Below are 144179 nucleotides of genomic sequence, written 5' to 3'. Positions count from 1 at the left end.
CCAGACAGCCTGACAGACTGGAACCAGGGAATACAGTAAACTCAGTGCTTTAAAAAGTCACATGAGCAGGAACATCATACAGAGGTGGACCATCTTCATCAACATGAACAAAAAGCTGGATGAAAAGAATTGAACTGCTTGAAAATAAAAAGCTGAACTCTGACCTGAGAGTCTTCAGTTCACAGTGTGGACTCTCCAGTCCAGCAGACAGCAGCTTCACTCCTGAATCCTTCAGGTCGTTGTTACTCAGGTCCAGATCTCTCAGACTAGAGGACTGGGAGCTGAGGACTGAGGACAGAGCTTCACAGCTTCTCTCTGACAGGTTGCAGCCAGTTAACCTTGAAAGAAATTAATACATGACAAAATTCCTTTAATATTAAATGTGATTGAGCGCAAAGTTTCAATATACAATCTTTTCTAGTTCTTTTGTCAAATTATACCATCTATTTGTCTGTGCATGTTTGGGTTGGTCAATCAGTCAGATACATTGAGATGAAGATAAGTGACGCCATCTGTCTTCAAATATAATCAGATTGTTACAACAACAAAGATGGCGCCGCGAACGGCTGCTTCGATGTTACGGTGCGCTTTGTTTTGTCTTGTTTTGTGCGTTAATTCAGTGTTTACATACTGTACACCGAACTCTTTCACTAGGGAAGAGCTCCTAAACATTAGAGAAACAACTCCAGCGGATTACCTTCCCACTTTTTTCTGTTCTTCTGTGGAATTACTGGACATTCTCGTAAAAGGTTCCCTCACCTGCATTCGAGCACGCAAACGCCACAGGAGAGGGAAAAGGGCCGGGACACTGGTGCGCCTCCGGAGCCGCGGACTTCGCACGCCGCTACCCGGAATATTTCTCTCCAACGTGCGTTCCATAAGCAATAAACTGGACGAGCTTCAGCTACTGGTTAGTAGAAACAGAGACTTCTCTTCATCTTTTGTTTTGTGCTTCACTGAGACCTGGCTGTGTGGATCGATTCCTGACTTGGCGCTGCAGCTGGGAGGCTTCCAGCTGCTCAGAGCGGATCGCGACGCGGAGCTCTCTGGCAAATCAAAAGGTGGAGGAATATGTTTTTACACAAACATTGGCTGGTGCAACGATGTGACAGTGATTCTGCAGCACTGTTCTCCCACTCTGGAAACTTTTATCATCAACTGCAGACCCTTTTATTCCCCCCCGAGAGTTCTCCTCATTCATACTGGTCGGTGTGTACATTCCACCACGTGCGAACGTGCAGGAGGTGCAGCGCACACTCGCCGACCAGATACTGTGTGTGGAGAGGACTTATCCGGACTGCCTAGTTATTGTTCTTGGTGACTTTAACAAAGGCAACCTCAGCCACGAACTCCCAAAATATAAACAGTTTATTAAATGCCCCACCAGACAGGGGAATATTTTGGATCACTGCTACACAACCATCAAGGGAGCCTATCACGCCGTCCCCCGCGCTGCATTGGGCCACGCTAACCACACCATGGTTCACCTGATTCCTGCATACAGGCAGAAACTCAAGCTGTGTAAACCTGTAGTGAGGACATTCAGGCAGTGGAGCAGTAAAGCTAAGGAGGAACTTCAGGCGTGTTTGGACTGTACTGACTGGGACATGTTTAGGACTGCAACGCAAAGTCTGGATGAATACGCAGAGGCTGTGACGTCATACAGATGAAGCGTCTTATTTTGGACAGTTTAAAGTGCGAGGGTCGTGATCGGTTCATGCACGTTCCGTGATGGCCGGCCGGCCCCCAGTCAGACTTGATACCGCCCCCATGATAAATACATTTAATTATTGTGAAGCCAGCTGCAATGGATCATTGATCCACCAGGGGGTGCAGTGGGGTTCCACACTGGAGTCATGTGAAATCAACTTCTAAATAATAGATGTTTAGTCGGAAAAAACGAACGAGCCGGCTCTCCCGATTTTTAATCCTAATTTAATCATCATCATTGATGTTTATGTTCGCCGAATTGACATGAAATCACTGACAAATATGAATATTCTGTATTCAACTTCATTGAAACGATCAGGATGGGTGTTATTTTTCCCCACAATGACCAAGTCGCTGCAAATGATCCCATGTATTACATGTACATGGCCACATTCTCAACAAAGTTACGTAACGAAACATTCTGTATTCCTTGCTTACTTTTTATTTAATGCTTTATAACAGCTGGAATAGTTCGTTTAGAACAGGCACCTCACTCGCAATCTGCTCCTCCGCAACGCCTACCACCTACCTCCGGCTGAAATTATGAATGTACAGTAAGGCATAGTAATCATAGATAACACGGCAGGGTCCGTTACAGTTTGTTTTCATCTGATTTCAAATATTTCAAATGTCTGAAGTTAATAAATACATTCTCAGTGTTCAAGTCAATAATAGTCATATAAGAAAAGTACTGATCTAATAACAGAGATTTTATAAGGACTTTTCAATGTTCGACATCGCTCATGTGAAATACAGTAAACTGGATGTTGTGGTGCCGAGAGGCGGGGTATCAAAAGTACAAGCTAAACTTTTATTTAGCATCTGAACACACTTGTAAACAACGTGATGCCCGGGAAGCGAAGACCCGGCGGAAACAGCTGGTCTGGTTCACTAAAATGTCCGTGTACAGTATATCTGGTACTAATGTATAGCGGATCTTTGTTAAGATCCATATGTCACGGATAGAACTATATATTGAGCTTTAAAACAAATGATATATATTATAATAAAATAAACACCGGCTGTTGTTATGCCTGCTGTAACGTTTACTTTCTCCGTTCTCCGCTTAAGTAATTATTACTTCCTGGTTAGCTTTCCGCTCGAAATTTAAATCTGAAAATGGCAAAAATAACGGAGAAAAAAACGTTCACAGAGAAGACGACAACAATTGTCACTTGCACTTGTCATTTAGCATCTGAACACACTTGTAAACAACGTGATGCCCGGGAAGCGAAGACCCGGCGGAAACAGCTGGTCTGGTTCACTAAAATGTCCGTGTACAGTATATCTGGTACTAATGTATAGCGGATCTTTGTTAAGATCCATATGTCAGTAGAGATGGGATGGCAGAAGGTGCTATATATATATATATATATATATAATTCCAAAGCTGGTAAAGACCTTTCAAATTTAGCAATAATAGTCATATAAGAAAAGTACTGATTTGTTCTTGAATCAACTTTTTTATGGAAAATGTTTTATGTAATTTTATTTCATTTTAAATAAAATGAAAGACATTCACAGTTAATGTAATTAGATATACATTATTAATGCCATACATTTTTAAATGTAATTAGATATACATTATTAATGCCATACATTTTTGCATAAATATTTATTCAGTATGATAGCTGTCTAACAGAAGTTAAATCCATTTCTCACTTATTCTGACAATGTACTTAACCCCAAATAAAAGAACCCAATAAAAATAGTTGTTAAATAATAGTGAAGTCACGTTGTAATAACAATAACTCATCTCTCTCGGTTTTTTTTGTTTTCTTTGTGTGCTTTGCCAAAAGCCACTGTGTCAAGTGTCCTAGTTGGGTTACCGTAACGAACAGCAGCCGGCTCTCGATTTTTAATCCTAATTTAATCGTTTATGTTTGCCTTGCCGAATTGACATGAAATCACTGACAAATATGAATATACTGTATTCAACTTCATTAAAATGTTATTAACGTGCCTAAACTCAGTAATTCACTAAAAATTACTGATCCCTCTGCGTCGCGGAGGGATCTTGATCCCTGGGTGTTATTTTTCCCCATAATGACCAAGTCGCTGCAAATTATCCCGCTTATTACATGGCCACATTCTCAACAAAGTAACGACATGACTCCCAATATTAATTAAAATGCTTTTATGGATTTAGAAAATATTTTTATTGATTTAAAACATAGTTCTATGTATTGATTTAAATTTACATGCATCCGCTAAGAAAAATAGTCCGTTGTTACCGTTTTTTAAACAGTCAGAATGAAACGGCAGCTCTCAGCTGTGTGTTCACACTCCTAACTCTGATCTTTCTTTTCCAACAGTTAAGTTAACTGTAGGTTACTCTGAGTGACAAGCTTACAGTTAGTGAAGTAACACTTTTTTTTTGTGAGTCACGACCTCGCTGTTTCATTCTAACATAACGCTCCAAATATGACTGTTTCCACTCGGACTTCAATACAGCAACACCATTGTTTGGTTTCTATGGTAGCGTGTCTCTTTAGTAGCGTGCACTCCTTTCCTGTAAATTACAGGTCCAGCCAGGCAAAACAGTAATATGAAATATGAACGTTAGTTTTTAACTGAAATGATCAAATAAAGTCAAAATGTCACAGTGTTTACAAACATTGACCATACCGTTCACCAGCCCCCACCCCACTCTTTGTTTAAAACGAATTGGCCATCGGAATGTGTGTGTCCCAACCCCCCCCCTGTGATATCTCTTCACAGGGGGGAGAGAGTTAGACGCTCGTGAATTGTCAGCCGCGGAGAAGTGAATCACAGTGATCTGCTATTTTAAAGTAAATTCAACACATATCGACCCTAAATATAGCATATATTAAGAACGAGAAAGTGTTAACATCGTTTTTTGTAAACATATGACCAATGTGCGAGGGTGATGACATCAGAGCATCGTCCTATGGGCTTAGCCCCGGACAGGTACAACAGGTATTCACTCAGAGGGGGGTAGTTAACCATTTACATGTCAAAAAGCAACATACAGTAGGCGGGTGGGGGATGGTGAACGTTTACATTTCTCTACAGCAGTGGTTCCCAAACTTTTTATGCCCAAGGCACACCAAAGGACAAGTAAAAATCTCAAGGCACACCTATTGTGCGAAATAGCCCTTATAACACGTGTTATCACTCATATCATGTAAAATATCTGTAAATGTGCATAATTATTTACTAATGCCAAATAAAATGTATAGATAGAACAATCAGTGGTTCAAGTTAGTATATTCCTCAGTGTAACATATCCACTAGTTGCAAAGCTTAAACATTTTTATATATTTTTTTATTTTAAGGGAAAGGATGTTTTCACTACTCAGTTTGTCAACTATGTTACGGACAAACTTGATGTCATTACAATCATTTGATTAAGTCCTGCACTTCAAGTAAAATCAAATTTGAAAGGCTCTTGAGTCTATTCTACCATATATCCAAAGATTTTTTAAAGTTTAAAAAATAATTGTATTAAAGTTTTGTTTTTTCATGTGATATGTTCAGCACTGTCATTAAGTTTAGGGATATTTTGTATTATAAAACTACCATACAGGTCATTTTGATAGTTTTAAGAGATGTCATGTAAAACTCCAACCTGTGTAGATATACATTATACTATAAAGGATATCAGAAGCACTATTTTAGATATTTTAAATTTGAAAAAATGAGGTGCAACATAGTTGACAATGAAAGTCAAACATTTGACGCAGATAACATAGTTGACTGGACACATTATTAACCATCAGCACTATGTTAATTTCAAGGCAGAAGTGCAAAATTCCATTGATAATGATGTGTAATGACGTCTACATGTCGTACAAATTGTCAACTAGGTTACCTGTCAACTAAGTTACTACAGTTATTACAGTACTGGGTAACTCAGTTGACAGGTAACCTAGTTGACAATTTCCCTATTTTGACCCATCATTTCAATGGTAGGCCTTGCCTGGATGACCACATGTCATTTTCTTGAACAGGTTAACATCACATTTGCACATATAATTGAATTAAAATCATTAAACAATTGTAAACCATAACAATGTACGTAACATTGTTGATTGTCAATGAGTATATTAATTGACCATGTGCTATTATACATAAAATATTGTAAAAATGTAGAGGACAATCACCACAGTGTGTTCAAAATGTCTGCCAAAGAGGAACATGGCATCATGTGATGCTGGTGACATGGTATTGGGACAAACAATTTTTGAGTTAAAGGGGGAAGTTCTGTCAGTAACATAGTTGACAGAACTTTTGCGGACATTCATATATTAAGATATTTAAATTATTTAAAGGGGGAAATCAATTAAAAATATGTTATTATTCTTTAGTATTTAGACTTTTGAAATAAATGAATCATTTTTTAAATTTACTTTAATGGTTTTTATTCATTATTTTGAATCCAAGACACCCTCAACTGAAAAACGGACATAGCAAAAACTGACAATTTAAGAACATCATGACACATTTCAAGCTAAATAAAGCATAGGATGCACATAATGTTTGTGTGATATTATAACATGCTTTCCAATAATAGGCAAAATATGATATTTTTGAAGAAAATAGTTAGAATAATTATAATTATCATCAATGGACATCAATGGACATGGAATGTACCCTAAATTGTAGAATCACTCAGCAGTTACATACACCAAACCTTCCAGTTATATTCCTATCAATATTATGAAGGCTTTTACAGAAGGGTTTGGTCATATATAATTCATAGCCTGAATTATATAACATTTTATACCTAAAAACATGGTGAAAATTGATATTTTAGGGCTGTTGACAGTATTTTCTGATTTATGGAGTGATACAAAGAGATATCCAAAATCCCTTCTGTAAAAGCCTTAGATACTAATATGACTACAAAATGAAACAATAATTTTGATCCTGGCTTTATCCAAAGTTCAGATTTCGGTTCCTGAAATGTGTTAAAATATGCGCATATTTCATGAGATAATGGTTCATTTGGATATTTAAACATGCTATTTCAGAAAACTTGTAATACAAAAAACAATTGCCTTATTATAAGTAATTAACTGGAGAAATATTTAGCTGATATCTTTAAGTTAAAAATACCCTATTCACCTGGGGTGTCTCGCCTTAATTAGATGTTTGATAAGTGCAGATCACATAGTAAAACACGTACACAGATACATTATTTTGTATTTTTATTAAATTCGACAATGTCAATTTCACTTTCCACTATGTCCACCGTTGTTTTTCACAACCAATGGCAGAACTTTATTGAGGCCTGTAATTAGTCAACTACAGGTCTCTTGAGTCAGTCTTTTTCTTCCAAAAAGCTTGTGACAAGATGTTATTGCTCTTGGGGCATTAAAAACAAGATTTTAACTTTAGTTTTTTATATAATATCTGCATTTTCTATTGTGAAAAACGAAGTCTTAGTTATTTAATATATAGCGCCATCTCCTGGTTAAACCCTGAAATTGGAGAATAGTGGGAGGGCCTAACATTCCTGAATACTGGTCTTTGGCAGGCAACTGGCTGGCAACTGGCTGGCAGTCGGCAGGAAGCTGTATGCTGGGGTCCAAAATAAGAGGCTCCATCTGTACATCAGCTTCTGGGAAGACAGCTGTGTACCAACACGCACCAGGGTGAGTTTCAACAACAACAAGCCCTGGTTCACACCAAAACTGAAACAGCTAAGATTGCAAAAGGAGGAGGCGTTTAGGAGTGGCGAGAAGGCACGTTTTAGAGAGTCAAAGTACGTCTTTGGCAAGGCGGTGAGAGGCGGTGAGTGATGCTAAACGACAATACTCTGAGAAACTTCAACATCAGCTCTCAGCAAACGACTCTGCTTCTGTCTGGCGTGGTCTAAGACAGATCACAAACTACAAGCCAAAAGCCTCCCTCTCCATGAACAACCGACGCCTTGCAAACGATCTGAGGCCCCGGCTCCACGGGAACGCATACGGCAAAACGCATCGGAGTAACGCAAATGCAACCGCAAAAAAGCTTCCGCCCACACGCAATATACGCCGGATTGTGTCAAGCTCCACGAGACGGCTCCGTTTACATCCAACCTGCTCCAAAAGCTGCAGTACATATGCCGAACCTGTACATGGCGCTGTAACTTCCTCCACAAAAAGCAGCAACTTCCTCCACAAAAGCAGCGAAGAAGAATGGTTGTCATGGCTGCACTTCCGTTTATTCTCCGCGGTGGGGGCCGAGGGAACCGCGCAGAGTTTTTCGCCGGTCAACGTGTGTTAAAGTTTAAATCTTCATGCTTCCTCATGCAGCAGCTGATCCACTAAGTAAACCCGACAGTAAAAATAAACATATTTATAACTAGTTTAGGCAGTTTGAGAGGTAATTAAAATAGCTAAGGGTGATGATCTGACTTGAAGTGTGTGTTTTGCTCCCGCTGCATCACAGCGGGAGGAGCTGCGTGTCTCCGTCCTGTCAGATTAGACTTCACTCGCGTCTATGTCCATATCGAGATAAAGATAAATAATCTGAATTCAGTGTGCAGTGTACTTTTGCGGGGGTGAGCAGCAGAGGTGGGGAGAGGCGGGGCTATTGCGTCGACATTATCAGAAACGGATGACCGTATAGGCGACCACACGGCCCCGTTGGACCCCCCAGAGCGCTCCGTTCCCAGATCTATCCACCTTTGGACCCGTTGTCGTTTGCAGGGTCTGTTTCTACGTTTCCGTTACGGCGTCGTTAAGCTTAAAGGGCTATACGCATGAGAAATATGCGGATTCAACCAGTTTTCGTTCCCGTGGAGCCTAGGCCTGAATCAGTTCTACAGCAGATTTGAAGACAGAGAGTTCAGTCCTGACACCATCCCCCATGACACCTCTCAACAGCTTCAGTCTCACACCTCCACATCCCCCTCCCCTTCAGTATCTCACTCCCCCACACCACTGACCTCCCCCGACACATCAGACTCTCTCTCAATCAATGAAAGGGATGTAAACAGACTTTTCAGTAAACTCAATACCAGAAAAGCGGCTGGCCCTGACAATGTCTCCCCCTCCCTGAAGCTCTGTGCTGATCAGCTGTCTCCTGTGTTTACTGACATCTTTAACACCTCACTGGAGACATGCCACGTCCCAGCATGCTTCAAAACCTCAACAATCATCCCGGTTCCCAAGAAAGCAAGGATCACAGGACTAAATGACTACAGACCCGTCGCCCTGACCTCTGTGGTTATGAAGTCCTTTGAGCGCCTTGTCCTGTCCCACCTGAAATCCATCACAGACCCACTCCTGGACCCCCTGCAGTTCGCCTACAGAGCCAACAGGTCTGTGGACGACGCTGTCGACATGGCCCTTCACTTCCTCCTCCAGCACCTGGACACACCAGGAAACTACGCCAGGATCCTGTTTGTGGACTTCAGCTCCGCCTTCAACACCATCATCCCGGCTCTGCTGCAGGACAAGCTCTTCCAGCTGCACGTGCCCGACTCCACCTGCAGGTGGATCACAGACTTCCTGTCTAAAAACAGTGGAGATGGTCGTGGACTTCAGGAAGAACGCAGCCCCACCCACCCCCATCACTCTGTGTGACTCCCCAGTAACTGCTGTGGAGTCTTTCCGCTTCCTGGGCACCATCATCGCCCAGGACCTCAAATGGGAGCAGAACATCTGCTCCCTCATCAAAAAAGCCCAGCAGAGGATGTTCTTCCTGAGGCAGCTGAAGAAATTCAACCTGCTAAAGACGATGATGGTGAACTTCTACACCTCCATCATGGAGTCCATCCTCACCTCCTCCATCACCATCTGGTACGCTGCAGCCACAGCCAAGGATAAGGGCAGGCTGCAGCGTGTCATCCGCTCTGCAGAGAAGGTGATCGGCTGCAATCTGCCATCCCTCCACGACCTGCATGCAGGGAAGATAGTGGCCGACCCCTCTCACCCTGGACACAAACTGTTCGCCCCCCTCCCCTCTGGCAGGAGGCTGCGCTCCATCAGGACCAATACCTCTCGCCACCTGAACAGTTTCTTCCCCTCCGCTACCAGCCTCTTAAACAAGGCCCGGCCCCCCCGCTGACACTTTACCTCTGCCACATCATAGACTATATGCATTACATTAATGCACACAATGTTCATACTCCTTTCTGCACATATTCTGATTTCACATTTCATAGTTTATATGCAAAAATTCATTCATAGCATTCTATTTCCATGTAAATTACTGCTTTATTTTATTTTTATTTTATTGCTATTTAAAGGTGGGGTAGGTAATTTTGAAGAAACCAGCTGGAGTGCGCTAAAATTTGAAAATACACAGCCGGAAAAAATCTGCCACTTCCTTACAGAGCCCCTCCTCCAACACACACGAACGCGCACATGACCAATGAGGGCACGAGATAAGTTTGTGCACAGATGGAAGGCTGACAGGCAGGTAGGCCATCCAGTTATTTTAGCCGGGCCGGCTAAAAGGATTGGTCGTGCTTTTTACAGTATTACGGCTTCCACAGATGACATTTTTTTATGGATTTTTTGTCAAAGCACTTAAGATATTCATTGCTATCGGGATGTTAAGAGCATTCCATGGAATATAACAACAAGTGTATCTCGAGCCGGTTTCTCAAACTTACCTACCCCACCTTTAAGTGTATTTTATTACGGTGTAAAAGATTTTGTGTTTTATATCAGATTTTTTGTTTTTTATATTTTATGTATGCACCATGACATCAAGTCAAATTCCTAGTATGTGCGAACCTACCTGGCAATAAACCTGTTTCTGATTCTGATTCTGATAATGGTTTTGTGGTTTATTGTTTTGAAGAAGAAAAATAAACAACAAACCGAAGGAGAATCGAAATGTATTATTATTCTAATTTGATAAAACTGGAAATGAGTTGATATAAATGGCTGAACAAAACCAATCTGACAGTTGACATATCAGCTGAACTCTGACCTGAGAGTCTCCAGAGTACAGTGTTGACCCTCCAGTCCACCAGACAGCAGCTTCACTCCTGAATCCGGCAGGTCGTTGTTACTCAGGTCCAGATCTCTCAGACTGGAGGACTGGGAGCTGAGGACTGAGGACAGAGCTTCACAGCTTCTCTCTGACAGGTTACAGCCACTCAGCCTGGGGAAAGATCAGCAGTGAACACAAAGAGTTTTATTCTCATATCTCAAACTGTTCCTAGTTAATGTAGTTTTATCTCCACTTACAGAGCTTTCCTGGAGGCTTTGATCACTGGCAGCAGCCTCAGAAGAGCCTTCTCTGAAGCGGAGTATTTCTTCAGGTCAAACACGTCCAGATCTTCTTCTGATGACAGTAAGATGAAGACTAGAGCTGACCACTGAGCAGGAGACAGTTTATCTGTGGAGAGACTTCCTGAACTCAGGTACCGTTGGATCTCCTCCACTAGAGAACGATCATTCAGTTCATTCAGACAGTGGAACAGGTTGATGCTTTTCTCCGGAGACGGGTGCTTTCTTATATTTTTCTTGATGTATTCAACTGTTTTCTGGTTGGTCTGTGAGCCACTTACTGCCTGTGTCAGCAGGTCGTGTAATAAGGTCTGATTGGTCTCCAGTGAAAGACCCAGGAGGAAGCGGAGGAACAAGTCCAGGTGTCCGTTTGGACTCTGTAAGGCCTTGTCCACAGCACTCTGGTAGAGATGTTTAGGTTTTTGTCTGAAGACTTTAGGCCACCAGGGGGCCATGAGGTTGACTCCAGAGTTGATGAAGGTCAGATGGACATGAAGAGCAGCCAGAAACTCCTGAACGCTCAGATGGACGAAGCAGAACACTGTGTTCTTGTACGTTCCTCTCACCTCTTTAAAGACCTGTGTGAACACTCCTGAGTACACTGAGGCTGCTCTGATATCGATGTCACACTCTCTCAGGTCGGACTCATAGAAGATCAGGTTGCCTTTCTGCAGCTGCTCAAAAGCCAGTTTTCCCAGAGACTCCATCATCTTCTTCCTGCTCTCTGGACTCCAGTGTGGATCCGTCTCAGCTCCTTCATCATACTTGACGTTCACTTTGGACTGAACCACCAGGAAGTGGATGTACATCTCAGTCAGCGTCTTGGGCAGCTCTCCTCCCTCAGTTTTCAACATGTCCTCCAGAACTGAAGCAGAGATCCAGCAGAAGACTGGGATGTGGCACATGATGTGGAGGCTTCGTGAGGTCTTGATGTGGGAGATGATGGTGCCGGCCTGCTCTTGATCTCTGAATCTCTTCCTGAAGTACACCTCCTTCTGTGGGTCAGTGAACCCTCGGACCTCTGTCACCATGTCCACAAACTCAGTGATCTGATTGGCTGCTGCAGGTCGTGTGGTTATCCAGAGGCGAGCAGAGGGAAGCAGCTTCCCCCTGATGAGGTTTGTCAGCAGCCGATCCACTGAGGTGGACTCTGTGACATCAGTCAGGACCTTAGTGTTGTGGAAGTCCAGAGGAAGTCGACACTCATCCAGACCGTCAAAGATGAACAGAACCTGGAACTGATCAAACCTGCAGATTCCTGCGTCTCTGGTTTCAGAGAAGAAGTGATGAACAAGTTCCACCAAATTGTACTTTTCATCACTCACCACATTCAGCTCTCTGAAGGTGAATGGAAATATGAACTGGATGTCCTGGTGGGCTTTGCCTTCAGCCCAGTCCAGAGTGAACTTCTGTGTTAAGACTGTTTTCCCAATGCCAGCCACTCCCTTTGTCATCACTGCTCTGATTGGTTTACCTCTTTCAGTTAATCCTTTAAAGAGGTCTTCTTGTCTGATGGGTGTTTCTGATCTGTCTGGTTTACTGGATGCTTGTTCGATCTGTCTGATCTCATGTTCCTTGTTGACCTCTGTGGTGTGTCCCCTGGTGATGTAGATCTCCGTGTAGATTTTATGTAGGGATTCAGATTTTTCCATAAATGTGATATGTTCAAATCTTTCCTTCAGGTTTGATTTGAGTTCACCTTGGCACTTAGTGAGAATATCTGAATGAATAAGAAAGACATTTACATGAAAGACACATCAAAAGATTTCCTTCTAATTGGACCCATTTCTGACAAAATAGCAGGTTAATTTCCTTATATCAAGTCACTGGATCTTGTTGCATATTTATCTGTACATTGTCCAGTATAAGTTCCACCCCACAGAGAACCATCTGTTTTCCCACAGAGAACCATGGCCCTAAACCTGACTGACTCTTATTCCTGCTGCTACCAGCAGATCCCAACACCCACTGAGGGTGTGGACACAGCTCTCTCTCCAGTTATACAGGAAGTGGATGGCTCTTACTGTGTTGCAGTATACTCCTGCAGTAGCCTACCATCTACAAGACACCCTGGGGGGTCCCAGTAATAACCCGTCCCTTCCTCACCAAGTCATGTAGGACGGCAAATGATACCCCCTTCCACCTGTAGGCGGCTGGGCCATTAGTAATGACTAGGACAGTCCCATTCAACATCATGAGACTGAGTCAGCAGCTAACCTACACTGTGGAAAACAGCCGGGGTTTATCCATGACTCCTCCTCCTGAGATATCTGACAGTTCGGCAGGACAAACCTCATTCCAAACAGAAATGGCCGTTTCCTGGGAAAACTTAGCACTCAAGGACTCACTGCCATTTCAGAGCACACTGATGACTTTCTGGTCATTCCTCTGATCCATCCCCTCCCCAACACTGGCTTTTAGCATGACCCACTTGTATTACATATCTCCAATGTCCCACCAGGATAAACTCGTTAATATAGCATTGGTGGTTCAGTGGTAGAATTCTCACCTGGATGCCCGGGTTAGATTCCCAGCCAATGCAGCAGAGTGTTTAAGTGGCGCAGTCTGCAGGAATTTGTGTTGGGAACCGAAGGGTCGCCGGTTGGAGTCCCGATCGGACCAAAATAATACGGAGTGTAGACTGGTTCCTGGAGAGGTGCCAGTTCACCTCCTGCCCTTGAGCAAGGCACAGAACCCCCAACTGCTCCCTGGCGCTGGATAGACTGGCCGCCTGTTTTGCTCAGGCCTCTCTCACCTGTCCTGTGCATGTGTGTGTATTGTACTGTCTGTTACAACAACCGAGTGAATCACTGAACTGAATTTCCCCTTTGGGATGAAATAAAGCGTCTTCTCCTTCTTAATAACATCGGCTGCTAATCATAATGACGTTGGATAGTGTCAGTGCGGTCGGACTCTCAAAGCACAGCAGTTTATTTTCCTAAGTCCTGATGAATCTTCCTATCATTAACCCCAAGATGTTTCACAGAGGTTAAGGAATTGTGGTTAGGAAGAGACGAAAGGCGATATATTTTAGAAAATGATACCGAAACCCAAACTTCCTAATCCAGAAAGGTAATTGTCTTCCTAAAATGCTGATCTATAAAGGTTTTACTACCCCTCACCTGGAACCAACAGGGTGACCCTGCCAGAAACTAGTGACCCTGACCTCTCTGCTTTCAGGGGTACCTCAATCCCGACACCATGTGGAGGTGATGGTTCTCAGAGGGGTATATCAGGAGTGAAAAATAAAAAAAGTTATATTTTGGTAAACTCTTTTTTAAAGACCAGGCCTCCCCTGACTGCACGTCGCTGAGCTGCACCCTTGATCCTATCCCCACCTCCCCACTGAAAGCCTGCTCTCCATCCATTATTCCAACTGCCACCATCATAATAAACAAATCCTTGTTGAGTGGTGAGGTCAGGCGCGCCGGATTCATTTTAGAAGTGGGGGGGCCAAAAAAGTGCGTGTGTATGGCCCAATCCCAAACCACGCCCTACACACTCCCCCTCTCCACGAGTGAACTCCGTGGAGTGACATGGGAGTGACACATGAGGCTCCCTCCTGTCAGATGGAGGGAGACAGCGGCAAGCTTTGGGACAAACTCCCCTCTCTCCGGCAGAAACAGGAAATGCCGTAACTGTATGTAACAACGGTTTCAAATCAGCATCTCTTAGACAAAAAATGTAAATTAATAACTCAAATAAAACTCCAAACATCTTTCATTGTGTTACTTTTTTGTAAAGCTCTTTTAGTTTTAAACCTGATGTTTATAAGCTTCTTAGTTTTTGCAAGTCTGTAAATATACACAACTTTATAATAAAATGCACACATTTACCTTTTTCTAGACTAAACACAGGTACGATCCTAAGTTAAAAACATATGAGGTTATCATGAGGTTGTTAACATCGCAGTTTATCAGTGGGTTATTGATTCTGCGTCAGTCTTAGGACAGTCATACATTCCTATGAAGTCTTCATGGACAACATAATCAGCTGATACCCATCGTACATTCAGAGACAACTGTTCATGGAGGCTTGGGCACTTTTTCCAGTTATTAACTCCGGTATTAACAAAGCTATCATCTCCACATTTTGAGAAAGTTACAAGCCGTTTGACAGCAAATCTGCATATTTCACAGAAGGCCCGTTTAGTGGTTTTGCAAATAATTAACCACTCTCTGTTTTTGTACCATTCTGCGTTGAAGTACCTTTCTCTTTGCCCAGACGATCTAGCGGTCTCCTTTTTTTCGACAGTTAGCTGTACAGCTTTACCCGCCTCAATGTCCCGACAACAAACCTCCATGCAGTCGGAACCAGCCTGTTTCGGTTCAACGACGGCGGTGGGGGTGGCGGCGGCGGCGGTTTTGACAGTCTCTGCGGCCGCAGAGACACACCTGTGTCACACCTCATACCAGAGCTGCTGCTTTTGGGTTTATCTGGCTTCGCTGGTTCTTCTATGATTGATGAAGGTCCAGGCTCCGGAGAAGTGGATGTCTGGGATGTGACCTTCCAGTTGTTAAATGTAAGTTTAGATTGACTGTATTTAGTTTTCTTCTGCGCTGGTTCTTCTGACTTGTTTGCAAGTGTATCTATTCTTTCTATCTGGTTAACGGCTGACACACACAGAACAACGTAACAAATAAACTAAACAATGTAACAAATAAACACATCTAAGCTTTTTTATTGGTTGTAATTTACATGGATACATTTGAATGGTGTGACAATGTCCTATTTGATTGGGTTAAAATGTACATATTCTTCCTGTTATGTCTGCCTGCTTTATTTTACCTAATGCAAAGTGACCTGCTCCATCGAAATCTGTCACATTGACCCGAAGACACATTTTGAGTTATATACACTGTTGGAAAGAGGAGATTCATAGCTTTCTAATGATATCAGGATTGTTTTTCCAAATATTAAGCAAAATATGTCACATTATATAATGACTGTCACCGAGTCATCATTTTGAGAAAAAGGCCTTTAAAGTTTCCTCTTCTCTGGAAGCGGAGCAAATGATCAAAGTAGTAACGGAGGGAAGATATTTTCGTTTGGATTACTGGTCTGGGAGAAGCCCGCGAGTGTGTGTGTATACGTGTGTGTGTTTGTGTATTTTTGCGTTTGTGTGTGTTGTGTTTGTTTCCCGGGGAAAACACTCACGAGAAACACCGGCTGTTGTTATGCCTGCTGTGACGTTACGTTACTCCGTTCTCCGCTTGTAATTATGTCTACAAGCTTCAAAGTTGTATTTATCATCTGAATTTGCCGAAACAAGTTTCATATTCTGAAAGCCAAGACTTTGTTTATTTGAAATCAGATACAAACAAACTGTAACGGACCCTGCCGTGTTATATATGATTACTATACGCCTTACATTCATAATTTCAGCAGAGGGAGGGGAAGCGGCGCTGTGGAAGAGTGGCGAGTGAGAGCTGTCATCTTCCCTTCACAAGCTTAAAAAATGCCTGTAGCTAATGAGATTGAATATAACAATAAAAAATACCAAAATATACACAGCTAGATCAGATCGCGTTTTAGATGCGACTTTAGAGTAGAGGGGAATTATTGAAACGGGATTTGTACAGTGTTCCGCGGCATCCGCCGCTGCGAAAATGTGGGGCAGGGCTGAAAAGTGGGGGGGCCAATGGCCCCCTGGCCCCCCCGCTTCCGGCGCCCTTGGGTGAGGTCCCCCCCTCCCTCGAGCTGGCAGCCATCAGACCGCTCCTGTAGAAGCACAACCTGGATCCTGAGGTACTCACAAACTACCGCCCCATCTCAAACCTGCCTTTTCGAGCAAAAGTTCTGGAAAAAGTTGTTGCCCTTCAGCTTCACAAACATCTCCACACTCATGAGCTCTATGAAACCTTCCAGTCCGGTTTCAGACCAGCTCACAGCACTGAAACAGCTCTGGTGCGGGTTCTAAATGACCTGCTGATGGCGGCTGACTCTGGTTCCCCAAGCCTACTCATCTTGCTGGGCTTAAGTGCAGCATTTGACACTGTTGACCATCGCATCATTTTTTCATTTAATCGTTTATTTGGCAGGGACAATGCACAGTAATGAACACTTAAAACATTCAAATGTGTCAAGCGTAACAGTGCCAGATTTAGCTTTGAGCTAATTTCTATCCGCAGTCCCTCACTGCAAAAAGTGCAAAAGAGCAAGAGCAGCATACACAAGTATTTACCACATGGCAGTACAATATAGCAGCTACGACATATAAAGTGCAGGAGAAGATACAAGAGCTACCTAAAGGGCAAGAGGAGATACCCCTGTGTTAAAGTGCATTTAGCGGTGATTACATGTCTGTTTGTTTCTCAACCATTCTTTTAGTTGACCTTTAAAGCTATTGAGAGTGGGACAATCCCGTATCTGAGTTGGGAGGCTATTCCACAAAGAGCTGCCTTTAATGGAGAGGACATTTTGTCCAAAGTGGTCCGTCTGTGGTGGACTTCACAGTCTCCTCTGGTTTCTCACCTAGTACAGCGTCCAGTATGTTTTCTGTGGATGAATTCCCCTAAGAGAGGGGGGGGGGGGCAGTCCATGTAAACATTTATAACAAAAACACATACTTTTAAAAGACTTGAAATGGTCAAAACTCAAGAAATGGTGTTTATCAAGGATGGTACAGTGGTGGTATGAATATGGCTTTCTGATTTGTATTTGTTATATTACCATATTTTATTCAATATGCTCCTTTAGATATCTTTTTATTTTATTTATTTTATTATTTTCTCCTTATAGCTTTGTGAAGCACCTTGAGATGACGTTCTCTTTAAAGAGTGCTATATAAATCAAATGTATTGAGCTGTGACATGGAGAAGAGTGATGGACAGGTGGAGATCTCACCTCTGAGCTTTGGTCTGGCTGTCATGTTCCCCAGAGCTTTTAGAGGGGGGGGCTTCCTCCTCTCTGTCCTCACACTGATCCATAGCAGAGCCCCCACCTTCACACAAACACAACAACATGCTCATTCATTACCACAAGCTTTACATCACAGGTAGCTCCTCCTCTCAGATATTCAGGAACCTTGTTGGAGCCTCAACAGGACCGGACCAGCCCAGAATGTTCCCCACGGCCCCAGAACCACACAGAAACTCAGTGTGTTGACCCCTAAATATGTGTTAGTGTGTCGCAGTGTATCACAGCACACACAAACAGTCACTTCAATGTACATCCACAGGTAATTTACAGCCCAGCCCCCCACAAGATATCCCACACAACTGAACTGCGCTCACTAACCATTCAACAAAACTTCTTTGTTAGGTTTAGAAAAAATATAATTGTTTGGCTTAAAATATGTACGTTAATTACATGAAAACAGTTACGGACTTTAATTAAAATGAGGTCTTTTGTGAAGTGATAAGAAATGTGTTTTTGATATATCATAGAAAATATGAAAAATAAGTTCCCTCATAACTAAGTTACAATGCAGTTCAAATCTATGGGAAGAATATTTTTTATTTTTTATTTTTTTGAAATCTCCCATTTACTTTTCATGCAAATGTTTTGTATAGCCCAACATATATATCAAAACATGTACTGTTATATATATTTTCGAATTTGGGCGATCTAGTCCCAGATGTATAATCTAAAATTTAAAAAAAAGATTTGACATTTTCAAGGCTCTTCAGTGAAACCAGGTCAGTGTTGGAAGACGGGCCCTTCCCACTCCTTCCCTTATTCAGACTATTAAGAGTTAGACAGAAAAACAGTCACGACTTGTTAGAGCAGGATCTGACTTGCCCTGCATTTTTATCTGATGACGAGAGCTCAGAGAACAATCAGACTGTAACTCATACCTGAAACACTGACAACAGTACATGGAGATCTTTCTAAACTCATTCTGCTTTCACTCAGAGAGAAACCCTACACAATATTTCAGACAGATGTTCAAACAGACCCTGGATATGTTTGAGTTATCTTAACTAACCCTAACAAACGAGATCTCGCTAAGTGGTCCTACGACGCTGGTTATCAACTCAGTAAATCAACCAGGGTTTCACAAACATGGACAAGCGTACTGACAACGCAGCGTCATACTTCATGATTGAATAGTAAACTATGATGTTAGACAAATATGAAGACGTTCAACTTTTAACATCCATGACTTAACACTTTATCCAGGATAAAAGCCACATAGTTGCACGTGCAAGGTGAATACAGAACAGCTGGTAAAAAAAAAACTACCAAGTGTTTGAATGCGTTCATTAACAGTTTTATGATATCACTGCCTGTCTACTCACAGACTCTCTTCAGGTCTACTCACAGACTCTCTTCAGGTGAGGAGGAAACTCTGCTCATCTCTTCTTCTTCAGTCCTGAGTCTGCCTGCATCTGATCTGAGGACGCCTTCACACCCTCAGAAATCCAGAGAGTAAAAACACGTCAGAGCAGTGTTAATTTTGGCAGCCGTTTTTGATTTAGTCTTAGTCATAGTCTTTAGATGAAAATGGTTATTAGTTTTAGTCACATTTTAGTCATTTCTATCCTTCATAGTTTTAGTCTAGTTTTAGTCGACGAAAACTCAAAACGTTTTAGTCAACTTTTAGTCAAAATGTTTTCTCTCTTTAAACCAATTCAGTTTGGCAAACACAGGTATCTGAAATCTGAATCAAGGTGACAGCATCAAGTGTTGAAATTCGTAAAGCAACATTTCACTCTCTTAACACTTTACTTGTGTAATATCTAGGGATGGGTATCGTTAAGGTTTTCTATGGTACTACTAGTCTTATCGAAACTGCTTATCGATCCGGTACTTTAACGGTATTTTTGTATTTATTTTTGGTTATTTTTTAAAGGAAAAAACTAACAAATTGTTAACCGAATTAATTGCTTTATTTAAATGTGAAATAAATGAAATATATATAATTATGTTAAAATATTGTATTGTACTTGAGTAAAATGTTGAGGTACTTGTACTTTACTGGAGTATTTAAATGTTTTGCTACTGTGTACTTCTACTCCACTACAGTTCAGAGGTAAATGGTGTACTTCTACTCCACTACATGTATTTAATACCTTTAGTTACTTTACAGATGTGGATGAATGATGTGAAATATAATCAAGTGTTAAATCAGACTTTAGTTCCACCTGGAGTAAATTCACAAGCTACCCTGGCAGTATACAAAGTCATTCAAACTAGCTGCACCTTTACCAGCTTTGAGAACACTTTCATGATCAATCATTATAAAACATATCATATATATTATTCTGAAATGGACCAATCTGCACAATGACTACTTTTACTGTCGCTACTTTAAATATATTTTGATGATCATACTTTGACTTGAGGAACTCTTCCTACACTATGGTATTTTTTGACTTAGCTACAAGATCTGAGTACTTCTCCCACCTCTGCACACCTGATGTGATAACGTTACTCGTAATTGGGGCAACAGAGCTACGAGTTAAGGAAGTCGAAAGTTGTGCATTTCTCCGACTGAATATGACGCCTTTTGGCCGGCTGTTTGGACAGACTACTCTACTCGTGTCAACGCGCTAACGCGAAAACATGGCAAACGAGCTTTGTCCACATCGAGCCTTGTAGAGTGTCTCTTTACTCTCTGAACGCTCCGTCCCCGGCAGATCTCTGTGTCCGCTGCAGCGTGTCTGTTAGGCCCCGCCCCCTGCACACAGAGAGAGAGTGAGGCCCCGCCCCCCGCACACAGAGAGAGAGAGAGGACCCGCCCCCCGCACACAGAGAGACACAGGGAGATCGCTCTTCTGGAGTGAAGAGAGCGGAAATAATGATATTGCAAGTTAGAAATGTAAGATGCATTTTGACAGACAAGATGGGCAATTGGGGGGAAATATGCTGCATTTTGAATTCATTTCATTTCAAACCTTTATTTATCCAGGTTGTATCCCATTGAGATCATTGACCTCTTTTTCAAGGGAGACCTGCTCAAGTAGGTTCCACATGAAACATTAAAAACATAAACAGAACAACAAAAGGACATCATACAGCATCATTACAGGGATTACAATTTACATAACTATCCACATGCACAGGTACCAACAGCTTCCGATTGAGTAGCATCCAACCGAGCTTTAAAAACATTGAGTGGCACCAGATTGCTCAGTTTCCATTTTAATTGCAGACTATTCCAGGACAGTGGAGCTGCGCATCTAAATGCTATCTTCCCTAAGACAGTCCTAGCAGTTGGCACATTTAATAAAACCACAGCATGCGATCTCAGGCAGTAGCCACTTACAATTCGCCGTGAGATCAGGGAGCAGATGTAGGATGGAAGTTTCCCTAACATGGCTTTATATATAAAAATGTACCAGTGACTGAGCCTCCGTGCAGTTAGTGAAGGCAGACCAGCCCTTGCATACAGGGTACAGTGATGGGTTAATGCTTTACAGTTTGTCACAAATCTCAGTGCACTGTGATACGCAGCATCTAACTTGACCAGGCAATTGGCAGGTGCATTCATATAAATCAAATCACCATAGTCCAGCACAGGTAAAAAGGTCACAGTGACTAGCCTTTTTCTGGCCTCGAGCGAGAAACAGGACTTGTTCCTGTAGAAGAAACCTAGTCTAACCCTCAGTTTTTTAAGCAGGTTATTGACATGACGTTTAAAAGTGAGACAATCATCAAGCCAGATACCAAGGTATTTGTAACAGGCAACCACTTCAAGTTTTAATGTCCGATAGTCCACCATTAACACCTTAGTCCCGTCTCGTCTCGTCAACGAAAACTAAATATACATTTCGTCAAATTTTCGTTATCAAGAATCTATTTTTAGCTCGTCATCGTCTCGTCTTAGTCGTGTAAAAAAGGTCGTTGACGAACATTTTTCGTCATAGTTTTCGTTGACGAAATTAACACTGCGTCAGAGTCACGTGGAAACCGGCCTTACAGGATGTAGCTGTCAGCCTGCCAGACTCTCCCTCATCTGCCTTATTCAGACTATTAAGAGTTAGACAGAAAAACACCCTGACACACCCTGCATTTCTCTCTGATGAAGAGAACTCAGATAACAATCAGACTGCAACTCATTCTACCTGGCTGAAACACTGACAACAGTACATGGAGATCTTTCTAAACTCATTCTGCTTTCACTCAGAGAGAAACCCTACACAATATTTCAGACAGATGTTTAGAATCAGCATCAAGAAACATGTGTCCTGTCCAGGTAAACAGTGACTCTGTCCAGGTAAACAGTGACTCAGAAACAGATTCCTGTGGGAGGATTCTCACCTGCTGAACGCTCTTCAGGTCCACTCACAGACGCTCTTCAGGTCCACTCACAGACTCTCTTCAGGTCCACTGACAGACTCTCTTCAGGTCCACTCACAGACTCTCTTCAGGTCCACTCACAGACTCTCTTCAGGTCCACTGACAGACTCTCTTCAGGTCCACTCACAGACTCTCTTCAGGTCCACTCACAGACTCTCTTCAGGTCCACTCACAGACTCTCTTCAGGTCCACTCACAGACTCTCTTCAGGTCCACTGACAGACTCTCTTCAGGTCCACTCACAGACTCTCTTCAGGTCCACTCACAGACTCTCTTCAGGTCCACTCACAGACTCTCTTCAGGTCTACTCACAGACTCTCTTCAGGTCCACTCAGACTCTCTTCAGGTCCACTCACAGACTCTCTTCAGGTCCACTCACAGACTCTCTACAACAGTTTAAACACCAACTGTCGCAAGTATGACTTCTGTGAAAGAGGAACTCTGTACTTCCCCTATTAGCTGCAGAGGAAATGAGGGGGGGGGGGGGTTGAAGTGCCTCAGTAGTTAACCACTCAGGGGTCACCTGCAGACAAAGAGAAACTTATATTATGAGAGAGTGATATCTGTCTTATATCTTTAGCACTTACTACTATTTACTACTACTAATGCCATTGGGGCCCCAATGGCATTGACCGGTTCACGCAGTCTTCAAAGTAACCAAGCAACCTAAATTAATTTGTAATTTGTCTGTCCAATGACCTTGCTCCCTTTCATGCAGGGCCGGTCCTTAGCATTGGCGTTATAGATGTTCGCCTAGGGCGCCACATCTGGGGGGCGCTGCGCTGGTAGCTCTGGGAGGGGGAAAACATTTTTGACCGTTGGCGCTCATCCTAATTTTCGGCCTAGATGTAACAATATTCATAATTAAAGGGGACCTATCATGCAAAATGCACTTTTGTACGTCTTTTATACATGAATATGTGTCCCCGGTGTTCCAGGGAACTCACCAAGTGTCAGAAAACACAACCCTCTCTATTTTCCTCCATACCCAAATCTCTAAAAAAGGGGCTGCAACGGATCTGATAAAAACTGATCCAGATTTGAACACTTCTATGTCGTCACAGAAGTGGCGCTACGGCTATTGGGCCAACTCTCCACCTATCAGGGGAATGTGGGGTTGGGCCACGGCCGGCCATTGCCGCTCGAAAGCGCTGGAGACGCTGTAGTACATATGCCAGGCCTGTAAGTGGCGCTGTAGTCTGCCACAAAAAAAAGCGAAGAAGACTTCCCGCCCATAGTTACCATGGTTACCCTTCTGTTTATTCTCCGCTGTGGCTTTCTTTCTCCCTCCCCGAGGCAAGCGTTTGCTCCCGCTGCTTTAATTCAATGCAATCCCTCCCCGTCGAGGCAAGCACTGTAATTCTCTCCGGTTAGTCCACCAGCAGATGACAAACACCCACCTCTCCGCCTCTTCCAAGGAACGAGGGGACCGTGCGGCAGAGTTTCAGTTTCAGTTTGTTTCGCCGGTCAACATGTCCGTTAAAGTTTAAATCTTCCAGACAAAATTAGAAAAGTGCCGGTCAAAGGTCTTCTTTGTTATTTATTGAGCTTTAAAACAAATGAATAACGACTCTATATAATAAAACACGGAGGACGGAGATCTCTTTTTCTCCCCCTCTTCTGACAGCCCAGCAGCTGATCAGAGCACATCTCCCCTCTCCTGCAGGGGGGCGTGGTCAGCTGCAGCTCACAGAATCAGCCCCCTGTAAAAATAGTGCTGGAGAACAGCACATATGCGGCTTTCACACCAGCGCTTTTCCCTTTCTAGCTCCTAGCGAGAGCTTTTCTGGTTCAGCTCCGGTTTCCCTTTTCAGCTCCCGCTCTGTTCACACTGCCCAGAGCTGACGCTGCTGCGTCATGACGTCACAGTTTACGTCTCTGATTTTCTCCCACAACAACAACGGGCCGGGGACAGCGTCGGGTCGATGATCGTGTTGCTTTTAATCATACGAAGCCAGATTAAATTAAATAACGACTTCTCCAGAGTGCCGTGGTTCATTGTTTATTAATGTGTTTCAGCGGCATTTACCGACCGCTGCAGTGCTGACTGCTCTTCAACGGGAGTTTATTCTCCCGTTAGCTCCGGGTTAGCTCACACGGCTCTAAAGTATTCACTGTCTGACTGTCACACAAGCAGCTGATACATATCCCCAGTTCCCCTTAAGTGAATGTGTGTCAGTCTGAATTGACGCTGTTTGGCATCACAACGCTGTCATGAAAGTTTCTCTGGTATAACATGGGTGATGTTAGCATAGCAACCGAAGCTAAACTGACTACTTGCTAAGCCGTTTTCTACAGGCACATTTTACCGGCGTATTTTTCATTATGATTCTACTTGTGATAGTCGGACATGACAACCTGTACAGCCCATGTATCTCCACAATGATCAATAACAGCGAACGGATGGTCAAAGTAAGGTTTCCTGCACGCCTCGACGTAAGAGACGTAAGCGACGCCGCGTCATAGCTCCGAAGCTCTTGCCTCTGGACCGACAATTTTTTGGAGCTGGAAGTGAACCGCATTCCGGAGCTATGACGCGCCGCCGCTGCGGTGTGAACAGGAAAAACCGGCGCTTTTCCAGCTAAAGTGCACCAGATTGAAGCATTTTACTTTAAAAGGTTAAAAAATGTCCCCCTAGAGGATGTGACGTCCACCCCCCAATTCAAACATGTTTATACATTTGAAGCCTTTTTGATGTATATTACCTATGTCAATAAGTTTATGTTTTTGTAGTGTATTTGTCTTCTGTAGAGATTTTTCATTTATTGTCTATATATTCTATAGGGGGGGGCGCCAGCCAAAATCTCGCCTAGGGCATCAAATTGTCTAGAGCCGGCCCTGCTTTCATGTCATGTGATACCTTGCGTGGTGAGCGAACCGTTTAATCAACCTGTACTGTACTGTAGCTAGCAGCAGCAAGTTTGGCAGCATTATACAAAATGTAATAGTGTGGTGACACGTTATGGGACATAATTCACCGTTGGTTATAGTGTGTGTTGCAACACGGACCCGTTAGTGAGGGTACTAGTGATGGGAATTATGGCTCTTTGAAGGGAGCCGGATCTTATGGCTCCGTTCCTTTCAAAGAGCCGTTCAAAAGAGCCCCTTTTTTTTTTAAAGGGGGCGGGGTTACTAGGTTTATCTGCGAAATAATCACCAGGATAATGATTGACTGTATTGCCAGACCTAATGTCAATAATCTGCATTGTAAACATGACACAAGGTGGCGCCATATGCATGTCATTCATGTCAGTGAATGTACTTTGAATTTACCCTCTGTATGTGTTAAGTAAATAAAGTTGCCTTGCCTTGAATGAAATTCATGCAACTCTTAATATTAGATACTGTGTTTTTAAGTGGTGATGGAGATTATATGTTGACCCTGCTTTAAAGGATATTTTGCCTTTTACAAATGGTACACTTTATCACTGCCTGGGTTTTGGTTGAAGTGCATCCAAATGCTGCTGCGTTTTCACGTTTGGCTCATTTTCCATCCGAAAAACACGTCGTCTACTAGTGATGTGTAGGTCGCGAACGAGCCGATTCTTTTGAACGGCTCTTTGGTACGAACGAGGGGAACCGAGTTAAAAAGCTTGATTTTGTTCCCCAAACGTATTCTGTGAAGACCCGCCCCTACTCTGATTGGTAGGTTTCAGCACGAGGAGTGAGATGGGGTTGGTCTTAACGGAATACGCGAGAGAGAGAAGTCATAACAAGTGGTATTGGGATCATTTGCAGTGGCGTTTTTATATGTACAAAAGTGGTGGGGCACAAAAAACTTAGATGTCTATATATAAGCTTCTGCAGTGATGTGCAGTGAGGTTCATGGCTGGTGAGGCACTGGCTCTGACTCTTCAGGTTTACAAATATTATATTTTGACCTAAACCAAAATATAATATTATTTTCAAAAGCTTTTTTTGTCTGATGCTTCGATTAATTTTAAACAGACAGTTCAACAAAAGGATACCCAAAAAATGTAATTGAATGTAATATTGAATTGTTCTCTCTAAGTAAGATCCCATTTTCAAAAAATTGTGGTCTTACCTTGACTTGAAGATGAAGTCCATTTGCCTATCCTTCTGGACAAACATTTCTATAACTTTTTTGTAAAAGTCCTCCTTATGTTCTTGTAGTTTCAAAAGTCTATCATAAATCTAATCGATAGATTTATGATTCGAAAATTATAAAAGTAGGGTAGACATGTGGATATTATCCGGCTGAACAAAACGTGCATTTATCTAACAGGTACGTTTCCCACAGATCTTATTTCAAGCTATTTTCTAAAATCCTATGGAGAAACCTCATTGCTTTTTTGCAGCTTACTTCCTGGTTTTAGGACGCGCCACTGCAGCTCTCGTCTCCTCTTATTATACATCCATGCTCTTCACACACCACACTTTTCGCGGCACACGTACTTACAGCCAATCAGCTCTGAATGATGTGAGATGACGTATGGTGGGGATGGCAGCTCTGTGCCCCTATGGTGTTTTTTTTTTTGCCACACACATTACATTGAAAAATACTCTGAGCATGCGCAGTGTAGTTTTTACAGTCACCGTTCACTTTGACAGTGAAAGGGTGGGGCATGATCAGGTTTTGTCCCACATGGCTCAAAACGGCACTGTAGACACTAATTAGAAGAACACAGACTAAAACAGCAATGTACAGACGAATCAGATGATTAAACATGACCTTAAAATATATTTTATATATTTTTTTATTTCTTTTTTTGCATCTCTTTCCATTTTTTGTAATCATTATGTGTAATACTTTCTGCTGACACTAGGTGGGGCTGTGCCCCACCTGCCCCTAATGACCAGTCGCCACTGATCATTTGTATTAATGTGGACCGGAGGGAGAGGGTGACGAGCATAAGTTTCACTTTCCTTTTTTATTTCAATTCCAACTTTGGTCATGAAGAATATGTTTCTCTGTTGTCCCCGTTCATAAAGCATAACAGCATCAGAGCACGGTGCAGAGTCTCTAGATGAGTTTACAGTAGTCCCTCGTTCTTATTAAACATCCATGTTGTAGTCCGCTGTATAGAAAACTGTAGTTTCCATAGTTTCCCCACAGCAGCAGACGCACATTTATGACATCCGCTGGCGCATCATAAACACGTCGGATAGTGGAAGTGCAGTCGGTTCTCTAAAGTACCGCAGTCTCTTCTCCTAAGTCCTTTTGAATTCTCCTATCCACTATCCCTTAACCCCATGACCTTTCACTCAGAGGTCAAGGGATAGACGATAGGGTTAGACGTTAGGAGCTGATTTTTGGACTATTCGACCGCAACCCCAGTCCGTGTCTCAATTCAGGGGCTGCCCCCTCGGAGTACGCAGCCTACGCGGTCAACGGAGGACCCAGCCCACGTAGACCGGGTAGGCTGGACCGAGCGGCCTACGAAATGAGACGGTAGGCTTGTTTGAGACAAGCGAGACCTGCGCAGACCTGCGCAATTGCGATCAACGTCTTGCTAGTGCGTTGCATGATGGTTAGTCATTTTGTCCGACTTGCTCAGGAGGCTCGCCTACATGAGACGTTGAAATCTCGCGGGACAAAGACGCCCGCAGACTTGAGAGCGAGGCGCGGCGCGGCGGCGCAGTTTCTCTCCACGGGCTGCGGAAGCGAAATGCTTGATGGGAAACGACTCGCTGGTATCTCGAGCTGAGCGCTCATTGGTGGGTTTTACCCCGTGCTGGTGATGAAACTCTCCATTGGCTCGGCTAAAGTGTGTTGTTGTTTTGTGTCAGTTTTACGTCGCCACTTCCATTCACATTTTTCATCATTGTTCCACAATGTTTATCATCATGAAATTAATATCTATATATTTTATACTATACTTGCACTGCTTACCGTTGTCATACTTTATATATCTTAGCATTCATACAACACACTGTTCATACTAGGCTAGGCTACTGTGTATATAGTGTATTCATACCCCTCACTGTTTATTCATCATTCAATTCATTCTATATTTTATTCTGTAGATTGTGTACATTACTTTTCACTTTACTGCTTTATGCACTCCTGGTTAGAAGCTAAACTGCATTTCGTTGTCTCAGTACCTGTAATCTGTGCAATAACAATAAAGTTGAATCTAATCTTGAGCAGGAACAAATGTATTTACTTAGTACATATCTGACATTAACGATTAAACACATTTGTGCATTCTTTATAAATGCAAACCGAGTCAAGCCGACTCCGGAGGTGGCAGCATGCACCTTAAAGTTGTTTGAAATCAGCCAAAAAACCGCGAGAAGAAGAAGAAGAGGAAGAAGCCGACTCCGAGCTGTCCGACTTCAGGCGAGCTTTTTGAGACCTCCCCCGGCTGCGATCGGCTATTCTCGTCTACTTTCGAGGCGAGCCGCAGCTCGTCTCAAACAAGCCTGGTCTAGCCGACGGAGCGCTTCGTATTTACGTCACGTGATACGCGCTGTTCGGTTGCGAAAGGATCCAGAAACTTTACTTTTACTTTTACATTTTTTGGAGATCACCGTCGGCGATGAATTAAAGAGGACCATGGCCAGGTAAATAAGATGAAGCTGTTCCTTTAGCCCCCAGTAATGTTACATTAGTAAGTTAACAAGTAAATTATATATAGCTGATGTAATTTAATCATATTATTTCATATTTAAAATAAGTCTTAATTTTTCTGTACTAATAAAACAATATGTTTTTTAAATGAATGTTGTATAGATTGATTCTTAACAATATTAGTGTTCTAATCTTAATAGCTGTGATCATAACAGTTTATATTCTCCTTCTTCCCCTAACCCCTGAATTGAGACACGGCCCCCAGTGTTTCTCAATCGCGAGTAAAGCTGCTCCAGAGCCACTATTTCAAGCATACTATGTCATCGAGTGCCGCCGAAGTACTGTTCCAATCTCCAGCATACTTGGAAATCTACCGAGCCCGGCGTACTCCGTTTGGAGAAATATCGAGGCTGCACATGAGTAGATTCCGCGGTCTTAAAATCCCCACAATGCTTTGCGCACGGACCAATTTCCCCAAATCTGTGACGGAAGATGTAAGGCGGGGCCTCTCATATGACGCACACCTGCACACTTGCTAGCATGTTCCACTCTTCGTTTTCCGAATGCCAGGAAGTATTCTTGACTCGCTTCTGAAGCAAGATGCTCGGCAGACATGTGCTACCAAGCAAGCGTACTCTACATTGAGAAACACCCACGGCCCCAATCTCACATCTCACATCGTCATAAACACCGGAAACAGACGTATGCAAGATCCTCAGCTCGGTGATTGGACGGTTTAGCCGCAATGCACGTTGGGAAATGGTGTTTATTATCTGAAAACAGGAAGAACTGCCGCCAAAACTGAAAACGTGACGTGGATCATAAATATATCAGCAATTAAACAACATCTTAGATATATTTTCACACAATAAGTCTCCTTGCAGTATCAACTCTAATTCGGCTGACTTTTATAATTGATCCAATTGGTAGATAGGCTGTATTTACACCATAACGGTGCATAGCTGATAGAAAGGGACACCTACTGGTTAAAGCACGTTATTGCATTTTATTATTTGTATTATTAGATATTAATAGGATCCCTATAAAGTATATTCATTACTCGTTATTCTCTACTAATAGTTAAAGGTGGGGTAGGTCATTTTGGAGAAACCAGCTCGAGATCGCTAGAATTTGAAAATACACAGCAGGAAAAAATCTGCCACTTCCTTACAGAGCCCCTCCTCCAACACACACGAACGCGTGGCCATCCAGTTATTTTAGCCGGGCTGGCTAAAATGATTGGTCGTGCTTTTTACAGTACTACGGCTTCCACAGATGACATTTTTTTATGGATTTTTTGTCAAAGCACTTTAAGATATTTATTGCTATCGGGATGTTAAGAGCATTCCATGGAATATAACAAAAAGTGTATCTCGAGCCGGTTTCTCAAACTTACCTACCCTACCTTTAATTAAAGACTGTATATAATGACTATTTTGCACATCCCTTTCAAGATTTCAAGATTTTCTAAGGTTTATTGACATATCATATTATACACAACTACGGTGTAGTTATGCAATGAATGAAAACTTGGGTCGCAGGTTCCTCAACAGTGCATTACAAGACATCTATCAATATGTGTGTATACCTCCACCATTAAACTGTCATATTCTGCACATTTCTTATACTATCTACATACATCTTATAAGAGTAATACATATGTATAATATCAGTTAAAATAAGTGCTTCAACATAGTTAACATTGCTGGAGGTATAAACATATATTGATAAATGTGTGAAATAGCGTTGAAGCGAGGATCTGATGGAGCTGAAGGTCAATAGAGGCCGTTTTTTACCCTGAGTTCAGACTTACAGGAAACCAAGAAGCCTGAGGAGAGGAGCTCAGACTGAGGTGTGTGTGCAATTATTATTAAAACAAATTACCAGAGGAGGTTCTTCAAGACTAACACAATAAGTCAAAGTTTGTATAATATAAATTTTTAGCCTAACATTTAAAAAATACACATTCGCAAAAGAGCCCGTCAGCCTGCCAGTCATCATTCTAGGAACGACGAATTACGCATCTACGTCATTACGTGATTTACGTCACCTCCAGCAGGAAGGCATGTTTCAGAGATGTTATTTTTACTGTTTTATTTTAACATTTTAAAACGTTTTGTGACACTTTGAAGCAGATTGAAAACAACAAGCTGCTGAATATCTGCCGTCTACATCCACAGGTGAGCTAACAAGACGCTAACAAGATGCTAACAGTCACACAGGGAGTGATTGTAGCTTCATTAGCATGCTAATCTGTTAGCTTCACTTAAAGGCAGCTGCAGGTTTAACTCTGTATTTGTAATAATATCTGCGTTATGCACATTATTAAACACTGCACGTGTTAATGTTAACCAGACTGATAACGAGAGAGAGGATATGTAAAGCTGGTTACTGTAGTCAAGGTCAGTGCTGTTGGTTTGACTCTTATTCTGTGTTAACATTATATTTAAGATGTTTTAATTACATATTTAAGAGTTGATATCTGTGCTCATAGATGCTGATTTTACACAGATCAATAATGCATGCTAAACTAGAGAGTCATACGTCATGATGGCAACATAGCATCAGTCCTGCACCCTGTATATACAGTATACAGTATTTAGACTGTATACATATACTTACTGTACATACATATTCATTACATCAAAGAACTGATCAGCTCCTTCGATCTGGGGTTTTGTTCATTCATCATAGATCAGGTATAGTCTCTAAACATACTGTATATTATATTCTTATTCCTTTGCAGCCTTTGAATTAGTAAAATGCTGCATGTCTTATATTCATTAACATTTGTAGTTTTTCCACGTTAAACCCTGAGTAAGAGACTGAAAATGTAACTTTGTCCCGCAGAATCTGATCGTTACCCTCCAGGAATCTGATATTTTTCGTGCAAAATCTAAACTTTTGTTTTTGTTTCCAGGTGTCGAGATGCTCCTCCGGACGCTGTGGTGCATGCTGGGAGCTCGTCTTCCTGCTGGGAGGACACCAGTCTTTCTGTGTGGATCCTCCACCATCAGGACTCTCTCCTCACAGAGTCTCCATGTGGACTCTCTGCAGAGACATGTGAGACATCCTGAGAGTCCTGTCCTCTCAGTGTCATCTCTCTCTGTCCCTCAGAGACATGTGAGACATCCTGAGAGTCCTCTCCTCTCAGTGTCATCTCTCTCTGTCCCTCAGAGACATGTGAGACGTCCTGAGAGTCCTCTCCTCTCAGTGTCATCTCTCTCTGTCCCTCAGAGACATGTGAGACGTCCTGAGAGTCCTCTCCTCTCAGTGTCATCTCTCTCTGTCCCTCAGAGACATGTGAGACATCCTGAGAGTCCTCTCCTCTCAGTGTCATCTCTCTCTGTCCCTCAGAGACATGTGAGACGTCCTGAGAGTCCTCTCCTCTCAGTGTCATCTCTCTCTGTCCCTCAGAGACATGTGAGACGTCCTGAGAGTCCTCTCCTCTCAGTGTCATCTCTCTCTGTCCCTCAGAGACATGTGAGACGGTCCTGAGAGTCCTCTCCTCTCAGTGTCAATCTCTCTCTGTCCCTCAGAGACATGTGAGACGTCCTGAGAGTCCTCTCCTCTCAGTGTCATCTCTCTCTGTCCCTCAGAGACATGTGAGACGTCCTGAGAGTCCTCTCCTCTCAGTGTCATCTCTCTCTGTCCCTCAGAGACATGTGAGACGTCCTGAGAGTCCTCTCCTCTCAGTGTCATCTCTCTCTGTCCCTCAGAGACATGTGAGACGTCCTGAGAGTCCTCTCCTCTCAGTGTCATCTCTCTCTGTCCCTCAGAGACATGTGAGACATCCTGAGAGTCCTGTCCTCTCTGGGATTCAGAGGCGTTTCTATTCTCCAGACATCGTGAAGAGCATTTTAAAAAGTCCAGCAGCTGTTCCTGGGAAGAGAGCTCCGAAAGGACCGAGGACAAAACAACCGTCCAGAACCAACCAGCCGTCCTCCAGCGTGGACAAGGTGAGGACAGACAACTCTGAAGGGACAGCATGCATGTGAGGATTTAAGATATGTGACAGAGTACTGGAGGCAGCAACAATAGCCCTCATGTGTCTTTTCAGAATCCGCAGGATAACATCGTTATTTGACAAAAACTAAGGAGTTACATTGTGAGCATAAAGACCTGACACCTGACACCTGACACCTGACACCTGACACCTGACACCTGACACCTGACACCTGACACCTGACACCTGACACCTGACACCTGACACCTGACACCTGAAACCCATAGAACAGCTGCACAAGAGAGCTACCCAGGTGTTTGACAGAAAGCCTAATTCATACCACCACTGCACCATCCTTGAGAAACACCATTTCTTGAGTTTTGACCATTTAAAGTCTTTTAAAAGTATGTGTTTTGTTTATAAATGTTTACATGGACTGCCCCCCCCCCCCCCCCCCCCTTAGGGGAATTCATCCACAGAAAACACACTGGACTCTGCACTAGGTCAGGAACCAGAGGAGACTGAAGTCCACCACAGACGGACCACTTTTGGACAAAATGTCCTCTCCATTAAAGACAGCTCATTCTGGAACAACTGAGATACGGGATTAACTCAGGGGTATCTCCTCTCCTTTAACTCAGGGGTATCTCCTCTCCTTTAACTCGGGGGTATCTCCTCTCCTTTAACTCAGGGGTATCTCCTCTCCTTTAACTCAGGGGTATCTCCTCTCCTTTAACTCAGGGGTATCCCCTCTCCTTTAACTCAGGGGTATCTCCTCTCCTTTAACTCGGGGGTATCCCCTCTCCTTTAACTCGGGGGTATCCCCTCTCCTTTAATCAGGGGTATTCTCCCTCTCCTTTTAACTCAGGGGTATCTCCTCTCCTTTAACTCAGGGGTATCCTCTTCCTTTAACTCAGGGGTATCTCCTCTCCTTAACCTCAGGGTATCTCCTCTCCTTTAACTCGGGGGTATCTTCCTCTCCTGTAACTCGGGGGTATCTCCTCTCCTTTAACTCCGGGGTATCTCCTCTCCTTTAACTCAGGGGTATCTCCCTCTCCTTTAACTCAGGGGTATCTCCTCTCCTTTAACTCAGGGGTATTCTCCCTCCTTAAAAACTCAGGGGTATCTCCTCTCCTTTAACTCAGGGGTATCTCCTCTCCTTTAACATCAGGGGTAATCTCCTCTCCTTTAACTCAGGGGTATCTCCTCTCCTTTACTCAGGGGTATCTCCTCTCCTTTTTAACTCAGGGGTATCTCCTCTCTTTAACTCAGGGGTATCTCCTCTCCTTTAACTCAGGGGTATCTCCTCTCCTTTAACTAGGGTATCTCCTCTCCTTTAACTCAGGGGTATCTCCTCTCCTTTAACTCAGGGGTATCTCCTCTCCTTTAACTCAGGGGTATCTCCTCTCCTTTAACTCAGGGGTATCTCCTCTCCTTTAACTCAGGGGTATCTCCTCTCCTTTAACTCAGGGGTATCTCCTCTCCTTTTAACTCAGGGGTATCTCCTCTCCTTTAACTCAGGGGTATCTCCTCTCCTTTAACTCAGGGGTATCTCCTCTCCTTTAACTCAGGGGTATCCCCTCTCCTTTAACTCAGGGGTATCTCCTCCTGCCCTTTATATACCCTAGCTGCTACAGTGTGCTGCCAGGTGGTAAATACTTGTGTGCTGCTCTTGCTCTTTCTGCATATCATGTATTTGTTGTTGCTATGGTTATAAATGTCATGTTCTTATATGTTGTATGTGAGGGACTACGGATGGAAATGAGCTCAGAGCTCAAATCCGGCATGTTTACACTTGAAGCATCCTTTGTCCTAAGTGCTCATCAAAGTGCACGGTCCCTGTTCAAATAAACGATTACATGAAATGAAAAACAATTTCTGAATAATTTAGTGATACTTTGAAAAAAGAAGGATGGGATATTTTCAGAATAAGGCGAAACATTTTAGGGATAAAGTTGTGATATTTCAACAATAAAATCACATTATTATTTAACTGCAAATATTATCCAAAAATAAAGTTCTACATCTTTAACGATAAAGTCTTTACAGGTAAATAAGTGAAGTTGAAACAGTTTGAGGAAAGTGTTTTGACATTTCAACAACAAATTAATAATATCTTTGGTTTTGAGTTGAAATTTAAAAAATAAATGTGTCATATCGATAATGTTTATTCTTCTACTGGAGGTTAGCAGTGAACCTGGAGAAATACCTCGTGCACGCTCTCATGAAACAGCTGAGACCTGAGGCCTGAGGCCTGAGACCTGAGGCCAGAGGCCTGTACCACGAAGCCGGACTTTCGCTTCGTGAGCTAACTTCAGGGAAAACTCTGGGTTTCCGGTCCTACGACGCTGGTTCTCTTTTTAGCGATTATTTTATTATATTATGTATTTATAATTATTATAATTGTGATTATAGAAATGTGTTTTTATGTGATTGTAGTTATTACATGTACAGCACTTTGGCCCGACCAAAAATCGCTTTTAAATGTGCTTTATAAATAAACCTTGATTTGATTTGATGTAGCGGGCTAGATCTCCATGGTAACTTATGCTGAACGGCTAACCTGGGGCCTATACTACGAATCAAGATTTTCGTTTAGCAAGCTAACTTCAGGGGTTTCCGGTCCTACGAAGCTGGTTCACTTTTTAGCGGGCTAGATAACTTATTCTGAACGGCTATCCTCCGGAGCAGGATAGGTTCCAGGATAAAAGCACTGCCTGCTGACCAATCAGAGCTCAGTGTGCGGAGTTTAAAGCGATCAATTAATATGACAGGAGGAGAAAGGAAATACAGTTTAAACTGCCGTTGCAGGAAAGACGGCCGGACAAAATCACCGACTGTGAACGTGAACATTAATAGAATATCCCCTCCCATCTTCAGAGAAATCTGACTATTATAACATTAGCGTTAAGAAAGCTTACTTAAATATCTGCCACAACATAAGTAACCGGATCAGAGTAACATTAAGTACAGTCCGCGGCACTGTGAGTGCAGACGTCGATGTGTCCCATTATCATTCATATCATATCACATCATAATGTATCATATATTTCCTTATCTGAGTCAGCTGAGCCGTATCTGGCCGTGCAACACTCACAGTGTCACATACTGTATGCAGAAGTATTATTTTAAGCAACACATTAAGTTGACGAAACACTCGAGTCAAATGTAATTAAAGTCAGATCGTGTCTTGGACGGGGCAGCGATTTCATAAACCTGTTAATGTACGCATTCAAACACTTTTTCTGTTACCAGCTGTATTCACCTTGCAGGTGCAGCTATGTGGCTTTGATCCTGGATAAAGTGTTTAAGTCATGGATGTTTAAAGTTTAACTTCTTCATATTTGACTAATATTAAAGTTCACTTTTCATTCAGGAAGTATGACGCTGCACTGTCAGTACGCTTCTCCATGTTTATGATTGGTCAAATGTTGCTAGCCCCGCCCCTTTCATGTGAACGCGCACTCAGCCGGACAGAGAAACCCTGGCTTGAGTTACCGAGTTGATAACCAGCGTCGTAGGACCGCTTAGCGAGAGCGCGTTTGTTTTGGATTAGGTAAGATAACTCAAACATATCCAGGGTCTGTTGAACCGGCTTCGTAGTGCAGGCCTCTGACCTGTAGGTGTCGCTGCACGTCATGATTTACTGATAAAATGTACTTTATTAATCCAAATGTAGGAAACATGTGTTTGTTGCAAAAGCATAAAACAAAACAAGGCATTGCACATAATAACAAATTAAAAGAGTAGAAATAAACAATTCTAAAATATAAACATCTCAAAATATAAATATAAATAAGCCAACATTAGAGAGTAAGACAAATATACAGATGACTGTGAAGATACAACATCTATAAACTGTCTGACACTATTGAATAGTTACTGATAGTTAATTCATGAATAGATGTCTCTCTGCAGGACATGATTTAGTGTTACTGATAGTTAAAGGTGGGTTGGTAATTCCCATTGACCATAAATACATTAAAAATATCATCTGTGCAAGCCGTAGTACTGTAAAAAGCACGACCAATCATTTGAGCCGGCCCGGCTAAAGTAACTGGATGGCCTACCTGCCTGTCAGCCTTCCATCTGTGCACAAACTTATCTCGTGCCCTCATTGGTCATGTGCGCGTTCGTGTGTGTTGGAGGAGGGGCTCTATAAGGAAGTCTGAAGGAAGGGGCACATTCTTTCCGGCTCTGTACTTTCAAATTCTAGCGCACTCGAGCTGCTTTCTCCATTCTTACCTACCCTACCTTTAATTAAGGTGCACAATGTAGTGACTGCTTTTTCGTCTTTTGTTTTCTTAGTTATGTTCTCTGTATTTTATATGTTTGTGTTATGTGAAACGTTGCTGCCTTCTTGGCCAGATCAGCATTGAAAATGAGATTTTATCTCAATGTTTTTATAATAATAAAATAAAAATAAAAATAAAAAAATAAATAATATTATGGTCTGTCTCTCTGCAGGATACGATGCGATGCATTGCCTTTGCGACAGCGGATCAATACCACCTGCCGACGCTCTGCCACGACCTGATCAGCCACGGCTTCACGGAGATCAATCTGCCTCGAGGTACTGAGCCAAAACATTCATACATTACAGATTCCCAGTCAATTAAATGGGATGTAAATCTGACACATGGCTGCTGAGCAGTGGCGAGCCGTCAGGGCCCTCGAGGCCCTCTCTGAGGGCCTAAGTTATTCTACAAAATAATATTTAAAAACATTAAAAAATATATTTCTTTAGTTATATTCTTCATTAGTTTTACCAAAATAACTTGATTTAATTGTATTTAAAATAACATTTCCAAATAAATAAATCCTTAGAATCTGCCTGTTCAGTTTCTGTTGGAATGTGAAGGGTTAAATGAAAGAAGCTCGTCTCTGCGAGGTGAAGACAGGAGCTGATTGGTCCTGCTGTGAATTCACAGAGGGTCGCTATAGTAACTGAAGGAGAGAGTAATGTCAAATGACAGTACAATTAACCAATCATATCTTCCCTCTAAATGGGTGGGTTTTATTATCGCGGACTTTATGACAAGTTCCGCCCGCTGTGAAACTTTTCTTGTTTCCATAGCAACAACAACTTCCTGTCAACAGCGTAAACTCGCCTTCAAAATAAAAGCATGCCAACTTACACTTAAGACATACAACTGCAACGAAAGTAACAAACACAATGCAATATCCTAGGTCAGAGGACCGAGGTATAAAAGTCACGGCTCGCCACTGATGATGAGTCTATTGAAGTTTTTCAACCTCAGCAAAAATCTCACCTCTTTGCACTGGCTTTTAGTAGAACTGAACTTTTTTACATTTGTATGTGTTTTTATATGTTTCTAGTTACTGTGCTTTTTATCTTGTTTTTAATTATTGTTTTATTATTTAACTCCCATTGTGTTATTGTATATTGTATGTATTGCCTGTTCAGCACTTTGGTCTGAGGTCGTTTAAAATGTGCTATATAAATAAATAAAGATTGAGATGACACGTGTTATTGATTGTGTTTTCAGATGCCTCCAACGCTCTGGCGATCAGCACGGACATGGCGGCCAAACCAGGCGACAACGCTCTGATGTTCCTCTTCAGGTGGGGAGACACTCTGAGATATAAAGTATTATGGGATGCAGGGCGGCTCGGTACATCCAGAACATGCACCATGCGTAGGGCTCATGTTGCGCTGCGGGCTGCGTCTCGTGCACAAATGCGCCACAGTTTCCCCACGTGAGGTCCGAGGTGTCTCCAAACATTTCTCAAATCATGTCTCTTCACCCTGGCATATCCCCGCTGATCACATGACCCGCTGATCACATGACACGTCCTCTGTTTTTATTGATTATATTGTGTTGTGTTTGTGATTTTTAGTTTTTTTTTGTATCTTGTACGGCGACCTTGAGAGCTTTAAAAGGCGCCTTTATAAATCAAATGTATTATTAAGTGGTGCAGATATGTTCGGCATCAGAAACCATTTAAAAATGATGAATTGGCTAAAATGACTCAAGACTAGGGAGGGGAAACATTTAATATTATATAAAAAGTATTCTTTCATGTTAAATATATAACTTTTAACTTTATTTTGAACAACAATAACTGACTCTCCCTCTCTGGATCATCAGGGAAGGCTCCGTGGTTTTCTGGAACGTCGAGGAGAAAACGGTAAATAAACAACAATATATTTTATTATTTAATTGACTATATGTTTATTTATTATTGTTTGTTGTTTACCTCTCTCCTGTGTTTCCTGTTTATTGTTTGTTGTTGTTTACCTGTCGTCTGTGTGTTACCTGTGTTTCAGATGAAGAGAGTTCTGAGGATCCTGGAGCGTCATGAGATCCAGCCCTACGAGGTGGCCTTAGTGCACTGGGAGAACGAGGAGATCAACTACACCGTGGGGCAGTAGGTACACACACACACACACACACATACACATACACATACACATACACATACACATACACATACACATACACATACACACATACACATACATACACACATACACTCTCTCTCTCTCTCTCTCTCTCACACACACACCTCTGCAGCAGTATTATATTTATACCTTTAGAGTTATTAAAAAGGTATTTTAAAGTGAATAAATTGTACTTAGAAAAAGTGCACATACCTGTTGTTGTTGTTTATTTGTCATATTTAATTGTTTACGAGCAGTGGGAACACGAAGCTGGAGCGAGGTGACTTCATGCTGAGCGACATGATCGACCAATCAGAAGCCGTGCTGGAGAAGTTTGCCTTCTCTAACGCTCTGTGTTTGTCAGGTGAGAAACTGCTGCTGTATCATCATCGTCATCATCATCATCATCATTTATTATATATTTACAGAGGAGGGAGAAGTACTCAGATCTGGTACTTGAGTAAAAGTAGAAGTACTCAGATCTGGTACTTGAGTAAAAAGTAGAAGTACTCAGGTCTGGTACTTGAGTAAAAGTAGACGTACTCAGGTCTGGTACTTGAGTAAAAGTAGAAGTACTCAGATCATGTACTTGAGTACAAGTAGAAGTACTCAGATCTTGTACTTGATTAAAAGTAGAAGTACTCAGATCATGTACTTGAGTAAAAGTAGAAGTACTCAGATCTTGTACTTGAGTAAAAGTAGAAGTACTCAGATCTTGTACTTGAGTAAAAGTAGAAGTACTCAGATCATGTACTTGAGTAAAAGTAGAAGTACTCAGATCATGTACTAGAGTAAAAGTAGAAGTACTCAGATCTTGTACTTGATTAAAAGTAGAAGTACTCAATCATTGAGTACTTGAGTAAAAGTAGAAGTACTCAGATCTTGTACTTGAGTAAAAGTAGAAGTACTCAGATCATGTACTTGAGTAAAAGTAGAAGTACTCAGATCATGTACTAGAGTAAAAGTAGAAGTACTCAGATCTTGTACTTGATTAAAAGTAGAAGTACTCAGATCATGTACTTGAGTAAAAGTAGAAGTACTCAGATCTTGTACTTGAGTAAAAGTAGAAGTACTCAGATGTTGTACTTGAGTAAAAGTAGAAGTACTCAGATCTTGTACTTGAGTAAAAGTAGAAGTACTCAGATGTTGTACTTGAGTAAAAGTAGAAGTACTCAGATCTTGTACTTGAGTAAAAGTAGAAGTACTCAGATCTTGTACTTGAGTAAAAGTAGAAGTACTCAGATCTTGTACTTGAGTAAAAGTAGAAGTACTCAGATCTTGTACTTGAGTAAAAGTAGAAGTACTCAGATGTTGTACTTGAGTAAAAGTAGAAGTACTCAGATCTTGTACTTGAGTAAAAGTAGAAGTACTCAGATGTTGTACTTGAGTAAAAGTAGAAGTACTCAGATCTTGTACTTGAGTAAAAGTAGAAGTACTCAAATCTTGTACTTGAGTAAAAGTAGAAGTACTCAGATGTTGTACTTGAGTAAAAGTAGAAGTACTCAGATCTTGTACTTGAGTAAAAGTAGAAGTACTCAGATCTTGTACTTGAGTAAAAGTAGAAGTACTCAGATCTTGTACCTCATACATGTAGTGGAGCAAAAGCTTTGGATAAAAGCGTCAGCTAAATGCAATGTAATGTAGCATAACATGGAAATACTCAAGTTAAGTACAAGTACCTCTAAATTGTACTCAAGTAAATGTACTTAGTTACTCTATACCTGTGTATATTTCTAATGTCTGCTGCTCTGCTCGTAGTGAAGCTGGCCATCTGGGAGGATTCTCTGGATAACTTTGTGGAGTCGATCCAGTCCATCCCGGAGGTAAAGAGAGGAACAGCTGATCTGTGTTAGTGTTTAAACTCCTCCATTCCTCTCATTAATGTAAATGTGATCACGTGTCCCCCCCCTCAGACGCTGAAGTCCGGCCGGAGGGTGAAGCTCTCCTCCGCCGAGGTCATGAAGAAGATAGGAGAGCTTTTCACTCTGAGGTAAATTCAATCTTCCTCAAATATCCCCTCGTTAAGAGAGAGAGCAGCCATCTGACCTCTGACCTCTGACCTCCAGACTGAGTTCATTCTAATGTTCACCACCGATGTGCTCAGGAGGTTTGGAAAACAACCAATTAGTCCATTTAGACTCGTATATGGATTTAAATTTCAGTTAGTGTTAAAATTATACTTTTTTCAGAATTCTGAAATTTGAGAAATCTAAAAAAGAATTTCTCTGAGAAAAGATATTAATCTATTTAAAAAATAAAAAAAAATCTGAATTCTGAGATTTTCATAAAAAATTGATCGCAGAGAAACTTTTTTTTCGGATTTTTGAAATTCTGGAAAAAAATATATTTAAAAGAAAAACTTTTTCAGAACTCTTGATATTTTCATCTTTTATTGATTTCCCCCCAAAAATGTTGCCAGTATAAAATATATATATATTTTAAAAAAAAATCAGAAACTGATAATTGAAAGAAAATGTTTTTCTTTTCAGAATTCTAAGATTTTCAGAAATTAATATTAGGAAGAAAATAATTCTCAGAGAAAGAAAATATTTTTTTTTTGGGGATATCTGATCTTAAAGGAGAGGTATCATGGCCATTTCCACTGATCATAATTCCATTGTTGAGGTCTACTAGAATAGATTTATATTGTGCATTTTTCCAAACTCACATTGGTTTCTCAAACAGCATCTCTCCAAACTCACATTGGTTTCTCAAACAGCATCTCTGTAAACTACGTGTATTCACTGAATTTCACTCTCTGCCTTTAACGGCTCGTTGTAGCTCCAAAAGCTCCAGCCCCCACCCTCCCTGGGAGCACAGTGTGCTCTGATTGGTCGGGACGTTGTGAATCACGCTGAGCTCCGTGGAGGTGTTGTTTCCTTGTTTAGCATACATAGCGAAACACAACCAAACTCATCCTGAGCACACACAAAGTCACAGCCGAAGTAAAAACAATAAGTGTGGCTTGATATTGAGTAAGAAAAAGGTTGATAAACGCTGTGAGAATGGGTCTGCAGAGAGAATGGGTCTGCAGAGAGAATGGGTCTGCAGAGAGAATGGGTCTGCAGAGAGAATGGGTCTGCAGAGAGAATGGGTCTGCAGAGAGAATGGGTCTGCAGTGAGAATGGGTCTGCAGAGAGAATGGGTCTGCAGAGAGAATGGGTCTGCAGAGAGAATGGGTCTGCAGAGAGAATTTAGCCGAGATCCCAACTGTCTGTTATCAGCCTGCAGCCAGGGAGGAGAAATCAGCAGAGCTGCCTGCACTGTGTGTGTGTGTGAGGAAGTCCGTGGATTGGTCAATTTCGTTCCTGGCCATTCACACATCACAGTACACAGGAAGTAAACAATGGACAGTGACGTATCTCCAACGAGGCGTTTTGGGGAGGTATTTTCTGTGTTAGAGTTTTACTCACTACAGGGTGTACTTTGAGGGTTTTGACTCTGCACACCGTTTACATGCAGAAAAAGCTTCATAATACAAGGGGACGGGTAATAACCGGAAAAGCATGACACCTCTCCTTTAAAGTCAGAATTCTCAATTCTTTCTCAGATTAAAAAAAAAAATGAAAATCTGAAACAATTCTAAGAATTTTGAGTCTTCAGGAAAAATAAATGCTCACTGAAAAATGTATTCTTTTTTTTAGAAATATAATTATATAGATATTGAATCAATAATTCAGACGACATGACATTTTCTGACAATTGTTTTTTTTTATTTGGGAAAAAAACATTCTCAGAGAAAAAAATGTTTAGATATTTTTTTACCGAATATCTTTGTAAAACTGTGTGTGTGTGTGTGTGTGTGTGTGTGTGTGTGTGTGTGTGTGTGTGTGTGTGTGTGTGTGTTGTGTGTGTGTGTGTGTGTGTGTGTGTGTGTGTGTGTGTGTTGTGTGTGTGTGTGTGGTGTGTGTGTGTGTGTGTGTGTGTGTGTGTGTGGTGTGTGTGTGTGTGTGTGTGTGTGTGTGTGTGTGTGTGTGTGTGTGTGTGTGTGTGTGTGTGTGTGTGTGTGTGTGTGTGTGTGTGTGTGTGTGGTGTGTGTGTGTGTGTGTGTGTGTGTGTGTGTGTGTGTGTGTGTGTGTGTGTAGACACTGTATCAACCTGAGGTCAGACCTGCTGCTCACTCCAGATTTCTACTGGGACCGAGAGAACCTGGAGAAGCTCTACGACAAAACCTGCCAGTTCCTTAACATCAACCGCAGGGTCAACGTGAGTCTCTCTATAGTAAATATATATATGTATTGTACTTCTTAAATATATCTGTAAACATATGTTACACAGTAGTGTTCATGTGTTAATAAGACCACTTTCAGTCAATTCAAGTTGAAAACATTTTCTAACAAATAAGAAAAGCCCAATAACAATATAATAATAATAATATTTACATAACAAGCTTGAAATCAACCCTTCATATTTCCTCTTATTATAATCAATCTGAAGCTCGTGTTTTAAGGAATGAGCTGCTAACAAAACAAAGTAAACCCTCAGGAGAGCTGTGATGCAGGCTGTTGTATCAAGCATCATTTACTTACAGTTGGTTGATTTTGCTAACTTATAACTTCCCTTATGAGGCAATAAACCTCACTTTTAGGGAGTGGCCCAGCCCTTCGTATCATTTTCTGTATGTGGCCCTCGGTGAAAACAGTTTGGACACCCCTGCTGTATAATATACAGTATATTATACAGTATATTATACTGTATAATATACTGTATATTATACTGTATATATTACATTACATCACATGTCACTTGTTAGACGCTTTTATCCAAAGCGACTTACATACTCAATACTGTGGACAATCCCCACAGGAGCAATTTGGGGTGAAGTGTCTCAGGGACACAACGACATGCTGACTGCAATGGGGTTTGAACCTGTGACCACCTGATCCGAAAACTAACACACAACGCACTGCACCACACGCCTCCATATATACTGTATAATATAGTGTATATGTATAATATGCTGTGTATGCAGGTGGTGAACCAGAAGCTGGAGCACTGCTCTCAGCTGACCGACCTGATGAGGAGTCACCTGAGTGAGAAACACAGTCTGAGGCTGGAGTGGATGATCATCATCCTCATCACCATCGAGGTGAGCGAAACAAACAAACCCCCAATTATTAATAATACCTATATTCAGAGGGAAAGGGAAGAAAGAGAGAAAGTATATCTGATCTTCATCCGCTCGTCTCTCAATATGAAGGTTGTGTGTTTGATCAACATGTCGGTGTGTCCTTCGGCAACACGTCTCACTCACTAAGGCCATTGGTCCTCCAGCAGGGGGCACCTTGCTCTGCATGGATGAGGTGTGAATGGAGGATTGATGACTTGTAAATGTATAACAATTTTAAATTACTTTAGTTTGTGTACAAGCATTCATTAATTATTGAATTTGTCTGTTTCGTGACATTTAGCTCATGCAAACTAAAAATAAATCCGTGTCCAGAATGAGCTGCCCACAGATCATCTCCATAAAGAGCTTCATTTATTTCCCCCGACATTACAGTTAATGATAATTGATTTGGTAATTGTGAGAAATAAAAAGACAGCAAGCCTAACCCGACGCATTATCTTTATTTCATTGGGAGCATTTCGTTTTTTAATAGAATGTTTTATCCATGAAGAATTGAGAAGAAACGTTTTTTGGTTAAGGATAATGAATTTATGCAGGTTGTTCATGAATATATATATATATATATATCATTTTTTAAGGACCATCTTATCAACTGCCTTTAATCCCCTCTGACATCCTGTAAATAAACGAGAGTGAGAGAAACTCCCTCTGCAGGAACACGGGGATTTCAGCCTCTGCAGACCATTCACATGCACTAACACCTATAGAACACGCTATGCAACTTCGAGTACTTTGAAAAGCGCTATACAAATATAATTTATTGTTATAATAACACCACAAAAAGCAGAATAGGACCTCCTTAAAGTTAGATCATAAAATATGTGTTTCTGGTTTTCTTGTAGGTATTGTTCGAAGTTTCAAAAATGATCTTCTGAGCTGCTCCGGATCTGAGGAGGATCATCTGAGGAGAATCATCTGAGGAGAATCATCTGAGGAGAATCATCTGAGGAGAACCATCTGAGGAGAATCATCTGAGGAGGATCATCTGAGGAGAACCATCTGAGGAGAACCATCTGAGGAGGATCATCTGAGGAGGATCATCTGAGGAGAATCATCTGAGGAGAATCATCTGAGGAGAATCATCTGAGGAGAACCATCTGAGGAGAACCATCTGAGGAGAACCATCTGAGGAGAACCATCTGAGGAGAATCATCTGAGGAGAACCATCTGAGGAGAATCATCTGAGGAGGACCATCTGAGGAGAACCATCTGAGGAGGACCATCTGAGGAGAACCATCTGAGGAGAACCATCTGAGGAGGACCATCTGAGGAGAATCATCTGAGGAGAACCATCTGAGGAGAACCATCTGAGGAGAATCATCTGAGGAGAACCATCTAAGGAGAACCATCTGAGGAGAATCATCTCTGCAGGACACAGAGGTATTTCTTCTCAGTGACACTAAAGATGAGTTCTGGATTAATTTTTGGATTTGAAATCGAAGTGGACGTGAACATTTTGAATGTCTTACTTTTCCTGCTGCTCAGTATAAACACTTCAACACACACACACACACACACACACACACACACACACACACACACACACACACACACACACACACACACACACACACACACACACACACACACACACACACACACACTCCTATTTTCCCTCTTGAAGATCATTGCTGAAGACAAGGTGCCTCATGGAACAGTTTTACAAAATGTCCGAAAGCCTACGACTCTCTTCTGGCGCTTTGAAGAGTCTCTGTCGACGTGTACAATTATTCCTGTGATTAGTATAAAAAAAGTAGATCAAATATGCAATGATTTATATTTTAATTTATTTTTGCTCAAGTGCTGTGTGTTGTAAAGGATGCAATAAAGTGTTTTAAATGTGTCCCACTTATTCTCCAGTGTATGTAAAATACGTTTTGTAATGACTTGTTTTGTTGAATATATCTACTGATATGTGATATCAAACTGATTCAAAGCATTACATCTCAATATTTAAAGGGTAAAACCTGCATTTTCTTACATTTTTGCATGAAATAATACTCAAAAATATCTGGCCATGATCTCACTTTGACTTAAATAGAATATCTAAAGCTAACTTATGATCACCAAAAGTTTCCATGTCCAAGAAAAATAAGCAAAACAAGAGGAAGTCGAAATATACAGGAATGGATTTATTCAAATATAATAATATTTTATTCATAAAACACTTATATATATGTAAATATAAAACCTTTATAATGAGGTTTATGATTAGTCACAGATCAGCAGAGACAAACAGCAGCAGCATTTCATAAGAAGTGTTCAGGTTTACACGCAGCCGGGAGCTCAAGCTGCCGTCTTGGCTGATTAAAATGTCATTCATTCATTCAGTTGTGTAATTAATTAGATATTCAATAACAAAGCTGTGCCATGCTCTCGTCATGCTCACAGTAGAAATAGTCGTAGATTAAAAAGGATTTGAAAGCATTAAAACAGTCATTATGTACAAGATAATATACAGTATGCTGCAGAAATCACATTCATGTTTTTAATAGATTTTTAAACTTTATGAACACAAATGATAAATATGTAAGGTTTATATCTACATATACTGACACACAGCTATGCTCTGATTTGTCCTGGTACATTTATTAATGTTTTTATTAATACTTAAAGTGGACCTATCATGCTATATTTAAATGATATATTGTAGGGCCATACCTATATAAGGTATATTTATACGTTTCTGTTTTCAAAATACCAAACAGATCATGCATTTTAGCCATGCCTCATTTCGCTCTATGTGCTGTTTGCTGTCTACGGGTCTGATTCTGCTGACCACGCCCCCCTGCAGGAGAGGGGAGACGTGCTCTGATCAGCTGCTGGGCTGTCAGAAGAGGGGGAGAAAAAGAGATCTCCGTCCTCCGTGTTTTATTATATAGAGTCGTTATTCATTGGTTTTAAAGCTCAATAAATAACAAAGAAGACCTTTGACCGGCACTTTTCTAATTTTGTCCGGAAGATTTAAACTTTAACGGACATCTTGACCGGCGAAAGAAACTGAAACTGAAACTCTGCCGCACGGTCCCCTCGTTCCTTGGAAGAGGCGGAGAGGTGGGTGTTTGTCATCTGCTGGTGGACTAACCGGAGAGAATTACAGTGCTTGGCTCGACGGGGAGGGATTGCATTGAATTAAAGCAGCAGGAGCAAACGCTTGCCTCGGGGAGGGAGAAAGAAAGCCACAGCGGAGAATAAACAGAAGGGTAACCATGGTAACTATGGGCGGGAAGTCTTCTTCGCTGCTTTTGTGGCTTTTGTGGCGCCACTTACAGGCCTGGCATATGTACTACAGTGTCTCCAGCGCTTTCGAGCGGCAATGGCCGGCCGTGGCCCAACCCCACATTCCCCTGATTGGTGGAGTTGGCCCAATAGCCGTAGCGCCACCGTCCTGACGTCAGGACAGTGTTCAAATCTGGATCAGTTTTTATCAGATCCGTTGCAGCCCCTTTTTTAGAGATTTGGGTATGGAGGAAAATAGAGAGGGTTGTGTTTTCTGACACTTGGTGAGTTCCCTGGAACACCGGGGACACATATTCATGTAGAAAAGACGTACAAAAGTGCATTTTGCATGATAGGTCCCCTTTAAATGTATTTAAAGCGCTAAAGTGAGACATACATTCATCTGATAAATCTGCAGAAACATGATTTATATAATTAGAAAGACAGGATTAGTAATAAAACTCACTCTGCATGCACCCTGAGGCGAGCACCCTGAGGCGAGCACCCTGAGCCGAGCACCCTGAGGCGAGCACCCTGAGCCGAGCACTCTCCTCTGTTTAATCACACGCTTATATATGATATTCATATTGATAAAATACTCTTACATACAAACTTAGATTTTTGGATGTCAATAAAAAGCATCAAAATACAGTTTCCTGTTCTTCTGCCGCTGTCGGTGAAACTCTTCAAAGGCTTTTTGAAAACGTCGTCCTCTTTGATCGTCCAACCTGCAGAGAGAGGTAAGAGGAGCATGGTATTTCAATTAAGTTTGACATTGCATTAAATGTAATGCATGCTTTCACAGTATTATTTTACAATTGCTTTTATACTTTTGTCTTTCAAAATGAGTCTGTTATTCATCTTTTTGCAGTAAAAGTGAACAAAATTAGGTGTTTCCTGTCTTTCGTATGTTCCAATGCTTGCACACGGCAAAATGCCAGATATAAACACCCAATGGTTAACACGTTATACATAATAACCATAAAAGGACACTATGACTTTGGGATTTTGACCTTTGCAGACCATTTACATGCACAGAAAACCTATACAACAGGGAAGGGAACACCACAAAAAGCAGAATAGAGCCTCCTTAAAACTATAAAGTATTTCATATTGTGTACTTTATTCAAGTTAAATGAAATATGCAAAAGTGATGCAGTAATGCCATCCACTGTTGTGCTACGATAATGGAAAATACTATTCCTTTTTATATAGAAAAGATATATTGATTTATCTGATATTGAGTCTGATTTGCTGTGTTTGTAGATAAAGGTTTTTAATTGTAGTGCATGAAAATGAAGAATTACTGATTTTGCTAATTGTGCGATTTAGCAGTTTCAAGAGTGTAAACAAACTGCAATGGTGTAAATGTTTAAAAAATCACAAGTAACTGGAGAGGCTCACCTGGAGAATTACGCTGACGTTGGGGGAAACCAGTCCCACTACATCGTGGTGACACTCACAGTTTCGGCGTCAGGACTCTCCAGAGCCACAGCGAAATCTTCATCACTCTCCACCTCAACTGTTTTGTGCGTTTCCAGATGACGTCCCTCCTCCTCCGTCTTGCCATTAGGAGCCATTTCTAACTCAAGTCCTGCCTTCTCCTCTTCCTCGTCTCCTTTGCAAGGCTCCAGAAATTCCTTTTCCTCTTTACGGAGCACCTCTGTTTCCTCCTGAATGTCTTCCTCCGCATCCATCCACACATCCTGCTCATGTTCCTCCTCCTGTGCTTTGACTGGCTCCTCCACTTGTTGGGCACCAGCTACAGAGATAACCGGCTGACTTTGAGACACTCCTCTTTGCTCGGTTTGCTTCACAGGTTGCATGGTTTCTGCCACCCGGACACTAGAGCTCCCTCTCTCCGTTGGTTTGATTTCTTCCAGCGCTTCTACAGTTTCCATTGCTTGGATGTGGATATCCAGGAGGACAGGAGGAGTCGTGATGACGGCTCTTTCTGTTGGATCTGAGGCTCCCGCTGGTTCTGTGATTTCTGTTGCCTGAACAGCACTCTCTTTTATCTGTATCTCGCTCTCATCTCTTTGTATTTGATTCACAGGTTCCTCCACTGCCTGAACTCTGACCTCCGACACGTCTGGAGTTTGTGAACTCGCTCGTCTGTACTGTATGTTGAGTTTGAATTCAATGGAAACACTTGAAGGGGATTCGATGACGTTACTTGTTGACGAGATGATCCCAGTGTTTTGTGGGGTAGCTATTCCAGCGTTACCATGTGTTACAAACGGACTCTGGATCATTTGAGCTTCCTCATGAATTATTTGATCCAATTTGACCTCTTCTACTACAACCCCTGCTTTGCATCTTTCCTGTTCAACTTTAGTTTCCTCCAAATCCTGTTTCTCTTCGATGATGGCGGTATCTGAACTCTCTGGTTGATTTGGAACAAGATCCTTGGATACTTGTTCAGGTGCAGAGACATCACTGACAACAGTAGGTGCTTCTTCTTGTCTTTCTCTAAATGTTTCACTATTATCCTCCATTGCTTTTGGGGCCTCAACTTCACCTTGAACCACTTCTTTGACAGCTTCTGGCTGATTCACGCCTTCTTGTTCCACCACTGATTCAGGTTCTGGTAAGTTTTCCTTTACGTGTGGAACAACTTCTTCAATGGTCACCTTGAGTTCCTCGTTAGTTAGTTCCTCTTCAATCTCTGGAGTTGCTGAGAGGTCCTCTACCTTTGTGACTGTTTCATGACAAACATCGATGACTTCCTCGTCTTCTGTGACCCCTACCTCTAGCACTGAGTCCCGAATTGTCTCGGCTGATTTTACATCAACGTCCACCACCTGTACTTGAATTCTGTGATTGTCCTCAGACTCGACAGATGGCACATGCATCATTACCACCACGCTGCCTCCCTCTACTTTCTCATCTGCTTCATCTTTCAGTAACGGTGTGGAAGTCTCTATCTCATCCTTGAACTCTTGCTCACTTGCCACCTTACTGATCGAGGGTTCAGGGATAGCTGAGGTTTCCTGTACCAACACATCAGGTATTGCAACTGAGGCATCTTTGCATACGACTACTTGTGCCACGACTGCATGCTCAAATGCATTTGTTGTCTCAGTGCCTGGAAGTTCACTTTCTTTTTCTGTCTCAACAGTGGCTTGCACTGCACCGAGCTGCACTTCATGGTTTGGCTCATTGGTAACTTTAGCGGTGTCTTCACACAGCGCTGGGGGTTGTTCGGTAAATACGGTCTTTTCCAGGACCTGAACACTTGTTTCCTCAATAACAAGGGATACAGAAACTGCTGTCAATGTTTGTAACTCGTCTACAACTTCAAGTACACAGTTTTCCGGCTCAACCACGACATCCTGTGGGATACTTTCTGATCTCTGATCCTCTGCCGTCTCTAAAGAAGTATCCAGTTGGGCCACAACTTCATTTTCAATCCCATTTGTAACTGAAGCAATGACATGGTCAACGTCTGGTTTGGGAACATCTGCTATTAATATCTCCTCCTTAGCATTACCTCCCTCAATATCTTCCAGGACCTCCTGAACATCCATTGATGTTCCTTCATCAGCTTTTGTTTCAGTCACTATATCTTCTGGTTCTTGGACATGTTCAGTTTTGGCAGCTTCCTCTGGTAGTCTTTCTTCCGGCTCAACTTCATCGTCCTGTTTGGGTTCATCTTTATCTGTTTCCACTACTGGAATATCTTCTGAGATAACCTCCTTTACAAACGATTGAGGACTACCCACCTCTGAATCTGATGCAGGTGTTTCGACAGCTTCTAATATTTCTTGTTGTCCAACTGTTTTGGAAGTATCCTCACTATCGGCTTCAGTGCAAGGTTTTGTTTCCTCTTTGGGTTCATCTGATATTGTTTTTTGTTCACGAACATCCTCAGATACTACCTCTTTTTCAATTGATGGAATGCTACCCATATCTGAATCAGATGTTGCTTCTTTTACAGCTTGCACTTCTTCTGGTTCTTGAATATCTCCAGTTTTGGAAGCCTCCACTGGCTCAGAAGTGACAGTAAGGGGAGTTATTGTCTCACCTCTAGGTTCCTCTGTAACGGTTTCTGCTTCCTGAATATCCTCTGATACTACTTCCTTTTCAAGTGATATTGGGCTACCAACCTCTGAATCTGATCTAGATGCTTGAACAGCTTGTATTATTTCTTCTTCTTTATCATGTTCAGTTTCTGGTGTTTCCATTGACTCAGTATTGTCTTTATTTAGAGGAATTGTTTCTATTACGTCTTCCGAACCTAATATGGCTGGTAATACTTCTGGTTCTTCACTTGTTTTGGGAGCATCAACTTGCTCAACATTGGCTTCAGAGCAAGGTATTGTTTCCTGTTTAGTTTCACCTGAAAAATCCTCGGATATGACCTCTTTTTCAAGTGATTGAAGACTGCCTGCCTCTGAATCTAATGTGGGTACTTGAACAGCTTCTACTGGATCTGTTTCCAGTTTTTCTGGTGCTAAAACATGTTCAGTTTTGGTATCTTCTACTTCAGTTTCTGCTACGGAGACGTCCTCTGATATTACCTCTTTTTCAAGCAATTGAACACTGACCTCTGCTGAATCTGATGTAGATGCTTCAACAGCTTCCAATGCTACTGGTTCTTGAAAATGTTGAGTTGTGGAAGGAACTGCAGGCTCAAGATTGGCTTCAGTGCAAGGTAGTGTCTTCTCTTTGGCTTCATCTATAACTTTCTGTGGTTCGGGAACATCCTCTGATATGATGTCGTTCTCAAGCAATTGAACACTGACCTCTGGCGGTTTGAATGTAGGTGCTTGAGCAACCTCTAATACTTCTGGTGTTTCATCATTGGTTTTGGGAGCATCCACTGGCTCAAGATTGTCTCCAATGCAAGGTATTGTTTCCGCTTTGGGTTCATCTGTAACTGCTTCCACTGCTGAAATATCCCCTGGTATGTCTTCCTTTTCAAGTGAAAGAAGACTACCTACCTCTGAAGCTGATGCAGATGCTTTTTCAGCTTCTAATACTTCTTCAACTGTTCTGGAAGCCTCAACTTGCTCAAGATTGCCTTCAGTTAGAGGTAATAAATCCTCTTTTGGTTCTTCTGGCTCAACACTGACTTCAGCGAGGCACTCTTCTGTCTGTTTGAGTTGATCTGTAACAGGTTCCGCTTCAGGAAAGTCCTCTGATCTTACTTCCTCTGTTGGTGATTGATCACTGCCCTCCTCTGAAACCAATGTGGAGGTTTGCAGAGCTTCTGATGCTTCCTGTTCTTCAACATCTGTTTCTCGTTCATCTTCCTTCTCTGGCTCAACGTTGACCTCAGTAAGGGGCAATGTTTCCTCTTTGTGTTCATGTGTTTCCGCTGCTGGTATGTCTTCTGATATAATATCCTTTTGAGGGGATTGAACACTACCCTCCTCTGGATCCAACTCCTGCTTCTCCTTGGCCTCAGCTGGTGGTTCATCTTTATCCTCAACCTGAATTTGATCTGTGACATTGTGAATAAGATCTTCCTTTTCTGTCAGAGATTGGACTTCCTGCTCCATAGCCTCATCCCTGGTTTCCTCAGCTTCTGTTCCAGTTAGATGTGCCTCAACTAGAGATCCTTCCTCCAGGACCCTTTCTTCACCTGGAGGGAGTATATCTGTAGAAGCAGCTGATAGGCATTCCCCCAGCTGAGAGATCTCATCAATACTTTCTAGTTCTTTAAGGCTGTGTTCCGGATGTGTAACATCAACCTCATGTACATCATCCAAAGCAATATCAGCAGTGTCAAACTCCTCTGTATGAACTTCAGATACGATCTCTGTGGAAACAGAGTCATTGACTTCAGAGATGCTCTCTGTTTGGGCGCTAGCTGTAAGTCTGTCAACTGCTTCCAGTTCTTCAACATCTAGATCTGGGTTACTGTCAGTTGCATCTAATCCTTTGTGTGTTTCAAGAACTGTCTGCCCTTTCTTTACAATTGTGTCCATTATTTGATGCGAGACGGAAACAACCACTCTATTAGATCTCACATCATCTGAACAAACTGGAACTTGCTTTGGGCTAATCGAAATGGTTTCAACAACCTGATACAGAAGTGCATCTGTTTCCTTCACGACATATTCGGCTGGAACTGGTGTCGTGTTGCCAGATGTTTTCGAAGACTCTGAAGATAACTGGGAAACTGCAGAGATCATTTCAGTTTCATCCTCCTGGGTGATGTCCAAAGGCTCTGGCGCAGTAATGGCCTCGGATGTGATCTCTATCAGGTCCTCTGCGATAGTGTCATCTCTAGCTGCGTCCTCGGTGACAGAAGCTGGGGTGGCCTCCTCTGGGATGTCACTGAGCTGTGGTTTACTGAGTGATTCTGTATCATCAGATTCTTCATTTGTAGCAGGATTTGTAAGCGCCTTGCTCTCTAAAGCATCTTCCTTGTCTTGGACTTTGTTTGCTTCAGCTTGCAGACAGACCCCCTGTAGGACTGGCTCGGCCTTCTGATCAAGGAGGTCTCGCTGGACTTCATGGTCTGCTTCCTTGGGAATACGCCTCTCTATGTCTACCTGTGTTTGTATTTGAACCGCTGTCTCAACTATATCAAACTCAGACAAAGGAACAATAGCTGGTGTTTCCGAGTCTTCATCTTCTGAAGCAACGTCCTTATCCGCCTCGTCTGAAGATACTTGGTCATGCTTTTCGGTAGATTTTCTCTTCTTTCTGCCAGGTAGAAGTTTCTTTATTGAGAAGGAGGACTCATCTTGAGTAGATTCACTATCAGATTGTACTCCGTCTTTGCTCTCATCTTCATCCTTTGCTTTCCTTTTCGGGGTGACAAGTCTTTTCAACGATTTCCATGTGGACCCTGCATCCCCCTCTGAAGGACTTACACTTTCATCAACCTCATGAGAGCTTTCGAGCCCTGACTCTGCACCACCTTTAGATCCAGTGTCTTGCTTGTTTTTATCGTTATTATTTTGAGGTGTCTCCTCCTCAGAGTCGGATGTTTTACGGCTTCTTCTCCTTCCAGATCCACACAAAACAGATTCCCATGAAACAGAAGAGTCTTTTCGTTTGTTGCCTTCTTCTGTGCTGTGATCTGATATTTGCCCTCCTTCAACTGGCTTTGATTCTTCGACTAAACATTTGATTTTAGTCTCTTCATTACTAATTGACGGTCTCTTCCTGAGCTTTTTGGGAGTCATCAGTTTTTTGAAGGAAGCCCATGCACCTTCCTCCTCTTCTGCAGAGGACTGTGCACGAACTTCTCCTTTCTGATTCTCAACTGACTCAGTCGATAATATGACTTTATCAGAAACATGTTCTCCAGAGTCAGACATCCTTGCATCACTTGATCTCCTGCTCCTTTGCTTTCTGGGTAGTTTATTTAAACTAGAACCTGAAAACAGCCTTTTCAGAGGACTTGCTTGAACTTTTTCCTTCTCTTGAGAACTCAGGATTTCAGGCTCAGTGACGATGATGGTCAGAGGATCCGGGATCTGAGCTGCAGGCATCTTATCCCCTTTCAGTTCTTTATGTTCTGTCTCAACTGCAGCTGCTTCAACATCATCACGGATGTCCTCTTTATCCTGTTTTTGGTCTTGTTCAGTTTGTTCTGCCGTCTCTACAACCTCCTTTTTCCCCAGGTCCTCCAGTTCTTTGTCAGCTGTCTCCTCTTCTGGAAGCTTCTTTTTCTTTCGTAGTCCAGAAAAGATTCCAGTAGTGAAAAATCTTTTAATTGGAGACACGACCTCCGCCTCTTCGGGACCAGAAGGAGATTCTGGTTCTTCTTCAGGTGTGGCATCCTGCTGTGTATCTTCTTCTACTGGCATTTCTGCATCTACATAATCAGACTCAACTTCCTCTTTGGTTTCTGTTGTTTTCTCCTCCGCATTTTGTGGAGCGTCCTCCGGTGTAACGTCAGTCAGGGTAGGACATGTTGTTGAGTCATTGTCATACGTCTCCTGAGCCATGTTCAGATCAGTATTTTCTTCAGGATTCTCACTTGTGGTTTCCTTTGTTGTATCTTCAATGTCTTCTGGTCTGTGTGGGTCTTCCTTGTCGGTGTCATCTGATGCTACGTCACCTGAGCCACTCTTTACCGTCAACTTCAAACCAATGTTGCTGAAAAATCTCCTGAAACTTTCATTTATGTCATTCTGCTTTGCATCCATTTCAATTATTTCCATAGGTACGTCTTCATCAGCATCAGCTTCATTAGGCGATTCCTTTTCACTTATTTCAACATTTTCTAAAGGTGTTTCTTCTTCGAGTGGCTTTTCTGTTTCTGAATCATCCTTCTCTGGTGAAAGGAAATCTAAACCAGGAAAGAGATTAAATATTAAAATACTTGGATGCAAAGAGCTGTACGAGACTGATGACTGAGATGAAACTCTATCAGCTGTAAACAAATACTAATGCATCTGTTAAAATGCTGCTGACACTGTGCATCGTAATGTGAAGTAATAGTAAAAGAGAACCTACCCTCTGCAGGAATCTGCTCCTCACAGAGACCATTCACTTCGGCTATCGAGCTTTCTGCTTTCCCACTGATCTCAGAGACCTGTCCGTTGTTTATGAGAGGCTGAAACAAAGCACAAAGAAAACATACAATGGATATTTGCTTTTCTGGGAAAGATAATATTGTAAAGCAGCGAGAAAGTCTCTCTTTAGGCAGTAAAGGTTTAACATATCCTTGTTTGTAAAAGTAGTTTCACAAGCACTGGTTTCCCTTTAAAGTATGATGTCTTGAGAACTGGTACTTCAGACCCATGTACTGGTTCCTTTTAGGTATCGAGACTAGAATAAAAGCGTAAAATGTACATTTGCTCTTCTGGAAAATATAATATTGCAAAGATGATAGTAAAAAGTCTGTCTTTAGGCAGTCATTTTTTTAAACATTTGCTTGTTTGTAAGTATTTTCAGAAGCACTGGTTTCAGCTAAAAGTAGAGATGTCATGAGAACTAGTAATTTTTTCTTTTAGGTATCGAGACTACAAGAATAGCGTACTCTTGTGGAAGATATACAATTGTATGGAAGCTAGAATATCAAACATTTCTCTTTTTAGGCAGTTGTGTTTTGCCTTTCCTAGTTTGTAAAAGTAGTTTCACAAGCTCTGGTTTCAGCTAAAAGTAGTGGTGTCTTGAGAACTGGTACTTGTTTCTTTTAGGTATCGAGAATAGAAGAAAAGCGTACTTTGCTCTTGTGGAAAAGATAATATTGTAAAGAAGCTAGAAAGTCTCTCTTTAGGCGGTCATGTTTTGACTCGAGACCAGTGTTGGGTGTAACGCATTACAAAAGTAACGGATTTACAGTAATGTATTACTTTTTGCTGTAACGAAGTAATGTAACGCATTACTAATGACATTTGGGTAATATACTACCCGTTACAACTCTCAGTAACGCAGTTACAACACATTTTAACCCGAAATTAAATGGTGTTTTGTTTTTTAAGAATTTACAAACATCACGAGACATTCCGACACCAGAGAAACATTGTGCGGGTAGATTAGTAAACCTGGTGTTTACCCTTCAGGCTGATTCTGATCTGGTTCCCTGATCAGCCTGTCGGGTGCTCTTTTCCCCATAATGACCGCTTCGCTGCACATTATCCCGTTTATTACACGGCCATATACTAAACAAACTACAGAGCCCATTCCGTGTTCCTGTTAGTGTTTACTTCCTCTCTGCCTTCTTCTGGTGATTTATCTGACGTCCAGCGCTCCGTCTTTTAACCTCTTTCCCTTTCCCTTTCTTGATCCTCCTTAGCAACCTTCATTATAGTCCTTGACAGTGGTCTGTACTACTGTATTAACAACGTGTCACATGTTAAGAATTTACAATCAGAATCGAGTATTCAACTAAGCCGTGTAATAAAAGTTGTTAGTAGCCTTTAGGGCTGGGGTGCCCACACTTGTTCAGCTTGGGAGCTACTTTTAAAATGACCAAGCCCAAATGATCTACCTACAGGGCCGCCCCAGCACCATCTGTGTCGCGAGCGGTGCTAGTGGACTAAACGGCGGATAAACTGTGGCATAATAGTGCGCCGCATTTGCGCTTCAGATGAGGAGGTGAGGCCCCCTCATAACTGCATGAACCCGTATGGCACAATACAACTCAGACTGGCTTACCTGTACGTCAATCAAGTGGCAAATGCCATAGTAAGGATGGATGAAAGGCTAACTTAAAAAAATTAAAAAATTAAATGCCATGCGATCTACCCACACTACCTTGATCGACGTATTGGGCACCCCTGCTTCAGGGCCTACACAGTTGTTATGCTATACCACATTGCCCTTCACTGGATGTATAATGAGCTGCACTAAACTACATTTTAGCATTTAAATACCTAGCCATTCTTTTGCGTTATTTTGGTAAAGTAACTAAAAAGTAATATAAAAGTAGTGTAACTCATTACATTTCAGAGACAGTAATATTGTGATGTAACTTATCACTTAAAAAAGACAGTAATAAGTAATATGTACTGTATTACATTTTGGAAGTAACTTACCCAACACTGCTCGAGACTAACAATATCCTTTTTTCCTGGGGTCAATAGAAACTGTGTTTAGAAACCAGTTCCCTGGGAGATCTTCAAAATGCAGCCTATTTTTCACCCTAATATTGTAACATGGAAAATGTGTCTTGTAATCTGCAGGAGAGCTAATCAATGTTAGCTGCTAATGCTAACCTGCTTTCAGTTGACTTTCACAATGAAGCGTTCAAGCTCTATTCAGTAAAAACTTGTATTCGGTGAGAGTAGATTATAACGTTATCATATTGTGTTTAAATGTAACTGTGACAAATGTAGTTTCTGGGGAGGAACTTGATTAAATCCTTTTAAAAGGGAATTGTATCACAGTTATAATAAATCGATATTAGGGAATTATGACTGCTTTCTTAAACTAGCTCTAAGCAGCTTGTAATTCATCATTAAAACAACTGAAGCCAATCAAAACAAATATTAAGATGAATATCCAATCCTTTCTTTCATGATCCTTTAATTCAATCCTTACATTGGGTATGGGTAATCGTGTTATTTAACTGGTATTGTGAATATCTAAATTTGTGGTATTAGTATTTGCTCATGGGCTCAAACCCAGAGAAAAATGAGCCTAATCCATCAGAATTTGGATTTCCGTGAAACAAATATGGATTAGTTGGGGCTGCAAAATCCTATTCTGAGTCCCAACAATACAGTCCAGTCAGCAGTGTGTGGGTCTGATGGGAGTCTCACAGTTAAATAACCCTAAAAGTCCAAATATCCAGTTCTGATCCAGATTAGTCTGAGCAGGGAACACAGAGAACATGTTCTGCTAATACCTGCTAAGACCGTGTTGGACATTGATACGGAAGATTAATCCTAGCCAACGTTTTGTACATATTTTGAATGATAACCAGTGAGAAGCGATGCATCACCATGAGTTACTGCAGCCTTAAATGTAGAATTAAATCAAGGCTTCTTCCCTAAATAAACGGATTAAACGACTGCATGCCTGAAGATCAAAGTGCATAATGTGATTCTTGAGGCTGTGAGCTAATTTTCCACTTTCCATTTTATAATGCACGCACCTCGCCTAACTCTGATCTGGGAACAGGCTGCACTTTGTTTTCAGTCTCAAGCTGTTCAGTTTTAGGGAAAACGACCAAACTTAGAGACGTTGCACGATGATAAGATAAGATGTACTTTATGGATCTGAAATTGGGAAATGTTTGCGTTGCAGCATAAAAAACAAGGCATTTCACATAAGTAGAAATTGAAAGGGGAGGCTGTGGCGCAGTGGACTAGTACGTTGGTGCTCGGATCAGGGGGTTACAGGTTCAAACCCCACTGCAGTCAGCATGTCGCTGTGTCCCTGAGACACTTCACCCCAAATTTGGATAAAAGCGTCTAACAAGTAACATGTAATGTAATGTAATGAAAGACTACATTAAAAGAGTTGAAAATATACAAGTTAACCGTGAAGATAAAAAATCAATAAACTATCTGACGGATAAAACACGATTGAAGGGCTTTAGACGCAGAATATTATTTACATTAAGTGTGTAAGGAATGGAATATTACATTAAATATAAATATACAATGTACAGTGTGAGAGGAATATCACTCATCAAGTACTTCTTAAATGTATTTAGAAAACACAAAGTACAAATGCATCATGAGTACATATGGCCTCGCAGATTTTGATGTTCAAACCCTGAATGTTTCCAAACATTTCTGGAATTTTAGGAGCGGATACAATAAATTAATCAGTTTCCCGGTTATATTACCGGTTATGTATTTTCCCGACAATAATGATCATTTCTGCTACGCCCAAAACCAATTTGTTTGCATGTTAAAATTGTTGTGTATACTTGGCTAGTAGTACGTCTTTTAACCCAGAACAATTACATTTTAATGCATTTTTATATGTCAGTTTTCCCAAATGTAATTTAACTTAAAGGGGACCTATCATGCTATATTTAAATGATATATTGTCCTTTGACCGGCACTTTTCTAATTTTGTCCGGAAGATTTAAACTTTAACGGACATCTTGACCGGCGAAAGAAAACCTAACTGAAACTCTGCCGCACGGTCCCCTCGTTCCTTGGAAGAGGCGGAGAGGTGGGTGTTTGTCATCTGCTGGTGGACTAACCGGAGAGAATTACAGTGCTTGCCTCGACGGGGAGGGATTGCATTGAATTAAAGCAGCGGGAGCAAACGCTTGCCTCGGGGAGGGAGAAAAAAAGCCACAGCGGAGAATAAACAGAAGGGTAACCATGGCAACTATGGGCGGGAAGTCTTCTTCGCTGCTTTTGTGGCAGACTACAGCGCCACTTACAGGCCTGGCATATGTACTACAGCGTCTCCAGTGCTTTCGAGCGGCAATGGCCGGCCGTGGCCCAACGCCACATTCCCCTGATAGGTGGAGAGTTGGCCCAATAGCCATAGCGCCACTTCTGTGACGACATAGAAATGTACATGTGGCATATGTACTACAGCGTCTCCAGCGCTTTCGAACGGCAATGGCCGTGGCTGTCTCCTCCTGATTGGTGGAGTTGGCCCAATAGCCGTAGCGCCACCGTCCTGACGTCAGGACAGTGTTCAAATCTGGATCAGTTTTGATCAGATCCGTTGCAGCCCCTTTTTTTTAGAGATTTGGGTATGGAGGAAAATAGAGAGGGTTGTGTTTTCTGACACTTGGTGAGTTCCCTGGAACACCGGGGACACATATTCATGTATACAAGACGTACAAAAGTGCATTTTGCATGATAGGTCCTCTTTAAAAACAATATTTACTGCATTTTAGTCTTTTTGATTTGTCTGTCTGCAGAATTGGTATTTTTTGGCGGGTTAGGGTTAGCCCAGGTATTAAGAATGTCTTAAAGTATTTTAAATTTGTAACAAAAAAGGTGCAAACACCCTTAAAAAATGTGATACTGTAAGCAAACTAATTTTGTAAAATATCTCTTTGTCTTATTGTAACAAAACACCGTCATGCAAAGACATTTGACTCTGCACATTTTATTTGTATGCATTTTTTTGTCATAACAGACTCTGCAGAATCCATCTTATCCTCTCACTGCCACCTGATCCCCAGTCTGATACTTTGCATGTAAACTAAGTTCAAATCAATGCAGTGTTTCTGAGAGTATCACAAACATGATACTGGAATACTTTCTCCACCCTCACTGGAGTTAATGTTGGAAAACAAAGCCCTGGAACATGCGATATGTGAGCGTGAAACGACGGCCTCCTGCTTCCTAATCGTGTTATCGCCCGTCTCAAAGGGTCAAGTGCTGCGAAATCACAATCTCGTGTTGATCACTCCCAACACATTACGGCTGCTTCCCTCGTCTCAGTGCTGTCTCTCTGACTTCCTGCTCTCATGTGATCTGCAGAACAACACATCGATGCGAGAGGAACCCCAGATCTCCCCAGGGCCTCACAGGTTCCTCAGAGAGGTCATCACTCTGCACACTTTACCCTTTTTACGGTAAATACAAATTGCTCTGCATCAATGAAACCATGACAAGGGGCTCAAGCAGGTTCAAACTAACATAGGAAAGTCAGGAAAGCATCTATAGCTCCTTCCATTCCACAGAATAAGAGTCAGCTACTTTTAGAAAGACACCTGAATAAAAGTAGCCTCTTGTGCTCGATGCACCCAAACATGCAAGGACTTAGTTTTGAAACACATCTCAGGGTCGGTGCATGTGTTGGCAGCTGCTCTGTCCTGCTGGCAGCAACAACACCCAGCCTCAGCATTTCTACTCTGCACAACACTGACTGCTTCTAGCTAAATAAGAGCTTTAACACCAGCAGTGCTGCATGCTGAACATCACCACTGCAGATATGAGAGAGTCAAGGGTTTTCTGCAGCATCGCAGCAGTGTTTGAGTGAGTGATGATCAGACACCGTATCTATCTATCAGGATGTTACTGCTGTGGCGCGGAGTGATACTGAGTATGTGTTGAAGTTTGCATGTATGTACCATGGCTGAAGACCTGTTAGGTAAACAAAGTTGTCTCATAGTCTGCAGATACCTTATTACACTCCATGACATGCGGTCATTATACAGCATAAAGGACTGTTATCACAGATACCTTGCCTCCGGTTTCTGAACAGATAACTGAGGCAGTGAAGGGTTTTCTGCAGCATCGCAGCAGTGTTTGAGTGAGTGATGATCAGATACCTTGTCTCCAGTTTCCTGCTCATCGTCCCGCGCGTCCCCGCTCCGCTCCTCTGCCGCTTCAGCGTCGCGGTGCGCAGACTGAGCGTCGCCCATGCCGCAGCAGCCCGTCACTGTCCGGTAATGGAAATATCCCAAAATGTAGCAGCGGAGGAAAAAGCTAAATCCTGTGTCTGCAGCGGAGGAAGAGAAGCTCTCAAATGCAGCCTGGATGGAGGGAAAGTGTTTTTTTAGAGCGACACCCCCCCTGCAGGATCACATGGAGCCTCTGAGACTGTTGGCCCGGCCCGGCACGGCACGCCTCCTAATGCATCAACAGAAGAAAAAAGAAAAAGAAACCTGCAGAGGAACCCGTCCTGAGATGACTGAAGTGTTACTGAGACTCTGTTACAGCCCTGTGGGATACTAGAAGTTTAAATACATACTGTATTAACACTCGCTGCTATAACATGTGCAATATTATTATTATTATTATTATTATTAATAACGTGCAATAACGTATCTCCCACTACGTTTTTTTGCACTACTGTTAATATTTACATTCATTATGTGACCGTCTGTTTCCTGTAGTTATTTAATTGCTCTTTTTACTGCTCTGTTAGTAAGTGTACAGTTTTATTATCATGCTGCTGGGTTTATTGTGTCTTTGTAACTCTGGCACGACAATTTCCTTCGTGATAAATTAAGTCTTATCTTATCTTATGCATTCATAATTAATACTAGTTGACATTTCTATATGTGTTTATATGTTTCTTGTGCTTTTTACCTTGTTTTTAATTATTATTGCTTTATTATTTTACTCCTATTGAGTAATTCTATGTTGTATTTGTTCCCTGTTCAGCACTTTGGTCACTGAGGTTGTTTTAAATGTGCTCTTGTTCAATTCAACAACTTTATTGAAACATCTCCACAGAGCAGCAGACAACACAAGAGCAGCATTTTGCAAAATAAAAATATTTAATACAAACATTTATTTAAATAATTTTTTTATAAATATGATTAATTTATTTTATAGATTTTATCGTTTTTGTGGTTCTTTGTTAGTAGTTATCTATAAGCTTAGTACATGTCTTTAAACTTATGATTTGTTCATATTTATAGATTTAACTTGCAATGGCTTTTGGTGTGTGATGTTAACTATTCATGTTTAAACAATTGCTAAAATATAAATCATAAAATAAAATTAACATCAATAAAATTAACAATCTAAAAAGATTACAAAGAAATATTAAATAATCAGAATTAATAATCAGGTTGTAGCAGCGATGTTTGCAGTGAAGGACAGGTTGTTATCTAGGGTCACACCCAGATTCCTTGCAGTCTGAGTCGGGGACACAACAGAGGGGCCGATGTTGATTGTTAGGTCAAGAGTGGGACACTCTTTTCCCGGAAGGAAAAGCAGTTCAGTCTTGTCAAGGTTGAGCTTGAGGTGGTGAGCAGACATCCACTGAGAGATGTCTGCTAGACAAGCAGAGATGCGTGCGACGACCTGGGTCTCTGAGCGGGGAAAGGACAGAATGAATTGGGTGTCGTCAGCGTAGCAGTGGTATGAAAAACCATGCGGGCTAATGACCGATCCGAGCGAGTTTGTGTACAAGGAGAAGAGGAGGGGACCAAGGACAGAGCCCTGAGGGACCCCTGTAGTTAATTGACAAGGGTCGGACTCTGACCCTCTCCAAGTTACCCTGTAGGTACGGTCTTTGAGGTATGAGGTGAGGAGGGAAAGTGCAGAGCCTGAAACTCCAAGTTCTTGGAGAGTGCGAAGGAGGATCTGATCACCGTGTCGAATGCAGCAGACAGGTCCAACAGGATGATGACAGAGGAGAGGGAGGCTGCTTTAGCCGTGTGCAGTTCCTCAGAGACAGCAAGGAGAGCAGTTTCTGTGGAGTGACCTGCCTTGAAACCAGACTGGTGCGGATCCAGAAGGTTGTTCTGATGGAGATAACAGGAGAGTTGTTTAAAGACAGCGCGTTCAAGTGTTTTAGACAGGAACGGGAGGAGAGAGACAGGCCTGTAGTTTATAACATCAGACGGGTTGAGAGTGGGTTTCTTTAGGAGAGGGTTTACTCTTGCCTCCTTGAGACTGTTTGGAAAGTCACCAGAAGTTAGAGAAGTGTTTATGAGATGGGTGAGAAACGGTAGAATATCAGGAGCGATGGTCTGAAGGAGGTTTGAGGGGATAGGGTCCAGAGGACAGGTGGTAGGACGGGCAGAGGTAATGAGGGTAAGAACCTCACTTGGAGAGAGAGGGGAGAAGGAGGTCAGTGTGTGGGTGAAAGGTGGGTCAGGTGACCCAGTGGTGAGTAAAGGTGGGTCCGGTGACCCAGTGGTGAGTAAAGGTGGGTCCGGTGACCCAGAGGTGAGTAAAAGTGGGTCAGGTGACCCAGAGGTGAGTAAAGGTGGGTCCGGTGACCCAGAGGTGAGTAAAAGTGGGTCAGGTGACCCAGAGGTGAGTAAAGGTGGGTCAGGTGACCCAGCGGTGAGTAAAGGTGGGTCAGGTGACCCATCGGTGAGTAAAGGTGGGTCAGGTGACCCAGAGGTGAGCAAAGGTGGGTCAGGTGACCCAGAGGTGAGCAAAGGTGGGTCAGGTGACCCAGAGGTGAGCAAAGGTGAGTCAGAAAAAGAAGAACAAATATCATCAACCTTTTTTTCAAAGTAGTTAACAAAGTCGCTTGACATGTTCTCTCATGTGGTTCTCCATGTGTTCCTCTGGTGTTCTCTCATGTGTTCCTCTGGTGTTCTCTCATGTGTTCCTCTGGTGTTCTCTCATGTGGTTCTCCATGTGTTCTCTCATGTGGTTCTCCATGTGTTCTCTCATGTTCTCTCATGTGTAACTGTGTCTGACCCTGAGCTCCACGTTGACAGTAACAGGCGTGATAATCCCATCAGGAGGTCCGGGGAGAGGATCCGCTCTCATGGGAACATCAGACTCACATTTAGGTCATTATATCACTTTCTGTCAACAAGTCGGTCCAGAGAGCTGCTCTGAGACTTCTGCTTTAAAACACAAGTCATCAGAGCAACTTCAACTCTTTACTGGATCCAAATGCACTTAGCATATTTACTTTACACCTCTGGATTTAAACATCTAATATATAACATTTCTGAGATAAAACTGAACTAAGAGACGTACTTCTATTTTAATTCTTTATCTATCATTTTATGTTTTATTTTAAGTTCTTGAGTTTATACAAAATATTTCCATATTATTTTATTCTGTAATTTCTTTGACTAAAATTATTTGAATTATTTTTTTATATTTTATTGGAGGATTTATTCTAGCCTGTTATTGTCCTTGTCTTGTGTTACATACATATTTTATTGGACATTTCACTTTACCTTGAAATATTTTAATGATATGTTATCTTTGATTGTATTCTGTAATAGAGCAGCTGTCAGTTTATTTCATGTATTCCTTCACTTTACATGATTAACTCACCATCTGGAACAAAGCGTCTCCTCTCTGTTTTTAGACGTGTTTTTGTACCTGGTTAAAGTGTAATGTGATGAAGTGAAGCTGCTCTTCGTCTCCATGTGAACAGAGTTCTGTGATTTAATCGGGACAGACCATTAAATGAAGGCTTCTCTGAGCTGATGGGATGGTTTACAGCTTCCTCTGTTACGGACTGCAGGAGGACAGGAACATCTGATATGAGAACAAATCTGGATTTTGAGAAAAAAAAAACTGGATTTTGAGAATTTCAGAAACAATTTAGAATTTTGAGAACAATTTTAAAATGTTGAGAAATAATTTAGAAATTTGAGAAAAAGGGATTTACATTTATATAGCGCCTTTCAAGGGACCCAAGGCCCCTTTACACGGGGAACAAACTAACAAATAAAGTAAAAAATTAAATAAATACTTTTATTCAGAAATGTTATAGATCATACGTTTGAATCCTGGGTGCAGAGTCACGTCTCCTGCATATAGTTAATATTTAATGTTCAGTTTTATTCAGAAATGTTATATATTCAAGTGTTAATCCTTTGAGTGACCCGAAGTGACTCACCGAAGTGAGTTCAGAACCTCCGGACCTCATGACAGACTTCATGTAATTGGGTCAGATGCTCGGAGACACTGAGTCAGTCTGAAGCAATAAGGACAATTAATCAGAGTCACAACTGTGCGTGTGTGTGTGTGTGTGTGTGTGTGTGTGTGTGTGTGTGTGTGTGTGTGTGTGCGCGTGTGTGTGTGTGTGTGTGTGTGTGTGTGTGTGTGTGTGTGTGTGTGTGTGTGTGTGTGTGTGTGTGTGTGTGTGTGTGTGTGTGTGTGTGTGTGTGTGTGTGTGTGTGTGTGTGTGTGGAAGTGGAAACAGCTGATGTTTTCTCCACTGATTACTGTATCCTAACTCTTGAGGCCTGATGCGATATAATGTGATACAGCATAGAGAGGGGGGGGGTGGTTGTACATTTGATTTTTATGTAACGGGAATATTTGGATATCAAAATGTAAGTGCATGTCTCAAGGTTTTAATGGTGTGCTAAAAAAGTTTAATTATCATTTATTAAGACTTGAAGGCCTCTTCTTACACTACGGTTCTGCAGAGCCTTGAAAAAAGTGTTAAAAAGCATAAGAAAAATATGATTTTAATTGGTCTAAAATCCGTCCTTTAAACGTCTTTGAAAGTGTAAAAAATAGGTGTTAATTTTGTATAAATATCTTACGTTTGATATCTTAAAGGGTTTTGAAAAAGTTCCTTAAAAATGAGGTTTTAAAATCCCTTTAATCTGTTTTTCAAACATCTAAAGTTGAATTGAATAGGATTATTTGCATTGTATTTTTGAATTGTTAAATAAATAGTCAAATATATATTCTTTATAATAATTTACTAAATGTATTTTATGGACTTCACACAGATCCAGATGATTTAAACAGTGGTTATTTATTCGTAATATTTGTATTTTAAATTGGTTTTAAACTTTCTGTTTATCCTTATAATCTCTTTTTAATATAAATGTCATATTTATACCATATCTGCTAAGTGGATTATTTATCTATTGTTTTTTATTTATTCAATTTTGATTTGTTACCATATTATTTATCAAAACGCAGCACAACAAATATTTTTAAAAAACTACAAATAATAGTAAAATATAAAATGGTCTTAAATGTACTGGATATCAGACAGAGATTTATTATAAAACATTAAGTCATCAGAGTTTCATTAAAGAGATAGCCGAATCAAACGAGAGGCGACTCTGCAGACATTTAGAAACCTTCATTCTGAACCGGACAGAACGAGATGTACCTGGAGGTCTGGGGCCCCTGGTAGTGTTGGCCCCTGGTTGTTTTGGCCCCTGGTTGTGTTGGCCCCTGGTTGTGTTGGCCTCTGGTTGTTTTGGCCCCTGTAGTGTTGGCCCCTGGTTGTGTTGGCCCCTGGTTGTGTTGGCCCCTGGTTGTTTTGGCCCCTGGTTGTGTTGGCCCCTGGTTGTTTTGGCCCCTGTAGTGTTGGCCCCTGGTTGTTTTGGCCCCTGTAGTTTTGGCCCCTGGTTGTTTTGGCCCTTGTTGTTTTGGCCCCTGTTGTTTTGGCCCCTGGTTGTTTTGGCCCTTGTTGTTTTGGCCCCTGTTGTTTTGGCCCCTGGTTGTTTTGGCCCCTGGTTGTTTTGGCCCCTGGTTGTTTTGGCCCCTGTAGTGTTTGGCCCCTGGTTGTTTTGGCCCCTGTGGTTTTGGCCCCTGGTTGTTTTGGCCCTTGTTGTTTTGGCCCCTGGTTGTTTTGGCCCTGGTTGTTTTGGCCCTTGTTGTTTTGGCCCCTGTTGTTTTGGCCCCTGGTTGTTTTGGCCCTTGTTGTTTTGGCCCCTGTTGTTTTGGCCCCTGGTTGTTTTGGCCCCTGGTTGTTTTGGCCCCTGGTTGTTTTGGCCCCTGTAGTGTTGGCCCCTGGTTGTTTTGGCCCCTGTGGTTTTGGCCCCTGGTTGTTTTGGCCCTTGTTGTTTTGGCCCCTGTTGTTTTGGCCCCTGGTTGTTTTGGCCCCTGGTTGTTTTGGCCCCTGTAGTGTTGGCCCCTGGTTGTTTTGGCCCCTGGTTGTTTTGGCCCCTGGTTGTTTTGGCCCCTGTAGTGTTGGCTCCTGGTTGTTTTGGCCCCTGTGGTTTTGGCCCCTGGTTGTTTTGGCCCTTGTTGTTTTGGCCCCTGGTTGTTTTGGCCCTTGTTGTTTTGGCCCCTGGTTGTTTTGGCCCCTGGTTGTTCTGGCCCCTGGTTGTCCCCTCAGTCCTCCCTGCATGTGAAGCTCATGCAGAACAGTTTAATGAAAAATAAAAAGCACGCCTCTCGAATCAGAGCAGCTGACTGAGATAACCGGATTTAAACGGAACCTCTCCTGACGGTCTCTGCTGCTCGCTGTAAATCTACTGAATCAAAGTGACCGACTTTAACGGAACATAATCAACGATTCTGAGAAATAAAACCTGCCAACGTTAACTACAACTTATTTATAGGAGTCAAAAGAAACTCAGGGAGGTTTTGTTTCCTGGATCAGAACAAGTCTATATTCTTTCTCATCCTACGTAACTCCGTCCTATTGGACTTACATTGAACCTGAAAACGAAGCTAAGCAGTTTTGAGTCCTTTCTCCAAAGCACCCACAGAGCTCCGAATGAAGTGTTCTGCTGCAGAGAAGGAACGGCAGGGAACAGAAAGTCTGACATCTGCTGGACGACAGACACACTACAAACTACAGACTTTCAAAATAAGAGCATCGTTGGATTTAACTAAATAAGCTTTGAGAATGTCAAAGTATAGTGGCTAAAAAATATATAAAACAATAATAAAAAGTTAGAAATGTGCATAAAAAATCCTAAATAATTCAAATAAACTAAAAAAAAAATTCATTGGAAATGATATATATTATAGTAAGTCAAAGGATGCCTCCTGTCAGAACTGGTGGGTGTGGGGAGGAAAGGGGACGTTTTGGGCCATGGTTCCGGGTTGGATGAGAGCTAGAAGATGGACGATGTCATAGTATTGGTTTTCTTAAAAACAAACAAGTCATTAAAAAGTGACAAAAATGCTACATTGAGTACGTCTTTAAAACATAGTCAGGGTCTTTGTGTTCAAGACTTACAAAATGTCGTAAAGAATCATCCCGCCCGAGCTCCCCGTCCGTCAACAAATACATTTCAAGACCCTCCCCTTAACCCACAAAACCTGCTCCACCACCAGGCCCCCTCCACCACCAGGCCCCCCCTAACCCAAATGACCTGCTCCACCACCAGGCCCCCTCCTAACTCACTGAGCTGCTCCACTTTGTACACTTTTTGTTATATTCCATGGAATGCTCTTAACATCCCGATAGCAATCAATATCTGAAGTGCTTTGACAAAAATCCATAAAAAAATATCATCTGTGGAAGCCGTAGTACTGTAAAAAGCACGACCAATCATCTGAGCCGGCCCGGCTAAAATAACTGGATGGCCTACCTGCCTGTCAGCCTTCCATCTGTGCACATACTTATCTCGTGCCCTCATTGGTCATGTGCGCGTTCGTGTGTGTTGGAGGAGGGGCTCTGTGAGGAAGTGGGAGATTTCTTCCGGCTATGTATTTTCAAATTCTAGCGATCTCGAGCCGGTTTCTCCAAAATGACATACCCTACCTTTAAGCATGCCTTCAAATATTGTTTAAAGGTCAGAAATAAAGCCAGACATCGTTTGTCCTAAAATAGTTAGTAATGTGCATTAATTAATTAATTATGTCTCCAAAAAGTTGTATTTAACATTTCAAATATTATATTACGTCGTAAAAAAGTCCTAAAAGTTGTAAAAAATATAAATAATAATTGTATTAAATGTCAGAATATATGATGTCATAAGGAAAATGTAGTTCGTCTTAAATCAGTCTTTGCAAAGTCTGACTCACAAAGTGTTCATCGTGAAGTTTGTTGCAAAATGAAGCAGAACAACTGTTTAGTGTTTTTTTAAAGCTTGTTTCGTGCTGAGTTTCAGGATCGGATTAAAATGTTTATCTGAGTCATCAACAGAGATATAAAAACCCTCAGTGACTCACAGTCATGGAGGAAATTACTAACACGCTGTCTGTGGAAACTCTTCCCACACACACACACACACACACACACACACACACACACACACACACACACACACACACACACACACACACACACACACACACACACACCACACACACACACACACACACATCCAGCTTCCTCATCCAGACATCATGAAACTGAGAGGTAGTTTGCAGACGGAGGATTTATCTTCACGCACATCAGAGATATCAGAGAGTCTTCCTCCTGCTGTGGTCTCTGATTTCATCTCATAAATGCATTTATAAAACTATCATGTGATGTTAGACATGAAGGCATCTGTGTAACTAAATATGCCCTGAGAACAAATGGAAAGTGGACATTAAGTCTAACAGACGTCCCAGTGATTCTATTGCACTTTTATTTGTATTTTACACCCTGTTATACTATTTTATAAATATGTGTCTGTCTAATCCCTGCATCTCACAGGGAAGCTACTTTCTTGCCCTATTTTATTTATTTGTAGGGTTTAATATGATAATATATCCTCTGATTCGAGGTCTCTTTAGACTCCTGTGGAACGATGTGTTGAAATTAGGTTTAAAAAACATACATTAATATATCGTGAATCTCCTTAAAGTGGACGTCTCTGTGCCTCGTGGCTGTTTCTCCTGTGAGTTCAGGACTACTCACTCACACACACACACACACACACACACACACACACACACACACACACACACACACACACACACACACACACACACACACACACACTTTTAGTCACATATTTTAGTCCTCGCCCACTAACACATGCTGACTTTTTACGACATCATTTATTCTGACATTTGTATAATTTATATAAAACCTTTTGAAGACATTTTTAATTGTTTTAATGATTTTTAAATGACTTTTTAATGCACATTGAAAACTCTTTCAGGGCAAACTATGCGTGACTTTATTTCTGACTTTTAATTTGAAGACGTACTTAAGTATTTTGCAAATGACTTTTTTAATGACTTTTTAGTTTTAGTCGGTCCCTCATCGCTCCTTCACTGACCTCTGACCTCTGACCTCCAGACACAAACACAAGGGAGGAAATGACTCACTTTACAGATGGACTGTTTTAGTTTTTTCAAAGCAAAGGAATCACTCTGTCACCATCGAGGTCAATATGGATCCAGTATCTGACCCACAGAGGATCCAACAGGTAACCTCACTCTGTAGTCTCTACCTGTCCAGGTGATCTCCTGTCAGTTTAAAACATCCTCAGTCTACCAGGAGTGGGGTTCGAACCCACGAGGACTGATGTCCATTGGATCTTAAGTCCAACGCCTTAACCACTTGGCCATCCTGGTATATATTTATATTAAATGTAATTATAATTTCTACAAATAAATAAAGAAGTGTCATTACAGTCTGATTTAAAGGTCACCTATTATGCACAATACACTTAGTAATGTGCATGATGATAATATAACAACATTATATAAATGTCATGGAAAAGAATATCCATGACATTTATATAAAAATGTTTTGTATAAGATGTCCTTATTATATTACCTCACAAAATAAAGTGGTAATAAGTCATAGCATTATATGTAATAACATTAGTGTATTAGTAATGTGAATTCAAATGTCATTATAAAATCATGAAAAACTAAAAAAATGTCCTAAAAAAAGTCCAAGAAATTCACAAAAAGGTTAAAAGAAAATGTTTTATATATCTTTTTAATTAAATGTCAGGGTATATTATGTCATTAAAAATCAACGTGTAAAATCTTAATAAAAAGAAACAAATAATTAATTAAAAAAGTAACTTAAATATGCCTTCAAATATTGTTTAAAAGTCAGAAATAAAGTCATAACGTTTTTAGAAAGTCTTAAAAGGTAAACAAATAATAAATAATAATTTGATTAAATGTGAGAGTAAATTATGTTATAAGTCAAATCAACGTTACTTAGTTTCATCCTGACCGTAAAATTGTCTGAAAGTATTTCAGGATATACATATATTTATAAGTCAGTTTTAATTCACAATAATAAAGAAGCCCCTCCTCTCCTTCCGGACTCACAGCAGAAGTGTGTGTGGGTTTGAGGCGTGTCCTTCCGCGTTAGTTAGTACCTGCTGCAGCCTGCAGAGCGTGTGTGGGTGTGTGTGTGTGTGTGTGTGTGTGTGTGTGTGTGTGTGTGTGTGTGTGTGCGTGTGCGTGTGCGTGTGTGTGTGTGCGTGTGTGTGTGTGTGTGTGTGTGTGTGTGTGTGCGCGCGCTGATATAACGGAGAGAAAGGGGAAATGAGTGTTTCCGTCTCTCTGCTTCACTCACAGCAGCTCTCAGAGGTACGTCTTATTATATATTTCATATAAATACATTAGTAATCCTCACACACACACACTGATGGTCTTCAGGTGGGATGCTTTAAAGTTAATCTGTTTTATTTATTTAGTAAAATCTTAGAAAACAATATAATAAAAGTGTGTGTTGATAGGAACACTTCATGAGCGTTAAATCCACGTTGTGTGATCTGTTATCATGATTCAACTCACAGCTGCTGCAGTAATACAGATAGTGTTAATATAGGTCATTAATATAATTAAACGTGTTGTATTTTAACTATAATATCTACTGTTATTGACGAGCCCCACCGCCTTTATAGCATATATATATCATTATATGTGAAATAAACGTCCAACAAATGAGAGGCTTTTTTTCCTAGCTTGTAACTTTATAAACATTTTTGTGTTGAATCACATCTTGTTGATTGGATTTTTGGTTTAAACTTTTTTAAACTGGATTCGTCCCTCTAACGTCCCTCTAACGTCCCTCTAACGTCCCTCTAACGTCCCTCTAACGTCCCCCCCGGTGTGATGAAACTGGTTGTAACACCTTTTAAGTAACTTCCCCAAAGACCCAGTTTCCTCCTGAGGACTGAAGACTAAAAACAGACTCTCTAAAATACTGATGCTTCATTATGATTATTATTAAAGCACATTTATGTTCGATGCATCAAAACCAGAGGACTTAACTGAGTCAGTTATCAGTAATGTGTGTACGTGGATTTGTTTACTTCAAAATCATACAAGTAGATTTTGTACACGTAGATTTATACTCGATTTGTACACATAGATGTATTTATAGACACATATTCATACACATAGATTTATGCACGTAGAATTTTTCATCTTCATAATACTCGTAGATGTATATATGTGGATTTATCTACATTAGAATTGTACAAGTACATTTGTACATGTTCATTTGTACACGTAGATTTGCACGAGTAGATTATTATTCATTTAGTTTTATGTACGTAAATATATACACGTGGATTTATTTGTACACGTATCTTTGCACACGTACATTTGTACATGATTTGTACACGTATAAAAGTAGATTTGTACACATCGATTTATGTCCGTAGATTTATACACAATTTATACACGTAGATGTGTACATGATTTTACACATAGTTTTATACACGTTGATTTTTATACATATGTGTACTCATTCAATTAAACACGTAGATCTAAAAAAGAAGTACCAGGATGGCCGAGTGGTTAAGGCGTTGGACTTAAGATCCAATGGACATCAGTCCTCGTGGGTTCGAACCCCACTCCTGGTAGACTGAGGACGTTTTAAACTGACAGGAGATCACCTGGACAGGTAGAGACTGGATCCATAATGCCCTCAATGGTGACAGAGTGATTCCTACACCTAGGCCTTTGCTTTGAGTGTTTCCAAAGGCAAATACAGTCAATCTATAAAGTGAGTCTTTCCCTTTGTGTCTGGAGGTCAGAGGTCAGAGGTCAGTGAAGGTTCAACATTCTAATTCAATTCAAAGGTGTTATCATCACATGCTCAACAGCTACAGCGTAGAAAAGGCAATGAAATCCTTCTGACCTGAGCTCCTCCTACAATGCAACATGTATAATAAAATACAAAGATACAAAATAGTGCAAGAAGTCTCTATCCATGTCAATAGAATATGATGTGTACAAGAACAGAATATGAAGTTAAATAATGTACATTAAGACACAATTAAATACGGTTTATTGTGGTGATAACTATTTATATACTATCTGTTAAATCGTCTAATGGTTATCTACTTGATCCATATTGCCCTCGATGGTGAGAGTGTGATTTCTACACTATTTTGCTTTGAATGTTTGAAAAGACAAATACAGTCCATCTATAAAGTGAGTGATTTCCTCCCTTGTGTTTGTGTCTGGAGGTCAGAGGTCAGTGAAGGTTCAAAATTCAAAGGTTTTATTGTCATCAGCTACAGCGTAGAAATGGCAATGAAATTCTTCTGACCTGAGCTCCTCCTACAACGCAACATACAATAAAATACAGAAATACAAAATAGTGCAAGAAGTCTCTATCCATGTCAATAGAATATGATGTGTACAAGAACAGAATGTGAAATTAAATAATGTACATTAAGACACAATTAAATCCGGTTGAACTATATTTAAGGTGCTGCAGGAGCGATGAGGGACCGCCTGACTGATCTGCAGACCTTCAAACCTGCAGATGAAGAAGAGGCCCGACTGCATGGAGGCGAGGAAGACGAGGATGAAGACCTGGCCGTGGTTTTCCAGGGCGAGGACGTGATGGTCGGCATCTACAAAGAGGCGCAGGTGCTGAGGAAAGAGATGCATCTTCTGAAACTGGACGTGAAGCGACTTGGGAAGCAGAACAGCCGCTTCCTCACCTCCGTGCGGCGCATCAGCAGCATCAAACGGGACTCTAACGCCCTGGGGAGGGACATCAAGAACCGAGGAGAGGCGATTTACACTCGTCTGCAGAAACTAGGGAAGCTGAGCAAAGATCTGGAAGAAGAACACGGTCCAACGTCCGCTGTTTCTCGAATGGCGCGATCGCAGTGCGTCTCGTTGAACTCCGCCTTCCACAACGCCATCTCCGAGTACAACGATGCGGAGATGATCCAGCGGGAGAACTGCAAGACGCGTATCCAACGCCAGGCGGAGATCATGGGGAAGCAGGTGAGCCGCGAGCAGATCGACGACATGATTGAGACGGGGAAGTGGAACGTGTTCTCCGATAACTTGCTTCTGGAGGGTCGATCTGCGAGGACGGCGCTCAGCGAGATGGAGAACCGTCAGCGGGAGCTTCTGGAGCTGGAGCAGAGGATTCGAGAGATCCACGATCTGTTCGCCCAGATGGCCTCGCTGGTGGAGGAGCAGGGCGTCATGCTGGACAACATCCAGGCCAACGTGGGCGCCACGCAGGACTACGTGGCCAAGGCCAACGTGCAGATCAAGAAGGCCGTGAAGTACCAGAGGAACCATCCCTGCAGGAGACTCTTCTGCTGCTGCTGCCCCTGCTGCAACTGACACGCATTCCCGCTATTTATTGGAAGTATTCACGACATATGTTCTTCATCTGAAAATATCTTGCCTTCTTCTCCCACATTTTACATCGTGGAATCTCCGTTTCCACATCCAAACGTGCAGCTCAATTAGGACATGCTCGTCATTACTCGGGACGTTCATAACTGTCTTAATTCTAGAAATATTATGACTATGTACCAAGGCCAACGTTCAGATCAAGAAGGCCGTGAAGTACCAGAGGAACCATCCCTGCAGGACACTCTTCTGGTGCCCCTGCTGCAACTAACAATAATAATAATAATAACTTAAATGTATATAGCGCCTTTCAGGGGACGAGTAAAACAAAACAACAAATACTGACCCCAGGGTTATTGAGTTATTTATTGGAAGTATTCACGACATATGTTCTTCATCTGAAAACATTCTGACTGTTGATTGCCTTCTTCTCCACATTTTACATCGTAGAATCTCCGTTTCCACATCCAAACGTGCAGCTCAATTAGGACATGCTCGTCATTACTCGGGACGTTCATACCGGTCATAATTCCAGAAATAAACAAACATTATTCATCAACATGTTGTAGCCGTGGGAGTGAATCAGTGCTCCCATGATCACCCACTGAGCCACAAAACAGTGAAGACTTCGATACGAACTTTTGAATATACACGTAGAGTTATGGACTTAGTCGTTTTGTACATGTAGATTTAGGACATGCATGCTATTACTCTGGACATTCACAACTTTCATAATTCTAGAAATACTAACTCATAATTCATCAACATTTTGTAGCCCACTGAGCCACAGTCGCCACAAAGCGGTGAAGACTTCGATACTAACTTTTGAATTATACACGTAGATTTATGGAATTAGTAGATTTGTACTCGTAGATTCAGGACATGCACGCTATTACTTGGGACATTCATATCTTTCATAATTCTAGAAATATTAAACATTATTCATTAACATGTTGTAGCCCACCACAAAACAGTGAAGACTTCGATACTAAAGGGTGGAATTATGGTGAATATTTCTAGATTTATGACAGTTATGAACGTCCAGAGGAATAGCGATCATGTCCTGATCGAGCTGCACGTTTTGATGTTGGAATAGAGATTCTGCGATGTAAAATGTGGAAGGAGAAGGGAATCAACAAAGAGAAATGTCCAGATGAAGAACATATGGTGTGAATGCTGACATTCAGCAAGCAGCATTCACACCGCAATTTCTTCATGAAACGTTATTTTATTATGTTCATCTGCTTCTCCTGCAGAGACGCCTGTGATATGTGTATTTATTGAAGCATCTTAAAACAGAAGTGAGGTGTCAGTGTTGTTTCCTGATTGTTACTGAGAACACGGTTCCTGTAAAAGATGACACAATATATTTCCTCTTTCACGCCATCTTATCTGAACACAGCCTTAAAAATATATTCCTTTTTAAAAAACACAAACATTTTAAATTAAAAGAATGTGCATTTACAGATGTTTAAATGAAATGAGCCCTTAACAAACACAAACAAAAACAACAACATGTCTTTAAAGAGGCCCTATTCCTCTCCTGTGGTGTTCCCTCTCCCTATAGTGCATGTCAATGGTCTGCAGATGCTAAAATCCCTGAGTTCTGTAACAAAATGACATCACTATGGAACGATCGTGCCTCCAACACATTTTACGTGATAGGCTAAAGGGGGCGGGACATCTCTAAGCTGGTTGACCAATCAGAGCAGCTCTGGTTTCAGACAGAGGGTGAAAAGAAGTATAGGCAGTATGAGAATGTGTTTATGTTATCAAAAGTAATCTGATTATAGTTCACCCATCACTGCCCTCTTCCTCTTTCAGCTTTGTGATGTAATGATATTTATGAGTGTAAATAATAATAATAATAAATGTGATATGATGTTTGTATGAGTTTCTCATCATGACTGCTCTTCTGTAAACGGCTCTTTAGAAGCTTTCAGGCGTTGCTCATCGGCTGTTAGGAAGCGCAGCCTGTGGTGAGGGGGGGGGGGTTGTGCAACTGCGAGTGTGTGTGTGTTTGTGTGTCTGTTTCTCAACGTGTTGCTTCACGTGACTGAAGCTCCTCTTCACACAGTAGTGTTCAGTTTCCTGCAGCTCGTATTTTCACTGTGTTTTCTGCAGGTGTGTGTGTGTGTGTGTGTGTGTGTGTGTGTGTGTGTGTGTGTGCGTGCGTGCGTGCGTGCGTGCGTGTGTGTGTGTGTGTGTGTGTGAGTGTGTGTGCATGTGTGTGTGTGTGTGTGTGTTTTCTGCACATTAATGAAGCATTGTATGTGTGTAATGAGTTTGCTGAATCAACACTGAGTGTTTGCACAGCAGCCTCCGAGTCATGACGGTAAAATTAAAATGTAATTTATATTTCAGAGTGAAACACGGGGGGTCCCAGTTAGAGGGAGTACTCACTACACTGTGAAATACTTTACGACACATACAAGTCCTGCATTCAACATGTTACGTATGCAAAGTGCAGATACTGTAGTAGAAGTATTACTTATTCAGAAAAGTCTTTATAAAGTGCTTTAAGTACAAGTGTTTTTAAATTGTGCAGTAACATGTAGTTAAAGTACTTCGAGTAAAAGCAGAGGTAGAGAAGTACTCAGATCTTGTGTTTGAGTAAAAGTAGAAGTACTCAGATCTTGTGTTTGAGTAAAAGTAGAAGTACTCAGATCTTGTACTTGAGTAAAAGTAGAAGTACTCAGATCTTGTACTTGAGTAAAAGTAGAAGTACTCAGATCTTGTACTTGAGTAAAAGTAGAAGTACTCAGATCTTGTACTTGTGTAAAAGTAGAAGTACTCAGGTCTTGTACTTGAGTAAAAGTAGAAGTACTCAGGTCTTGTACTTGAGTAAAAGTAGAAGTACTCAGATCTTGTACTTGAGTAAAAGTAGAAGTACTCAGATCTTGTACTTGTGTAAAAGTAGAAGTACCAGAGTGTAGGAATACTCTGGTACAATATAAGTCCTGCATTCAAAATGTTACTCAAGTAAAAGTACTTAGTTACTTTACATCACTGAGTAAAAGCAGAAAGCTAGAATTTGAAAATACACAACCGGAGAAAATCTCCCACTTCCTTACAGAGCCCCTCCTCCAACACACACGAACGCGCACATGACCAATGAGGGCACGAGATAAGTTTGTGCACAGATGGAAGGCTGACAGGCAGGTAGGCCATCCAGTTATTTTAGCCGGGCCGGCTCAGATGATTGGTCGTGCTTTTTACAGTACCACAGCTTCCACAGATGATATTTTTTAATGGATTTTTTGTCAAAGCACTTAAGATATTCATTGCTATCGGGATGTTAAGAGCATTCCATGGAATATAACAAAAAGTGTATCTCGAGCCGATTTCTCAAACTAACCTACCCCATTAGTATTACGAGTAAAAGTACATGTTGCAGAAACCTAAAATGAATAAAAACAGATTTAAAGTATTAAAAATAAAAACATCACGTGAGAGGATCTGGAACAAACACTGTTGATCTTTAGCATGAACAATTATAATTATGAATAAAGTTGTTAATTCATTTTCATATTGACTAAAGCTGTAACATTTCAAACAAACATCTTATTTTAGAAGCTGTATATCGGTAAAGCTGTCAGATAATAGAAGTGGAATACAAAGCGAAATACCTTTGTCTTAGTGGAGTAGAGAAGTATCACGTGACAGAAAATAGAAATACTCGAGGAAAGTTCCTTTAAAACCGGATTGTTTTCAGAGTGTTGAAATGTCTTGTCACGTGACTGCGTCGTGACGTCAATCACAGGTTCACTCACCTGCAGTGTGACGCAGTGTTTATGCACCAGGATGGCCGAGTGGTTAAGGCGTTGGACTTAAGATCCAATGGACATCAGTCCTCGTGGGTTCGAACCCCACTCCTGGTAGCCGGATGTTTTAAATAAAGTTAAAAATCACGAAAAACAAAATATGATTCTGTTGAAAAACGGCGATTTCACCGCAACAAAGCGACGGTACAGGCAGTCAGGTTTGTGTTCACAGAGCCGTTTCAAATTCCCATCTGATCAGAGCAACACAGATGTGAAATACGGTAAGAAAGGAAATACATTATTGTCTGTTTTTTGCAGAAACGTGAAGAACTGTGTGGTTTCATGTTAACAATCTGCTGTTAAAAGGGAACACTTAAACACATCCAGACACATTAAACACACATTAAACCATCAGGTTGTGTCGGGTTATGCATCACCATCCTGCACAGGCTATAATTATATGTTTTAATTTGATTTGTAATCATGTTTTAGGGTGTTACTCCCCCGTTTTGTCTAAAATTAGGTCTAGATTTCTGTGTTTTAGGGACGTTTTTCAGGGTTATTTGAGACGCAAAGCTGTGAAGATATTCAGCGTCACACTTGCGCGCGCACACACACACACACACACACGCACACACACACACACACACACACACACACACACGCGCACACACACACGCACACACACACACACACGTCACACACCTGCAGACAATCATCCTCAGAAAGCCAGAAGGCAACATGTGACTGAAGCTACAGCTCCTAGCAGCAGGTAAGAGCTCCCCGTAGCATTAGTAGCGTGTGGGTAATATGCAGCATGCTCCTTATATCAGAGTTAAATCAATATTTGAGATCATGATCTGTCCAGAGTGTAACCCTAACTCGAGCCAAATGCCAAATGAAAAGCCTCTCTTGTGTGAGGATGGACTCAGAAACCAGTGAATGTTTGTTGTGATGTTATATGATATGGCGCCACCCGGCGGCGAGCAGGTGAAACGGCATGGTTTATAAACTCCTAAAACTGTACTTATGTCTGTGAAATCTCAAACTTCTATTTACATCCAGAAAAACATATTGAGATGTTTATTATACCCTTTTAAAAGGAGAACATGTTAATATTTGTCATGCATCCATTTGACCTATTAATGAATTTGATAATCGTGTGAAGGAATAATATAATATAATATAACAGATACACGATGTGGCTCTCTTGATGAATGCAGTGGAAGTCGGTGTGAACCTGGAAGCTGTTTCTTTCTTTACTGTGAGCTTGTTTAGGGTCTAAAGTAACTAAGTACATTTATTCAAGTACTGTACTCAATACACTTTAGAGGTACTTGTACTCGAGTATTTCCATGTTATGCTACTTTGTACTTCTACTCCACTACAGTTCAGAGGTGAGTGGTGTACTTTTACTCAAGTACAAGATCTGAGTACTTCTACTTTTACTCAAGTACAAGATCTGAGTACTTTTACTCAAGTACAAGATCTGAGTACTTTTACTCAAGTACAAGATCTGAGTACTTCTACTTTTACTCAAGTACAAGATCTGAGTACTTCTACTTTTACTCAAGTACCAGATCTGAGTACAATGCATACTTTACATTTAGCCAAATCAGCCCAATAATTTAATCAAATGTTTTAATAATTTAAAATGTTATTCATTAATGTACCTGACCTTATCTGAGCCTTTGTAAAACTAACACATTATTACATATTTGTATTTAAATAAAGGTTTAATTTGACGCATTTGTGCCATTACTTGTATCTCTGGCAAAAACACAACGTATGCATGAAAATACAAATAAAAACATAATTACTGTTAAAAAAGGTAAATGGAGCTCAGTGTGAGTTCTGTATGTTCACTCTGCAGCTGCTTATAATCAGCTCATCACGGGCGTCTCTTTAACCAATTACATTTCACCTCATTCTCCAGCAGCCAATCAGCGTGCTGCAGCCAAACTTTTAAATGGTTCTCCTCTCTCCTGCAGTCAGCTGTGATTTCAGGTTTTCATGCTGCCGCCCGCCTCCCCCCATCCACCTCCTCCTCCCCATCCACCTCCTCCTCCCCATCCACCTCCTTCCACCATCCACCTCCAGTGCCAGGAGAGCTAATCCAAAAACCTCATCACACCTCCTCTTCATCCAATCATCAGTGTCTAGACCCCGGGGGGTCCCCTATATGCTCACGGCTGCATTTCCCCCTTTAGATACGGTTTCAGGATGGGGGTCTAATCGCCAAAGACTTAAAGGTGGGGTAGGTAAGTTTGAGAAACCGGCTCGAGATACACTTTTTGTTATATTCCATGGAATGCTCTTAACATCCCGATAGCAATGAATATCTGAAGTGCTTTGACAAAAAATCCATAAAAAAAATATCATCTGTGGAAGCTGTAGTACTGTAAAAAGCACGACCAATCATTTGAGCCGGCCCGGCTAAAATAACTGGATGGCCTACCTGCCTGTCAGCCTTCCATCTGTGCACAAACTTATCTCGTGCCCTCATTGGTCATGTGCGCGTTCGTGTGTGTTGGAGGAGGGGCTCTGTAAGGAAGTGGCAGATTTTCTCCGGTTGTGTATTTTCAAATTCTAGCGATCTCGAGCCGGTTTCTCAAAATTACCTACCCCACCTTTAACATTTATCACATGACATGTTAATAAATGTTCTTTAAACAAATGAAGTCTCTCCTGACTGAACTTGTGATCAAACTATATTTTAGAAAATAAATGATTAATTATTATCAAATTTAACGACAACCAGAATCTCAGTCAGTAAAATAACTATCCTTGTTACTTAAAATAATAATATATAAATACGTAACCTGCGTAACATTCAGGCTTTAAGGAACAACAAAAACAATCAACGTTTAAAAACTGAGTCTTTATTAAAATTACAAATATCTGCATTATTAAAAAACCAGAGGTGCTGCTGGTCCTCTGAGGATCCACCAGGGCCTCAGAGGTGCTGCTGGTCCTCTGAGGATCCATCAGGGCCTCAGAGGTGCTGCTGGTCCTCTGAGGATCCACCAGGGCCTCAGAGGTGCTGCTGGTCCTCTGAGGATCCACCAGGGCCTCAGAGGTGCTGCTGGTCCTCTGAGGATCCACCAGGGCCTCAGAGGGTGCTGCTCTGGTCCTCTGAGGATCCACCAGGGCCTCAGAGGTGCTGCTGGTCCTCTGAGGGTCCATCAGGGCCTCTGAGGTGCTGCTGGTCCTCTGAGGATCCACCAGGGCCTCAGAGGTGCTGCTGGTCCTCTGAGGATCCACCAGGGCCTCAGAGGTGCTGCTGGTCCTCTGAGGGTCCATCAGGGCCTCTGAGGTGCTGCTGGTCCTCTGAGGGTCCATCAGGGCCTCTGAGGTGCTGCTGGTCCTCTGAGGATCCATCAGGGCCTCTGAGGCTCCATCAGGTCTCTGAGGTGCTGTGTTAATGTGCTTCACGGTGCCTGAGAGAGAGAGAACGTGTAAAACTGAAACCAAACACATGCAGAAACTGGAGGGACAGAAACGTCCCGCTACGTCACAAATATAAAGTCTTACAGTACACGCCTTCATGTGCAAACACGTCATTCAGATCCAAAAACACAGAGAAAGTACCGGTACAAAAAAAATGTAAAATAAAAACCAAAACTTCAAAGAAAATATAAAAACAAAAATCACACTTTTCTTCTTTACAGTCAGTTTCTGTAAAACATTAGATTTTCTCACTCAGGAATTCACGTTCAGGTGTTTATGATATCTATATTATATATTTAACATATTGACCCCCTGCTGTTATTCTAATACTGCTCTCACACCTGTATCTGCTCTCACACCTGTATCTGCTCACACTGAGTGTGTGAGTGTCCCTGTCCTGCAGGGTTAATGAGGTCCGGCACTCACTGACATTCATGGCTGTAGAGAACGACCCGAGGCTAGTGTTAGCTTAGTTTAGCATGATCACAGAGTTTAGGGAACATTATTTAAAAAAAAAATGCTGCTTTAATTATTAACTCAGAGCAATTTATTCCAGGTGTTGGCAAGTATGAGAAGACTCAGAATAATCACTGTAAGCAGATGTTTACATTTTTTTAGATTAGCGGTTGATAAGGAAGAGGATTAGAGCCACAAAAATAATCTGATCAAAAGTGATCATTGACTTTTGAGAAAAAAGTGTGAATTCTGAGCAAAAAATAATTCTGACCTTTTTTCTGAAAACGTAAAAAATAAAATCACTTTTGGTCAGATTTTTATAATTGTTTTTACACATGGCCCTAATCCTCTTCTGGAGGACAGCCAGTGTGATTAAGGCCTTTATTTGAAGCTTAATTGATGAGGACGGTTGCTGACAGGTGTGCAGATTTACTAAACGAAAGGTTTTGTGTACAAATTGTCAGAACATATTTAAAATGTGCATCCCAGAGTCTCAGAGTCCGACGGGATGTCAAATCTCCAGATTTAGGGATCAGCATAATTATTCTAACTTGTAGAAATCAAGCTCCCTCGTGGTCACAAGAGCTTCCAGAGAAATGTGACTGACTGATCAGGAGACAAGGCGGTTCCTCTGAGAGCTCGCTGACTCTTTGATATAAAAATAAAAAAAGGTTGTTATTAACACAACGTCTTCAGTAGCTCCCTCAGAGAGGAGACGGTGAATCTGAGAGTCTGTAATCACTGGAGGAAACAACGTCTTCAGTGAATGTGCGTCACAGAGAAGCGCTCAGAGTCTGTAAACACGGGAGAAACGTCGTGGTCTTCACGCCACAGGTTTGAGGACTGATCTGAGGCACCGGCCCTCCTTGGTGAGCTCTCTGGTGAAGCACATGCAGGGCAGCGGCACGGCCTCTTCGCGTCTGGTGATCTGGTTGAACTTGCACTTCTTCAGGTGTTCGGCCATGCTGGCGATGTTGGCGAACTTCCACTCGTTCACCGTGCCGAACGCCGTGCTGAAGCGCCACACCTGGACACCAACGAAGAAGAGAGGGGGTTAATATCAGGGCGGGGGTAGCATAGTTACTCAAAGAAAACAGAAACAAAAATCAGTGTTTTTAAAGGAACGTTAGATCCAAAACATATTTCATAAACCTCAGAAATAAATGTAAGAATGACTAAAGAATAACTGAACCGTAGGGGGGTTAAATATCAGGGTGGGGGTAGCATAGCTACTCAAAGAAAACGGTCAAAAAAATCTGTGCTTTTAAAGGAAAGTTGGATCCAATACTTATTTTTATAAACGACTTTGCAAAACCAGACATTTAGGGGGAAAATCTTTTTTTAAATGGAGATCATTTTGCCTCAAATTAAGCTGCAGATTAGTTTCAGGATTAGTTGTGTGTTTTAATAATTGTAAAACAAATTCTTAAAGCAGTGAGTATCTGAGTATCTGGGAACAGAATTTACCTCAGAAAGAAATGTAAGAATGAAGTGTTAGAGATGATTTTGCCTCAATTTGGTCACATTTCTCTCAATGTTAAAAAAAAAAATTGACTTCAACAAGTACTCTGTTTTGTAGTGCATTCGTTATTTTAATCACAAGACATGCTAAACTGGTGTTTTCCGCCAAAACTTTAAAAAATCCCATTTTATCAATTTATAGTTGGCAGTTTAAAGGGGACCTATCATGCAAAATGCACTTTTGTACGTCTTTTATACATGACTATGTGTCCCCGGTGTTCCAGGGAACTCACCAAGTGTCAGAAAACACAACCCTCTCTATTTTCCTCCATACCCAGATCTCTAAAAAAGGGGCTGCAACGGATTTGATAAAAACTGATCCAGATTTGAACACTGTCCTGACGTCAGGACGGTGGCGCTACGGCTATTGGGCCAACTCCACCAATCAGGAGGAGACAGCCACGGCCATTGCCGTTCGAAAGCGCTGGAGACGCTGTAGTACATATGCCAGGCCTCTAGGTGGTGCTGTTCTCACTGAATCTGCCCTTGCTAAAACAGAGCTAACATTTTTCAAATTGAGCAAAATGAGGCATGGCTAAAATGCATGATCTGTTTGGTATTTTGAAAAAAGAAAAGTATAAATATGCCTTATATAGGTATGGTCCTACACTATATTATTCAAATATAGCATGATAGGTCCACTTTAAATATTTTCAAAATTGCAAATTCAGAAAAGGATGATTTTATGATTTCCTAATCCAACAAATTATCATTTTGATTCTGGAGTAAAATGCAGATTCTTTTCAGGATTAGTTGTGTGTTTTTTTTTAAAGTGTTTTCAAATAGTAAAAAAAAAATTCTTAAATGTTAAGAAGCCCTGAGACACAGTTTCGTGAATATTGTTGTGTTTTTGCCCCGGGGGCGGGGGCGGGTGGCATGGGGAATTGTCTGACACTTTGAGTTGCAGCTCTATAATGAATGCAAAGCTTTTAAAGATGTTTGAGGATATATAGGAACCCTGTTTTTTTTAGAGAAATACAATCTTCCTGACCTTGTCTGTGATCTGCCACGATGAGGACCCGTCCGCTCTCCTGATCTTGTTCCACAGCAGCACCACCATGCCTCTCATCTGCAGCAGACTGCCACACACCTCCCTCATGGTGCGGGACACCCTGGACAGCTGGCTCAGACTGAAGGAGTCCAGGAAGGAGGCCACATGTTGCAGCACCTCGAAGGGAAGGCCGCTCAGCTGATCCCCATCACACCCTACCCTCCTGCGACACCTCGGGGGGCCTGGTTTCACCCCGAAGGACCCAAGGTGCCGGTCGTGGATGATCCGGAAACCTTGCACCGAGGGGCAGAAGCGACGTTGACTGAAAGTGCATCCGTAATACGCCAGAGGACAACGCTGCTCCATCCATCCGTTCAAACCCGCGTGGATATCCCCGTGCACGTTCTTGAAGTGCGAGGAGAATTCGTCCCGTCGAAACAGCTGCCCGCACACAAACGTAAACATAGAACGCTGTTTTGTCTGGTATCGAGCCACGCACTCCAGAACCAGGTCCAGACGCAGCGTGTGGAACGGGCTCGGGTTGGAGAGTTGGGGGTTGGCGTGATCACAAGCGGACGCCGAAGACACGTCTCCAACCATTGTGTTGGTGGCGAGGATAGCGGAGGGGAAGGAGAACGTCTGGGTGCCGAAATCGATGTGATATCCGTCCACGAAGCGGCTGTCGGAGATTCCGCGACCCCCCGGGGAGTCGCCGAGGCAGAAAAGAAGCGCCGCGGTGATTAAGTCGATGCCGTGAAGCCCCATCGGGTCGTCCGCCACCTCCAAATCCGACGTGTCCACAGACTTGTCCTCCATTTTGGCTCGGAACCAGTAGGGGTCGGATAGAGGTGCCCGGCGGCCGTTAAAAGTGAACATGCTGATCCCCCGGAGAACCTCCACGCTCTGAAGCTTCCTCTCCAGGCAGCGGAACCGTAACTCTGAGGGGAGGTGCTGCAGGAAGCCGTTACGCATCACGTGGTCCGACAGACGGAGAGGCATCGGGGGGTCGCTGGAGGAGGTCGTTGAACCACGGGGAAGAAGGCCTGGAGGTCGCTTGAACCACGGGAAGAAGGCCTGGAGGGTCGCTGAATCACGGGAAGAAAGTCTGGAGGTCGTTGAACCACGGGAAGAAAGCCTGGAGGTCGTTGAACCACGGGATGAAAGCCTGGAGGTCGCTGAACCACGGGATGAAAGCCTGGAGGTCGCTGAACCACGGGATGAAAGCCTGGAGGTCGCTGAACCACGGGAAGGAAGTCTGGACGAAGCACTGGAGCTTGAAGGAAGTCTGGTCGAAGCACTGGAGCTTGAAGGAAGTCCTGAGAAAGCAGCGCCATGGGAAGAGAGTTCAGAGGAAGTACCGGATACACCAACTGGGAATCATCGATGGTTTCTTCCTCTTCATCGATGCTCTCCACCTCTTTCTCCTCGAAGAAAAGCTCCACAAAGTCTCTCTCCTCCACCCAATCTTCTGTCCCAACTGCACAGTCCACTCCTCCCACCGCTCCCAGCTCACAATCCGAGTCTGAATCCTCCTCCTTCATGTCCACGTTCTTCCCCCCTTCTGCTGCGTAAACATGGTTCTTCCCTCCGTTCTTCCCTCCGTTCAACCCCCCCCACGATCACTTCGATGTCCTTGGAGTTGGTGAGTATGTCCAGAGCGGCGGCTAAACTCCTGCTGGTTTCCAAGGAGGCACTGAAGCCCCCGTTATACACCGATTCCTCCTCTTTCTCCTCTTCCATCTCCACCACCTCAGGTGCGTTTGACGCCCCGTTGGACATCTTCTTGTGGTCCTTGTCCTTGGACACGGTGGTGGTGACCTTCAGAGACTCCAGCAGCATCCTCTGGTCCTGCAGAGCCAGAGCCATGTCCAGCTGCTCCACCTCGTCAAAGTCTTTGCTCAGATTCTCGTAGGACTCGCGGTCTGCGTAGCTAACGGGCCATCTGTTCCACTCCATGGTGCAACAAACGATGCTAGCCGGACACTTCTCCAGATGTTTGGCCATGCGGATGCGGGTGATATTGAAAGGGCATCCGAAGCCTCTGTTGATGCACGGCAGACGCTCGTAGGCACACAGCAGCCGGTGCTCGTCCAGTTTACAGGAGTGAAACACCGCCCCCGCAGGACCAGAGGGCAGCCAATCAGGTCGCAGCAAACCCCCGGCTCCGGGCGCACCATGCACCGTCTCTTGATGCATTTCATGCAGTGGGAGTGCAGGCTCTCCATGGTTTAACTCTCTGCTCCTCGATCTCCTCGCCCAACGGGATCTGGCGAAGCGTTCAACCCTGAAAACAAAGACAGCGACATATTAGAGCAGGGGGGTCAAACTCAAATACACAGTGGCCAACATTTTTAAAATGGGTACTAGTCGAGGGCCGGACTGGTTCAATGTTTATAGCAACACTTATTGAAATGAACTTATTGCACATATTAAACCTGGAACTAACAAGCTTAAATGATTGCCTATAAAAACAACATTAACATTAAATAATCAGTTGCATTCATTTCTCATGGCTCCATCTGCAGCTTCTCCAGAGTCATTTCTTATGAGTACAATTTCTCCACAGGCCAACAACAGCTTCAACAAAACTATTTCCCTCAAAGAACAAACCAAACATGTCCTGTTGTCGTGAGAGAGAAAGTGCAGAAGGAAACATCCATGTAAACTCAGTGTGCTGCTCTGTGATGCTAGCTCAGATACTTGGCATCTCATCTTGGGTGCAAGTTCATCAATGTTTGGGCTCAGGCTCTGAGCTGAGGAGACCCTCAGGATGGAGTGAAGGTGTGCGTGCAATATACCGGAGGGCCAGATCTAATAGTAATTAGAAATTATCTTGTGGGCCGAAATTAAATCCACCAAGGGCCTGATTTGGCCCCCGGGCCTTGAGTTTGACACATGTGTGCCTTCATCGGATAAAGAAAATCTCAACTATCTCTTGTTATAACTTTGTGTGGACTAACGGATCATTTAATTTACCTCCACAAAACCAACTGAATAAATCCTGGACTAGAATTAAAAAAAAAAATGTGTCTTTAAATCTTGTGTTTATCAGTTTAGGACTTGGCGTCAAAATCTTCTCTCCCGATAAAAGTCGATGATGAACATCAGGAGACGGCATGTTTTCTGGTAATTCATTCAAATAAAAATAGTCAATATGTAATAACAACATGGTCCTTAGTGGATTCAATACTTTAAAGTATTTGTAATATTTCCAGCTTTAGCCCATTTACATGCATCTGGGTTCATTTGATATAAAACCCGACCTCAGAGGAGATTTCAACGCACACTTTCTGAGAGATGGTTAGTGTTGGTACACGCTTGATATTATCATGATGTTACCGTGTCACAATATTTGGAGAATTCATTTCATCACAAAAGGATGTCATTGAAATGTAGCTCCTAGAAAACCCCCGGCCCGACAGAGATGTGTTCATAAGTGTCTGCTACTCGGGTCAGTGCACATCAAATCCTGGAAATCTACTGCAGTCCTTGGAAATTAATTATTTCACAACTCTTTAAAATCCAAATGCAAGCTCTGACAACAACACTGTCGAGATGTAAATACATAAAGCTGCCGTTACATTATCCCAGGAACTTATGCAACCCTCAAACATCCCACACCACATCTCAGGCCTTTTACAGGTAGTACTTCTCTGGGCTTAAAGGACGGACCTGTAAACCTGTGTTCCACCACTAAGTGTCCTCCAACAGCTGCAGATTTAAGATGTTGTTGTTTTGTTCAGGTCTACTTGACACAAGTGGTTTTTAATGCTGGATGTATTTAACATACCAAATGACTATGGGGGGGGGGCAGCTCTAGAAAGCGTATTATTTCGCAACTCTTATGAAACCAAAAGCAAGCCCCGACAACAACAACAACAGTGTTTAGATGTAAACACATGGAGCGGTCAGTGAGCACAGCATGCTGCTCTCACTGATCCAGACACCATGCAACCCTCTGACCGGAGATATCGACTCTGGGTTAGTTCTTCATGAAGCTTGTCTTTGTAGAGCTGTAATGATCAGGTGATCCCAGATATGTAAACAACACTTTTACCTTTTGGAAACTGATATTATTCACTATTTTCTGAGATTTGATAGACCATTAATTATGTGCAAAACACAAGTTGTATAGTATCTCACACATCAATATGTTCACACAGCTATTTAAATGCTCCTTTCTTAGCCATGGTTTGTACTTTCTGCCTTGTTTATTATATTATTACTGCCTTTTTGATGATGATGATGATGATGATGATGATGATGATGATAGCTACTTATTATTTGGTGGAACGCTGTGATTTCCCACTGCGGGACTAATAAAGGGATTCTGATTTACAGTTTTTAATCTAGATTTCAATCTGCCAATTGTTAATGAAAAAGGTCTCCTTTATTTGCTGATATTTTTACATTTCGCTCACTGCCCAGTCCTCTTTGTTTAGATAGAGAGACCACAGCAGAGTATTGGGTAACTGTAGCCCCCCCCCCAACATGTCCTCTCTGCTTGTTATGAATCTTTGTGCCGCTGGTAACCTTTCACAACCCCCACCCCCACCCCCACCCCCCCCTCTTAGGTTTCACCGGTTCCTCCAGGCCTGACCCTCACCTCTGGATCTGAGTTTCAACATCTCCCTCAGACCCAGAACAACACCACCTCGAGGTGAATAACTCTGAATCATTAGCCGGGGGGGCTTACTGTGCTCCAGGTGCATGGGTGAGGGGATTTACAGGATAATGAAGGGTGGCTACAGACACAAAACAATCATTTAAATACCCGCAAACAGCCACACAGGAGGGCTATTGTTATGCATCACCTCCTTCACTCCCCCTTCAGTGAGGAGAGCAACCACACCACCACAATGTGCAATATCACCGTTACAAGACACTCTGCTTCATATCGAGTGCAATAATATCACTTTTGTCCATCTTTGTTTGTTCTTGTTTACTTTGCTCTTCACTGTTGGTGTACAGTTGTATTGTTATGTTTATCATACTGTATTTTCTAAATGAGAACCTTAGTGCAAAAAGGTAAATAACATGTTTTATTGAAGTTAAGAGAGAAATAAACACCCCTTCAAACTCTTTATATGTCCAGCTGGTCAAGTGTTACATTTCCCATCACATGTTTTAGCACATGCTTGTTATTATCAGTTTACATGATGTTAATGTGTCGAAATATTTGGACATTTCATCACGATATGGTTGCATTTAAATATGCGAATAAATATTAACTTATAAAATAACACCATGTATGTCCTTTAGCATACTTCAGCAGCAGCTTCATTATTATTATTTGTTGTACTAAATGTGTTGTAAGTCTGGCACAATATCTTGCTTCTGGATAAATAAAGCCGTATCTAATATTATTAAAGCACATGGTAAGCAACAGCTGGTTACATGACGTAAGCACAGCTGTTAGCAAGTTAGCAAACAGCTAACACAAACAACACCGGCTTTAACAAAGCTAACCGTTTAGAAGATTAGCAGCACTTATATCACCATTATATATTTCATTATAACGAGTTTTCATGATACCTGGGCACTGAGAAGTGTGACATGTTAAGTCTTAAACACTTTTTAAAGTTTAACAAAAGAACAACAACATGTTCGGACAGTTAGCATTAGCAGCTAAACTGCATTAGCATCTCAGCTAAACTTCAGAAGTGTAAACTAAGTACTGTACCTAAGTACAATTTTGAGGTACTTGTACTTTACTTGAGTATTACCATGTTATGCTACCGTGTACTTCTACTCCACTACAGTTCAGAGGTACATTGTGTACTTTAACTCCACTACATGTATTGAATCCCTTTAGTTACTTTACAGATGTGGATGAATGATGTGAAATATAATCAAGTGTTAAATCAGACTTTAGTTCCACCTGGAGTAAATCCACAAGCTACCCTGCAGTATACAAAGTCATTCAAACTAGCTGCACCTTTACCAGCTTTGAGAACACTTTCATGATCAATCATTATAAAACATATCATATATATTATTCTGAAATGGACCAATCTGCACAATGACTACTTTTACTGTCGCTACTTTAACTATATTTTGATGATAATACTTTTCTACTTTTACTGTAACAGAGTATTCCTACACTCTGGTACTTCTACTTTTACTCAAGTACAAGATCTGAGTACTTCTCCCACCTCTGGTAAACACCATTAGCATCAGAAGCTAAACTCCATTAGCATCAGAAGCTAAACCTCATTAGCATATTTAGCTGAGCTCGCTCATATCTTCCAGAAACTACTTACCCGAGTGTCGGGGTTCTCCGGATGAACTGAAGCACTACTTGTGTACTTGTATCAGAGTTGTGGACATCAGATAAGAGCGGTAAAGTGAGAATAAAAGGCCGTAAAAGGAGTTAAATGTTCCCCTGAAGTGATCTGGCTGCAGCTGGTTCTCCGGTTCTTCTGATCTGAGGGGAACGTCTGTTGTTTTGATCCTGGAGAGGCACGTCCTCATGCCACGTCATCACGTAAAGCAACGTTTGTCGTTTTCCCAACCAAATTGAGATTTAAACACGCCCACTTCTACGTTAACGTGCGTAATTACGTCATGGATGAGAACGTAAACATTGAGGTGATATTCTGGATTAAAAAAAAAAAATGTTGTACAATTTATTTAATTTTTAGGGACATTTCATATTCATTCAAGCATAAACATTTTTTTTAAATATTTGTTTCTAAAGAAAAATAAATAAATGAAAAGTAAAACATAGTAATAATAATATTTAAAACTTGTTTAATAGTCCAGAGCCCTATAATAGAATTCTATCTATACGGCGCTGGTCCTACTATAGCGTTTTAATTCTTGGTAAAATGTTCCCAATTTAGTTTAGAGTCAATTCCACGCTCTCGTTATGCAGAAGTGGGCGTGGTTTACTCTAAATTTGGTTTGAAAAACGACGCACACCGTCATGCTACGTCATCACGTAAAGCAGCGTGGTCCCATCAGTTATGGAGCAGAGCTGCTGCGCTCAGAAATAGACAGAGGGGAAAACCCGAGGACTGTTTTACATGTTTATTTATAGGTTTTAATGGATGCAGAATCCTGCCAGGGCAATTAAAATACTCTCTTAATGTTCCCTTAATGTTCCCTGGACTCACACAGTAATATAATAATAATCAACCAGAGGAAATGGGCTTTACAATGAAGGAGAATGGCTGAGAATGAACATAAATACAGGATCTCAAAGTCATAGAAAATAAAAAAAAACAAGTTGGAAAGTATTTCCTACAAAATAAAATAATTTTAGATAAAATAATAATAATGCATGTTTACTTTAAATTGAATTAAATGTCTTAATTAGTTTATTAAAATAAAAGAATGACAGAAATATGAACTACTCTACAGTGTTGGGTTGTTAGACTGGTCATACATAGAGGGTACATGTAGCTGCAAATAGATCACACTTTAAAACCTTTATTAAGCTTATTTTCAACAATTCCTGAAGACGTATACCAGACTTACATTGTGATAATAAATCAGACCTGTACACGTGATTGTATTTTTATATGTTTTTGTGTTTGAGAGAACGAATAAGCAATATTTTACAATATTTTGTCATTTTTCGTGCAAAAAAGTCAGAAAATGTCTCGTAGATAGGTTTCCAGTTATTTATCACATTAAGGTGAATATCTTCAATCTAAACATCTTACCATGAATTTTAAGGAACTTTTTCAATATTTCCTGAGATTTTATGGACCATTAATGTATGATAATGAATATTTGATGTGTATTTGTAGCTCTGGTGGATGTCTGTCCTAAGGAGGCGACCTCAGAGAGGGTGTAGATGTTGGACAGGTAGCCCCCCCCCCCCCCCCCCTCAGGAGGCGACCTCAGAGAGGGTGTGGATGTTGGACAGGTAGCCCCCCCCCCCCCTCAGGAGGCGACCTCAGAGAGGGTGTGAATGTTGGACAGCGTGAGTTGAGCCTCTCTGATTGGATAGAAGCTTCTGGAGCGGAGCCACAGGCGTCCGAAGAGCCCGGAGACGAGCAGGAGGACTAGAACCAGCAGACCCCCCAGAACCAGGGTCCCCACAGCAGGGAGCCCCCCACCTGCAGGAGAAACTCACCTCAGTACACACATAGGTACTTTATACTGACGTCAGTACACACAGGTACTTTATACTGCACTTGAGTACACACTACAGGTACTTTATAATGAACTACAGATACTTTATACTGCACGAGAGTACACACTACAGGTACTTTATACTGCACTAGAGTACACACTGACATACTGCAGATTGAAAGACTCATTAATAGAAATCACACGTACTCAGCCCGGGCTTCCCCCCGTCCTGTAGGAGGCGTCTGATTGGTCCGTAAGACACAGTGTGAGACAGAGGAACGTCTCTCCGAGTCCGGATCAACTCTTCCTCACCGACAGAGGAACAGTTCTGGGTTTCAGAGGAAACAGGAAGAGACACGTCTGGATGTAAACAACAGCAAATCAGTCAACAACACATTCAGGAGAACATGTTTAACTAGAGAATCCCTCATGAGCATATTCAACCCAACGTACAGGAAACTAGAGAAACCCTCATGAGCATATTCAACCCAACAGGAAACTAGAGAATCAACATAAAGATATCTTTATGTAATTATCCCTCTCGGTTAAAGGGGACCTATCATGCAAAATGCACTTTTGTACGTCTTTTCTACATGAATATGTGTCCCCGGTGTTCCAGGGAACTCACCAAGTGTCACAAAACACAACCCTCTCTATTTTCCTCCATACCCAAATCTCTAAAAAAGGGGCTGCAACGGATCTGATAAAAACTGATCCAGATTTGAACACTGTCCTGACGTCAGGACGGTGGCGCTACGGCTATTGGGCCAACTCCACCAATCAGGAGGAGACAGCCACGGCCATTGCCGTTCGAAAGCGCTGGAGACGCTGTAGTACATATGCCAGGCCTGTAGATGGTGCTGTTCTCACTGAATCAGCCCAGAGCTATAAATTGTCAAATTGAGCAAAATGAGGCATGGCTAAAATGCATGATCTGTTTGGTATTTTGAAAAAAAAAAAGTATAAATATGCCTTATATAGGTATGGTCCTACACTATATTATTCAAATATAGCATGATAGGTCCACTTTAAGTAAAGGAAGACAAAACTAATAAAGACGACAGACCAATCAAAAGGGGATGTCTCTGATCAAACTAAGTGAAATGTAAAGAATAAATAAAACCTAAAATATTAAAACCTTTAAAAAAAAAGAAAGAGAAAAAAATTATAAATAATAAAGATTTAAAGACTCAAGCTATAAAATAAATGAAGATTAAAAGACTATTTAAAATGTGGTTGGGGGGGGGGGGGTTTCATGGTGATATCTTAAATATGTCCCCTGCAGTGCCCCCCCCCCCCTGTATGGTCAGAGGGTCTATTTTAAGGTAAAGCTCCTCTTAAAGCGTGTCTGAACCGGCTTCTCACTCAGAGGTATGTCGGGGGGTTTTGGGGGGGGGGTGTCTCACCAGCTGGCACTAAAGCAAAACCTGTAGAATAAATAAAACAAAGCTAATAATAATAACAAAAATCAGAGTTATGTTGGGTGTGTTTTTTAGGGGGTGTTTGGGTGTTTTTGGGGGTGTTTTTGGGGTGTTTTTGGGGTTGTTTTTGGGGTGTTTTGGGGTTGTTTTTGGGGTGTTTTTGGGGTTGTTTGGGGGGCGGTTTTGGGGGTGTTTCTGGGGGTGTTTAGGGGTGTATTTGGGGATGTTTTTGGGGCTCTCTCACCGGCTGGCACTGCCCCGAGCTGAGGCTGCAGATCTGGACGTTGCAGTGCAGAAACACGTTGGTATACGAACTGCCAACAAACTTAAACATCTGGAGCCTGAACGCAGCGTCGGGCCCCTCCCCGTTCCTCAGGACGCTCAGAGTCTGAACGCTGGAGAGCACCGGGCAACTGAGGAAGGGGAGAATGGAGAATAAAAGATATTAAAAATAGAGGCAAGAATAGATTTTAATCCTGTGGTGATGTGCAAAAAAGTAGGTGAAGAAATGCTCTTTAAAAATCCTGCATTCACAGATTTAATGAGGTAGAAATATAAAATAATTTGCAGTAAAATGTATTTGAATTATAAATTAATATTGTTAAGAAATTATTTAGAATGGATTTTGTACAAATAAAAAATGTCCCTAGAAAATACAGATTTATTGCATCTTATTGCTGTAGCTGGTGGAGATAATTTGAACTATTTTACACTTTTGGATGGTTTAAGTTATAATAATGCATCATATTTGACCAACAGGTAATGCATACAGAGTAACTATAGCTGTCTGATCATTTTAATGCAGTAAAAATAACAAAAATGTAATGAAATATTCAAGTAAAGTACAAATTCCTCCCTATTTACCAAAGTACTTCAGTAAATCTGCTGTGTAATACTGCAGATATTCAGGGACCCTGCAGGGTGTCAGGCATGAGTGAGCAGGGGCGTGCACGTGCACAGCTGTTTATGTGCACACGTGCGCTCCCCGACAGGAGTCACATGACGCGTCTGAGAAACAGAGTCTGCTTTCACATTTCAACACGCCGTGGAAACAACACACTGATCTGAGACCTTTAATAAACGCCTTTAATCCAGATTATTAATCCATGTGTCGTTCATCTTGGTTCTTTACTCCTGCTGGTATTATTTTTACTTCTTCTTAAATGTCCATTGTTCACCTGTCTCTGATGAAGGTGTACTGGATGTTAGAGTAGGGGTCACTGGAGGGGGTCGCCCAGCATCTCTCCATACGCAGCATCAGGTGAGCAGGGATCTGAAACACACACACACACACACACACACACACACACACACACACACACACACACACACACACACCACACACACACACTACACACACACACACACACACACACACACACACACACACACACACACACACACACACAGTGAGTAAACAGCAGTGTGTGGGTGTTGGTTTCGTCACAACATGTTGCTTAACGTGGTGTAACAACCGGCTCACTCACACTCACACACACACACACACACACACACACACACACACACACACACACACACACACACAACACACACACAATAATCCCTGATCATCATATTTAACCCACAATATACACTATTCTTTTATTGAAGGCATTTCAATCAAGACACAAAGTATTACATGTGCATCTTTTTTTCAAATTAAATAATTGCTTCGTTGTTCCATAAGCTACACACCTGCTTAAAAATAAAAATATTTCGAAGGTTATCTACCATTAAAAAAATGCAGTTATTTAATATTTTAATGCCATAACAATTAGTTTTATTATTATTTATAATGTATAAGTTAGTCACGATAACAAATCGGTTATTTTACTTTTTAGAATGTGATTTACCAAAATAAATATATATTTTAACAGAGGTGTACCATTAAAGGTATTATTCAGATGAATCCAAAATGTGATTTATTAGTATTCTGGAAGTTAAAGAAGGAGTTTTACCATGAACACTTTGACGAAGACGTGGTCCTCCAGCCTGAGGGAGGGCACGGTCGTCCAGCGGTCCTCGAACGCCTCGTCTTTGAACAGAAGCATCGAGACGGAGAAGTTCCCGTCCTCCGTGTTCAGAGTGATGGTCCTGTGACATAAAGGGAAACAAATTCATATGTCCTATCTAATAACAGGTCGTCAGGGTCATTCATGCAATTATCGGTCATTTTGTGTTTTTATGTAACCATTTTAAATTGCTTGTGTTTTGTTGTTTTTTGATCATTTTTATTATTAATGTTCAATCTTCCATTTAGCTAATTCTGTACAATAAGTGGTTATTTTTAAATGTTTGGCCTTGTGTGAGTTTTTGTAGGTTTTTTTAGTTGTTTGTGTTTCTTTTATCATTTTCTTTTCATTTTTAATCTTCTAATTTAGCACATTTTGTAATGTTTGGCCTTTTTGAGTTTTTGTAGTCATTTTATTTAATTATTTGTAATTTTGTGTTTTTTTTGGGTTGTTTTGTGTAATTTTTGTAGGTAATTATTAGTTGTTCTGTTTCATTTTTGGCAATTTCTAAGCCTTGTTGTTGTTGTTTCTATTTATTTTTGTTAATAAAATATGTACAATAAGTGGTCATTTTGTTTTTGTAGTGATTCTATTGAATTATTTGTAATTTTGGGTGTTTTCTTTGGGTTTTGTGTAATTTTTACTAAATTTCCTCTTTTTTTCTATTGATTGTTTTTCTTTAAGGTAATTTTAGGTAATTATTGGTTGTTGCTGTTTCATTTTTGGCCCCCTCCACCACCAGGCCCCCTCCACCACCAGGCCACCTCCACCACCAGGCCCCCTCCACCACCAGGCCCTCTCCACCGCCAGGCCCTCTCCACCGCCAGGCCCCCTCCACCGCCAGGCCCTCTCCACCGCCAGGCCCCCTCCACCGCCAGGCCACCTCCACCACCAGGCCCTCTCCACCACCAGGCCCTCTCCACCACCAGGCCCTCTCCACCACCAGGCCTTGTTTTATTTATTTCTGTTAAAGTTTTATCTTGTTATATTTTACTAACTATTCATATTTAATAGTTCAAGTTTTTTTTTGTCTATTTGGTTAATTTTCTATCTTTAATTTAGCTCATTTAGTTTTTGTAGTGATATTTTGTAATTATTTTGTTTCTTTTGGGTTGTTTTGTGGAATGTTTGACTTAATTGCCCCTTTTTTTGTATTGATTGTTTTTAATTTGTTGGCGTTTTTAAGCTTTGTTTTATAAATATCTGTTAAAAAACAAAACAAAATAAAACTCTAACTATTCACATGAAATACCCCCCCCAGGTGAGCCCTACCTGAGGTGCACGTGCACCCCGTGACCCCCCCCCCGGCTGCTGCACCAGGTACCGGACGGGGTATCTGCAGCTGAAGGTGATGTTCACGTAGTTCCTGGTGATCACCTGAGACTCGTTGTTATGGATCGAGTTTGTGAACATGATGTGGGACTGGTCCGACACCTGGGGGGAAACACAGGTGTTACAGCAATACAGCTCATTTAAAACAGACTCACAGAGAGCTTTAATAACTTAAATGACTCATTCACACAACAAATGAACTGTGTAAATAATAATAACAACACACTTTATTTATTTAGCACCTTTCATGCTGGACGCAGCCCAAAGAGCTTCACAGAGTGTGACAGAACATGACAATAACACATGAGGAACATCATTAAAAACAGGGTATAAACAAACAGAAAGAGTGATATCACTGAACCATAAAACTGTAACACCTGGGGTGCCAGTCAGGCCAAACACACAGGTGTTACAGTCAGGCCAAACACACAGGTGTTACAGTCAGACCGAACACACAGGTGTTACAGTCAGACCACACACACAGGTGTTACAGTCAGACCACACACACAGGTGTTACAGTCAGACCGAACACACAGGTGTTACAGTCAGACCAAACACACAGGTGTTACAGTCAGGCCAAACACACATGTGTTCAGTCAGACCGAACACACAGGGTGTTACAGTCAGGCCAAAACACACAGGTGTTTACAGTCAGGCCAAACACACAGGTGTTACAGTCAGACCGAACACACAGGTGTTACAGTCAGACCACACACACAGGTGTTACAGTTCAGACCACACACACAGGTGTTACAGTCAGACCGAACACACAGGTGTTACAGTCAGACCAAACACACAGGTGTACAGTCAGGCCAAACACACAGGTGTTACAGTCAGACCGAACACACAGGGTTACAGTCAGACCGAACACACAGGTGTTAGCAGTCAGGCCAAACACACAGGTGTTACAGTCAGGCCAAACACACAGGTGTTACCGTCAGACCGAACACACAGGTGTTACAGTCAGACCACACACACCAGGTGTTACAGTCAGACCACACACACAGGTGTTACAGTCAGACCAAACACACAGGTTGTTACAGTCAGGCCAAAACACACAGGTGTTACAGTCAGACCGAACACACAGGTGTTACAGTCAGACCACACACACAGGTGTTACAGTCAGACCACACACACAGGTGTTACAGTCAGACCGAACACACAGGTGTTACAGTCAGACCAAACACACAGGTGTTACAGTCAGGCCAAACACACAGGTGTTACAGTCAGACCGAACACACAGGTGTTACAGTCAGGCCAAACACACAGGTGTTACAGTCAGGCCAAACACACAGGTGTTACAGTCAGACCGAACACACAGGTGTTACAGTCAGACCACACACACAGGTGTTACAGTCAACCACACACACGGTGTTACAGTCAGACCGAAACACACAGGTGTTACAGTCAGACCAAACACACAGGTGTTACAGTCAGGCCCAAACACACAGGTGTTACAGTCAGACCGAACACACAGTGTTACAGTCAGACCGAACACACCAGGTGTTACAGTCAGGCCAACACACAGGTGTTACAGTCAGCCAAACACACAGGTGTTACAGTCAGACCGAACACACAGGTGTTACAGTCAGGACCACACACACAGTGTTTACGTCAGACCAACACACAGGTGTTACAGTCAGACCGAACACACAGGTGTTACAGTCAGGCCAAACACACAGGTGTTACAGTCAGGCCAAACACACAGGTGTTACAGTCAGACCGAACACACAGGTGTTACAGTCAGACCACACACACAGGTGTTACAGTCAGACCACACACACAGGTGTTACAGTCAGACCGAACACACAGGTGTTACAGTCAGACCAAACACACAGGTGTTACAGTCAAGACCACACACACAGGTGTTACAGTCAGACCAAACACACAGGTGTTACAGTCAGACCGAACACACAGGTGTTACAGTCAGACCACACACACAGGTGTTACAGTCAGACCAAACACACAGGTGTTACAGTCAGACCAAACACACAGGTGTTACAGTCAGACCGAACACACAGGTGTTACAGTCAGACCACACACACAGGTGTTACAGTCAGACCAAACACACAGGTGTTACAGTCAGACCGAACACAACAGGTGTTACAGTCAGACCACACACCACAGGTGTTTACAGTCAGACCACACACACAGGTGTTACAGTCAGACCGAACACACAGGTGTTACAGTCCAGACCGAAACACACAGGTGTTACAGTCAGACCACACACACAGGTGTTACAGTCAGACCACACACACAGGTGTTACAGTCAGACCGAACACACAGGTGTTACAGTCAGACCGAACACACAGGTGTACTCAACCACACACACAGGGTACAGTTCAGACCACACACACAGGTGTTACAGTCAGACCGAACACACAGGTGTTACAGTCAGACCACACACACAGGTGTTACAGTCAGACCACACACACAGGTGTTACAGTCAGACCAAACACACAGGTGTTACAGTCAGACCGAACATGCAGGTGTTACAGTCAGACCAAACACACAGGTGTTACAGTCAGACCACACACACAGGTGTTACAGTCAGACCAAACACACAGGTGTTACAGAAAGTTTGGCCTGTTTTATTTAATTATTTGTAATTTTGGGTTGTTTTGTGTAATTTTCATTAAATGTTGTCTTTTTTTTGTATTGATTGTTTCTCTTTTAGGTCATTTTGGGTAATTATTGGTTGTTCAGTTTAATTGTTGTCACTTTTATGCCTTGTTTTATTTATTTTTGTTAAACAAGATAAAACTCTAACTATTCATATTTAATAGTTAGAGGTTTCTTTGTAACTTTGTTCATTTTTCTGCAGGAACACAGGGATTTTATCCTCTGCAGACCATTGACATGCACTATAGGGACTCTTTAACAAGTGGTCCCACTCTGCGTTAAATAATGACGTGTTGGCGCCCTCTAGTGGTGGAGAAGAACAACATTAAAACATACATTTTTGATTATTATTTTGATTATTTACAAAAAATATATATTGAAATTAATTCCCTATAAACAAATAAAATAAGATAAGATTTGCTGATTCTGTTCAAAAAACATATTTCTTAGATAATTGACCACACAATAAAAACATAGAAACATAAAACAGGATAAAGATATCACAGATAAAAACCAATAACAGAGTTTTATATCAGCGCTGTTTCACCCTGTCGTCGTGTGCAGGAGGCGGGATCAACAGGGTGATTTACTGCCTTCCCATTGGACGAATAATCATCTCTACTGTCTATCAAACTGTAATGATTGTAATGATTGTATGTATTACTTGTCATGCTTTGATTTCTGTTATTTTGTTCATGTTATCTTTTAACATTTAATATATTGAGGTATGAACCCTTCTTTAATGGTCTCACATGCAGAGCACACAGCACACACAGTGACATTTGTTCTCTGCTTTTAACCCATCCTAGTACCAGGAGTCTAGCACCAGGAGTCTAGAACCAGGAGTCTAGAACCAGGAGTCTAGCACCAGGAGTCTAGAACCAGGAGTCTAGAACCAGGAGTCTAGTGTCAGGAGTCTAGTACCAGGAGTCTAGAACCAGGAGTCTAGAACCAGGAGTCTAGTACCAGGAGTCTAGAATAAGGAGTCTAGTACCAGGAGTCTAGTACCAGGAGTCTAGAATAAGGAGTCTAGTACCAGGAGTCTAGTACCAGGAGTCTAGTACCAGTAGTCTAGTACTAGGAGTCTAGAACCAGGAGTCTAGTACCAGGAGTCTAGTCTAGTACCAGGAGTCTAGCACCAGGAGTCTAGTGCCAGGAGTCTAGAACCAGGAGTCTAGTACCAGGAGTCTAGAACCAGGAGTCTAGTGTCAGAAGTCTAGTGCCAGAAGTCTAGAACCAGGAGTCTAGAACCAGGAGTCTAGAACCAGGAGTCTAGAACCAGGAGTCTAGTGTCAGAAGTCTAGTGCCAGGAGTCTAGTACCAGGAGTCTAGAACCAGGAGTCTAGAACCAGGAGTCTAGGACCAGGAGTCTAGTGCCAGGAGTCTAGTACCAGGAGTCTAGAATAAGGAGTCTAGTCTAGTACCAGGAGTCTAGTACTAGGAGTCCAGAACCAGGAGTCTAGTACCAGGAGTCTAGTACCAGGAGTCTAGAACCAGGAGTCTAGTCTAGTACCAGGAGTCTAGCACCAGGAGTCTGGTGCCAGGAGTCTAGAACCAGGAGTCTAGTACCAGGAGTCTAGTACCAGGAGTCTAGAACCAGGAGTCTAGAACCAGGAGTCTAGTACCAGGAGTCTAGTACCAGGAGTCTAGTACCAGGAGTCTAGAATCAGGAGTCTAGTACCAGAAGTCTAGTACCAGTAGTCTAGTACTAGGAGTCTAGAACCAGGAGTCTAGTACCAGGAGTCTAGTCTAGTACCAGGAGTCTAGAACCAGGAGTCTAGTACCAGGAGTCTAGTCTAGTACCAGGAGTCTAGTACCAGGAGTCTAGAATCAGGAGTCTAGAACCAGGAGTCTAGAACCAGTAGTCTAGTACTAGGAGTCTAGAACCAGGAGTCTAGTACCAGGAGTCTAGTCTAGTACCAGGAGTCTAGCACCAGGAGTCTAGTGCCAGGAGTCTAGAACCAGGAGTCTAGTACCAGGAGTCTAGAACCAGGAGTCTAGTGTCAGAAGTCTAGTGCCAGAAGTCTAGAACCAGGAGTCTAGAACCAGGAGTCTAGAACCAGGAGTCTAGTGTCAGAAGTCTAGTGCCAGGAGTCTAGTACCAGGAGTCTAGAACCAGGAGTCTAGAACCAGGAGTCTAGGACCAGGAGTCTAGTGCCAGGAGTCTAGTACCAGGAGTCTAGAATAAGGAGTCTAGTCTAGTACCAGGAGTCTAGTACCAGGAGTCTAGTACCAGTAGTCTAGTACTAGGAGTCTAGAACCAGGAGTCTAGTACCAGGAGTCTAGTCTAGTACCAGGAGTCTAGCACCAGGAGTCTAGTGCCAGGAGTCTAGAACCAGGAGTCTAGTACCAGGAGTCTAGAACCAGGAGTCTAGTGTCAGAAGTCTAGTGCCAGAAGTCTAGAACCAGGAGTCTAGAACCAGGAGTCTAGAACCAGGAGTCTAGTGTCAGAAGTCTAGTGCCAGGAGTCTAGTACCAGGAGTCTAGAACCAGGAGTCTAGAACCAGGAGTCTAGGACCAGGAGTCTAGTGCCAGGAGTCTAGTACCAGGAGTCTAGAATAAGGAGTCTAGTCTAGTACCAGGAGTCTAGTACCAGGAGTCTAGTACCAGTAGTCTAGTACTAGGAGTCCAGAACCAGGAGTCTAGTACCAGGAGTCTAGTACCAGGAGTCTAGAACCAGGAGTCTAGTCTAGTACCAGGAGTCTAGCACCAGGAGTCTGGTGCCAGGAGTCTAGAACCAGGAGTCTAGTACCAGGAGTCTAGTACCAGGAGTCTAGAACCAGGAATCTAGAACCAGGAGTCTAGTACCAGGAGTCTAGTACCAGGAGTCTAGTACCAGGAGTCTAGAATCAGGAGTCTAGTACCAGAAGTCTAGAACCAGGAGTCTAGAACCAGGAGTCTAGTACCAGGAGTCTAGAACCAGGAGTCTAGTACCAGGAGTCTAGTACCAGGAGTCTAGTACCAGGAGTCTAGAACCAGGAATCTAGAACCAGGAGTCTAGTACCAGGAGTCTAGTACCAGGAGTCTAGTACCAGGAGTCTAGAATCAGGAGTCTAGTACCAGGAGTCTAGAACCAGGAGTCTAGAACCAGGAGTCTAGAACCAGGAGTCTAGTACCAGGAGTCTAGAACCAGGAGTCTAGAACCAGGAGTCTAGAACCAGGAGTCTAGTACCAGGAGTCTAGTACCAGGAGTCTAGAACCAGGAGTCTAGTACCAGGAGTCTAGAACCAGGAGTCTAGTACCAGGAGTCTAGAACCAGGAGTCTAGTACCAGGAGTCTAGAACCAGGAGTCTAGAACCAGGAGTCTAGCACCAGGAGTCTAGTACCAGGAGTCTAGTACTAGGAGCAGTGGGCAGCTATTGTACAGCGCCCGGGGAGCAATGGGAGTGGGGGGGGAAGGTGGGTGTCCGGTGCCTTGCTCAAGGGCACCACGGCAGGGCAGGAGGTGAACTGGGACCTCTCCAAGTAGAAGTCCACACTCCATATTTAGGTCTGTTCGGGGACTTGAACCGGCGACCCTACGGCTCACAGTCCAAGCCCCTACTGACTGAGACCCTGCCGGAAACATTGATTTAGAATAAACAGTAAAAGGCAAAAACACGCTTTTAATTTTCTACAACGTGTCTTCTCCACATTCAGGAGTTTATATATTAATATCTTTCTTTGTATTTAATATTATCTTTATAATGCTCTTATTATAACGTCTTATATTTAAATAAATATGTTAATTATATTTATTTGATTTGATTGTAAGACGCTGCGTTTGTCGGGACCCCCTTGAAAGCCAGACGGTGCATCTCAATGGGTTTATCCTAATAAATACATGTCTATATATATCTCCATGTAAACCCTGATCATCTGGATCTGAGGGGCCTCTGAGGGGCCACTCAGGGTCTTTCAGAGGGTCTTTAGGAACAACGCAGGCCTTATTCCCTCAGTCCCTACCCCCCTCTTTGTCCTTCCTTTCCTTTATCACGGTGCTATTAGCTGCCTGTTGTCCTACAGAGCCCCCAGTGTACGTCAGAGAGGAACCCCCTCCTCTCTAAAGGGGATACATCCTGCAGAGTGGATCTGTTCCCTCAGAGACCGAAGACCTCGCTAAGATGGATTTATGAAGATGAGGAGCCGCTGTGTGAAGAGCGGTTTGTTAAAGTTCTTCCAAACGTCCGGCTCACGAGCTCATCTGGATTCATTCAAGCTTTAAAGGACTCTTAGAGAGGTTAAGACACTCATTTGGAGTTCTGTGTGGTTTATTTTGGGTTGTTTGTGTAATTCTAACTAAATGTCAACTTTATTGATTTTTTATTGATTTTTTCCTTTTAGGTCAGGGGTCAAACTCAAATACACAGTGGGCCAACATCTAACAATGGGTACTAGTCGAGGGCCGGACTGGTTCAATGTTTATTGCAGAACTTATTGAAATGAACTTATTGCACATATTAAACCTGGAACTAACAAAGCTTAAATGATTGCCTATAAAAACAACATGAAACATTAAATAATCAGTTGCATTCATTTCTTATGGCTCCATCTGCATCTTCTCCAGAGTCATTTCTTATGAGTACATTTCTCCACAGGCCAACAACAGCTTCAAGAAAACTATTTCCCTCAAAGAGAAAACCAAACATGCTCTGTTGTCGTGAGAGAGAAAGTGCAGAAGGAAACATCCATGTAAACTCAGTGTGCTGCTCTGTGATGCTAGCTCAGATACTTGGCATCTCATCTTGGGTGCAAGGTCATCAATGTTTGGGCTCAGGCTCTGAGCTGAGGAGACCCTCAGGATGGAGTGAAGGTGTGCGTGCAATATACCGGAGGGCCAGATCTAATAGTAATTAGAAATTATCCAGCGGGCCGAAATTAAATCCACCACGGGCCTGATTTGGCCCCCGGGCCTTAAGTTTGACACATGTGGTTTAGGTCATTATCGGTCGTTCTGTTTCATTTCTGGCAATTTTATGCCTTGTTTTAATATTTCATAGTTAGAGTATTTTGTCACAAGTGGACAGCGTCAGAGAGGAACCCCCTCCTCTCTAAAGGGGATACATCCTGCAGAGTGGATCTGTTCCCTCAGAGACCGAAGACCTCGTTAAGATGAATTAATGAAGATGAGGAGCCGCTGTGTGAAGAGCGGTTTGTTAAAGTTCTTCCAAACATCCGGCTCACAAGCTCATCTGGATTCATTACAGGGTAATTCAACGAGACGCATTAAAGGAGCCTCTACACCAGGGAGCATTGATTTAAAGGTCACCTATCATGCTATGTTCAGGCAACAGCATAGGTCTCAGATATATACAAATATATAAAAAACATGTCTATGAAGTGTTTTGCTCAAAATACCAAACAGACCACCCATTCTAGCCATGCCTCATATCCCTCTATTTCACTTCCTGTTTCTAAAGTGCTGATTTGGGGTATAAAGCTTTAACAAATAAAAAGGAGGGGTCTGAGCTCATGGGGGACCCGGCAGCTACTGTCTAAACTAAATACTGCCGTGATGAAACGCCATATCATGGATTATCAAGGATTATCTCTGAAACAGTATGGAGCTCAAAGGCTTTCTCTCTTGCCGGTTATACCACAAGGTGAGTTCCTTTTTATTTCCTGCTTCTTCACACACATGCTCTCCAGTACAGGTTAGCTCTGAGTGTTAGCGATGCTAATGTAAACACCGACCATATTACGTCCAAAACAGTCGGGCATTGTTTCTGATAGCAACGTCTCTGATAGGGCCGTGGGTCCACATTTCAGATATTACGTCATATCGGACGCAAATCTGGATCAGCTCCGTTGTTCCCCCGTTTTTAGAGATTTGGGTACGGAGGAAGAGAGAGAGGGTTTTATTTCCTGACGCTGCGTGAGTTCCCTGACACACCGGGGACACATGTTGATGAAGAGAAGACATCAGAAAGTGACTTTTGCATGATAGGAGACCTTTAATTTTAAGCTGTAATTTAGCAGCTCCTAATTTAAGAAGTTATGTTAGACTTAAAAAACATTTACTATTTAATATATGGAGGTAAATATTGAAGGCGGTGCCATCCTTACAGCAGGAAACATTGATTTAGAATAAACTTAATTTTCTATAAGGTGTCTTCTCCACATTCAGGAGTTTATATATTAATATCTTTATTTGTATTTAATATTATCTTTATAATGCTCTTAATTATATTTATTGCACATTCTTATTTTATATCTCAATCTTTATTTATTTATTTATATATAAAAAAAAAATTCTCTTTTATTTGACATTTTATTTTTACTTCATGTTTCAAATGTTATTTTGTCTTTATTGGAGATGTTACTTTAACCTTTGTATACGTACATATTTTATTATTTTATTTTCAATGTTCTATCTTTGTATTTATTTCAATCTTAAAAGGAGCAATCGTCACATAATCCAATTAAGACAAAGTTCATTGTATTTGGATGTCCAATTAAATGTAATTTATTTAGTTGCTTATGTTATTTATTTAATATGAATTCGTAGTTTGGCAGATCCTGCAGACATGGCCTCATGTAGGAAGCAATATAAGACTGTAATGCACTTTAATATGATATATGACATATGTTAGGGTAGGTATTGAGGAGGTACCGTCAGGGTCCCGCAGTCGGACAGATTGGTCTTGATGCTGAAAACATAATCCTCTCCGACCTCAACGCCGCGGCACTCTGGATCGTTCAGATGCAAATCCCCGACCTGAACTCACAGGGAAAGACATTATTGAGCAAAAGGGAAGCTGCTGTTGAGGAGAATACTTCAGAGATACTTCAGAGTTTACGAGGGTCTCTCTTACGAAAACGGGCGGGTCTTTTCTGAGGAAGAAGATGCTGGGAATCACCACCTTCATCAGGTTGTTGGAGCAGAGCACCGTCTCATTCAGATCTGATCAGACAGGAGGAACACGGATCAATCATATATATATATTCACTCTGTGTACAATATCAGGACTCTCTGCAGAGATGGCAAAAGTACACACATCCTTTACTCAAGTAGAAGTACAGATACTCGTGTTTAAAAATACTCTGGTAAAAGTAGAAGTACTGACTAAACTTCTTTACTCAAGTCAAAGTAAAGAGGCTTTGAAATGTACTTCAGTAAAAAGTACCCATAACTAGCAGCTGTTTTAAAGAGTACCTGACCTCCCTTTATATTAATAGAACAATAATGTCATTGTTAGCTAATGAATGTTTCCATGCTGAACAACGGCAACATGACAACGTTTTCATTGGTCCCTCTTCTTTAGAGAAGACCAGGAAATGATGGATACACGGATCGTGTTCAAATCAATAGGCACGCAATGACTCTAAATAATAATGATCACGCCACCAAACACACATTCAAACTAAAGGAACCAGCCTGTTTGGGAAATGTGAGAAGTAGAAAGTACAGGTATTTGTGTTTAACATGTAAGAAGTAGAAAGTACAGGTATTTGTGTTCAAAGTGTAAGAAGTAGAAAGTACAGGTATTTGTGTTCAAAATGTGAGAAGTAGAAAGTACAGGTATTTGGGTTCAACATGTAAGAAGTAGAAAGTACAGGTATTTGGGTTCAACATGTGAGAAGTAGAAAGTACAGGTATTTGTGTTCAACATGTGAGAAGTAGAAAGTACAGGTATTTGTGTTCAACATGTAAGAAGTAGAAAGTTCAGGTATTTGTGTTCAACATGTAAGAAGTAGAAAGTACAGGTATTTGTGTTCAAAATGTGAGAAGTAGAAAGTACAGGTATTTGTGTTCAACATGTAAGAAGTAGAAAGTACAGGTATTTGTGTTCAACATGTAAGAAGTAGAAAGTACAGGTATTTGGGTTCAACATGTAAGAAGTAGAAAGTACAGGTATTTGTGTTCAACATGTGAGAAGTAGAAAGTACAGGTATTTGTGTTCAAAATGTAAGAAGTAGAAAGTACAGGTATTTGTGTTCAAAGTGTAAGAAGTAGAAAGTACAGGTATTTGTGTTCAAAATGTAAGAAGTAGAAAGTACAGGTATTTGTGTTCAACATGTGAGAAGTAGAAAGTACAGGTATTTGTGTTCAACATGTAAGAAGTAGAAAGTACAGGTATTTGTGTTCAAAATGTAAGAAGTAGAAAGTACAGGTATTTGTGTTCAAAATGTAAGAAGTAGAAAGTACAGGTATTTGTGTTCAAAGTGTAAGAAGTAGAAAGTACAGGTATTTGTGTTCAACATGTAAGAAGTAGAAAGTACAGGTATTTGTGTTCAAAATGTAAGAAGTAGAAAGTACAGGTATTTGTTTTTCAAAATGTAAGAAGTAGAAAGTACAGGTATTTGTGTTCAAAATGTAAGAAGTAGAAAGTACAGGTATTTGTGTTCAACATGTAAGAAGTAGAAAGTACAGGTATTTGTGTTCAAAATGTAAGAAGTAGAAAGTACAGGTATTTGTGTTCAAAGTGTAAGAAGTAGAAAGTACAGGTATTTGTGTTCAAAATGTAAGAAGTAGAAAGTACAGGTATTTGTGTTCAACATGTGAGAAGTAGAAAGTACAGGTATTTGTGTTCAAAATGTAAGAAGTCAAAGTAAAAAGTGGTCAGAAAAATAAGTAGTGGAGTAAAGTACTGATACCAGAAACATGTACTTAAGTACAATAACAAAGTATTTGTACTCCACTACTTCCACCTCTGGTTGTCTTTGAGACCTGACGGACCAATAACTACATGTCAGGGATTAAAAACACGTAGAACTACTGCAGCACTTCTACTCTAAATCTCAAAGGAACATATTTCTAAATTGACTTTACTAAATCTACCTGGTAACTACATTTACTTTTTAAAATAAGACTTCTTGTGATGCATTATAAAGATGACTAAATCCTTAACTTAGTAGTTCTTCACTGGACTTGAAGCACTAAATGAGGCCTTTTTTAAAATCACATTTCAGATCCAGAGAATCCCAGTTAGACCAAGTATCATCTGAAATACAGAGCGGCAACTCAAGATGATTTGTATTATAGATGAATGGTTTATAAAATGTCAGGAAGTCTTGACAGATGTTTCTCTCAGGTCCAGAGATATCCACTTGAATATAAAACAGCGTAAAGCAGCAGACCTCAAGATTAGAGAGAAACTTGAACTATGATTTCATATTTCTTCTGATGATCCGCTGATAGTTGGCTGATGAGGGATGATGCATCAATTAAAACCTTTTTGCATTCAATATGTACTTCCTCAGTATTTTCCAGCAAAAATATCACCTTAGAAAATGACTGTTCAATAATCAAAGCAGATTCTGAGGATCCTCTAATCCAACGTTCCTTTCTCTGATGAAGACTCTTTAAAAACCTGCATCACGTTTTTCTTTTGTTCTGAGATTAAAGTCAGAATTCTGACTTTTCTCTCCAACATTTTTTGTTGTTGATGAAAACATGACTAGTGATTCTTTAAATACCTGTTTCTGTGACCCCTGACCCCTCACCCTCCTCTTCCTCCTGCAGAAACCCAGCTGCTGTCCTCAGGACGATCAGGATCCAGAAAAACACCAAGCGGCTCGCTGCCATCTTCTCTAACTCTCTGTGTCTCCTCTGTAACTCCTCTGAGAATCTGAGGGTCTCCAGGGTCTCCTCCTGTCAGCAGTAGATCTGTCCTCTAAAGGAGCGGACCCTCCTCTAAAACACCAGCCTGAGTGATGCTCCTCTCACAATGAGATTCCTGCGTGAACAGAGGGGAGTCCAGGAAACAAGGAGGAGCAGGGAGTAATGGATTACAAGTACTGGGATTACATCATCAGGGCACGACAAAAAACTGTAGTCCTTTACAGTCTGGAGTACTCCGGTCTTGTATTTGAGTAAAAGTAGAAGTACTCAGATCTTGTACTTGTGTAAAAGTAGAAGTACTCAGATCTTGTACTTGTGTAAAAGTAGAAGTACTCAGATCTTGTACTTGTGTAAAAGTAGAAGTACTCAGATCTTGTACTTGTGTAAAAGTAGAAGTACTCAGATCTTGTACTTGTGTAAAAGTAGAAGTACTCAGATCTTGTACTTGTGTAAACGTGGAAGTATCCAGATCTTGAGTAAATGTAGAAGTACTCAAATATTGTACTTGTGTAAAAGTAGAAGTATCCAGATCTTGAGTTAAAGTAGAAGTACTCGGATCTTGTACTTTAGTAAAAGTAGAAGTACTCAGATCTTGAACTTGAGTAAAAGTAGAAGTATCCAGATCTTGAGTTAAAGTAGAAGTACTCAGATCTTGAACTTGAGTAAAAGTAGAAGTATTCAGATCTTGTACTTGAGTAAAAGTAGAAGTACTCAGATCTTGTACTTGAGTAAAAGTAGAAGTACCAGAGTGTAGGAATACTCTGTTACAGTAAAAGTCCTGCATTCAAAATGTTCCTCAAGTGAAAGTAGAAAAGTATTCTCATCAAAATATAGTGAAAGTAGCGACAGTAAAAGTAGTCATTGTGCAGATTGGTCCATTTCAGAATAATATATATGATATGTTTTATAATGATTGATCATGAAAGTGTTCTCAAAGCTGGTAAAGGTGCAGCTAGTTTGAATGACTTTGTATACTGCAGGGTAGCTTGTGGATTTACTCCAGGTGGAACTAAAGTCTGATTTAACACTTGATTATATTTCACATCATTCATCCACATCTGTGAAGTAACTAAAGGTATTAAATACATGTAGTGGAGTATATGTACACCATGTACCTCTGAACTACAGTGGAGTAGAAGTACACAGTAGCATGACATGGTAATACTCACTAAAGTACCTCAAACTTGTATTTCAGTTCAGTACTTGAGTAAATGTACTTAGTTACTTGTCTTTAGTGATTGTAATGGCTTACATGTGTAAAGTGACCCTCTCTGCGTCTGGTAACCATGCAGAGCATCAACAGCTCTCTTTGTCGTCTGCGGCCTTTGTTCTGCACACTTTAAAATCTTTACTGGAGCGGGAATCGTCCAGAGGAGAGTCATTACGAGTCAAGGGCAAAGAGCCGCGAGTGTGAGGAGCGGGGGGCCGTAAAACACTTTAAACACCACGAAAAAACACATGATTTAATCCCATTCAAACACAGAGAACGTCCCAGAACAGCCACGTGTCCAAAAGCCTCATCCAGGCACTCTGTACGTGGGAATATAAATTAAAACTGTGACTTTTATACGCTGGATTTACAAGATCATTTACCAAGACGCTGGATCTGGAGCTGTTTTGTCGTGTAAATCAGACGGCGTGGGCTGGATTGTGTTGGCATTGTTTTTGGACAGACGGGAGTAAAAAGTCAATGGCTTCCTTCCTGAAATAAAACCCAATAAAAGCACGGGACAAAAACAGCTGTCGGAACAACATCATTGTGTTTATTCCTGAATGCTCGGAGGAGATCTCAATCCTCTGTTTTCTACATTGAGAGGTTTGTACATGATAGAGCTGCCACAGAAAGTCCGTTTTACATACACAAATGTCAGAAATTGAGATTTTCCTCGTTTTCTACCATTTTAAAGTGAATATCTTTTGGATTGAACTAAAAAACACATGTAACAACATTACCGTGGACTTTAAAAAACAAGGATGGACATTTACACTCTTTTACCACATTTTAAAAACCAAATCTAGAAAATAATCAGCCAATTAATCGATATTTAAACTTACATTTAGTTTCAACCCCTGTGTATAAATCCAAATATTTCATAAAAGACTAAAACAAGCAACATTCCTGTACACAATGTAGTCAAAATGTGACCATCGAACAAACAGCAGACGTAGTAATTGATGACAAAAAGTGAGAAAAGGCATTCAGAATTTAAAATACAATACCAGACGTGTTGCAGCCTGCTGTCCGTCACCTGATAAAATGTCCTTTTGGGAATGTAAGTTTCTATAAAAAAAGTTCAAATGTGCAAAATCAGAGTTTTCTATCAGCAGCACTGTGTGAAGAGTGTGTGTGTCTTCTGCAGGTGTGTGTGTATCTTCTGTAGGTGTGTGTGTATGTGTGTGTCTTCTGCAGGTGTGTGTGTGTGTGTGTCCAGGTGTTCACATGGACTCCAGATGTTCTTCAGTGAACAGATCAGCCAGGTCGGCCACCGTCAGCACGGCGGCCTCCGAGTGCTTCATGGTGGTGGTGTGACTGGATTAAAAAGAGAGGAAGATTTGATCAGTTCTTTAATTCATCACCTGCAACCCTTTAAAGTCAACAAGCCTCTAAACCAATGGCTGTTGATTCTACAAAGTCCTCAGAAACCGATGCTTCCTAAAGCTTATTTTAAGTTTAAAAAGCTGTTGTGAGGAGAGGCTAGTCTGTTTTTTAGCTAGTCTGTTTTTTAGCTAGTCTGTTGTTAGCCAGTCTGTTGTTAGCTAGTCTTTTTTTTAGCAAGTCTGTTGTTAGCTAGTCTGTTTTTTAGCAAGTCTGTTGTTAGCCTGTCTGTTTTTTAGCTAGTCTGTTGTTAGCTAGTCTGTTGTTAGCTAGTCTGTTGTTAGCTAGTCTGTTATTACCTACAGTAAAAATAAGCTAGTCTGTTTTTACTATCGTTAGTAGAGGCTAGTCTGTTGTTAGTAGAGGCTAGTCTGTTGTTAGCTAGTCTGTTGTTAGCTAGTCTGTTGTTAGCTATGGTTAGGAGATGCTTATCTATTGTTAGCTAGTCTGTTGTTAGTAGAGGCTAGTCTGTTGTTAGCTAGTCTGTTGTTAGCTAGTCTGTTGTTAGCTAGTCTGTTGTTAGCTATGGTTAGGAGATGCTTATCTATTGTTAGCTAGTCTGTTGTTAGCCATGTTGAGAAGCTAGTTTGTAGTTTAATTTGCACTGTTAGCAGTGCAAATTCGGGACGAATCCCGAGGGGCCGGTACCGAAGTGGGCCGGCCGGACGATGTGGGCCGGTCGGATAAGTCACTAGCACCCCCCCGTTGACAATTTACTAGTGGTACCGAAGTGGGCCGGTCGAGATGCCCGGGCTGATTTTTAGTCCCAGTCCGCCCCTGACTGTTAGTATTATTAGTATGTTTACTGTAAACTTCTGTAACTCTGGCACAAGAGTCAACCCAGTCTCACTGCATTTTGTGTTATAGTCGCGAAATTAATCTATTGATTCGTGTTCACCAACATGATTTCCCCATTTTTTTCGTGTCACACAGAACGATTTTAGAAGCAATGTATTTATATTGGTAGTATGTTTCGGGCCTGCACCAAATAATAACAAATTAGAAAGATTACAAAAATACAGATGTCAGTATCCTGAGGCTCTGAGCCATTTCTTTTCCTCACGGACGGCAAAAAAAGTCAGACATTATACAATTTAAAATAAAAACAATAATCGTGGCTTGATATTGAGTAAGACAATGTTTTTATGAACCACACAGCTTCCGGTCTTCCAAGACCCGACCGGACAAAAAGATGTGTTGCAGGCACGAAACATACTACCAATAGAAATACATTGCTTTTAAAATCGTTCTGTGACACGAAAAAAATTGGAATTTATTTTGTGACTATTACACGAAATGCCGTGAGACTGGGTTGCAAGAGTTTCCTTCGGTATAAATAAAGTCTTTGGTTAGCCCATGTGAGGAGAAGCTAGTGTGATAATAATGAGGTCACAGTAAGTTAATAATTGACTTTATTTTGTAACTTTATTCACCTTTTCTCTGCTGTCTTCATCATCGCCTGCATCCTCTCTTCAATGGTGGATTTAATGAGGAATCTGTGGACAAACGTCGGCCTGATGGACAGAAAACAACAGCTTCAATCACACATCTGGACTCCTACCCAACATGCTCACACCAGATGAGGGTCTGGACTCCTACCCAACATGCTCACACCAGATGAGGGACTCCTACCCAACATGCTCACACCAGATGAGGGTCTGGACTCCTACCCAACATGCTCACACCAGATGAGGGTCTGGACTCCTACCCAACATGCTCACACCAGATGAGGGTCTGGACTCCTACCCAACATGCTCACACCAGATGAGGGTCTGGACTCCTACCCAACATGCTCACACCAGATGAGGGTCTGGACTCCTACCCAACATGCTCACACCAGATGAGGGTCTAGACTCCTACCCACATGCTCACACCAGATGAGGGTCTGGACTCCTACCCAACATGCTCACACCAGATGAGGGTCTGGACTCCTACCAACATGCTCACACCAGATGAGGGTCTAGACTCCTACCCAACATGCTCACACCAGATGAGGGTCTAAACTCCTACCCAACATGCTCACACCAGATGAGGGTCTAGACTCCTACCCAACATGCTCACACCAGATGAGGGTCTAGACTCCTACCCAACATGCTCACACCAGATGAGGGTCTAGACTCCTACCCAACATGCTCACACCAGATGAGGGTCTGGACTCCTACCCAACATGCTCACACCAGATGAGGGTCTGGACTCCTACCCAACATGCTCACACCAGATGAGGGTCTAGACTCCTACCCAACATGCTCACACCAGATGAGGGTCTGGACTCCTACCCAACATGCTCACACCAGATGAGCGTCTAGACTCCTACCCAACATGCTCACACCAGATGAGGGTCTGGACTCCTACCCAACATGCTCACACCAGATGAGGGTCTGGACTCCTACCCAACATGCTCACACCAGATGAGCGTCTAGACTCCTACCCAACATGCTCACACCAGATGAGGGTCTAGACTCCTACCCAACATGCTCACACCAGATGAGGGTCTAGACTCCTACCCAACATGCTCACACCAGATGAGGGTCTAAACTTCCTGAAGAGCTCCTGCTCCTATATATTTTCCCTTCTGCACTCACTTGGTCTGCCCGATGCGGTGCACCCTCCCGATGGCCTGCAGCTCGTGGGCCGGGTTGAGGATCGGCTCCACCAGCAGAACGTGGGTCGCCTCGATGATGTTCAGACCGTTAGAGCCGGTGTGCAGAGGCAGCAGCAGGATGTTGATCTGCTCCTCGTATTTAAAGGAGCACAGATTGTCCTGCAGAATGAGAGTCAATGCACACGTTATAAACGGGATTTCAGCCATGTGCAGAATCAGTTTTTGTATTCTCTTTATTTCCTTGTCTTTTTTTGGTTGTTTGTTCTCTCTTTGTAGTCCTTTTGTGTCTCTTTGTAGTCCTTTTGTGTTTCTTCGTAGTCCTTTTGTGTCTCTTTGTAGTCCTTTAGTGTCTCTTTGTAGTCCTTTTGTGTCTCTCTGTAGTCCTTTAGTGTCTCTCTGTAGTCCTTTAGTGTCTCTTTGTAGTCCTTTAGTGTCTCTTTGTAGTCCTTTAGTGTCTCTTTGTAGTCCTTTAGTGTCTCTTTGTAGTCCTTTAGTGTCTCTTTGTAGTCCTTTTGTGTTTCTTCGTAGTCATTTTGTGTCTCTTTGTAGTCCTTTAGTGTCTCTTTGTAGTCCTTTAGTGTCTCTTTGAAGTCCTTTTGTGTCTCTTTGAAGTCCTTTTGTGTCTCTCTGTAGTCCTTTAGTGTCTCTTTGTAGTCCTTTTGTGTCTCTTTGTAGTCCTTTTGTGTCTCTTTGTAGTCCTTTTGTGTCTCTTTGTAGTCCTTTTGTGTCTCTTTGTAGTCCTTTTGTGTCTCTTTGTAGTCCTTTTGTGTCTCTTTGTAGTCCTTTAGTGTCTCTTTGTAGTCCTTTAGTGTCTCTTTGTAGTCCTTTAGTGTCTCTTTGTAGTCCTTTTGTGTTTCTTCGTAGTCATTTTGTGTCTCTTTGTAGTCCTTTAGTGTCTCTTTGTAGTCCTTTAGTGTCTCTTTGAAGTCCTTTTGTGTCTCTTTGTAGTCCTTTAGTGTCTCTTTGTAGTCCTTTTGTGTTTCTTCGTAGTCATTTTGTGTCTCTTTGTAGTCCTTTAGTGTCTCTTTGTAGTCCTTTAGTGTCTCTTTGAAGTCCTTTTGTGTCTCTTTGTAGTCCTTTTGTGTCTCTTTGAAGTCCTTTTGTGTCTCTTTGTAGTCCTTTTGTGTCTCTTTGTAGTCCTTTAGTGTCTCTTTGTAGTCCTTTAGTGTCTCTTTGTAGTCCTTTTGTGTCTCTTTGTAGTTCTTTAGTGTCTCTTTGTAGTCCTTTAGTGTCTCTTTGTAGTCCTTTAGTGTCTCTTTGTAGTCCTTTTGTGTCTCTTTGTAGTCCTTTTGTGTCTCTTTGTAGTCCTTTTGTGTCTCTTTGTAGTCCTTTTGTGTCTCTTTGTAGTCCTTTAGTGTCTCTTTGTAGTCCTTTTGTGTCTCTTTGTAGTCCTTTAGTGTCTCTTTGTAGTCCTTTTGTGTCTCTTTGTAGTCCTTTTGTGTCTCTTTGTAGTCCTTTAGTGTCTCTTTGTAGTCCTTTTGTGTCTCTTTGTAGTCCTTTAGTGTCTCTTTGTAGTCCTTTTGTGTCTCTTTGTAGTCCTTTTGTGTCTCTTTGTAGTCCTTTAGTGTCTCTTTGTAGTCCTTTAGTGTCTCTTTGTAGTCCTTTTGTGTCTCTTTGTAGTCCTTTTGTGTCTCTTTGTAGTCCTTTTGTGTCTCTTTGTAGTCCTTTAGTGTCTCTTTGAAGTCCTTTTGTGTCTCTTTGTAGTCATTGTGCACAAGTTAGCAAGTGGTTTTAGCCTTGAATACGTTTAAAAAAAGCCAGTCTGCATGTAGGAACTCGTACCTAAATATTTCCTTTTTTCGAAGCTTTTTCGTTTTACTCCACTGGTCTTTGGAAGCTAATTACTTTGCAGATTTAGATTCACATAAATAAAACAAATGATTATGGTTTTAATCCAGAAGGAATCTGATCAACATATTCAATGTTTATCCCCCAAAAGTATTGCTTTGGAGAAAACCTGTCCGGCCTACTCAGAAGTAAATATGTGAACATTTCCTTAAATACGTTTTGTATAAGTGGTAAACCCAACCTGGAGTAGTGGATGCAGGGAATAGACAGTGTGTGTGTTTAGCATATTTATAATGTATAGACCTGGAACTTGTGGATGCCGTTGATCTGAGAGAACTCCATGTTGTTGTCGAACAGAGCCTTAGAGATGATGTCCAACACACTGAGCCACTGAGAGAGAGAGAGAGCGAGAGAGAGAGATTTAAAAAGTCTTAAAAGTACCATCTCTCAATGAAATCATCTAGGCTTCCCATTTCTTTAAAAGAGAGAGAAAGAGAGGGGGGGGTCACACACACACACACACACACACACACACACACACACACACACACACACACACACACACACACACACACACACACACACACACACACACACACACACACACACACACACACCACACACACACACACACACCCACACACACACACACACACACACACACACACACACACACACACACACACACACACACACACACACACACACACACACACACACACACAACACACACACACACACACACACACACACACACACACACACACACACACACACACACACACACACACACACACACACACACACACACACACATTACCGTGGAGAACACCAGACACTTGGCCCCCGGGTCGATCAGCTGGATCTTCTTCAGGGTCCGGACCACGGCCTCCACTTTGGTCGAGTGGCTGCCCTGAAGAACAGAGAGAGGAAACATGTGAGAGCAGAGCGAGACACACACTTGTATTCATCCATGCTGGCGATGACTGAGCGTGAACTGTTTAGAGTTTGGTGGACAGACAGGGATGTAAATTGCAAGTCGTCAGGTCGTCTTTGTAGTCATTTAGTGTCTCTTTGTAGTCATTTGGTGTCTCTTTGTAGTCATTTTGTGTCTCTTTGTAGTCCTCTGTGTCTCTTTGTGTGTCCCCGGAGCCTCCTCTACCTGTACAGGTATGTCCTGGTCCTCTCCTGAGGCCTGGGTGGTGAACACGTATGAGATCTCGGCGTGGGAGGTGATCTGTCTGCAGACTGCACATCTGATGGCTCTGCGTCTGGAGCCCACGCTGTACTGCTCCACCATGATGGAGATACACTCGTTACAGAAGCAGTGTCCGCAGGTGAGCACCGCCCACTGGAGGGAGAGAGAGAGAGAGAGAGAGAGAGAGAGAGGAGAGAGAGAGAGAGCGAGAGAGAGAGAGAGAGCGAGAGAGAGAGAGTAGAGAGAGAGGAGAGAGAGAGAGGAGAGAGAGAGATATAGACGAGAGAGAGAGAGAGAGAGAGAGAGGGAAATATAATAATAATGCATGTTATTTATAGAGCACTTCTCTAGAGGTGAGCACCACTGGAGAGAGAGAGAGAGAGAGAGAGAGAGTGTTCTCTTTATCCTAAGGGGTCTCTCACCTCCTGTCCCAGGGGCCGGGCACAGATGGGACACGGCTCGGGGTTCAGCTCTTTGTTGGATTTGTCCTGCGACTGCAACAGAAAGGGGGATTATTGAGTTAATATTGATATAAATTATAGATTAGGTGTGTTTGTGATCACCTTCTCCAGGTTATAGATTAGGTGTGTTTGTGATCACCTTCTCCAGGTTATAGATTAGGTGTGTTTGTGATCACCTTCTCCAGGTTATAGATTAGGTGTGTTTGTGATCACCTTCTCCAGGTTATAGATTAGGTGTGTTTGTGATCACCTTCTCCAGGTTATAGATTAGGTGTGTTTGTGATCACCTTCTCCAGGTTATAGATTAGGTGTGTTTGTGATCACCTTCTCCAGGTTATAGATTAGGTGTGTTTGTGATCACCTTCTCCAGGTTATAGATTAGGTGTGTTTGTGATCACCTTCTCCAGGTTGTTGAGGTAGAGCACCTGGCCCAGCTTCTTCTGTAGCTGAGACTTAGCGAGCGCCTGGTCGTTCAGAAGCTTCTGCTGGTTCTGATCCACCTGAGGGGTACAGACACTTCAGGTAAAATAATGCATCTCTGAGGATATTCAGATAACAAGGCGTCTAAAACCGGGTCAGAGGGGGGGGGGGGCTTTACGATCAATCATTAACGGGGAATCGACTAACTAAGACCAAAACAGACGTATGCTTATTTTAGTGGCAAAATGTTCAAAACAGTAAAGTTTGATTTGATGAGTCAGCTTGTTTATTACATTAATTAAATTAAAAAAGTATAAAATAGTGAAGTTTTCTAGGACTTTTTAAATAATATTAGGAAATATATATAAAATAATATTTTCTTGTGAATATTACATTTTGCAAAATATTTTTTTTTTCAAAGATATATATATATATTTTCTAGTAAAACTTTATTTTCTTTAAATTTACTCAATTAATTTAGGAGAAAATCCATGTTTTTTTATCCTAATTAAACGACTTTAACAGTTTTGTTGTACCTACAATAATTATTTACAGGTTTAGGTTTGTGACACAGCTTTTAAACCATATAAACTAACATTAATAGTAATAATAATAACATGTCCTGCACCTCGTGGGGCTCGATGATGTGCAGCAGTTTGGGTTTGGGTTCATCAGGAAGACGAACTCGAAGTCTTTCCGTCGCCATGCCGAGTTCATCGATGGCCGACACGTGATTCCTGAGGACCATCCAGTACTCGTGCAACACCTGAGAGACACACACAGGCAGGGACGCGGGAAGTCAGTCAGAGTTGGGGGTGCTAGTAGCGTCGAGCAGCGGCAAAACTGTGACGCACAGGGGGGGGGGGGGGGGGGGGGGGTGCTAGTGGAGCCTCGCAGCGGAGAAACTGTGACGCGCTGACACTGTAGGTGCGCGGGTGCTGGTGGACCCTGCAGATGGGGGTGCTGCAGCCCCCTCAGCACCCCCCCCTTCCCGCGTCCATGCACACAGGTAACTTTATTTTTAATAAACACTCATAAATATATATATTTATTATATCATTGATTCCTGAGAAGCATCCAGTACTCGTGCAACACCTGAGAGACACACACAGGTAACTTCATTAATATTACACTGTTATATATATATATGTATTATTAACGTGATTCCTCGTGCAACACCTGAGGAAACCAACACAGGTAACTTTAATCAATACCGGAAAATATGCGTAATATTTACGATGCAGGAGGGACTTTTTGTAAACAATCTTACAATGTTTAAGAGATATTTCTGGTTTTCCAAACACACTTTCTAGCTTCAGAATTATTCTAAAATAGAGTTGAAGTTAGTTTTAATGCAGAGTGGGAGACGTGCAGCAGCTCTTTCTTCCAGGCTTCATAATATAAAATAAATACACTAGAGTACTCTTTCTATGCAGGTTTCTTATTAAATTAATATAAAATAATAACATCAGCCCTAGGGATGGGTACCGAGCCCCGGTATTAAACGGGCCCCGGGGCTGAATTATTAAAGACCGTGGTACCGTTAAGCTCCGACGTTATCGGTCTTTTTATCGGTACGGGAGACATCTAAAAAATATGTCATGTGTATTATTGCTACACAAACATTATATTGCAGTTTTAGTGTCGCCAACTCCGTTTCTAATACGCAAAAAGACTGCAAAATGCGTCATTTTTTGTATTTTCGATCTCTCCAATCCAGATGAGAGATCTTTCTCCCCCGCCTGTGTGCGAGGGGGCGGGGCAGTTTACACACACGCAGCTGCTACATGCAGCAACACACACACACGGAGGAGATGGCGGAGAGAACGCGCTCCGAGGTGTGGTTAAACTTTACCCGTCTCGCTCGTTGCCTAAAGTGCAATAAGAGTTTAGCATGTCAGGGCGGTAACACGAGCAATTTGTCTAAACATCTTGCAAAAGTGCACCACGTTCAGACGGAGAAATGCACCGGGTTCGACTGTCTCTCTAGTAGCTCTGTAGCCCCATCCACGAGTAACGTTTCCACGTCAGGTATATTATGTATGCTAGCAGCAACACACAGAGCTAACTCAATGATACAAACATGGGTTAATGATTAGAGGGAACTGAGTTATTTAGTTTGTTAAAGTTTCAGCCATTCTGTTCACAGTTCTGTCATCACATTATTTAATACCATTTGTTAAAACGTTGTTGTTTCTGTTGATGTGAAATATTATGCATTTCATTTAAATAAAAAGCAATGTTAGTTTTGTTCACAATTTGTTAATTTTCATTTAATTGTTTATTTGAATAGGGACAATGCACATTAATGAACACTTTAGACAAATAATGCTTCAAGTGTAAATATGCCAGATTTTAGCTTTGAGCTAATTTCCATCCGTAGTCCCTGACAAACAACATATAGTTAGTTTACCTCATTTTTCTCTCCAAAAGAACCGATAAGAGTACCGTTAAAAGACCGGACCGATAAGCGGTATCGATAAAAGTAGTAGTACCGTTAAAACCTTAACGATACCCATCCCTAGTCAGCCCCCTCACCTTGTACTCCTTCTTCCAGCACTCGAGCAGCTCCATGAAGGTGTTTCCTTCCTCCAGCAGATCGTTATCGAGGCGCTTCAGTTTGGCGAAGGCGAGGATTGCCTTCAGGCTTTTCTCCGTCTCGCTGGTGGCCCACAATCCTCTGCTGGTGGTGGGCAGCCGGTCGTCCATCAGACTCCCCTCCTGGTCCTCGATCATCTCCTCGAAGATCGCCGTCTGACCCTTCACCCTGAGGGGGAAATCATCGTTAAATCACGGGTAGTTTTCATGCAATTTAAATTAATGTATAATAATAAATCAAAAAAGTAGTTTGACACAAACAAGGACTAAGTTTTGGTACATGCATAAAAGACATATCTAATTCAAATGTAAAACTATTGTTAAACTGTTAAAAATATATATTTAAATGTATAAAATAAGGCTAAATGTTTAACGAGAAATATACAAATCAAAATTTTAAAATATCGGAATATTTTTAAAAGATTAAGAAATACATTTTTTAAAGTCAATAAAATGGGATTTAAAAATGTTCAACTAGAAATTTAAATAATCAAAAAAGTAAGAAAAAATATAGAATTATAATAAAACTGTTTCTAAGAATATTATAAATCCAATGAAATAAAAATAAATAATTTACAAGACATATATACATTTACAAAAAAATGTGGGAATATTTTAAAACCATTTGAAAAATTAATTTACGAAAAAGCAAGAACAAATAAAGAATTATAATAAAACTGTTTAAGAGAATATGTGACCCGCTCTATGGAAATCAGTCGGGAGTCTCAACGACTCATTTAAAAATAAACGTGGATTTGCGTAAAAAAATAGTTTTTCGGGGTTCGGGTGTTTTGTTTGATGTTAAATAAACAAAGTCTTGGCTTTCAGAATATGAAACTTTCATTTCCAAAATCACACGATAAATACATTGAAGATCACAGCTCGCACTCGCGCTCTGCTGTTCCGCACGCCGCCCCCCCTCCCTCCGGCTGACATTATGAATGTAAGGCGTATAGTAATCATAGATAACACGGCAGGGTCCGTGACAGTTTGTTTTCATCTGATTTCAAATAAACAAAGTCTTGGCTTTCAGAATATTAAACTTGTTTCGGCAAATTCAGATGATAAATACAACTTTGAAGCTTGTAGACATAATTACAAGCGGAGAACGGAGTAACGTAACGTCACAGCAGGCATAACAACAGCCGGTGTTTCTCGTGAGTGTTTTCCCCGGGAAACAAACACAATACACACAAACGCAAAAATACTAGAGCTGTCAAGTTAACGCGTTAATAACGCGTTAACGCAAACAAAAATTAACGCCACTAATTATTTTAACGCGATTAACGCATGTGTATTTTTTGTCCTCGGCCGCCGTAGTTTCAGAGCGCATCGAGTGTAAAATACCATCGACAAGCTGATGCTGACAGCCCCGCTCCTGCCGCCCGCTTGTGGCAGACCACACTTCCACGCTCACTGGCAGGCCCGGACTGGCCATCGGGAGGACCGGGAGGGAGTGTGTATGTGTGGCGCGACTCGCGCGAGCGAGGCACACCTTACGGGTTGGTGTTGTTGTTAGCATCTGGTGCTAGCTAGCTGCGCTAACGGATATAAGGAGCTGTTTCAAGGACATTTCGCCGACAACTGCGCCGAGCACTTGACTTTATGCAGGTAGCCAGACAGTGGGACATTGCACGAAAAGTCAGCACACTCAGCACGGATAGTACGCGCTACATGATTGCAGCGTCCAGGCAGCTCCCATTCGAGCAGATATGCCTTGAGCTGCACATAGCTCCATCACACACACACACACACACACACACACACACACACACACACACACACACACACACACACACACACACACACACACACACACACACACACACACACACACACACACACACACACACACACACACACACACACACACACACACACACACACACACACACACACACACACACACACACACACACACACACACACACACACACACACACACACACACACACACACACACACACACACACACACACACACACACACACACACACACACACACACACACACACACACACACAGTATTATTGTATGAGAGAGGTTCCAGGTTGAATTGAGGTGAATATAAAATATCCCTCTAAGGTACATTTAGAACAGATAAAAAATGTGCGATTAATTTGCGATTAATCGCGATTAAATATTTTAATCGACTGACAGCCCTAAAAAATACACAAACACACACGTATACACACACACTCGCGGGCTTCCCCCAGACCAGTAATCCAAACGAAAATATCTTCCCTCCGTTACTACTTTGATCATTTGCTCCGCTTCCAGAGAAGAGGAAACTTTGAAGGCCTTTTTCTCAACATGATGACTCGGTGACAGTCATTATATAATGTGACATATTTCGCTTAATATTCGGAGTACAGCAACAATCCTGATATCATTAGAAAGCTATGAATCTCCTCTTTCCAACAGTGTATACTCAATATAACTCAAAATGTGTCTTCAGGTCAATGCGACTGATTTCGATGGAGCAGGTCACATATTCTAAATTCAATAAATAAGTATAAATGTTTAAAAAGTCAATAAAATGAGAAACAAGAAATATACATTTTCGAAAAAGCAAGAACAAATAAATTAATAATAACAAAAAATGTAAGAATTAGAATAAATGTTTAACAAGAAATATATATATATACAAAAACAAAAAAGATTCTCTACTTACGTGTGTGAAAACAGCTTGGACTCGTAGTCAGTGAAGAGTACATCGGCCTTGCAGAAAACACAACTATAATACAGAGAGAGAGATCAGTCAGTCATGAAACCCCCCTGGATGAATAATGTGTTTTTATGTAAAAGGTGTTGCAGTACTTTAGCGGGAGTCTCAGGGATAAATAAACTGATTATTTCTTGTGTCTAATATAAACGGGTGTTTCAGTACTTGTTGAGCAGCCTGGATGAATAATGTGATTATTATATAGGATATATCAGATGGTCTTAACCTGCAATTCAGTCAATCGGTTTGTAAATTGTAAATTGTGTTATTGAGTTATTTCTTGACACAATTGTAGTGTTTACGTTGAGTTTACTAACCCAATTTCCCGCTGGATGAATAAAGTAATTATTTTTGTATTTTAGATTATAAAAGGTGTGTTATACTGTAGTACTTGTTTAGAGGTAGTCTCTGGGGTCTCAGGTGGCAGAGGGTGACCTCCTCGATGACCTCTCGTGACGCCGGGCCCTCCAGCTTCTTCACGGCGTCCTGAACCGTCTTCTGGCTCTTCGTCAGGTCCTCAATCTGAGAGGTGAGGAGGAGCTGCAGACCCACAGCGTCCCTGAACCTGAAGGAGGACGGGGGTTAATATCCAGGGTCAGGTTTATGCCCAGGTACGTTTACACTGCTGTGGTGTGTGGCGGTGCAAAGTATGTGAGGCTAGCTAATACCTATGTATTTATATATATATATTATTGATCAGTGTACTTGTCTGCCATGCTGAGTTTGCTGGCCTGCTGCTTGTAGCTCGACGTCAGATCGTTCTTGATACGAGAAACCAGCTCGTCGTCAGTGGAGCATCGAACCGCCCGCTGCACCACCTCCAGCCACCAGGGGGAGTTCAGCTTCACCTGGAGCACAGGTAACAAGAGGAGGAGAAAAGACGGCCATAGGTACAGCGTTATTACTAATGATGAGATAAAGAGAGATGTTTTCCTGTCTCGCGTTGCATTTAAAAATAATAAAATATGTATTTATTTATTTTATTTATTTATTTTTATATATTTATTTTTTTATTCTTTCTTAAAAACATTTCATGTATTTATTTTATTTATTTGTTAATTGATTTAATTATTATTATTATTTTTTTTTAATTGCGCGTAAATTCTGTGTTTTTATTTAGTTACAAGTGGCTTTAAAGGTCCCATGTCACGGCCATTTCTACTGACCATAATCCCATTGTTGAGGTCTACTAGAATAGATTCACATTGTTCAATGTTCCAAACTCACATTGGTTTCTCATACAGCATCTCTGTATAGTATGTGTATTCACTCTCTGTCCTACACGGCTTGTTGGAGCTCCTGACCCCCCCCCCCCCCCCTCCCTATGAGCCCACTGTGCTCTGATTGGTCAGCTCGCCCACTCTGTTCTGATGAGTCCACCACCGTTACAGCAGAACATCAGTGATTATGTGTTACAATGGCGTTTGTTAGCAACCAGGAAATGACACCAGTAATGACAAACAGATGAGAATGCTGCGTGGGGTCTGGGGGCCGTGTTGGGGGGACGTTGGGGGGCTCGCTGCTCCGCCCTTTGAGGCTCGAGGAGCGGACAGTGTGAGCTGGCTTACTGGTGTTATTTCCTGGTTGCTGCGTGGGGTCTGCGAGACAACGAGACATCGCGAATGGACTCGGGAAGGGGGGGTGCTGAGGGGGCTGCAGCACCCCCATCTGCGAGGCTCCACTAGCTACAGGGTGCACTTTGAGGGTTTGTGACTCTGCAGAGCGTTTACATGCAGAAAAACCTTCATAACACAAGGGGACGGGTAATAACCAGAAACGCATGACATGGGACCTTTAATAGAGTTTTAAAATCAAACTTAAACAATTAAAAACATCCTAAAACCTGTCCCTCCTAAACAACCCAATAGTATGTATTATCCTGTATAAACACTGAGCAGATGATCAGCTGTAATATGAATGATCTCTCACTTTGCGTCTCAGCTCCTTGATGCTCTGCAGGACCGGCTGCAGCGCCTGCAGAGCGTCGGAAACCTCAGAGTCGTATTTAGTCATATAATGCTGTTTCAGCTGCTCTGCCTGAAGGAAAGAGGGGGTGAACATCATGATAAAGGGAATAGAAACAGGTCGAATACAACAGATATCAAAGAGAAACAACACGATCATGCAACATGCAACGCAATTGCAGAGACATTAGAAATAATAATGCAAAAAGGGGAAAAACAAGCACACTAAAACACAAAAACGACTATATTTGACACAAAAGGACCTCGATAATTATACAAAAATATGGCAAATAACTGCTTATGGAAAGAAACTACCATCAGGACAGAGAGGAGGTAACAATCATGATGAAGTCAATAAAAACAGGTCGAATATAACAGATATCAAAGAGGGATTAATGGGAACTGCAGGCGCCAATCCTTTAGAAAGATAATTGATAAATGGGTACAGAATTAGGAACAGATTTCTAGGGTTTATTCCCAAAATGAACACGTTGATTTCAGCCGTAAAGAGGAATATGTGAAGAGGAATGTTACCTCGTCACTGAGTCGGTCGTCTCTCAGCGTGGGAGGTATCCCAGAATGCTTTGCTTTTAGCAGCTCCATCAGGTTGTGGGTCGCATGAAGTCTCTGAGTTTCCACAACAAGGAAGAAAGACAGAAAGTGATCAGTTTAAAAAAGATTTATAAAAATGTACATTTTTCAGAATTCTGAGATTTTTCTCCGTATTCCATTTTCTGAATTCTGAGCCCAAAGTCAGAATTTCTGACATTTTCTGAAAAAAATGCTAAATTCTGAAATGTTCAGAAGGAAAACATTTTAGTTTTATTCTGAGTTAAAATCTGAGAAATATAAAAAATTCTCAGAAAAAGTGAAAATTCGAGAAAATTCAGAGAAAAAGTGAAAATTCAAGAATATAAATTAGAGAATTTGTCAAAATTCTGCAAAAAAGTCATAATCCTGCAAAAGTAAGAATTCTTGACAAACGCAAAATTGTGAGAAAAAAATAGAAAATTCTGAGAAAGAAAGTCATTCTTTTATTTATTTTGGATTTAAAATGCTACTTTTACTTTCATAAATTAAATGTCCCACGTCTCGAGACTTTTGGGAGATTTATTTGAGATTAAAAACAGATAAAGTTGGTGTCTACATTTTTTGGGGTGTTTCTTTCCTTTATGCAGATATTTTATTCTCTCTTTGTGGATTTTGGAGTTTTCTTTTTACATTACATTACAGTACATTACATGTCACTTGTTAACCTGTGCTCCCCTGATCCCAACACCAACGCACTATCCACTGAGCCACACGCCTCCCTTTCTTTCTACGAGTCCGAACGAAGACATTTTAGAGAAGCTGGATGAGTGATGTGTGTGTGTGTGTGTGTGTGTGTGTGTGTGTGTGTGTGTGTGTGTACCTGCAGTGAGTCGGTCTTCAGGCGTCCTTTGTGTTCCTCTGAGGATCGAAGCACTTCTCTGTACATCTCCACGGCCTCCAAATACTCTCCTGCAGCGTGAGAGGACACACACACACACACACACATATATAGATGAGTGTGTGTGTGTGTGTGTGTGTGTGTGTGTGTGTGTCCTAGCATTACTATACTTGTGGGAACCTAAATCTGTTTACACAGTCACGTGTGGGGGCTCGCCTCCCTCATGGGGACAAAATGGAGGTCCCCATGAGGGGAGTCATTAGTTTTAGGGTGAAGTCTTGGTTAGGGTTAGGGTTAGGGTAAGGGTAAGGTTAAGGGTAATGTGTTGGTTATGGTTAAGGTTAGGATAAGTCTCCAGGAAATGCATGTAAGTCAAGTGTATATTTATGTATATCTTTTTGAAAATCTAGTGTATACATCATTTTCCTACTCATGTATTCACTGGGGGCTCGAACCTGCACGTTGCTCTCTAAGCAGGGTTCTTACACCTTTTCCAAAGTCAAATTCAAGCACTTTTCAAGCATTTTCAAGGTGCATTTTCAAGCTTTTCAAGCATCTTACAGCTGTTGTAAATTACATATTTATATACACATACTTATACTCAAATGATTATTTCCCTACCTCACATTAAATCAGATGTTCTTTATGCTATAAACAACCAAATGTGTGTTTCATAATAGCATTCTACATGAGGATGAAAAATTAAAAATGTTAGAAAAGAAAACTAAGTTTAATATTTCAAAATGAGTGACCCATCTGTACGTAGACTGGGCATCCCATATAACCTGGCTGAGCCAATATAAAACAATCAGCCAAATAACTTTTCAATATATTATTGATTACTATTTTTGAGGTACTTTTAGGTTGGCAGTAAACACAAGTCAGAGGTACATGGTGTACTTTGACTCCACTACATGTATTTAATACCTTTAGTTACTTTACAGATGTGGATGAATGATGTGAAATATAATCAAGTGTTAAATCAGACTTTAGTTCCACCTGGAGTAAATTCACAAGCTACCCTGCAGTATACAAAGTCATTCAAACTAGCTGCACCTTTACCAGCTGTGAGAACACTTTCATGATCAATCATTATAAAACATATCATATACAATTATTAGGGATGCTCCGATCGCCAATTTTGGAGCCGATCGCCGGAATCAGTATCGGCCGATACCGATATCGCTCTCTTTTCCTCTCTCCCCCTCTCTCTCTCTCCTGACAGCCCGTCAGTATCTCCTGCAGCTCACTGATCCAGTAATGAGCGACCCGACAGTGAAGAATAAATATATTTATAACTAGTTTAGCTTGTTCCAGAGGTAGATCAAATAGCTAAGTGTGTTAGGTCTAACTCTTAATGTGTGTTCTGCTCCGCTCACCGGTCCGTCACAGCGGGTGGAGCTGCAGGATTTCTGCTTCACACACACGTTGCATACCGCTATTTTATTGTCATTTTCGGGCACTTAAAATACTGCCAGACTAGTGAAGCCATTTTGGCGAGCTTGTTTTGCCGCGCACGGAGAAAAGTGTCATGTATTTTACATGCAACGATAGCCTAATCTAAAATGCTCTACTACGGCGTACCTTTCGTGTGGTGCGTGGCTCGTCAGCGCAGACTCTCGCATCGTTATTGTTGCACACTTTGCAGGAGGCTACTCTTGGGCTTGACCCTCGTCTTAGCCATGGCTTGTATTTGTCTTCTGCTAGCCAACGCTCGTTGAAACGGCAACCTCCTGGCATACTGTCATCTATCACTTTCATCAGAATGCCCAGGTCACACACGTAACAAAAACACTTGCCGGTCACGCGCATTGCGCAGGAAGGCCGGAGCGGAGCTGTTTTATGTAAAAGCGAGGCAATTAAGCGCGCTCCGACTTCTTTATTTTCTTTTAATCTAAAAAGCGAAGTAAAGCATTTACAATTTCAAGCACTTTATCCCAAATTCAAGCACCATTCCCAAAATTCAAGCACTTTTCAAACCTTGAAAACACCTCGTACAATTTCAAGCATTTTCAAGGATTTCCAGCACCCGTACGCACCCTGTATAAGGACGTTTCAAAGCCCACACTTCTTTACTTTGACTAAAAGAAGTTTAGTCAGTACTTCTACTTTCACCAGAGTATTTTTAAACACGAGTATCTGTACTTCTACCTGAGTAAAGGATGTGTGTGTGTGTGTGTGTGTGTGTGTGTTGTGGGAACGTGTGTGTTACCTCTGATGATGTGTATGCCTGCTCGTCCGTTGAGAGCACACACCAGCTGTCTGTGAGCTTCTTCACACTCCACTCGACATTTCTTCTGCAGAGACTTCAGCAACTCCTCCATCGTCATGGTGCTACACACACACACACACACACACACACACAACACACACAACACACACACACACACACACACACACAACACACACACACACACTTAACACACCCTCCAACAGAACTTTAAATAAACTCAATGAGCAGAGAGGTGTGTGAGACCCTTCTCCATCAGATCAGCGCTGCAGCTGCCTCACGATGAAACCTCTCAGCAGTGATGGGTGTTAATCCTGTCTGTGTGTCTTTGTGTGTCTTTGTGTGTCTTTGTGTGTCTTTGTGTGTCTTTGTGTGTATTCTGTGGTTGTTTTGCTCCTTTTCCGAGTCTTTATTTTGCACCTTTTGAGTCTTTGTTGTCATTTTTTGTCTAATTTGATCCAATTTGGGTTCTTTTTCTGGTTGTTTCCCACTTTCTGCAGTTGTTTTGCATGTTGTTATAGTCGTTTTGTGAGTCATGTTGTGGTTGTTTTCCGTGTTTTGGCAGTTATCGAGGTCCTTCTGAGTCTAATGTATGTCTAGTGTTTAGTGGTTTTTTGTATTTCTAAAGTTGCATGAGCGTGTTGTTTCTCTTTGTGGTTTTTTAGGATGTTTTTTCGGGTCATTTTGTGTTTTTTTGTGTCTTAGTTTGTCTTGTGTCTCTTCGTTGTTGTGTTTCTCCCTTCCAGTCATTTGTATGTCTGCATGTAGTTCTAGTCGTTGTGTGTGTTATTAGTCGTGTTGTGGTTGTTTTTCCATGTTTTTTAGTTATCGAGGTCCTTTTGAGTCTAATTTAGTCGTTTTTGTCGCTTGTTTTTCCCCCGATCGTTTTGTTTCTCTTTGTAGTCTTCGTGTTTATTGAGGATGTTTTTTGGGGTTGTTTTGTGTCTCCGTGTCTTTTCTGTATTCTTTTGTCTCCTTGTTGTTGTTTTTCTCGCATAAGCAGTTATTTTTATGTCTCTGCAGTTGCTTTGCATGTTTTTATAGTCGTTCTTTGTCTTGTTGTGGTTGTTTTCCAGCAGTTATCGAGTCTAATTTATGTCTAGTGTTTAGTCGTTTTTGTGTTATTATTTCTGAAGTTATTATCTCAGCAACTTTCTATTATTACACTCTGACAAAACAGAAGTCATTATACTTGGCCCCCAGCACCTTGGGAACAAACTGTCCAACAACATCATCTCTTCAGATGGTGTTACCCGGACCTCCAGCTCCACGGTGAAACATCTTGGTGTTATTTTTGACGAGGTTTTGTCTTTTAAATTCCATATAAAGCAAATCTCAAGCACTGCCTACTTCCATCTACGGAATATTGCAAAGATCAGGCACATCCTAAATCTCAACAATGCAGAAACACTAATCCATGCTTTTATCACCTCCAGGCTGGATTATTGCAATTCCCTTTCATCAGGCTGTCCCAGCTCATCATTAAAGAGCCTTCATACAAAATGCTGCAGCACGGGTTTGAACAGCTTTGCACCAGCTCCCAGTTCAGTCCAGGATTGATTTTAAAATACTTTTACTCACATACAAAGCGCTCAATGGTCAGGGACCATCCTACCTACAGGATCTTTTCATCTCCTATTGCCCCTCTAGGGCATTCAGATCCCAGAGTCTGCTGGTGGTTGGTAATTTGTAAGAATGTCAGTTAAAGCTTAAAAGAATAAAGATATGTTTGTTATCTAAACGTTTGACCTCTTTCTTTTACAATTTTGAAATCGAAACGGGGAATCGATAAGAACCGGAATCGGAATCGATAAATTTCAGACGATACCCATCTCTACTCTCAGTTGCTTTGCATGTTGTTGTCGTCGTTCTTGGTCTTATTTGTGTCTAAGCGAGTCCGTGGTGTTTTCCCTTTTTGCATTATTATTTATAAGGTCTCTGCAATTGCGTCATGTTGCATGATTGTTTTAGTTCTCGTAATCTTCAAGTTTTTTAGGATGTTTCTCGGGGTTGTTGTGTGCGTCTTAAAGCAGTGATTTGTCTCTGCAGTGGCTTTGCATGTTGTTGTAGTAGTTTTGTATCTCATAAGTCACATTGTGGTTGTTTTTGTGTAATTATTGAGGTCCTTTTGTGTCTAAATTTGTATCTTTGTGTAATTTAGTAGTCATTATTTCTCTCATTTGTCTTATTTATGTCTATATATACCTCTGAGTGCCCCCCCCCCCCCCTCACCTCTTCTGCAGCGGCAGGAACTCGCCCCTGACGGCCTGCGGGTGGCAGCACGCCTGCCTCAGCCTCAGCAGCGGGTTCAGGATGTTCTGAACGCTGCGCCGGTCCAGACTGCCCAGCTTCAGGCTCCAATCAGAGACCTTCCTGAGCTGCAGCAGTGCATCATGGGAACACACCTCGTGCTGCCGGTGGTAGAAGTGACCCTCCACCGGGGAGAAGTTCAGCCAATGAACCTCCTCCGTCTGGGGGGGGATCTGGATCTGTAGAGAGCACATGGAGAAATAGTTAAAGGTCTCCTACTCTAGATCCTGCCCAGTATCTGTGTCTGATGTCTATAGAACATGTCTCTGATAGAAGACATGATACTTCAGAGGTAACACTGCAGTGAGACATAGGCTCTTGTTTTTAGACAATGCATCATCTTAGTCCGGCAGGGTCTCAGTCAGTAGGGGCTTGGACTGTGAGCCGTAGGGTCGTCGGTTCAAGTCCCCGAACAGACCTAAATATGGAGTGTGGACTTCTACTTGGAGAGGTCCCAGTTCACCTCCTGCCCTGCCGTGGTGCCCTTGAGCAAGGCACCGGACAACCCCCTTCCCCCCCCACTCCCATTTGCTCCCCGGGCGCTGTACAATAGCTGCCCACTGCTCCTAGTACTAGACTCCTGGTACTAGACTCCTGGTACTAGACTCCTGGTACTAGACTCCTGGTACTAGACTCCTAGAACTAGACTCCTGGTACTAGACTCCTGGTTCTAGACTCCTGGTACTAGACTCCTGGTTCTAGACTCCTGGTACTAGACTCCTGGTACTAGACTCCTGGTACTAGACTCCTGTTACTAGACTCCTAGAACTAGACTCCTGGTACTAGACTCCTGGTACTAGACTCCTGGTACTAGACTCCTGGTACTAGACTCCTGGTTCTAGACTCCTGGTACTAGACTCCTGGTACTAGACTCCTGGTACTAGACTCCTAGAACTAGACTCCTGGTACTAGACTCCTGGTTCTAGACTCCTGGTACTAGACTCCTGGTACTAGACTCCTGGTACTAGACTCCTGGTACTAGACTCCTGTTACTAGACTCCTAGAACTAGACTCCTGGTACTAGACTCCTGGTACTAGACTCCTGGTACTAGACTCCTGGTACTAGACTCCTGGTACTAGACTCCTGGTACTAGACTCCTGGTACTAGACTCCTGGTTCTAGACTCCTGGTACTAGACTCCTGGTACTAGACTCCTGGTTCTAGACTCCTGGTACTAGACTCCTGGTACTAGACTCCTGGTTCTAGACTCCTGGTACTAGACTCCTGGTACTAGACTCCTGGTTCTAGACTCCTGGTACTAGACTCCTGGTACTAGACTCCTAGAACTAGACTCCTGGTACTAGACTCCTGGTACTAGACTCCTGGTTCTAGACTCCTGGTACTAGACTCCTGGTACTAGACTCCTGGTGCTAGACTCCTGGTACTAGACTCCTGGTACTAGACTCCTGGTACTAGACTCCTGGTTCTAGACTCCTGGTACTAGACTCCTGGTACTAGACTCCTGGTACTAGACTCCTGGTTCTAGACTCCTGGTACTAGACTCCTGGTACTAGACTCCTGGTACTAGACTCCTGGTACTAGACTCCTGTTACTAGACTCCTGTTACTAGACTCCTAGAACTAGACTCCTGTTACTAGACTCCTGGTACTAGACTCCTGGTACTAGACTCCTGGTACTAGACTCCTGGTTCTAGACTCCTGGTACTAGACTCCTGGTACTAGACTCCTGGTACTAGACTCCTGGTTCTAGACTCCTGGTACTAGACTCCTGGTTCTAGACTCCTGGTACTAGACTCCTGGTTCTAGACTCCTGGTACTAGACTCCTGGTACTAGACTCCTGGTACTAGACTCCTGTTACTAGACTCCTAGAACTAGACTCCTGTTACTAGACTCCTAGAACTAGACTCCTGGTACTACGATGGGTTAAATGCAGAGAACACATGTCACTGTGTGTGCTGTGTGCTCTGCATGTGTGACCATTAAAGAGGGTTTCATCCCTCCCAATATTAATATTATTATCATCTTGTTCAGTCAGAACATCTCACTTTGAGTTGTATCTCAGATGAAACACATCTTTTTCTACATATTTATTAGAAAGTCACCAACTAACATCAGAACACAGAAACCTTTGAGGATTATTCTGTAACACAACATTTCCTGATTCTGGTGAAATATAGTTCAAAATGAGTTCTCCTGCTGATTACAAGATGTGATTTATCTAAATATCCCTTCTTAGTTCTAGACATCTCACCAAGCTGATGTTCTCTTGTTCTATTGGCAGATCTTTGGACTCATTTCAAGTGGAAACACCTTGTTTTCATTATTGTTGAACTTGTTTTTGGAGCAGCATTGTTCCACTGTATCATGCAACATGCACTTTCTTTGTGAAATATGTCGTATTAATGTGGATGTGTTGCCCTCACATGGTTTATTTAGCCAGTGTGTTCAGAGATGTAGTTAAGGTTCATTAAGGTTATTACTTTCACCTGCTAGAGTCAGAATGTATTTAGTATGAATTTTCAAATTCAAAACAATATTTAAAGGTCTCCTATCATGCAAAATGCTCTTTGTGATGTCTTCTCTACATCACCATGTGTCCCTGTGTGTCAGGAGACTCACTAAGTGATGTCTTCTCTACGTCACCATGTGTCCCCGTGTGTCAGGAGACTCACTAAGTGATGTCTCCTCTACATCACCATGTGTCCCCGGTGTGTCAGGAGACTCACTAAGTGATGTCTTCTCTACATCACCATGTGTCCCCGGTGTGTCAGGAGACTCACTAAGTGATGTCTTCTCTACATCACCACGTGTCCCCCGTGTGTCAGGAGACTCACAAAGTGATGTCTTCTCTACATCACCATGTGTCCCCGTGTGTCAGGAGACTCACAAAGTGATGTCTCCTCTACATCACCATGTGTCCCCGGTGTGTCAGGAGACTCACTAAGTGATGTCTTCTCTACATCACCATGTGTCCCCGTGTGTCAGGAGACTCACAAAGTGATGTCTCCTCTACATCACCATGTGTCCCCGGTGTGTCAGGAGACTCACAAAGTGATGTCTCCTCTACATCACCATGTGTCCCCGGTGTGTCAGGAGACTCACTAAGTGATGTCTCCTCTACATCACCATGTGTCCCGGTGTGTCAGGAGACTCACAAAGTGATGTCTTCTCTACATCACCATGTGTCCCGGTGTGTCAGGAGACTCACAAAGTGATGTCTTCTCTACATCACCACGTGTCCCCCGTGTGTCAGGAGACTCACAAAGTGATGTCTTCTCTACATCACCATGTGTCCCCGGTGTGTCAGGAGACTCACAAAGTGATGTCTTCTCTACATCACCACGTGTCCCCCGTGTGTCAGGAGACTCACAAAGTGATGTCTTCTCTACATCACCATGTGTCCCCCGTGTGTCAGGAGACTCACAAAGTGATGTCTTCTCTACATCACCATGTGTCCCCCGTGTGTCAGGAGACTCACAAAGTGATGTCTTCTCTACATCACCACGTGTCCCCCGTGTGTCAGGAGACTCACAAAGTGATGTCTTCTCTACATCACCATGTGTCCCCGGTGTGTCAGGAGACTCACAAAGTGATGTCTCCTCTACATCACCACGTGTCCCCCGTGTGTCAGGAGACTCACAAAGTGATGTCTTCTCTACATCACCATGTGTCCCCCGTGTGTCAGGAGACTCACAAAGTGATGTCTTCTCTACATCACCATGTGTCCCCCGTGTGTCAGGAGACTCACAAAGTGATGTCTTCTCTACATCACCACGTGTCCCCCGTGTGTCAGGAGACTCACAAAGTGATGTCTTCTCTACATCACCATGTGTCCCCGGTGTGTCAGGAGACTCACAAAGTGTCAGGAAATAAAACCCTCTCTCTTTTTTGCATTATTATTTCTAATGTCTCTGCAGTTGCTTTGCATGCGTTTGTAGTCGTTTTGTGTCTCATTATTAATGTTGAGGTTGTTTTCCAGTTACCTCTTTTGTGTTTTTTGGAACATAATATGGCGTTTAATCACGAGAGCATTCAGCTGAGTTTCTCCTGAATGAGATCTCGCCTTTATTTATTTTTTAAAGCTACTGATCCAGAATCAGCACTTTAGTAACAGCTGGAACAGAGGGATGTGAGGGATTTCTAAAATGCATGATCTGTTTAGTATTTTGAGCAAAACACATCATAGACATGTTTTTATATATCTGATACTAATAATATATGTGACCGGCTCTATCGAAATCAGTCGCATTGACCCGAAGACACATTTTGAGTTGTATACACTGTTGGAAAGAGGAGATTCCCAGCTTTCTAATGATATCAGGATTGTTGTTGTACTCCGAATATTAAGCGAAATATGTCACATGATATAATGACTGTCACCGAGTCATCATGTTGAGAAAAAGGCCTTCAAAGTTTCCTCTTCTCTGGAATCCACCGATCTGATTGGTTATCAGCAAATGATCCAAAAAAAAAAGTACGGAGGGAAGATATTTTCGTTTGGATTACTGGTCTGGGGGAAGCTTGCGAGTGTGTGTGTGTGTGTGTGTGTGTGTGTATGTGTGTGTGTGTGTGTGTGGGTATACGTGTGTGTGTGTGTGTGTGTGTATTTTTGCGTTTGTGTGTATTGTGTTTGTTTCCCGGTGAAAACACTCAGGAGAAACACCGGCTGCTGTTATGCCTGCTGTGACGTTACGTTACTCCGTTCTCCGCTTGTAATTATGTCTACAAGCTTCAAAGTTGTATTTATCATCTGAATTTGCCGAAACAAGTTTAATATTCTGAAAGCCAAGACTTTGTTTAATTGAAATCAGATACAAACAAACTGTAACGGACCCTGCCGTGTTATCTATGATTACTATACGCCTTACATTCATAATGTCAGCCGGAGGGAGGGGAAGCGGCGCTGTGGAACAGCAGAGTGCGAGTGAGAGGCGAGCTGTCATCTTCCCTTTACAAGCTTCAATGTATTTATCGTGTGATTTTGGAAATGAAAGTTTCATATTCTGAAAGCCAAGACTTTGTTTATTTAAAATCAAACAAAACACCCGAACTATTTTTTTACGCAAATCCACGTTTATTTTGAAATGAGTCGTTGAGACTTCCGACTGATTTCCATAGAGCGGGTCACATGTGACTAAAAATAGCATGATAGGAGAGCTTTTAAAAAACACTTGTTATCAGAATTAAAAACCTGTAATTTATAAAAAAAAAAGGAACTGTGTGACACCCGAAAATAATATAATTTGGCTTCTTTAAAATGAGGAATTTTTATTTTTGAAATGTTCTAATGGATCTAATGTTCTAAGTATATTGGACTGTATTATTCTAATATGTAGGATGACCTTATATATAACCCATCTTTTATTTTATTTGTGTTATACCTATTTACGTCCTCAGTGTTATTATTGATTTGATTTCTATACATTTAGTTTTTCATATTCTCATGTTGACTTGAGGATCTGAGACCTTCTACATGTTGTGACCCTAAATTCCTCTAAAATGGAGGACTATTGGATGTAAAGGGGAATGTGAGAAAATAACCAATAAAGTGGTTCAGATCTGAGCAGAACGACAGGTATAGATTTAGATACACATAGATTTGTCAAAATGTTTCTCTGAATTTTGAAATGTTTCTCAGATTTTTACCTTTTTCTCAGATTTTTACATTTTTCGCAGATTTTTACATTTTTCTCAGATTTTTACCTTTTTCTCAGATTTTTACCTTTTTCTCAGATTTTTACCTTTTTCTCAGATTTTTACCTTTTTCTCAAATTTTTACCTTTTTCTCAGATTTTTACCTTTTTCTCAGATTTTTACCTTTTTCTCAGATTTTTTACCTTTTCTCACATTTTTCTCACATTTTTACCTTTTTCTCACATTTTTACCTTTTTCTCAGATTTTTACCTTTTTCTCAGATTTTTACCTTTTTCTCAGATTTTTACCTTTTTCTCAGATTTTTACTTTTTCTCACATTTTTACCTTTTTCTCAGAATCTTTACTTTTTTCTCATAATTTTTACATTTGTTTAATTTTTTATTTTCTAAATTGGAGTATTATTGGATGTAAAGGGGAATGTGATAACATAACTAATAAAGAAGAACCCTGTTGTTATGTTTCCTGTTTCTACCTGATCGATGACGTCCTTCTTGGCGGACCTCCAGAGGATCTGAGCGATGACTCTGTAGAGCGGCGCCGTGTTTCCTCGTCTGAACGGCCTGTAGAGAATCTGCAGCCACCAGTGCTTCACCCAGAACGGATCCACACCCAGGAACAGAACCAGGCCGTACAGGTCTGAGCAGAACCACAGGGACACATTTAGGTACACAGAGATTTCGTTTGACATTTTGAGTCAGGGATTTAACGTGAACACCTTTATTAAAGCCTCTAGCAACAAATTATTATCTCTCAGCATTTTGACTTTTTTCCGTGTTCTTTTTGTCATAATTTTTACTTTTGTAAGTATATAACAGAATTCTGACATTTCTCGAAGGATCCACGCCCAGAAACAGAACCAGGCCGTACAGGTCTGGTTCAAATGTCTCGTAATTTGTACTTATTTCTCATAAGTTTTGACTTTTTCTCTGAATTTTTTTTTTCTTTCTCAGAATTGACTTTTTAAAAAATTATTATGTAATGAAATGTGCACTTGTATCATGTTATAATAATATATGAACCATTATGTTAAAGGTCCCATGTCATGCTTTTCTGGTTCTTACCCGTCCCCTTGTGTTCTGAAGCTTCTGCATGTAAACGGTCTGTAGAGTCACTAACCCTCAAAGTACACCCTGTAGCGAGTAAAACTCTAACACAGAGAAGACCTGTCTATGCTGCCCCAGAACGCCTCGTTGGACATTTCTCTTTTTCCATTTTTTTCTTCCTGGGTACAGTGACGTGCCCATACCCAAATGGACCAATCCGCTGTCTGTGTGAGCACACACACAAACACTCACAGCCAGGCTGCGGGTGTGTGTGTGTGCTCGGGCTGGTTTCGGGCTGGGTTTCGCTGTGTCTCGCAGACCCCACGCAGCAACCAGGAAATGACACCAGTAAGCCAGCTCACACTGTCCGCTCCTCACAGCAGCGAGCCCCGCAACGTCCCCCCAACACGGCACCCAGACCCCACGCAGCATTCTCATCTGTTTGTCATTACTGGTGTCATTTTCTGGTTGCTAACAAGGGTTAGTTATTGTAACACATAATCACTGATGTTCTGCTGTAACGGTGGTGGACTCATCAGAGCACAATGGGCTCATGGGGGGGGGGGGGGGGGGGGGGGGGGGGGGGGGCAGGAGCTCCAACAAGCCATGTAGGACAGAGAGTGAATACACATACTATACAGAGATGCTGTATGAGAAACCAATGTGAGTTTGGAACATTGAACAATGTAAATCTATTCTAGTAGACCTCAACAATGGAACTATGATCAGTAGAAATGGCCATGAGACATGGGACCTTTTAAGCTTATTATAACACATCTCTAATTTACAGTGTTTAAAAAATATATTCATTTTTACTACATTTTTTACTGTAATAATAATGATGATTCTTTACCCTCCAGTCCTCTCTGCACAGGCGTGCCGCTCACACACCAGCGGTTCACTGAGGACAGACGGAGGGCCATCTCTGCAGCCTGACGGGGAAAACACACGCTGTTATATCCAGAGATTCATCTGCTTTAGAGAAGGCAAAACGACCGAAGAGCTGAGAGAAAACAGTTTTTTTTGTAATTGATTATTGTTGAATGAAAATGATCCCATGTTCTTATGAATACATTTTTAGTATTTAACATAATCCTGACATTTCTCTAACAATATTTTGACTTTTTGCCTCAGAATTTTGACTTTTCATAGATTTGACTACATTTTTCTCAGAATTCTTTCTCTGATTTTTTACTTTTAATTTCTTCTAGGAATTTTGACTTTTTTGCTCTGATTTAAATTTAAACCGTCTTAAAATCAACCAAAACGTTAAATGTTTATGCTTTAAATTTGATATGAAGGTGAGATTAGTTGGTTCCTAAAGGAGGGTACATTCTGTAATGCTTATGGATGAATATTGTAATATTAGTTGTATTCATATTTCCTTTTTCCTGTGTTGACTTTTTTTCTCAGAATTCTTACTTTTTCTCACTTTTCATTTGTTCTAGGAACGATGACATCATTCTAATGGATGAATATTGTTATATATATGTTTGTATACCTTGGCGGTGGGACACTCCACCATCTGAGCCTCGTCCAGACAGATGCGCCACCACTGCACGGCCACCAGGGGGCTGGGCACGGCCATGTACCGCTTCCTGTTCCTGAAGCGCCGCCCGTCCTCACTGTTGCTGTGCGGGATGTCCACGTAGTTCAGCTCTGAGCGCAGGACGTCGTACGTAGTGATGACGACGTCCTGCTGGGCGAGGAGGCGCGGCTGCAGGAAGCCGTGCCTCTTCACCCCCTGGTACACCTGAGGGGGGGTACAGGTGTTTAATAACAACTTTAAAGAAGGAACGGAGGATCTAAAACACTTCTCAATAAAGACGTTTCACACTTGCAGGCAAATTAAATGCCTTTGGTGTTCAGTTTTAACACTTTAGGTTTCTCTCAGATTTTTCACTTTTTCTAAGGATTTTGACTTTTTTCTCATATCTGACTTTTTTTCCTAGATTTTTCACTTTTCCCAAATTCTGATTATTTTTTTCTTGGAATTTTGACTTTCCTCAGAATTGACTTGGTTTTTCAGACTATTTACCAAAATTCTGATAATTCTCTGAAGACCTTTTTTCAGACTTTTTCCAGAAATGAATGAATTACTTTTTTCTTAGATTTTTCACTTTTTCTTAGATTTGATTTTTTCCTGACAAATTCTCACTTTTTTAGAATTTTTTCCAGAATTGTAAAAGATGCACATGAGAGAAAAAGAGGATATTGAGAAGGGGAGGGTTCCCCTTACTGCTGCTTCAAATAAGCCCCTTTAAGTGTTTCAATGCAACGTTTCTGCAGATTTAAAAAAACTTCTTATATATCTTGTATTTGCTCGTCCTCACCAGCACTCTGAGCTCTGAGCCATGGACATGCCTCTGGATCTCCTCGCCCCACTGGTGGCAGATGGAGCTGGGGGAGATGATGAGCGTGGCCCCGGAGCAGAGGGGGGGGGCGGCCACCAGGCAGTGCGGGCAGTAGAAGGGTCTGGAGCTCCTGCTCTCCTCCAGGTAGTTCACACAGAGGGCGTGTTGCCACAGATCGCAGCTCAGACACTGCACCAGGTGCTTCCCGTCATAAAACCCCGACTCCCCCCCGCACAGGCACTCGAACCGGGAGTCTGGGGAGGGGAGGAGGGGGGGGGGATCTCCCACTTCCTGTGAGGAGGTTCTGGAGTCGCTCTGATCCTCACATTTCATCTCAGAGTCTGCTTCCTCCTCTCTCTCATCACGTCTCCCTGTAACCAAAGTGTTGTCAGTCTTTGTGTGTACAGACACAGAGATCGAAATACCGTTTCCCACAATCCTGAATACAAAATACAATATGTATAAAATATGTGTATACCTATATAGACACATTTATACATATGCACACATATATACCAAATACAAAACCACAAGTCTTTATCTCTGTAACTTGGGGAAGTGTTCTCAACTATCATCTAAATAAAGAACTGATATTATATATTACACACGGAGCTGCTGTGATGTTACACACGGAGCTGCTGGGATGTTACACACGGAGCTGCTGGGATGTTACACACGGAGCTGCTGTGATGTTACACACGGAGCTGCTGTGATGTTACACACGGAGCTGCTGGGATGTTACACACGGAGCTGCTGGGATGTTACACACGGAGCTGCTGGGATGTTACACACGGAGCTGCTGGGATGTTACACGCGGAGCTGCTGGGATGTTACACGCGGAGCTGCTGGGATGTTACACGCGGAGCTGCTGGGATGTTACTCATGTAGCTGCTGGGATGCTGCTGGGATGTTACACACGGAGCTGCTGGGATGTTACACGCGGAGCTGCTGGGATGTTACACGCGGAGCTGCTGGGATTTACAAACCGGAGCTGCTGGGGATCTGAGCTCTTGGGATGTTACACGCGGAGCTGCTGGGATGTTACACGCGGAGCTGCTGGGATGTTACACGCGGAGCTGCTGGGATGTTACACGCGGAGCTGCTGGGATGTTACTCATGTAGCTGCTGGGATGTTACACATGGAGCTGCTGGGATGCTGCTGGGATGTTACACACGGAGCTGCTGGGATGTTACACGCGGAGCGGATGCTGGGTGGGATGTTACAAACACATGGAGCTGCTGGGATGTTACACGCGGAGCTGCTGGGATGTTACACGCGGAGCTGCTGGGATGTTACACGCGGAGCTGCTGGGATGTTACACGCGGAGCTGCTGGGATGTTACACGCGGAGCTGCTGGGATGTTACACGCGGAGCTGCTGGGATGTTACACGCGGAGCTGCTGGGATGTTACACACGGAGCTGCTGGGATGTTACACATGGAGCTGCTGGGATGTTACTCATGGAGCTGCTGGGATGTTACTCATGGAGCTGCTGGGATGCAAGGAGCATCTCAGACTGGATCTGATCAGTAAAGGATTATCGTATCTATCTTATTTGCTCGTCCTCACCAGCACTTTGAGCTCTGAGCCGTGGACGTGCCTCCTCCTCTCTCTTCTCCTTCTCCTCCTCTTCCTCCTCTCTCTCCTCCTCCGTCAGCAGAAAGTTGTGCAGAGCGACCTCAGCTTTATCTTTGGCTCGTCTCCGAGACGTTTTCCTCGGCGTACTCTCTGTTACTTTGGAGATCTGGCAAAAGAAAATCATATCATAAAAAGGTTATTTAGCTAAAACGACTAAAGCCACATTCACGCTGATGAACAGACACGTGTCTAACATATTTAAATGTCTCTCTGCTCACAGACGCAGCAGCTGCCGTCTTCTCGCTCTCTTTGCACTTCTTCCCCAGCTTGAAGGAGCCGGCCAGCCCGCGACCTTTGACCCGAACCACCAGGCCTTCGTCGATCAGCTTCGTCAGAGTCTTCTTCACGTGGCCGCGGTTCCTCAGGAAGTCGCAGCCGTACGACGCTCGGATGTAAGAGAAGACGGCGTTAATGGAGACGCCTCGACCCGTCTTCATCTCCTTTATCCCGGCGAGGAGCATCACACGCACCGCTGCACGAAGCACAGGAGGCGTGTCACAAAGAGGCGTACAATGAGACAGGTGCATGTACAATGAGACAGGTGCATGTACAAAGAGACAGGTGCATGTACAAAGAGACAGGTGCATGTACAAAGAGACAGGTGCATGTACAAAGAGACGTATAGAGAGAGGTGAGAGAGGTGAGAGTGAGAGAGAG

General features: G+C 41.9%; 7 protein-coding genes, 1 long non-coding RNA gene and 3 other non-coding genes across 16 annotated transcripts in view; 4 read left to right on the top strand and 7 right to left on the bottom strand.

Annotated features, from left to right (window-relative positions):
* Window positions 1-12644, bottom strand: part of LOC117495041 (NLR family CARD domain-containing protein 3-like) — a 20147-nt gene extending 7503 nt beyond the window's left edge. Inside the window, exons 1-4 of one of the 2 annotated variants that reach the window (XM_034146105.1) lie at window positions 10869-12644; window positions 10609-10782; window positions 165-338; window positions 1-17 (exon numbers count right to left, since the gene is read on the bottom strand). The exon at window positions 1-17 is cut by the window's left edge and continues 157 nt beyond it. In XM_034146105.1, the coding sequence (XP_034001996.1) occupies window positions 1-17; window positions 165-338; window positions 10609-10782; window positions 10869-12562 (2059 nt within the window). In that variant the 5' untranslated portion in view covers window positions 12563-12644. The remainder of the gene's footprint in view (window positions 18-164; window positions 339-10608; window positions 10783-10868) is intronic. The other variant, XM_034146104.1, reaches the window with a different exon arrangement.
* Window positions 12645-17310: 4666 nt separating this feature from the next.
* Window positions 17311-19363, bottom strand: LOC117495036. Of its 2 annotated transcripts, none has more exons than XR_004557147.1 (3): window positions 19177-19363; window positions 17757-17853; window positions 17311-17424 (listed from the first exon to the last, which is right to left on the bottom strand). It is a non-coding gene; the product is annotated as an uncharacterized LOC117495036 (long non-coding RNA). The 2 variants fall into 2 exon arrangements; XR_004557148.1 differs by having other exon boundaries at window positions 17311-17408.
* Window positions 19364-32395: 13032 nt separating this feature from the next.
* Window positions 32396-46017, top strand: rmnd1 (required for meiotic nuclear division 1 homolog). 4 transcript variants are annotated; one of them, XM_034146083.1, is made up of 11 exons: window positions 32396-32650; window positions 37105-37210; window positions 38148-38223; window positions 38751-38790; window positions 38930-39030; window positions 39301-39407; window positions 40802-40866; window positions 40957-41033; window positions 43129-43249; window positions 44016-44132; window positions 45017-46017. In XM_034146083.1, exons 2-11 carry the CDS (start codon window positions 37111-37113, stop codon window positions 45047-45049), a joined length of 837 nt encoding a protein of 278 aa, XP_034001974.1. In that variant the 5' UTR covers window positions 32396-32650; window positions 37105-37110; the 3' UTR covers window positions 45050-46017. The 4 variants fall into 4 exon arrangements, with proteins under 4 accessions (XP_034001974.1, XP_034001973.1, XP_034001971.1 ...); XM_034146082.1 differs by having other exon boundaries at window positions 39298-39407; XM_034146080.1 differs by lacking the exon at window positions 32396-32650 and adding an exon at window positions 33222-33255 and having other exon boundaries at window positions 39298-39407.
* Window positions 46018-48975: 2958 nt separating this feature from the next.
* On the bottom strand, window positions 48976-62103 carry LOC117495031 (A-kinase anchor protein 12-like). The gene is made up of 5 exons (XM_034146094.1): window positions 62011-62103; window positions 55818-55917; window positions 52340-55650; window positions 49055-51385; window positions 48976-49011 (listed from the first exon to the last, which is right to left on the bottom strand). Exons 1-5 carry the CDS (start codon window positions 62101-62103, stop codon window positions 48976-48978), a joined length of 5871 nt encoding a protein of 1956 aa, XP_034001985.1.
* A 9155-nt stretch (window positions 62104-71258) lies between these two features.
* On the bottom strand, window positions 71259-71341 carry trnal-uaa. Its single transcript has one exon. It is a non-coding gene; the product is annotated as a tRNA-Leu (tRNA).
* Window positions 71342-72221: 880 nt separating this feature from the next.
* stx11a (syntaxin 11a) lies at window positions 72222-77242 on the top strand. Its single transcript, XM_034146093.1, has 2 exons — window positions 72222-72322; window positions 74460-77242. The coding sequence occupies exon 2, from the start codon at window positions 74474-74476 to the stop codon at window positions 75338-75340; it is 867 nt and encodes a 288-aa protein (XP_034001984.1). The 5' UTR covers window positions 72222-72322; window positions 74460-74473; the 3' UTR covers window positions 75341-77242.
* Window positions 73523-73605, top strand: trnal-uaa. The gene has a single exon. It is a non-coding gene; the product is annotated as a tRNA-Leu (tRNA).
* A 1908-nt stretch (window positions 77243-79150) lies between the features above and the next one.
* trnal-uaa lies at window positions 79151-79233 on the top strand. The gene has a single exon. It is a non-coding gene; the product is annotated as a tRNA-Leu (tRNA).
* A 2745-nt stretch (window positions 79234-81978) lies between these two features.
* fbxo30a (F-box protein 30a) lies at window positions 81979-91960 on the bottom strand. Its single transcript, XM_034146092.1, is given in 6 exon segments — window positions 81979-84049; window positions 85535-86543; window positions 86831-87147; window positions 87149-87655; window positions 87658-87818; window positions 91798-91960. Coding segments are annotated over 5 exon segments (2139 nt in total). The 5' UTR covers window positions 87760-87818; window positions 91798-91960; the 3' UTR covers window positions 81979-83845.
* A 1899-nt stretch (window positions 91961-93859) lies between these two features.
* si:dkeyp-110a12.4 lies at window positions 93860-110514 on the bottom strand. Its single transcript, XM_034146085.1, has 8 exons — window positions 110433-110514; window positions 107801-107889; window positions 107599-107703; window positions 98325-98486; window positions 96999-97134; window positions 96219-96313; window positions 95285-95453; window positions 93860-93947 (listed from the first exon to the last, which is right to left on the bottom strand). The coding sequence occupies exons 1-6, from the start codon at window positions 110512-110514 to the stop codon at window positions 96258-96260; spliced, it is 630 nt and encodes a 209-aa protein (XP_034001976.1). The 3' UTR covers window positions 93860-93947; window positions 95285-95453; window positions 96219-96257.
* A 1777-nt stretch (window positions 110515-112291) lies between these two features.
* Window positions 112292-143994, bottom strand: shprh (SNF2 histone linker PHD RING helicase; the record flags this gene model as incomplete). The annotated part of the gene is given in 24 exon segments (XM_034146100.1): window positions 112292-113080; window positions 114580-114660; window positions 115729-115907; window positions 117840-117926; window positions 118357-118449; window positions 118699-118887; window positions 119157-119228; window positions 119594-119695; window positions 120244-120381; window positions 122154-122382; window positions 124888-124950; window positions 125330-125503; window positions 125644-125786; window positions 126868-126975; window positions 127437-127529; window positions 128314-128402; window positions 130544-130665; window positions 132794-133050; window positions 138960-139123; window positions 140384-140462; window positions 141032-141283; window positions 141864-142255; window positions 143454-143628; window positions 143741-143994. Coding segments are annotated over 24 exon segments (3629 nt in total), but the record flags the coding sequence as incomplete, so codon positions are not given.
* Window positions 143995-144179: the final 185 nt, after the last annotated feature.

Source organism: Trematomus bernacchii, unplaced genomic scaffold, assembly GCF_902827165.1.
Source record: "Trematomus bernacchii unplaced genomic scaffold, fTreBer1.1, whole genome shotgun sequence".
Classification (NCBI taxonomy): domain Eukaryota; kingdom Metazoa; phylum Chordata; class Actinopteri; order Perciformes; family Nototheniidae; genus Trematomus; species Trematomus bernacchii.
The sequence above is the reverse complement of the archived record's forward strand: the minus strand, read 5'-3'. Positions and strand labels throughout refer to the sequence as shown.

Bases quoted from the DNA above. Each gene is read 5' to 3' on its own strand.
- rmnd1 (XM_034146082.1), top strand. From the start codon at position 37,111: ATGCGATGCATTGCCTTTGCGACAGCGGATCAATACCACCTGCCGACG. The intron at 43,250-44,015 runs GTGAGTCTCTCT...CTGTGTATGCAG, and splicing joins ACATCAACCGCAGGGTCAAC to GTGGTGAACCAGAAGCTGGA. The intron at 44,133-45,016 runs GTGAGCGAAACA...GTTTTCTTGTAG, and splicing joins TCATCCTCATCACCATCGAG to GTATTGTTCGAAGTTTCAAA.
- LOC117495031 (XM_034146094.1), bottom strand. From the start codon at position 62,103: ATGGGCGACGCTCAGTCTGCGCACCGCGACGCTGAAGCGGCAGAGGAG. The intron at 51,386-52,339 runs GTAGGTAGTCTT...GTCACTTCTGAG, and splicing joins CATCTGCATCAGCTTCAGAG to CCAGTGGAGGCTTCCAAAAC. The intron at 49,012-49,054 runs GTGCTCCGTAAA...AGCCTTGCAAAG, and splicing joins ACATTCAGGAGGAAACAGAG to GAGACGAGGAAGAGGAGAAG.
- stx11a (XM_034146093.1), top strand. From the start codon at position 74,474: ATGAGGGACCGCCTGACTGATCTGCAGACCTTCAAACCTGCAGATGAA.
- si:dkeyp-110a12.4 (XM_034146085.1), bottom strand. From the start codon at position 110,514: ATGGCAGCGAGCCGCTTGGTGTTTTTCTGGATCCTGATCGTCCTGAGG. The intron at 107,890-110,432 runs GTGAGGGGTCAG...CTGTCTGATCAG, and splicing joins TCTGCAGGAGGAAGAGGAGG to ATCTGAATGAGACGGTGCTC. The intron at 107,704-107,800 runs GTAAGAGAGACC...CTGTGAGTTCAG, and splicing joins GAAAAGACCCGCCCGTTTTC to GTCGGGGATTTGCATCTGAA.